General features: G+C 49.6%; 27 protein-coding genes across 27 annotated transcripts; 14 read left to right on the top strand and 13 right to left on the bottom strand.

Annotated features, from left to right (window-relative positions):
* Positions 1-13,938: 13,938 nt before the first annotated feature.
* On the top strand, positions 13,939-18,737 carry EsH8_II_000929 (pentafunctional protein ARO1p; the record flags this gene model as incomplete). Its single annotated transcript, XM_083264227.1, has 2 exons — positions 13,939-18,588; positions 18,642-18,737. 2 exons carry the CDS (start codon positions 13,939-13,941, stop codon positions 18,735-18,737), a joined length of 4,746 nt encoding a protein of 1,581 aa, XP_083121549.1.
* Positions 18,738-20,289: 1,552 nt separating this feature from the next.
* EsH8_II_000928 (stress-regulated transcription factor RPN4) lies at positions 20,290-22,365 on the bottom strand (the record flags this gene model as incomplete). The annotated part of the gene is made up of 2 exons (XM_083264226.1): positions 20,290-21,470; positions 21,537-22,365. 2 exons carry the CDS (start codon positions 22,363-22,365, stop codon positions 20,290-20,292), a joined length of 2,010 nt encoding a protein of 669 aa, XP_083121548.1.
* Positions 22,366-22,890: 525 nt separating this feature from the next.
* Positions 22,891-23,308, bottom strand: EsH8_II_000927 (uncharacterized protein; the record flags this gene model as incomplete). The annotated part of the gene is made up of 2 exons (XM_083264225.1): positions 22,891-22,956; positions 23,048-23,308. 2 exons carry the CDS (start codon positions 23,306-23,308, stop codon positions 22,891-22,893), a joined length of 327 nt encoding a protein of 108 aa, XP_083121547.1.
* Positions 23,309-32,915: 9,607 nt separating this feature from the next.
* On the bottom strand, positions 32,916-33,351 carry EsH8_II_000926 (histone H4; the record flags this gene model as incomplete). Its single annotated transcript, XM_083264224.1, has 3 exons — positions 32,916-33,079; positions 33,137-33,274; positions 33,342-33,351. 3 exons carry the CDS (start codon positions 33,349-33,351, stop codon positions 32,916-32,918), a joined length of 312 nt encoding a protein of 103 aa, XP_083121546.1.
* A 1,836-nt stretch (positions 33,352-35,187) lies between these two features.
* Positions 35,188-35,717, top strand: EsH8_II_000925 (histone H3; the record flags this gene model as incomplete). The annotated part of the gene is made up of 3 exons (XM_083264223.1): positions 35,188-35,206; positions 35,266-35,459; positions 35,520-35,717. 3 exons carry the CDS (start codon positions 35,188-35,190, stop codon positions 35,715-35,717), a joined length of 411 nt encoding a protein of 136 aa, XP_083121545.1.
* A 1,148-nt stretch (positions 35,718-36,865) lies between these two features.
* EsH8_II_000924 (U4/U6-U5 snRNP complex subunit PRP3) lies at positions 36,866-38,242 on the bottom strand (the record flags this gene model as incomplete). Its single annotated transcript, XM_083264222.1, has 1 exon — positions 36,866-38,242. The coding sequence occupies one exon, from the start codon at positions 38,240-38,242 to the stop codon at positions 36,866-36,868; it is 1,377 nt and encodes a 458-aa protein (XP_083121544.1).
* A 700-nt stretch (positions 38,243-38,942) lies between these two features.
* On the top strand, positions 38,943-44,125 carry EsH8_II_000923 (DNA-directed RNA polymerase I core subunit RPA190; the record flags this gene model as incomplete). The annotated part of the gene is made up of 2 exons (XM_083264221.1): positions 38,943-39,124; positions 39,187-44,125. 2 exons carry the CDS (start codon positions 38,943-38,945, stop codon positions 44,123-44,125), a joined length of 5,121 nt encoding a protein of 1,706 aa, XP_083121543.1.
* A 4,030-nt stretch (positions 44,126-48,155) lies between these two features.
* On the bottom strand, positions 48,156-49,525 carry EsH8_II_000922 (uncharacterized protein; the record flags this gene model as incomplete). The annotated part of the gene is made up of 2 exons (XM_083264220.1): positions 48,156-48,423; positions 48,480-49,525. 2 exons carry the CDS (start codon positions 49,523-49,525, stop codon positions 48,156-48,158), a joined length of 1,314 nt encoding a protein of 437 aa, XP_083121542.1.
* Positions 49,526-57,063: 7,538 nt separating this feature from the next.
* EsH8_II_000921 (TFIIH/NER complex ATP-dependent 5'-3' DNA helicase subunit RAD3) lies at positions 57,064-59,928 on the top strand (the record flags this gene model as incomplete). The annotated part of the gene is made up of 9 exons (XM_083264219.1): positions 57,064-57,080; positions 57,142-57,192; positions 57,257-57,276; positions 57,354-57,485; positions 57,543-57,796; positions 57,852-57,968; positions 58,028-58,358; positions 58,418-58,515; positions 58,570-59,928. The coding sequence occupies 9 exons, from the start codon at positions 57,064-57,066 to the stop codon at positions 59,926-59,928; spliced, it is 2,379 nt and encodes a 792-aa protein (XP_083121541.1).
* Positions 59,929-60,233: 305 nt separating this feature from the next.
* Positions 60,234-62,422, bottom strand: EsH8_II_000920 (DDHD domain-containing protein; the record flags this gene model as incomplete). The annotated part of the gene is made up of 2 exons (XM_083264218.1): positions 60,234-62,097; positions 62,148-62,422. 2 exons carry the CDS (start codon positions 62,420-62,422, stop codon positions 60,234-60,236), a joined length of 2,139 nt encoding a protein of 712 aa, XP_083121540.1.
* Positions 62,423-68,021: 5,599 nt separating this feature from the next.
* EsH8_II_000919 (tyrosine/serine/threonine protein phosphatase PPS1) lies at positions 68,022-69,836 on the top strand (the record flags this gene model as incomplete). The annotated part of the gene is made up of 1 exon (XM_083264217.1): positions 68,022-69,836. One exon carries the CDS (start codon positions 68,022-68,024, stop codon positions 69,834-69,836), a length of 1,815 nt encoding a protein of 604 aa, XP_083121539.1.
* A 1,219-nt stretch (positions 69,837-71,055) lies between these two features.
* Positions 71,056-72,710, bottom strand: EsH8_II_000918 (phosphoinositide binding protein ATG18; the record flags this gene model as incomplete). Its single annotated transcript, XM_083264216.1, has 4 exons — positions 71,056-71,104; positions 71,210-72,339; positions 72,405-72,559; positions 72,650-72,710. 4 exons carry the CDS (start codon positions 72,708-72,710, stop codon positions 71,056-71,058), a joined length of 1,395 nt encoding a protein of 464 aa, XP_083121538.1.
* Positions 72,711-74,223: 1,513 nt separating this feature from the next.
* On the top strand, positions 74,224-77,808 carry EsH8_II_000917 (S-adenosyl-L-methionine-dependent methyltransferase; the record flags this gene model as incomplete). Its single annotated transcript, XM_083264215.1, has 8 exons — positions 74,224-74,283; positions 74,388-74,423; positions 74,500-74,684; positions 74,776-75,137; positions 75,193-76,217; positions 76,277-76,927; positions 76,985-77,275; positions 77,356-77,808. The coding sequence occupies 8 exons, from the start codon at positions 74,224-74,226 to the stop codon at positions 77,806-77,808; spliced, it is 3,063 nt and encodes a 1,020-aa protein (XP_083121537.1).
* A 66-nt stretch (positions 77,809-77,874) lies between these two features.
* EsH8_II_000916 (major facilitator superfamily domain-containing protein) lies at positions 77,875-79,476 on the bottom strand (the record flags this gene model as incomplete). Its single annotated transcript, XM_083264214.1, has 4 exons — positions 77,875-78,374; positions 78,561-79,158; positions 79,220-79,234; positions 79,297-79,476. The coding sequence occupies 4 exons, from the start codon at positions 79,474-79,476 to the stop codon at positions 77,875-77,877; spliced, it is 1,293 nt and encodes a 430-aa protein (XP_083121536.1).
* Positions 79,477-81,601: 2,125 nt separating this feature from the next.
* EsH8_II_000915 (uncharacterized protein) lies at positions 81,602-82,456 on the top strand (the record flags this gene model as incomplete). Its single annotated transcript, XM_083264213.1, has 1 exon — positions 81,602-82,456. One exon carries the CDS (start codon positions 81,602-81,604, stop codon positions 82,454-82,456), a length of 855 nt encoding a protein of 284 aa, XP_083121535.1.
* A 577-nt stretch (positions 82,457-83,033) lies between these two features.
* EsH8_II_000914 (uncharacterized protein) lies at positions 83,034-86,222 on the bottom strand (the record flags this gene model as incomplete). Its single annotated transcript, XM_083264212.1, has 7 exons — positions 83,034-83,741; positions 83,795-84,629; positions 84,686-85,184; positions 85,302-85,367; positions 85,486-85,605; positions 85,657-85,986; positions 86,048-86,222. The coding sequence occupies 7 exons, from the start codon at positions 86,220-86,222 to the stop codon at positions 83,034-83,036; spliced, it is 2,733 nt and encodes a 910-aa protein (XP_083121534.1).
* Positions 86,223-90,691: 4,469 nt separating this feature from the next.
* Positions 90,692-92,781, top strand: EsH8_II_000913 (FAD binding domain-containing protein; the record flags this gene model as incomplete). The annotated part of the gene is made up of 4 exons (XM_083264211.1): positions 90,692-90,740; positions 90,800-91,422; positions 91,478-91,771; positions 91,822-92,781. 4 exons carry the CDS (start codon positions 90,692-90,694, stop codon positions 92,779-92,781), a joined length of 1,926 nt encoding a protein of 641 aa, XP_083121533.1.
* A 2,233-nt stretch (positions 92,782-95,014) lies between these two features.
* Positions 95,015-97,603, top strand: EsH8_II_000912 (uncharacterized protein; the record flags this gene model as incomplete). The annotated part of the gene is made up of 3 exons (XM_083264210.1): positions 95,015-95,059; positions 95,111-95,201; positions 95,256-97,603. The coding sequence occupies 3 exons, from the start codon at positions 95,015-95,017 to the stop codon at positions 97,601-97,603; spliced, it is 2,484 nt and encodes an 827-aa protein (XP_083121532.1).
* A 13,644-nt stretch (positions 97,604-111,247) lies between these two features.
* On the top strand, positions 111,248-112,294 carry EsH8_II_000911 (regulator of G-protein signaling domain-containing protein; the record flags this gene model as incomplete). The annotated part of the gene is made up of 1 exon (XM_083264209.1): positions 111,248-112,294. The coding sequence occupies one exon, from the start codon at positions 111,248-111,250 to the stop codon at positions 112,292-112,294; it is 1,047 nt and encodes a 348-aa protein (XP_083121531.1).
* Positions 112,295-112,306: 12 nt separating this feature from the next.
* On the top strand, positions 112,307-113,063 carry EsH8_II_000910 (uncharacterized protein; the record flags this gene model as incomplete). The annotated part of the gene is made up of 2 exons (XM_083264208.1): positions 112,307-112,994; positions 113,059-113,063. 2 exons carry the CDS (start codon positions 112,307-112,309, stop codon positions 113,061-113,063), a joined length of 693 nt encoding a protein of 230 aa, XP_083121530.1.
* Positions 113,064-114,281: 1,218 nt separating this feature from the next.
* On the bottom strand, positions 114,282-116,400 carry EsH8_II_000909 (FAD dependent oxidoreductase-domain-containing protein; the record flags this gene model as incomplete). The annotated part of the gene is made up of 2 exons (XM_083264207.1): positions 114,282-114,424; positions 114,498-116,400. The coding sequence occupies 2 exons, from the start codon at positions 116,398-116,400 to the stop codon at positions 114,282-114,284; spliced, it is 2,046 nt and encodes a 681-aa protein (XP_083121529.1).
* A 1,378-nt stretch (positions 116,401-117,778) lies between these two features.
* EsH8_II_000908 (uncharacterized protein) lies at positions 117,779-120,726 on the bottom strand (the record flags this gene model as incomplete). The annotated part of the gene is made up of 4 exons (XM_083264206.1): positions 117,779-119,836; positions 119,897-120,403; positions 120,455-120,509; positions 120,560-120,726. The coding sequence occupies 4 exons, from the start codon at positions 120,724-120,726 to the stop codon at positions 117,779-117,781; spliced, it is 2,787 nt and encodes a 928-aa protein (XP_083121528.1).
* Positions 120,727-125,821: 5,095 nt separating this feature from the next.
* On the top strand, positions 125,822-127,198 carry EsH8_II_000907 (WD40-repeat-containing domain protein; the record flags this gene model as incomplete). Its single annotated transcript, XM_083264205.1, has 1 exon — positions 125,822-127,198. One exon carries the CDS (start codon positions 125,822-125,824, stop codon positions 127,196-127,198), a length of 1,377 nt encoding a protein of 458 aa, XP_083121527.1.
* An 813-nt stretch (positions 127,199-128,011) lies between these two features.
* EsH8_II_000906 (alpha-ketoglutarate dehydrogenase KGD1) lies at positions 128,012-131,197 on the bottom strand (the record flags this gene model as incomplete). Its single annotated transcript, XM_083264204.1, has 2 exons — positions 128,012-128,553; positions 128,608-131,197. The coding sequence occupies 2 exons, from the start codon at positions 131,195-131,197 to the stop codon at positions 128,012-128,014; spliced, it is 3,132 nt and encodes a 1,043-aa protein (XP_083121526.1).
* Positions 131,198-133,292: 2,095 nt separating this feature from the next.
* Positions 133,293-134,697, top strand: EsH8_II_000905 (WW domain-containing protein; the record flags this gene model as incomplete). Its single annotated transcript, XM_083264203.1, has 3 exons — positions 133,293-133,646; positions 133,761-134,114; positions 134,167-134,697. The coding sequence occupies 3 exons, from the start codon at positions 133,293-133,295 to the stop codon at positions 134,695-134,697; spliced, it is 1,239 nt and encodes a 412-aa protein (XP_083121525.1).
* Positions 134,698-135,050: 353 nt separating this feature from the next.
* Positions 135,051-135,825, bottom strand: EsH8_II_000904 (uncharacterized protein; the record flags this gene model as incomplete). Its single annotated transcript, XM_083264202.1, has 2 exons — positions 135,051-135,476; positions 135,532-135,825. 2 exons carry the CDS (start codon positions 135,823-135,825, stop codon positions 135,051-135,053), a joined length of 720 nt encoding a protein of 239 aa, XP_083121524.1.
* A 1,462-nt stretch (positions 135,826-137,287) lies between these two features.
* On the top strand, positions 137,288-139,171 carry EsH8_II_000903 (tubulin alpha chain; the record flags this gene model as incomplete). Its single annotated transcript, XM_083264201.1, has 7 exons — positions 137,288-137,312; positions 137,463-137,503; positions 137,638-137,664; positions 137,728-137,803; positions 137,870-138,400; positions 138,463-138,886; positions 138,943-139,171. 7 exons carry the CDS (start codon positions 137,288-137,290, stop codon positions 139,169-139,171), a joined length of 1,353 nt encoding a protein of 450 aa, XP_083121523.1.
* Between the last annotated feature and the right edge of the window lie 608 nt (positions 139,172-139,779).

Here is a 139,779-nt window from a genome sequence, read left to right as displayed (position 1 = left end):
TTTAGTAACAGCTTTATACTTACCTAGCGGTAAATATATAAAAAAAACTTTAATTACCTCTTATTAGCTAGTTGTTTAATTAATATATTAAGTTATTAGGTATATACTTTCTATTGTTTTTTAACTAGCTATTACTTTTATTTCCTTTTTTTATTACTATATAAGTTTATTTTATTTCTTTTAACCTTTTATAATCTTTTATTAACTTTTTCTTTTTAAGTTTTTTTTTAATATTTTACTTTTACCTATATTTTTATAAGTTTTTACTAATTTTTCTCTTTTTTATATTATTATTCCTATTATTACTAATTTCTTTTTAATATCTATATATTATAATAGATATTATTATTTATATTATTAATATACTTTTAATGTATAAATATATTAAAAAGAAGGGTTTTATTAGTTTTACTAATAAATACCTACTTTATATCTATTATATTACTAATTTCTATTTAGATATTAAAAATATATATTATACTACTAGTAGTTATAATACTATATATATTATTTATAAGCTTTATAAGAAGAAATACTTTATTTTAAGTTTTATTATCTTTTTTATAACCTTTTACTACTTATATTAATTATATATAGGTTTTTTATAAGCTTTAAGGTATTCCTTAAGCTATTTAGAATCTCTTTAAAACCTTCTAAAAGAATATATATAATAGTATTTATACTAACTACTAATATTAATATATCTATTATATTATTAAGTTACCTTCTATAAAGTATACTTATATAGCTGATTATATTTATAACCTTTTAATAACTATAAAAAGTAAAAATAGTAATATTCTTTTTTTAAAAGAGTTAGATGCTTTATAAGAGTATACTACTATTTTAATTATTTAGAATATAACTCTTCTTTATTATACCTTTTATAATAGTTTACTATTAATATTTATAGGCTGGTATTATTATCAACTGTAATAATATTTTCTACTAACTAGACTCTACCTAGCTTATATACCTTTATAGCGATAATCTTATTATTAATGTTATAAAGGCTATTAACACCTTTAATAATTATTATAATATTAATATTAAGTCTTTTACCTAAAAGAGTAATATAAAAGAGTTTTTATACCTTTTATCGCCTTACTACTAATTATTTACTAATAATACTAATAACTTTATATTAAACTATGTAATTATAATTATTTATAGCTATTTTATTATCTATAATAGTAATATTAAGACGCCTATTAAAGGTAAAAGTTTTAAGTATATTTATATTAATAGTACTATCACTAGACTTTTGCTAAAGCGTTATTATTATAAATTTCTCATTAGTTTTTAGTTTTTTATTATTAGCTTAAATAGTAATCTTAGTAATAAAAACCCTTTCACTAATTATAGCTTTAACCTAGCTTTTATAAAAGAAATTAAATTTTATAAGTTAGTAGAAATAAATAAAACGCTTATCCTTTATAACCTTTTACTAATTATTTATATAGCTACCCTTTTTACTTAATACTTACTTACCTCTTACTTTATAACTACTACCTTTATTATTTTTATATTAACTTTAACTTTAGGTTTATCTTTATTTATAGCTTACTATTTTAATATATTATTTAGTATTTAGTAATAAAATATACTTTAATCTATATACTTTAATATCCTTTTACTAACAGCCTTTTTATTTCTTAAAGATGTTAATATTAATATTATCTTTATTAGCAACTAAAATAAGTAATACTTTAGCTGCTTTATATATATCTCTAACTTTAATTTACTTTCTACTAATATACTTATTAATAGAAATATAACCTTTTACTAATAAATTTATAATCTTTAGGTAAAAAGTAGTCTTTTTTTAGGTTAGTTAGGTTTTAAATTTATCTTATAGGCTATTATCAACTTATTAATATAAATACTTTAACTACCTACTATTTATCTTATTATTATCTTTAAGACTTCTACTTTTAGTATTTAAATTTATACTTTTAAAGTCTTTTTTAATATCTTAATATTTAATACTAATATATTATTTAAAGCTACTATTAATACATCTTCTTTTTTTATTTAGTATTACTACCTTTTTAATAACTAGTTACTTTCTATTAAGAAAACTATTTTATAATAGGCTTTAAGTTATTAAAAACTAATATAATAGCTATTAGTAATATTATTAATATACTTATATTTAATACTTTTTTTTATAGGTTTTATAGTAATTAACTTATTAGCTAGCGTTTTAACTTTTATAAAAACCACTTTTACTTCTTTTATCTTTATATAATAAAGTTATTTTACTACTTATAGTTAGTTAGCTATTAGTTATACTTTTATTATTAATATAACTTTAATTAAACCTATTAAAAAGACCTTTATTAAGGTTGTTAAAAAACCTACTTTAAAGTCTATTAAAAAAGTTACTTTTTAAACTCTTATTAAAAAAGATACTTCTACTTATAGTAGCTATAGTTTTTATAATAGCAGCTTTATATACTTTTACTATATAGCCTCTTTTATTAAAAAGAATAAAAAAAATTAAGTTAATATAAATTAGGTTTTAACTAGATTTTATTATTTATTATTATTGAAAGATATATTTATAAAGGTGGTTTTTTTTAAATTATTATATTTTAGTAGTTATTTTAATTTTAGGTTTTAAGTTAGTAGTTTTTTATTTTAAATATAAATTAAGATTATTAAGTAGTATTCTTTTTACCTATTAGCTTTTTATAAAACGGTTGTTAACCTTTTAGTAATTAGTTATTTTATTTTTAATATATTTTCTTTATATAATATTTAAATCTTTAAAGTTTTTTTTATATATTTTTAAGATTACTTAATAGCTTTTAAGTATTATATTCTACTAGCTAGCTTATCTATTTAATAAAGTATTAAATATCTTTTTATATCTTTTTTTATTATAATTTCTTCTACTTTTTATTTTTTTAGTAGTTTTTTTTTAGTTCTAAAACCTTTACTATTATATTAATACCTATTTAGCTTTTATTTTATAGCTTTATTAAGTTAACTAAAAATATATTATATATCTACTTATATAGTTAAATTAGATATACTTAATATATTTATATATTAATATATCTAACTATAGCTACTTTAGTAAATAATAATACTAGCTTTTTATTTTTAAACCTAAAGTATTTTATTAATAGTCTTATAACTTACTTTTAATAATATTCTTATAGTTTATATATTATATTATAGTATTAAGCTTATATTTTTACTACCCTATATTAAGATGCTTATACTTATTAATATACTTTAGTAATCTTTTAGATTTACTTTTTAACTTTTATAATTATAAACTTATTACCTTTTAATATATACTTTATATACTTTAAGTTATATCTAAATAGTATTATTCTTAGAGATATTTTAGTTATATTATAACAGCTATTATTATATATAAGTTTTATCTTTAAGAGTTATAATATCTATAAAAAATCTCTAGTATATAGTTATAAATATTATTTTAAAGTTTAATAGATATTCTTATTTATCTATTTATCTACAGATAATATATAATAGATAATTAATATTTAATTACTTTTTCTTTTATAAACTCTTTCTAAAAGAAGCTAGTTAACAGTTTATCTTTATTATTTATAATTCCCTTTAAGGTGTTAAAATAATATTCTACTTATTTATATAATACTCTTACCAGCTAGGCTATATTAAGCTTTTTTATAAAATAGATAAATATTTAAACTTTATTATATTATATATAATAATTTAAAATTATACTATATTTAACGCTATTATTATAAAGGCTTATTAGCAGCTTAGTAATAAAATCTATATTAATCTCTTAAAATAGGTATACTAGTAGTAGAAGCAACTATAGTTATCTATATAGCTTATACCTTAGTGTTTGTATACTTTAATACTATTAGTATATTTAAATATACTTATTAATATCTTTAAATATATTTTCCTAATAGAACTTTCTTATAATCAACTTAGTTATCGTTATACTACTTATATAACCCGACTTTAGGTTGTTATAATATTACTAGATAATCTTTATCTAAAGTAACTCTACTTATAAGATAATAAGTCTCTTTTTTATAAATAGAGTTTCTTTTTTATAAAGTATATAACTCCTTTATTTACTAGTAGTTTTATAAACCTTTACTATACAAGTCTAATAAAACTTATCTTTAGATTATAGTTTTTAAATTAAGTGTTTTAATATATGTAATACACGTTATAACAGTATTAAGTTACCTTTTATAAGCCTTTTTAAAATAGATCTTAAGTTATACTACCTTAAGTTTTTTAAGCTTCTAACTTACTATTAATAAGTTTTTCCTACTTTAATTTTAGCCGTCTAGCTTTATATAGTTATAGCTATAATTCTTATAATACTATTAATATACCCTAAAGTATATAATTAATATAGTTTTTAAGATCTTTCCTTTTTTAAGTTAGGTTTTTTTTAGCTGTTATATAGTTTATATATATATAACATCTAACTCTCCTTTAAGTTTTATTATTTATTATTTTACTTTATCTAGCAACTTACTAATAAAGTCTAACTTTTTAGCTAATATAGGTTAAATATTTTTATATAATACCTCCCTCTTTATATAGTTTAATCCTCTAGATAAATTATCTACTAGATTTATAATACTAAAATAATATTAGATATTAAAGTTGTATTATAATAGTTTATATATCTACCTAATAAGTCTTTTATAAAGTTTTTATATTATTTTATTAATAATACCTTTAAGGGATTAATAGTCTATTAAGATAAAAAACTACATAAATAATTCTTAAAGATAATATACCTTATAGTTTAATTATTTTATAATACCTAGTAACTTTTAATATTTAATTACCTAATACTATATTATATCTACAAGCTTTTATAATTAATATATAATTAATCTTTATTTACTATATAATAATTATAATAGTATTATTATTATTACCTTTGTAAATATATTTATTTCTACTTTTATCTTTTATAATAGATTTTAATAGCTAAAGATAGTTATTAAGTAAAATATAACTTTTTTTAACAGCTTTATAATTAATATTATAATCCTTAAGTATTTTATAATAAACTACTAATAAAAGTTATAAAAACCTAAAAATACTTATATATCTCTTATTAATAACAATAGCTTCTAGTTAATAATAGTATATACTTTAAAGATATTATATTTACTTCTTTTAAAATAATTATATATCTTAAAAACTTTACCTTTTATTAATAAAATTTATATTTAGATAGTTTAATATATAGTTATAACTTCTTTAGCTATTATAAGACCTTTTTAAGGTCTCTTATATATTAATCTTTTATTTTTAAATATACTATTATATTATTTATATATATAATATAATAAGTATCTAGTAGCTTAATAAGTATATAGTAGATATATACCTAAAAGTTTATTAATATATTTATTAACCTAAATAATATAACTATATACTTAAAATAGCTATATTTATTTAAAAGGCTGTCTTTTAGTTATATTTTAGCTTAATTTTAACCTTATACTATATATCTTTAATATCGATTTTTAAAATCTATTTTACTTTATTAAGTTTATTTTAAAGCTTACTAATAAAAGGTAAAAGGTATCTATTTTTACTACTACCTTATTAAAGCCTTTATAATCTATGAAAAGATAAAGTATATTACTATTTTTAGATAAATAGGATTAATACTTTTATTTTACTAATTAAATACTTATTAAATAGGTAATTTAACTGTTTACCTTATTTTCCTTAATATATTAATAAAGCTTTTTAAACTATTGTTTTTAGTAGGTAAAATAAATTAAATAGTTGCTTAATACCTAATATTAGGTTAGTAATATATTCTACTGCTTTTAATATAGGTAGGTCTTTTATTATCTACTTATTAAATACTTTCTTTTTAGTATATAACTATAAAAAGAGGTTTATAATAATATTTTTTATATTTTCTATCTTTTATAAACCTATTACTAATATATATAATATAAATATTATTTTATTATTTTTAATAACTTTTTATACAAATATTATTAGTTTTATAATTAAAATCTAATTATAGCTTTATATATTTATTTATATATAAATAATAATACCTTTTTATCTTATTAACTATTATAATAATAACAGCTTTACTATTTTTAACAGCTAGAATACTTTTATAAAGACTTACTAAATATCTTTTAACCTTTTATAAAAGTTTAATAAGAAAAACGTTAACTAGTATATATTAGCTGCTTTTTATTTCTTTCTATTATAGCTTTATAGTAATAAAGCAACTACATTAATTAGCTTAATCTTTAGTTCTTTTAGTAGTTTACTATTAATAATATCAACCTATAAGTAGTTATTTATATCTATAATAACCTCTAGTTTATTCTACGCCTATATACTACTCTAGCTTTGCTTGCGTTTATATAGCAACGGTTGAAGTGATATCTAAACTAGCAGTAGTTCTATACTATTAAGTATTTTCAACTACATTAAAATACTAAGATTTAGTATAGGCTAGAGGTGCTATTATAGGGTTATATATACTATTATTTACTTTTAGATAAGGTAAACTATACTAGACCGCTTATAGGGGACTAGAATATTAACTACTACTAATAACCTCTAGTTTAGTAAGGCTTTAAAAGATTATAATTTACCTTTTAATACTATTTCTAACTAATATTATTATTTTTTATAATATAATAATATCTAGTATATACTTTATATCTATTTATTTTCTAACAACTTAAGTTTTATTACTTATTTTTTTAACTAAACTATATAGATTATAATAAAATGTTATTTTTATTACTATAATAAAGGTATAAAACTTCTACCTCTCTTTTTACTATAATATTTTACTATCTAATAGCTTTACGTTTTATATAAAGAGTATATAACTTATTTAGTAGCAGCTTTTAGTATCTTTTTAGTATTATGATTTAAGGTTTTTATATAAAATAATATTCTTTTTAATATTTCTTATAATAATCCTTTTAAAAAGCCTTTTATAAAAGTCTAATTAGTTATTAAACAGTTATATTTACTTACCGATTAATAATATTAGGGTGGTAGTTATTATAGCGATTTAATACTATTATATATCTTCTTCTAACTATCTTTTTATATTAAGTTGTTACTTTTTTTTCTTTAACTAACTATAGTTACTTAGCCTTTTAGGCTACCTTTTTTAGTTTTATAATTAATACCTTTTGTCTTATTATTCTATTTTATATATAGCCTAATAAGCTAAAAAAAAAACTAATAAACCTTTATATAAAAGTCTTTAATATTAACTATATTTAGGTTGTAGTATATTACTAACTAGTTGCTAAAGTATTATATTAGGGATTAGTCTTTTAGTATTTTCTTTTCTTATAGCTTTTAATAGTATTTCTTTTTTTAGATATTAAGATTTATATATTATTATTAAATAAATACTAGTAAGCCTTTTTAGGTAAAGTCTTTAATAAGGCTTTTTCTTTTTCTTAATTAGGTTTATATTATTAGTAATACTTTTAATAGCATCTACTTAGCTTATTACTTAATTATATTATCTAGTTATAGTTAGTAGCTTGTTTTAATAACTATACCTTAGTTATCTTTTTAGATATTTATTCTTATTTTTTAATCCGGTTATAATTATATATAGGTGGTTTTTAATATTCCTTATAGCTTTCTTTTAACGTTAGCTTATAAGTAAATATATATAGCAGTTTTTTTATTTTTATTTCATTTTTATAACTTTATTTTTAAAGTAATATTAAATTAAGTTTATAGTATTTATATAAGCTTTATATTTATATCTTCTAGCTAATTTCTTAATTTATAATTACTACTATAATAACTACTACTATTTTTATTATATTTTATTATTAGTATTTCTTTTTTTATAAGATTACAATCTACCTTAAGGTTCTCCCCTATTAAAGGCTACTAAAAGAGATAATATTTACTAAATAGGTAGTAGTAGGGTTATACCTACCTATAGATATAGCTGCTATAAGATTCTTTATTATACTTAGTTAGCGCTTATAATATAATAGATTCACCTTACTAATAGTTTAACGTTAGTCTTAATTGTAAAGGCATTACTTTATATTCTTTCCTTTTATATTAATCCCTTTATATAGGAAGAAGCTTTAAAATTATAACAGATTTAGCTATAGGCTTAAATTAAGTAAGGATAGATATAAATAGTTAGGTATTACTATATTATTAGACTAAAGCTTAAAGATTATAACCCTTATAGCTATAGATCTTCCTCTTCTAGATATAAATAACCAACCTTTTACTAAATATTTACTAATTAGTATTAATACTTCTATATTTCTTATATAATAGTTTAGAAAATAGATATTAATAGGTATAAAGCTAGCTATTTAAAAGGACTAACTATACTATAAAAAAAGATAAGTATATACCACCTAATAGTATATAATTAGTTAACCCTATAGCTATCTTATTAGCTATTTAATTAGCTAATTATATAGCTATTTTATTAGCCAACCTTAAGGATATACTATTAGCTAATCTTATAGCTATCTACCTATCTAACTACTTATCTATCTTAGTATATAAGACGACCTTAAGTAGTCTTAAGAGAAGGGTATCTTAATTAATATATATAATTCCATCCCTAAGATTACTGTTTTATAGTCGTCTATTATTCCAGCTTATTAAAAATAAAACCTAAGTTCTTTTTTAAAAAAAAAGTACTACTATATATCTAAAGAATATAATCTATTAGTAGAGGTTTATATTTTTATTAATAAGTATATTAATAGAAAGTAGGTTAAAGTTAATATATATATATATATATATATTAAGTAGCTTATTATAGTAAGTAGTTTACTTTAATCTAAATTTATACTTTTTACCTTTATAATAAAGTTTCTCTATATATAATAATTAATTATTTTTAATTAAAAGTTATATTATCTTTATAACTAAGGCTTTAAAATAGTTTAAATCTATTTATATTAAAAGTAATCTTTATTTCTAAACATATTTAAATTAATACTTTACTACTAATATATTAACTACTAAAAAGTAAAATATAGTTTTATTTATAATAATAACTATAATAAAAAATACTAAAATTTTTAAACTATTAATCTAGATAAGTAAAAACTTTTAATTTAACTTAATAATATATAAAATATAGTTAATTACTTCTTTTATAAATATAACATACTATATATTAAACTATAATAAATAGAAAGCTTTATATAATATTATTTTTAACTTAATTAACTATTAAAAGATATTAACTAAAAACATTATAGTTATATTAGTATAATTTTTACTTATATAAAATATACTTATAAAACATAAAATATAAAATTATAATACCTATAATTTTAATTAAAATACTATTTTATAAAAAGATTATTATAACTTTTAACTCTTATAAAATATAAAAGGCTTTATATAAAATAGTTTAATAACTATAAATAGATTTCTATTATTTTAAGTAAATATATAGATAGTTAAGTATTATTTTAATATATTATTATAAAAAGTAAACTTTATCTTTTTTAATATATATAGTTAATTCTATATTAAATAGTATATTTATTAAAAATAAAATAATAATAATATAAATAATATTTACTTAAATTAAAGCTTTAGCCTTTTAATATTAATTATTTTAATACACTAAAAGCCTAATATAATATAAATATTAAAAAGATAATATATATATATATATATAAATTATATTACTAAAGATAACTTTTTTAAATATTTAATTTAATACTTTTTACTTTAATAAAAAATATAAACTAGTTTTAATAAGCTAACTTTATAATTTATACTTTAAAGTTGTATTTTATTACTTAGATTTTAAATTAAAAATATTAATACTATTTAACTTATAGTTAAAAAGTTTAAGTTTTTAAAACCTAAAGATACTAATTATAGTAAATAAAGCTCTTTAAAGCTTTACTTAATTTATAATTTTTTATTAATATTAATCTTAATTAATATTCTTTTATAAATTAGTTAATTTAAAAACTAAAAGTATTAATAAGTTAATAAGTTAATATATAAGTTAATCTTTTTAAAAACTAATAGCTATAGACTTACTAAAGTAACTAAAGTATTAAATAAACACTTAATAGCTATAAAAAAACTAATTAGAGTTTAAAACGTTATTTAATATAGTTATAATATACGTAGTCTAAATAGAAAAGAAAATAATTAAGTATTAAAGATAAAAATACTTTTAAAAAGTATTTATATAAAGATAGAAAGTTAAATATATAGTAATATAGTAACTATAAAAATCTAAATATAATATATATAAATATAAAGTAGTTTAAAAAATCTTTAAAAAAGAAAATAATAAGTAGTTTTAATTAATTTTATATAATATAGTTTAATTAACTTATATAAATAGTAGGTAGTTAGTAAGAAGTATTTAACTTACTATAATATATTACTTACTATATATATTAGTAAGGGGGTTTTAAAGTTAAATTAACTTAAGTTAATAAATTATAAAGTTATTTTAACTTACTAGCTTATTATTAAAACTATTAAATATAATAAATAATATACCTATATAGTAAATAGTATATTATTATTAGTAGTATAGTTTTTTAAACCTTTATATTTTTTATATAAGTTAATTTAGCTATAATGTATAAAATTAATTAAAACTATTTATTACCTTTTTTATTATTATTATTTTAAATTACTTTGTAGGTTTATATATTATATCTAGCCTTTTTCTAATTACTTTATTATTATATATATAGTTTAACACCTTTTATATAACCCTTTTTTTAAAGGTTATTTTCCTTTTTAGTATTAATACTACTTTTTTCTATTTATAATACTTTTACTTTAGTAATATTAAGTAACCCTTAATATTATAGTTAGGTCTTTTTTATCTTTTAGCGTTTACTTAATACTTTTATTTCTATATAAAGCTTATAGTTTTTAGCTTTAATAATAGTAAGCTACCTTAATACTAGTAGATATTATTTTTAAAAAAAGGTAGTATTTTATATATCTTTTAGTATTATAGTTAATATGTTTAGGTTTTAAAAGCTTTAGCTATTTAACTATAAGGTTACTAATATTAATATCTTTAGTTTAAAATGTAAATAATAAATAACTACTTTAAGGTTAAATCTATTAAAGTAAGAAATACTACTTTAAAGGTATAAAAAAAGCTATCTTTTATAATATTTTTAATCTATATATATATTATATTTTTAATTTCCTTACTATATAAATACTTTTATAATCTAAAATAGTTAATACTAAAAAGCTAAAGCTTATATAATAAATAAAAAAGTATATAAAAAGTAATAATGCTTTATTTCTTATTATATTTTTTAAAGTTAGTTAATTTATAGCTATTATAGCTATTAAAAACTAAAAGATAATAAAACCCTTTACATAAATCTATATATATAAATTAAAGGTTTTAACTAATTTAAATTAATATTATTTATAATCTATTTATTTTAATTTTAAAATATAATATATATATAGAACCTATCTATTAATATATTAAGAAAAGATACTATTTACCTTATATAATAAAAGGGACCTTTTAATTAATTAGGTTAATAACTTATCTAAAAATTACTTCCTCTTTTATTATAGTTATCTTTATTAAATTTAGTTGTCTTTTACCTAATATAATATATCTAGTATATTAGTAATAGAAAGTTAATTTAGAGACCTTAAAGGTAGAAGTAGCTCTTTATATAGATATTTTTAGGGTTTTTTTTTAAATAGCTTAAAGGGTAAAGATAATTCGACTTTTAATTAAAGAGAATTATATATTTATATATAGAGAAAAGTTATTTTAAAGATAAAGAGTATAGAATTAAAAGAATATATTAGTATAAAGTAAATCTAGATAAGTTGACATACTACTATATTAACTTACTTATAAAGACTTAAAGGTAAAAAAGGGAAAATTCTTTATAGTAGAGCTAGGTGTAGCTAGCTATCTCTATATAGGCTTATAGCAAACAGCTACTAATTATATACCTTATTACGTAATATTAAATTAGCTTTATCTAGTAATCCTTATTATATATTCTACTAGCGCTGTAATAATATACTACTTACTATAATATACTACTTGCTATATAGATATATTATATAGCTTTTATATTAATAAATCTAGTTTAATATATAATAAAAAATAAAAATTTATTAAACTTATATTATAGTTTATTTAAAATATATAAAAAAGAAAGTATAAAACCTCTATTTATAGTAGTAATAGTAGTAATATTTATAGTAAAGATAATATAATATATATTACTATACTACTAGTTAATATTAGGTTTTATTAGTATTATAATACTTTTTTTACTAGAATACTTACTAATATATCTCGAAAAATAAATATATACTAAATTTTTAAAAGCTTAATAATTATATAATTCTTTATACTTATTTAAATATTTTATATTAACTTAATAACAATATATTAAATATAAATATTATATAAAAGCTATATTATATATAAACTTAGATTATAAATATAGTTTTTATTAAACTTAAACTTATATCTACTTTTTAAGTAGTTTCTTAGAAAGAAATTAAAATATTTTAAAAATAATATTTAAAGTAGTTAAATTTATATTTTAATTAATACTAGTTATTATATAAAAATAGTATATTTAAATTTAAATAAATTCTTTTTATATTATTCTTTAAAAGTTTAATAATAACTATTTAATATTATTAAAAGTAATATTATATATATATATATATAATAGTAAGTCTTACTTTAGAAAAATATAATACTTAATTTTTAGTATATTTACTTTATTTTCTTAGTTTAAAGTTATAACTCTATATTTAGATTCTAATAAGAAATAATAAAGTTTTTTTTAGTTGTTAACTTTAAAAAAGCTGATTTATATATATAAAATATTTAGTATATACTAAAAATAGTAAGATATTAAATATATTTTAAAATATTACCTAATATAGATAAATAAAAATATATTATTAAAACTAGTAATATAAAGATAAAAAAATTAGCTATATATAATATAGTAAATATAAAGAGACTATATATATTATATATATATTAAGTAGATTAAACTTATTTTATAATATTAAAAGTAGTTTAAATTAAATTTATATAATATATTTTAATTAACTAATATAAATAATAAATAATAAGTAAAAATATAAAAGTTATTTTATATATATATATATATATATATATATATTATTTATAAAGTTATAAGAATAATTTATATTTAAAAACAAAAAACAAAATTAAAAATTAAAATTCTATTTATATTTTAATATATAGTATCTATATAATTCAGGCTTTTATTATATATTATAGTTAGTATATTTTAAAACTTAAATATAAATATATAAAATATAAAAGAAATATTACCTTTAAGTTGCTAGTTATATATATATATATATATATTTATATTATAATACTTTTTGTATTATTTATCTTGTTATTTTAGTTGCTATACTCCTTGTCTTCACTGCTGTATTTCCTCCTCTAGAATCTGAAATAAAGTGCAAGTGGGGTGGGTTGCTGGGCCATGTGATATGTGTGGGTCACTACTGCACGTACAACACCCCAGTTAGTAAATGGGTGACTGTTCATTCGATGAAATCCAACAGTAGTCGCTATACGATACCTACAACTGGCGGTCCCTTGCATGCTGAGGACCACCCTTGCCCTTCAGTCAGGGACATGCGGGGCAAATTTTTTATAATTTGCTGGGGGAACAATAGCCATTAAAACAACCTGGAAGAAGAGTCATACTTTCCCAGAGCTCCGGTATAGGCGCACCACACCACAGCCCCTCCCTAAGAAAAAAAAACCCCCCCATCAACACAGTACTGACTTCCACACCTCAAACCTCGACACCTCGGTGAAGCCAACGATATAACCAATTCGATGCGCCAGAGTTCAACGTAGCCAGCAACACCTCCCAACATCCGCTATTGATCATGGGACTGGTCAATGGCTCGGGTTCGGACTCAGGTCCGACCCGGATCACGATTCTGGGCAAGGACGACATCATCGTTGACTACGGCATTTGGCTCGACTTCGTGACTCACGACCTTCTCGAGAACCTGAAGACGTCGACCTACGTCCTTATTACCGACACCAATCTGTTTGACACCTATGTCCCGCCCTTCCAAAATGTCTTCAACGCCGCCGCGCCCACCTCGACACGACTTCTTACTTATGCTATTCCGCCGGGCGAAGTGTCCAAGAGTCGTCATACGAAGGCCGGCATCGAAGATTGGATGCTGTCGCAGAAATGCACGAGGGATACGGTCATCATCGCACTCGGCGGGGGTGTTATTGGCGACATGATTGGTTATGTTGCTGCCACCTTCATGCGAGGCATTCGTTTTGTTCAGGTGCCGACAACTTTGCTGTCCATGGTTGACTCGTCCATTGGTGGCAAGACCGCCATCGACACCCCCATGGGGAAGAACCTCATCGGCGCCTTCTGGCAACCCTTCCGCATCTACATTGACTTGAATTTCCTGGAGACACTTCCGACGCGAGAGTTCATTAACGGCATGGCTGAGGTTGTCAAGACAGCTGCCATCTGGGACGAGGACGAGTTTGCCACACTTGAGGCCAATGCATCCGCCATTCTGTCTGCGGTCAAATCTCAGGGCGAGCCCTCTCAGAGGCTGTCTCCTATTCGGGACATTCTGAAGCGGATCGTACTGGGCTCTGCTCGCGTCAAAGCCCAGGTTGTCTCTAGCGATGAAAGAGAGGGCGGCCTGCGGAATCTGCTCAACTTTGGTCATTCTATTGGTCACGCATACGAAGCCCTGCTAACTCCTCAACTACTGCACGGTGAGGCCGTTGCTATCGGAATGGTCAAGGAGGCAGAATTGGCACGTTTTCTTGGCATCCTTCGGCCCGATGCCGTGGCTCGCCTCACCAAATGCATCGCGAGTTATGACCTACCCACCACCCTGCATGACAAGAGAGTGGCTAAGTTGACGGCTGGCAAAAGGTGCCCTGTCGATGTGTTACTGGAGAAGATGGCCGTTGACAAAAAGAACGACGGAGCCAAGAAGAAGATTGTGCTTCTTTCGGCCATTGGAAAAACACACGAGCAGAAGGCCAGCATAGTCGAAGACCGCGCTATCAGGGTGGTTCTGGCACCGGCAACTCGGGTGAACCCTGGCGTGCCAAAATCCCACAATACCACAGTTACGCCTCCAGGCTCCAAGAGTATCTCGAATCGTGCACTCATTCTCGCAGCCCTTGGACAGGGGACCTGCCGCATCAAAAACCTGCTACATTCGGACGACACCGAGTATATGCTCTCAGCCATCTTCCAACTTGGTGGCGCGACATATGCCTGGGAAAACGCCGGAGAAGTATTGGTTGTTCAAGGCAAAGGCGGCAAGCTCAGTGCCAGCAGAAATGCGCTGTACCTGGGCAATGCTGGAACTGCATCTCGATTTTTGACCACTGTTGTGGCTCTTTGCGCCCCGTCTGATGCCTCAGCGACGATACTCACAGGGAACGCCAGAATGAAGGTCCGCCCAATCGGCCCTCTCGTTGATGCGCTCAGGGACAATGGTCTGGGCATCAAATACCTTGGCCAGGAAAAGAGTCTTCCACTTCAGGTAGACGCTGCTAATGGACTCGAGGGTGGAGTCATTGAGCTGGCTGCAACTATTTCATCGCAGTATGTGTCCTCAATTCTCATGGCTGCACCATACGCAAAGAATCCCGTCACGTTGCGACTCGTCGGTGGAAAGCCAATTTCACAGTTTTATATCGACATGACCATCTCCATGATGCGTACGTTTGGCGTCAATGTGACCAAATCGAGCGAGGAGCCCAACACCTATCACATTCCCAAGGCCGTCTACCAAAACCCGGCTGAATATGTGATCGAGAGCGACGCCAGTTCTGCAACCTACCCTCTAGCCATCGCGGCCATCACCGGCACTACCTGTACCGTGCCCAACATTGGCTCGGAGTCGCTTCAGGGCGATTCCCGATTTGCCATTGACGTACTGAGACCCATGGGTTGCACAGTTGAGCAGACTGGCACTTCTACAACTGTTACTGGACCGCCCATCGGCAGCCTGAAGGCAATCGAGCACGTTGATATGGAGCCTATGACCGACGCTTTTCTAACAGCGTCGGTTCTGGCAGCTGTGGCGTCCGGAACTACAAAGATCAGCGGCATCGCCAACCAGCGCGTCAAGGAATGTAACCGCATCGGAGCAATGCGCGAGCAACTGGCAAAGTTTGGCGTTGAGACAGATGAGTTTGATGACGGTATTATTATCAACGGTCGCCCTTATCAACAACTCCAAGAGCCTGTGGACAGTGTCTTTTGCTACGATGATCACCGGGTTGCCATGAGTTTTAGTGTACTCTCGACGGTGTCGCCGAGCCCTGTCACAATACTCGAAAGGGAATGTACCGGAAAGACATGGCCAGGCTGGTGGGATAGTATGTCACAGTTCTTCAACGTTGAGCTTGATGGCGTGGACCAGCATCCAAAGACGGCAACGGCGGGATCCCTTTCGGAAGTACGTAAGGATAAGTCAGTCTTCATCATCGGTATGCGTGGGGCGGGTAAGACGACCGCTGGCAGGTGGATGGCCGACACCCTGAAGAGACCTTTCATCGACCTGGACGAGGAATTGGAGCGACGGGCTGGCATGACCATCCCTGAGATGATCAGAGGTTCGAGGGGCTGGGAAGGTTTCAGAAAAGACGAGGCAGACCTGCTGCGAGACGTCTTGGAGAAGCAAGGCCACGGATACATCTTCTCATGCGGTGGAGGCATTGTCGAGACGCCCGACGCTCGCAAAATACTTATTGAACATTGTCAGAACAACGGGACTGTGTTGCTGGTCCATCGCAACACACGGGAAGTCGTCGACTACCTTCTCCAAGACAAGTCGAGACCGGCCTACAGAGAGGACATTGAAGATGTTTACTATCGGCGTAAACCTTTCTTCGAAGAATGTAGCAATTTCGAGTACTTCAGCCCTCACTCGCCGGGTACTTCGGCTCCACAGGAACCACCTTTAGATTTCCGCCGCTTCGTCAACGCCCTGTGTGGCAAGAACATTCAAGTAACGAAGGCACTGGCTAAGGACCCAAGCTTTTTCGTTTCCCTAACAGTGCCGGATGTGGCTTCGGCTTTGACTCTGATACCGGCCGTTGTGGTTGGATCCGATGCCGTCGAGCTTCGTGTAGACTTGCTGCAAGACTACTCAGAAGAGTTCGTGGCGTACCAGGTGGCACTTCTTAGATCTGTCGCTGACGTTCCCATCATTTTCACCTTGCGAACAAAGGCGCAGGGCGGTAAATTCCCTGATGATGCTTATGACCAGGGACTGGGGCTCTATCACAAGGCGATTCGCATGGGTGTCGAGTTCATCGATGTAGAGATGACACTTCCGGAACGAGTTGTTCAAGCCGTAGTGGAGAGCAAAGGACGGTCTCGTATCATTGCCTCTCATCATGACCCTCAGGGCAGCTTGTCCTGGAAGAATGGTTCTTGGGTTCCATTCTACAACAAGGCTCTCCAGTGGGGAGACGTGATCAAACTGGTAGGCGTTGCCAAATGTATCGAGGACAACTATGACTTGGCTCAGTTCAAGTCTGAAATGTTGTTCTCTCATCAAACCCCCATTATCGCGCTCAATATGGGTACCGCCGGCAAGCTTAGCCGCGTGCTTAACGGCTGCCTCACTCCGGTTTCTCATCCCGACCTGCCGTTCAAGGCGGCCCCAGGACAGCTGTCTGCCACAGAGATTCGGCAAGCGTTGGCACTTCTGGGAGGCATCAATAGCCAGTCATTTTACCTCTTCGGCAAGCCTATATCGGCATCAAGATCACCTGCTCTGCACAACACTCTTTTCGGTCTAGTTGGCTTGCCGCATAAGTACTTGCGGAAGGAGACAGATAACGCTGCTGACGTACGGGAGGTGATCCGTTCGCCAGACTTTGGGGGTGCATCTGTCACGATCCCGCTGAAGCTCGACATTATGAAGGAAATTGACGAGGTCTCGGAAGCTGCGCGCATCCTTGGAGCCGTCAACACCATCATCCCGGTCTCGGGTGGCGGAGGTGGCAACACCAAGCTGCTCGGCGACAACACCGACTGGCAGGGTATCGTTCACTCTCTCCGGTCTACAGGTATTACGTCTCATTCACAGGCGGGCGCTCAGCACTCTGCTATGGTCATCGGGTCAGGCGGAACAACCAGAGCTGCCATCTTCGCTCTTCACGCTCTAGGTTTTGGGCCTATATACGCATTGGCGCGCAACACCCGTAACTTGGAGGCACTGAAGGCTTCTTTCCCTTCCGAATATCGCATTGAAGCCCTTCAAAGTGCTAGCGAGGTGCCTACCCTGGTGACTTCACCAACAGTCATGGTTAGCACGATCCCTGCAGACAAGCCGGTTGATCCCTCGCTTCGGGAGACGCTTGTAAAGGTGCTGCACAATCAAACTGCGGTAGACGGAAAGCGAGTCCTACTTGAGATGGCCTACCAACCCCGTCACACTCCCCTGATGCAACTAGCTGAGGACGCCGGATGGGAGACTATCCCTGGATTGGAGGTGCTCGCAGCCCAGGGCTGGTATCAGGTAAGCTAGCATTGAGAATGACAGGGCAATAAGCTGACCTAATTCAACTCTAGTTTCAGAAATGGACCGACATTATTCCTCTCTACCAGACCGCTCGAGCTGCCGTGTTGGGGGAAGAAGCCGCGGAAGTTACCGGCCCGGAGGTATGACAGTAGAACGGACGGAATATGAAATGTAGGCTGGATGGCTCGCTAAATCAGTCTTGTTTCTGTCTCTGTTTCTCCAACATGAGGAGGATAAGACAATGTCCAGGAATAGTGAAAGGAGGTAACAAGACAAACCGCCGGTTGCACTTTCAGCTTAGCATATATGACTAAGAGTAGAAGTATTAAACGGCAACCAACAAGACGAAAATAACATCATAATGCGTCTCCGAATCTGTAGTTTATTGAAATGTCTTTGTCGATTTTGAAAAAAAAAACCAGGGGAGAGGAGGCAATCTGTGAGTAGGTGAAACATCTAAATGGTTGAAGCCAGGCGGAAAAGCCGCGGCTTTGTTTGTCACCCTTAAAGACGTCTGCCCCAGTTGCATGCCACTGTGTCAAAGCTACGTTGTGAATAATTCTTAATCTTGTCATAGTCTTTTTTAGGAAACATAATCTAACTGTATCAAAACCGAGTTTCATATGAAGTGAAATTTTGCCAAAAAATTAGCCTTAGCAATCCCATTGCATAAAGAGTTAACTGTCTATAACACACTTATTCATTGTCCCGTCATAAACTCATTCAGTCGCGTGCAGTCAATCCCGCTGCTTTCCCGTACCGACCCACGCACCTTTTTTTTTCTAGTCCATGCAATAATTATAATACAACCCCAGGATAATACACATCCGTCTCAGCCGCGATAGTACAATAATAGAAAAAAATAGGGAAAGAAATACAAACAGCGCTAGGTACTGTACATGAGGATGCTGAGCAAGTCGAAATACCCATGCTCGCGCTTAAAATTGATGGTTTGAACAAATTTTTTGAAAACCCCTCTCGTATCAATGATGACAATAGTCCCATACAAGTTGGATATCAGTCGATGACGATGGGGGGGGGAGCGACGGGTGGTTCGGGGCGGGGACAGGTTGGTAAGACAAGAGGTCATGCCATGACGGTATTGGTCATGGTAGTGTCATAGTCTTCGTTTTCGTCTCGCTTTTCCCTTCCAATAGGTGAACAGCGGGGAAAAATGATCGCGCCAAGGCTCATCATGATGTCGCTGTGCGGAGTCTTGTAGAGTCGGAACAGGCAAGAATCGCAGAAATGGTCGCAACAAGGGGGTGGAGTAAATGATGTCATTGTGGGCCACCAAGATCGTCAGGGTCGTTGGGCACAGACCATCGTGATGTCATGCCGCACGACCCTTACTGCAGGACCCTGGATTTGCACCCCCAAGTCCTACCGTCCCTCCATTGGCTTCTTCGAGCAACCATCCTAGCCATTGACGTCCCTAATCATGCCCACGCCACAGAAACTGCCCGAGCGCAAATCGTAGGAGGACCCTGTCATGCCCTATGACACTTCCTCGTGCGTGACATTGCTCCCAAGTCATAAATTCGATTCTGATGGGCGGTCCGACGTCATGATCGATCGCGGGCTGTTGCTGAGCCATGCCGTGCCATTTGTCGTCGAAATGTCTGCAAGCCACGTCGATCTCCAAGTCTTAATGACCAATGTCTAGCCATGTTCGCATTACATCAAACTTGAGTAAATCTAGGCGTTATTGTGGCCCCGACGACGATGCTTGCCGGGGAATTCGACATCCGGGTGGCAGACTCGGTAGTGTCGTGTGAGTGCGTCTGCGCGACTAAATGTCTTTTCTTCGGTACACAAATTGCAGCGAACTTTCTGCTTCCGTGCATTGTGAATGGTATCTTCATGTCTTGTCAAATCGTAAGGGCGCGAAAAAATCGTGTGACACGGCTTGCCGGTGCTTGGGTTGATGCGATCACAGCGGTGGGGGCCAGCTTGACTGTTGAGATGGTTGGGAGGTGAGGCCATACCCGCATCACTTCTCCTAGGACCACCGATACTCTGGGTTTGTCGATGCCCTTCACGCTTGTGCTTTTGTAAGAGGGCAGGCGTCTCAAACCGCATCGTGCAACCGTGATATGTGCAGGTATACGTGCCTGCATCAGCAGTAGCACCAGCTGGTTTTGCCATAGGTACGCCATTCGAACTTGGAGTACCCTCAGATATGCTAGAGCTGGATTCGGCAGAACTGAGTCGAGGCATGTGCTCCTGGGTCTGATGGGGGTGGGCGATGAAAGGGTATTGCTGAGGGATATGGATACCGGTTGGAAGCTGAGTAGGCATGTAAGGGAATGCAGCTCCGTTGTGCATGGCAGACCTGGCGAAGTTGGTTTGCTGGTCCTGAGAGGCTACCGCCTTCGCAATATCTTCAAAGTCCCCAGATTCTTGAGATGGAAACAGCGGGAAAGAGGAGTCGCCGTCAGTGTCGTGAAACTCGAGCATCGCATCCTTAGGCGATATCGTCTTAGGAGTCTCAGGCTCGGACTTCATTGACATCTGTTGCCTCATCATCTGAGCATCCTGCTCAGCCTTCTTCTGCTCGCGAATTTGATGTGCCGAATTGAACCTAAGACGGGAGGTTGGCATGCCAGCACCAAAATCGTGGCCAGTAACTGGCGCAAGTGGCGACCCTTGACGGAATGGTGATCTATCGCGAGACGCGCTGGAAACTGGTGAGTGCACCGCACTCAGATGCTGATTGTTCGCAGCATGTAGTCTTTGGGCAAAAACGTCATTGCTGGGAGAAACAGCCATTTGACTATGTGCCGGCGACGCCGATGTTATGGTGAAGTTTGGACTATAAAGCTCATCATTGTAGATGTCCGTCATCGTGCGGTCCAACTTGGGAACGTTGCTGAAAACTGTAAAATCAAAGGCTGGTAAGCTAGTGCTTGTAGATTCACAGCGACTTCGAGAAATTTCCTTACCAGCTTTTCGCCTCCTATCATCCTCCTGCTCGCCATGCGATGGCGTGGCAGGTGAGTCACTCGCAATGGAGCTCGCCAGCGAGGTTGGGTGGGACCTATTGCCGGCCATAGAAAGCTCCGGGGCGGGAAGTAGGCCCCTGTCAGACCTCGGCCTTTGGACGTTTAGTGCCGATGCGTAACCACTCAATTCTGACGGAATGTTGTTGAGCCCGTTGTAGTTCGGGTACATGTTGTCGTGAGAGGACGGCAAAGACTTTGCCAGCTGATAGAACGAATTACTGTCGTGAGCTTGCATGTCGTAAAGGCCATCGGGTGTTGAGTCGGTAACAGCAATCTGTGGGTTTGATGTGTTGTGGTTGAAAGGCGAGGCCGGGCCGGCAGAACCCAAGGAAGACAGAGAAGACTCCCGTTGATGGGGCAATCGACCAACTGGCTTAGTAGAGTAGTGGTTTCCAAGTACCCAGGCGTCTGACTGCATCAGGTCTTGCTGATTATTGGGGTCTAAAGACGAGTCGTCGAAGGCTGTAGGAGCACGTGCTGCGCCTCTAGGTACAGAGAGATGAGACGTGTTGAAGTTGGAGAAGTCGGCAGGCTGGTTTGCCAGTGAGTAGTGAGAGAGCAGTGACTGTGTTGAGAGCGGCGAAGAAGATATACTCGACGAGTTTATATCGTGAGACGGGTTGTCGAACGGTGTCTCAAGGTCGAAATCGAGTGACTGAGTGTAAAATTGTTGTGGTTGAGAGTGAGGCTGGTGCTGGTGCTGTGGCTGATTGGAATAAAAGTGTTGTTGCTGGAGAGATTGCACAGTAGCGGGTCGGTTTAACAGCATGGTGTGATTATTGGGAAAGATGTTTTTGTAGATGTGGTGATGTGAAATAAGTTCAGTGGCAAACCATGGAGGGATGGCGACTTATAAGTATGGAAGACTAAACGGTAAAGCAAGTTAGCTGCACTACGTATGGGCTTGCATCCACATCCTCTCAGTAAGGTGAACGGTACGTACCTGTGTGGGACATGGGGCTTAGAAAACACCAGGGCTCAGTACGTACCTCGCGCTTGCTTGCAAAGCGGAGCGGAGGTCCCGGCTGAAGACCCGAGGCTTGGACTTTTGGCTGGGGTGATGGCAGAGCAGGGGTACAGGGGGTCCAGAGATCGGGACCAGGGGGGTGGGTGTTGCAGGAGAGGGGGAAAGACGGAGACAGAGAGGGAAGGGAAGGAGGGGAGAGGAAAAAAAATTTGGCGTGGATGGATGGATGGATGACCACTCTTCGTTTGGTTTGGTAGATTTGGCTTGGAAAGCCGGGGAACACCCAAGACTGAGGACGGCCCAACCGGTTTTTGACTTTTTGACCTGTCAAGCGTCCGGGGATGTGTAAGGATGTCGCTGGCTGTAGAGGGCGATGCACACGAGGAGAGGAACCTGGCACCATCTCTCTTGTCAATCTTTTGCATTCGATTCATTTGTTTTATTTTGTTTTTGTTTTTTTACTTTGGCCCATGGCTTGTCATACCTGGTTGGCTATACTGGTTTGACTCAGGCAGTTGGTGGTAAGGTAGGGGCCGTAGGCAGACGGAATACCGAGTCTTTTCGACGGCGAGTTTGGCAGCTGACGCGGGAGTGCAGAGGGGTCGGTCACACGTTGGGTGCTTGGAAACAAGGAATGACTAATACTTGAACAGTTGTTAAAATCCGAGGGCGAGGAGATGACGGAGCCTTCTCGAATGCTCTGCAGATTTCTTGTCCACTTATCGGAGTTATGGGTTGCCTCCATGTTTATCGGCGTTGACTCAATGTATAGATTCGGTAATGATGAGTGAGCACACCAAGAATAGGGCCAGTTTACGTAGTCAAGCCGGTTACGAAGCAGATACTATTGACGAGACAAGACGGGGACGACACGACAGGTGAATCGATAAACATGCCTGGCGAGGTAAAGGCATAGCGCGGTGCCTGTAGCCCAGGGATTAATAATTATAACGAACTGGGCGGGTTTGCTGATTTCAACATCCCTCATCGGACCCTGCATGTCGTTGATGTGACTTGACGCTACTACGTAGTAAACTGAGTGGCAGGCGGTAGAGCACACTGGATGTGTCACTAGGGACAGCGATCAAGACGTAGGCGACTCCATTCCAGCGACGGAACAACATCGATGATCCCGTTGCAGCTAGGTGGGGTGACGTAGGGCCAGCGGTAGGGCCACTCACAGCCCAGAGCTCAAGGCGCCTTCGGCATTAAGTCAGGGTTGATGAGCGCCCGGTGGGACGCAACGCCCTCAGAGCACACCACGACACCTTCCACTAGGCTGAGGTCGGGTGGAATGGGGATGGGGTCCACCTCCCCTCTCTCATGCTTCTTTGTCCGTCTGTACCTTGCCGATATGCGCAACCGACTACCCTACTACCTTGGGCATCTTGCTACCGGTATACCCGCATCGACTGAGGGGATGCACCTTACCCAGCCAGCACAGCATATTAGGGCAGGTGTCTTCCGTCACCTTATCTCACTGGCGCTTGATCGTCAGTGAAAATCTCAGGGTCTAGCCTGTACTGGACAGCTCCCCGACTTGACGACGTAGTAGAAACTTCAATGCAGCAAAACTCGGCCCCCTCTACACCATCACCGCACCCAGCTGCTGGAAACACGCCGCATACTGTAATGTCTGGTCATCGGTGAAACTTGGGCCCTCTGGTGGGGCTGTGCGCGCTCTACTTCTGCCTCTATATCTTGTCATCCGCGGTGAGATCAGCCGCTCGAGATTGTCGTTCCAGTGGCCTCTCCTCCGTGACTTGAAAGTTGTCCGATCCATCTACCCATAAAGTAACTGTCATGGTATAGAATGGGTAGGATAGGTCAGCACCACCACTAGGTAGATAGATCACCCCCTGCCTGGCTGGATTATCTACCGCTGTCTGGCTGAGGAACGCAAATGGTGGTGGTGGGGAACGGGAAAGACGATCGCTTCCGTGCTCGCTGCACCGCTCGCTTTTGCTGTCGCTTCACACCAAGTGGCAGGGGAACAAGGGATTGCCATTGGATGTCATGACTAGTCTTGCAGGTCTCTGGCAAGGTCGGGTGAGCTCAGGTTCGGCCAAGGCTCGGAGGTCAACAGAAAATGTGTCGCGAGTCACAGAGCTCGTAACTTTGGTTGCAAGCGAGACAGCGAGAGAGCGAGCGCGTTGCGAGAGCAGATTATGATTCTTACTGCGGCTGCTGTCGCGGCCGTTGGCTGCTGCAGAGCCTGCAGTTGCACAAGGCGAGCTCAGCCACGCTGGCTAACCCTGCCTGCCTGCCCAAACTTTACTGGGTACACCAGGCCCTGAAGTGAGGTGCCGTTTGTGGCCAGACCAGCCAAGTCCTCGTTCAAGCCGAAGCAAGCCATCAACCAACGCACCCCGTTGTCAGCTTAGTCCTGGCGGCCCGCTTTGCCAGGTCTTTCCATTTCCCACCTCCTATGCAGTGTACCTCCATCCAACCCGGGCTCGACCTCGTGGCATGCCGCTCTGCAGGTACGGAACAGACCAGCAGGAAAAGGTCTCTCCCCGTGCCTGGTTTCGTGATCGGCTGTCCATTTCTATTCCAGGGCAGCGATGCCCTGTGGGGGATCCAAAGACGCTTTCCTCACTGCCCCGTACCCTCCTCAATATGCTGACTAAGAAGCGCACAGTTCCTTTGAGATACTTGCTTCTGGTACGGCACATGATGTCAGGTCCCGTGACCAGCATGAACGAATTATTTCCGGCTTATCTCAACATGTCGTAACCATGCACAGCCAACGCCAACCAATGCCAACGCAAGACAAGAGGTGGCTCCCTCTCTGTCTTTGACATCTGATCCGTGCCACACTAAGCGAAGGCCTCCGACTTAGGTCCGCAAATGCTTTCAGTTCCTTGCGAACGCAGGAATGATGTCTGATCTCTTGCGTGTGGTTCTGCCACCTCCCTTCGTCATTAGTTGAGCGAGTCGAGATACTAAACAATACCGACTCAGCGAGCAACATCCGATATTGCCCAGGACTATGCGGGGACAAATAATACTTCATCTCTACCTCCCTCATTCTACAATTCGGCATAGGCATGCCGCCGCTCTGATGTATTGCAAAGCGAAATGCATTGCATGCCCTATCAGGCACACCACTCGTATACTGCATGCATTGCATCTGCCTTTTCTGGATGGCAGCCCACCCGGAGTTCCCACCAGTCGCGTTCCTAGCCTGCATATAAACTGTCTTGGCGCACCTCACCTGGTATCAGCTTTCAGCCAGAGATCAACAGTGGTTGATATGGTGTGGTGGTGGTGTGGTGGTGTGGTAATATGTGGTGGTCGTAAGCAAGGAGAAGTGAGGTGTGGCTAGTGGGCCGTTATCGGCCATCATTCCGCTCTGGCGCTCTCTTCTGCCTCTGCCATTGCTACGCGAATGTACCATACGCGTGTTACATTTGTGATCTTTGTGCTTTGACGCTCTTGCCATCGCATCCGAGGAGTCATCTATGCCATGGGCTCAGGCATCTATCTACATACTTGAGGGAGCCAAGGCGTCAGCTCTCAACTCGTGACTCAACACGTCGTCCAAGTTGCCGTGACCTGCCTGGAGACGGGCAACCACCCATGACCTACCGAGGTACGTAGTCCGGGAGCCCAGCCACATATGCAGGTCGGCTGACCATTGTGGCTTGTCGTTATTACTCTTCTCAAATCCCTGGCCCTACCACACCCGCCTGTCGGACCCAGACCGAGCGAGTTTCCTCGGATAGCTCCCTCCCTGGACTCGCTCTACTAGTGTATACTGGGCGCCTAGCCCCACATGGGGAACCATGGACAGCATGAATCACACAAGCAAAAAAGTGCTTCTGATTAAGTGCTTGATGACTCTTGCTCTTGAAGTCATTGACCATATGGCCAAGCACTGCGGCCACACTCACTCTTCGGATACTAGGTACCTGGAATGTCAGCTGAGTTTGAATGATCATTCTGCTTCGGCCGAATCAGCACGGAGAGTTTCCGTTAGGCTTGGTTATTTCTTGTCACATGACTCTCCCCAAATACGACGCGCCGACTCGTTCTTGTCGGTTCCATCGACATGTTCAGCGCAGAGTACGCGGGCCTATAGGACCTAGAGCGGTCTCGACCGCCGCTGCGCCGGCCGTGGTGTGGATCGCCACGTCCGTCGGCCGGTCCAGCCCAATTCGACCACCGCTCTCGAGCCCCAAGCGGGTGTTGGTTGACTGATTTGGCTTGCACGGAACTCGTATGCACGCACAGTCGCATTCGCACCTACAAGACAAGGCCGGTCAGCAGCACCAGGATTACCTAGCATGCCATCAGCATTAGGTACCGATCCACGAATTTGGGTTCGCGGCATCAAACGATGGATCTTGGATTCGATGCATGTCAGCTGCGTGCGCGTCACTCCCTACATGGCCCTGGTCCAGGCACAGGCAGGTCATTCGTGACCGTTGACGATGGAGCGATTGATGCACACATGTAAAACACCGACGGACCCGATGACTACACCTGCTAGTGCGACATCAGCACTGTATGCCGGGCTTCTCTTGGCTTCCGTGTTGTCTATCGTTGCTCACTCATGTACAAGCTGGCTGAAGGGGTGCATCCGGATTGAGCATGCGTACCGCCGGAATTGGTATGTGTCACTGCCCGCATATACAGTTTGTCCACATCTGCTTGGGAGGGAGTGGCAAGCTTGGGATGGATGCGGCCGGTGCTACACCGATTGAATTCCGCAGAGTTCCGTCGTACATCTCGACATATCCGTGTCCATCGCTGCAATGGTCGGAGACTGTGGAATACAAGGCAGGGGGGTGAGAAAACTGCGAAATGGTGTGTTAACGCCGATGCCGCGCTGGCCGAGACTCAGAGCGATCCCGCGGAGCGACGCGACGAACCATTACTACGTATTACCGACGCCGAGAACAACGGCGCTGGGAATTGATACAAGTTAAGCCCTGTGCAGCTGTGCATATGCAGTAAGATGCTTGGCAACCCGAGTCCTCAGAGCCTCCGAGGATGGCTGTACGGGCAAGATGCGGAAAGGGCAGGGGAGAAAAATTCTCGATCTTTTCTGCCATGCAGCCAAGGCCAAGCGGGTGGTACTGCAGATCAGCGAGCACCACAAAACCACCCTCCCAGGGAAACAAGCGTGATCTAGTCTTCGGCTTCCCCATCCATCCAGTTGTATCAATGACATTGCATCCATACCATCCATGTCAGCTTTGAAGTGTGAAATTTCTTCCCTCCCTGTGTCCCCTTTTTCTCTGTTACTATGTCTTAGGCCTTAGTTGGTCAAACACAAGTTTGTTTGCGTTGGGGCGCCGCAAAAGCGTGGCGAAGACAAGCTAACGTGGGCTCGCCATGTTTCTCAATAGGTTATGAAAAATAATGCAATAATGATAAAAAGTACTTGGGCCATTCCTGGTTTGCTGCACGCACTGCGAATAGGCCAGTCGACTTTGAGGAGGCTTTTCTGGATGTGGCTGAGTTGGGAGGCCACTCGCTGATATTATTGGCTTCATCGGGAGCTACCCCCACTACCCGCATGTGGCTTATAATCGTAGCCGTTGCTCGTCACAGACACTCGAGCTTACAAATAAACTTGATTGGAGTGTGGCACACAACTTCGCTTTCCCCCAACGCCGAGGCACGTAACATCGGTAGCTCCGGCACGTAGCTTCGGGTCCCTCTGCAACCCGTCCTGGAGATTTTGACGTGGGCTTTCTTCCGCGCTTCTTCCGCACTCCCGTAGGTATTCTTGACAGGCAAACATAACCCCAAAACGATTGAGATGGTTTCCAGTTCATCATCATCGCGCTTATTTCCGATTCCCGAGCCTCCTTCCGTCCTCACCGCTGCAGTTTCTGATGTACAAGGCAAGATATACTGGGGCCGATATACCCGCTTGTCCCCGAGCGCCAGCCGGCCAGAGCGAAACATGACACTTTACGTAGAGCGTGGTTTAAACTTACAAACCATGTTGTAAGGGTACTTTCGCATTCCATGATCCCTCAGCATCTGTCAGCTGCCCGGGTCTTGGTCCGCTCTCAACACTACAAGTGACCTGAGTAATGACCGTCTTCATGGTCCACACACACAATACCTGGTTGTCAAATTGACGTCGTTCACGACGGTCGGCAAATTCACCGACCCGTTGGGAATGCCAAGATATCCGTTCTCTCAGCATGCATGTTCGGAGGGTCAGAAACAAGGCGGGTGGCGAAAAAAATTCTCGACCTTTGTGAGAGCGGATTTGGTGGACTTTCCCCCTCGCAGACTGCCGTCCAGACACAAAAACAGCCCAGATTTCCATGCCGATCCCTCAGCCCAGATGGCCGGGTCCCGTTCCGTGGAGATCTAAAATTAGTGGACTACAGTCTACAAGGTCTCAGCTTGGGTGTGTGTGTGCGCTAGATGCTTGACTTGGAGGTGAGCTAACGTACGAGTGTGCTAGCTTACCCGTCTTGTTTGTACCCACTACTCCTCTCGCAAGTCAAACTGGGTATACAAAATTGTACTCACTACATGACCCCCCTACCTGTGGCTGATCTGTCACCACCCGACCGACATTTCCCCGTGTCTTTCTTTCCGTCCGTCCACTATGCTTGCTGGTTCTGCTTCCTTTGCGACTTTGCCATCTTCCGGCCGGAGCCATCCGAAATCGGGCTCCCGCTGAACGTTCTCACTTGGAACAGTGCATCAAAGCTATTGAGCAACAGTCAATACACACACGAAGGAAAAAAATTGCCTCCCGACCATTCTCTGCACCTTCAACCCTCTCTGCCGGCATCATACCCCATGTACATTCCATGGACTAAATCGGGCTGCCTCTCCTGGATTGATTGACCTTGGAACCCTCTAACTTGTGGCTTAGCCCCAATCCCCATCCTTAACTCCCCGCAATCCCCAGCCACATTCCCTGAACCGGCGGCAAAAGGCTACCGGTATTGGTAGAGAAACGGGTAATTGCTCGAGAAGAGCTGGTAACAAGGAGACTCCGTTGGCTCATTTAGCTCTTGGCCATGTTGTTATACTCCTGATGTTGACTAGCAAGACAAAGGTAGACAAGAGACCGATTGCAACAGACGACGCGTCCTTTTGTCTCATTGCTCACAACCTCAGTGTGGCTGAGCTATGGTTGCGTGATAAAGTTGTGCTGCCAAGTGGCTAAACATTTGATTACCGGTGAAACAAGTGCTTAACATGTGGCCAGGTGGTAGATCGGAAATGATTCGTGCTTCTCGGATCCTCAGTGTGAACCCCGTCTTTGTGTTTGCAGGCGTGTAGCCCGTTGACTCGTTTTCGGTCGACGGGGCAGTTGAGGTAGGTGATGGCCGACTCAGCTGCCGCTCCGACGCGTAACCCAGCCACGCCTTTCGAGCAAGCTTCGCAGTCGTAGGCCTCTAACTCCAGACTTCCAAGTATCTCTGGGTTGAGTAACCGGGATGGTCACGAGCTAGGATTGTGTTGGTCGAAGTGGGCCTGTCAGTGCCATCTAGTGATGACAGAAGCCCGCACCTAGCCAGCAGGCGGCAGTACAGTGTAGGCCAGTCCTTTCATCCGCCAGTGAGGCGAAGGGAAGTCTGATGCATTATATTACTCAACCTGGGAAGATACCAACAACGTTTCCTTTTCACACGCGCTTGTGGGAGGCTCGTCTTGGGATTCTACTAGAGTCATTCTCAAAACCACCCGCTGCAGATATACAAGTACGGATTACATCCTGGCTGGTGATTGGGAAGCCATTTCGGGAAGTAGCCCCATGGGCAGCGCATGTGACTGTCTCTGGCGAGCAGCACTCGACCATTACAACCGACTATATACGGTGAGATGCCTTATGCCTGGTTTCCCTGTGGACATCGGCACTCTTCTTTGAGGCATAAGTAGCTTTCTTCTACATCTAGTCTGGCCGGTTCGCTCTTGCGTCATCGGTGCTGTTTCCCGACTGGCCTAATAGCAGGACACATTAGGAAAGCTATAACCACCCATACCTTACGACTGGCCTCTTCGATTTGTGACATTCTGCGGCTCATTCCACCAATTAGTACGCATCTTGGACATAACAGTCGTGTGCCAGAGTTGTCGTCGAACAGCTGTGGCCAGTCAATGAGTCAAAATTTAGCGTTGAATTGATCTTTGCCTGGTTCCTCGCTAGCGCCCTTAAAGTACTTCTAATAACAGTATATTCTACTAGTTGCCTTGGTACTTGGGATTGGGCCCTTACATGGGTGTATTCTCCTACGTGATTTTGGTCCAGCGTTGATGGCAGCGCCCGGCGGTCTGCTTTTCTGCTGCAGGCGTTGGAAGTAGTTGCCTTTCCATTACGTCTCCTGTTTCTTCGTCTCCAAAGTTGATGTATTAAGTGCTAGTGTGAGTTTCAGAACGCTTGGTGCGTTTTTCACTGGGCTCTAGAGTATGAATGTCAGGATAACCGATCGCTTACACCGGTTTCCATTGTGCGAAGTACATCCGAAGTTTTGTTTGGTCTTGCATTTTATCGACAATCCTATGCCTTTGCTGGTTTCTAGCTGTTCCATCATACACAGATGCCGCAAGTGATAATCGTGCTGCTCGTTTTTGGGTTGTCATCGGCGCCAGCATTCCTTGGTTTCCTTGAAGCTCTCGTCGTCGCCGTGGGGCATCCTCACAGTACCATCATTAAAGCTGGAACCTGACACCAACTGAGCGAGAAGCTTCTTCATGCGGTTCCAAGTATCAAATTTGAGTCCCATTTTAACATTGGGTGTCGTTTGGTCAAGGAAAGAAGATCAGTCTCGCATGTGATTGCTGGAGCATGCATCACCACTGGATATGCCGACGACGATGTCGATGGGCACACCACAACAAACGGCACACTTAGCGGATCATGTCTTTAACTTGCGAACAGTTCATTCATGAGACGCTCCGATACGACATTCAAGGAGTGGCTCACATGTGGTGTGCTCCATGTCATGCGTCGGCGACCAGCTCGGCAAGATCAACTGGAGTTTCCTGCAGCCTTTGAATTCTGCCTGGTGCCTCTTAATTCCATGAATATTCGCCTCCCGGGGTACACTATATTCATTGCACAGGCCGTGGTTGTTTGCTGGTGGGCTCTAGACATTCCATGCTTTCTGAGGCAAGTAGGCCTTATGTTCCTACTATCTCGGGCAATTAAGCTATAGGCCTGCTCGGGTTGAGCCTCCAACATTGGCCATGGGTTTAAATGATGTTAATGAGTCAATCTAAAGTGGTTTTGTGTGTTTTAGTGTCATGTTGCTACGCAATGTGATTTTACATAGCATGTTTGTTAACATTTCATAATGTAATATCAATTCCCCAATACACCAATACGAAATCACCAGAACAACGAACAATCACATACACCTCAAAGATATAGTTTTTTAAAAAAAATACACCTAAAAGTAGAGAGACAAAGCACGGCTAGGAGAGGGCTATATTTCAGACGATTACAGCTTGTCGCGAAGATGTACTAGTTGAGCGGAACTACCTAAACCCGCATTGTCATTCAGACCTGGAGTAACGATAGCGGCAGCCAAGGCCGCCCACCAAGTCAAGAACCCAAAGGCAAATATGAAGATTGCATCTACCGAAGAAACACACAACAAGTGCGTTGATGCTGGTTGGGGCTGGTCGGGCTCGGGTAGGACGTATGACGGCACGGAAATGGACAGACGTAGAGCCGCACCATAATGACCCACTCTCGGCGACAGGCGACATGGTCAGGCCAGGCCGAGCAAAACAGCTCACGCCACATCGCGCGTAAGGCTATGATGCACACCACGGAGGGAGTTATATATCACCAGGCATCAATCCGATGGATGGGCTATTAAACGCAGCTCAACGAATACTCAACACCACGACTTACACGGATAGCTACATATCCATGGACATAAGCAATTACAAAAGCGGACTGAGCACTTGGACGTTGGCGAGCGATTACACTCGAGCCAAACCATGGTAACGTCAAGTGGAAGCCAAGTACAACGTAACAAAGGACAGTGGACATACCCCCAACGTAGCAGACAAGCGTCGCATAGGGACGAGACGCATACCAATCCCGAGGCAGCATACCTAGGTAGCACACATCACGCAACAAGCATCACGAAGAGGAGCAAGGCATAGTAAGGCAGCAAAATTGACCAAAACGTGCTTCGGCGAGGGATTGAGTATGTCTCAAGCCAATCAACCCATCCATGTAGAACCCCGTTGTTTCCCGTATGATACAGTAGAACACCCAAAACCAGCCAAACCCATAGTCATTCGTGACAAAACACTCCACTCCCAAAGTCCGTTTGTGCCACCGCGTCGTGGGTGGATCGCGTCATGGCTCAAGAAAGATTCGTAACAGACATGCAAGAAAAACACGCTTAACCACCGAAACCGTAGAGGGTGCGGCCTTGGCGCTTCAGCGCATAGACAACATCCAAAGAGGTGACGGTCTTGCGCTTGGCGTGCTCGGTGTAGGTGACGGCGTCACGGATGACACCCTCGAGGAAGGACTTGAGAACACCACGGGTCTCCTCGTAGATCACTGGAAGAGGTGCACGTCAGCATGGGCCGTACACAAAAAGGAAGCGAAGACACTTACTGGCAGAGATACGCTTGACACCACCACGACGAGCGAGACGACGGATAGCAGGCTTGGTGATACCCTGAATGTTGTCACGCAAAATCTTGCGATGACGCTTGGCACCGCCCTTGCCGAGACCCTTGCCGCCCTTGCCGCCTGAAGAACCCAAGTCAGTATACCAGTACGGTGAAGACGAAATGCGGGGATAGGAATTGCCACTTACGTCCAGTCATTGTAATAGAGTGTGATGGAGATAGAAGATAAGGTTGGGGTGATGAGGCTCGTTGGAGGGTAGTGTGAGAGTGTTTGGGTAAGATAACGTGGGGCTGGATAATAGAGAAACACGATTAGAGACGCGCAGAGGGGGAAAGGCATTTATATCAAGTGGCCGTGGGCCAAGTGAGATTCGGGATCAGCCAGAAAAGCGGGCACGTACCTTGAGCTGGATCACCCTGTCGCGACGCGAGGCGAAAACACAAAAAAACAACAGAGCACCAGTACCATTTTCGGGAGGCACAGACCACCTAGTAGAGGGGCCAGTCTACGCAGCCAACCACAGGCCCTGTCCCCTTTTCCCCTGTTCCCTAAGGTAGTGTACAAGTGCATTACTGCTTTACCGTGCTCTTCCGGGTTTGTCTGAAATGCGAACGTTTCTTTACCCCTGTTCTCGCTTTCCCTCTAAGATAGCTTGGTGTGAAGCGGAAGCTCAGGCCTCGTGTGAGAATGGTCAATATCTAGGTAGCAGTAACTTAGAGCTATGAGGCCAACACCTTGACCTTAACACCCTACCCGTCGGCACGCCTCGTCAGCAGCAGTTCAACCGATGGACGTCTCACATTGTGCATGGGGAAGTTATCATCATATTAAGAAGGGGTGCGATGACATGTGCCCTGCTCGTGTGTCCGGCCGGGCACTGGATGCAGATGTGGATGCGGATCATGGAACATGGAACATGTAGCCCATAAAAAAAACACCAAAATACCGAGTCGAAAGCCAGGATTGTCCGTGCCGTCGCCTTGCCCCATTTGATCGTCTGCGAGTACTGCCTCTTGTCCGCATGTAGGCAATTAGGTACTCTGTGTGGGAATGTTCACGCGACGCGGTTCAAAGGCTCCGTCCCCACGGTCCGTCCACCCCGCTGTCGCGTAAGGTAAAGCGCGAGATGCTCTAGTCAATTCTGCGTCGCGTTTCTAACACACGGGTTTCATACCGAGGTTGAGTTATCCAAACTATATAGATGATTTGAGAGTACATAGTACGAGGACAATCAATGCATGCATGATACCTGGCAAAACTATCCTTCTGTGCCCACTGCGAAAGAGCCGTCACCATTACAGAGCATGGTTATTAATGTGCCGCAAAGGCGCCAAAAAAAAAGGGCAACAAGGACAAAAAGAGATAGAAGACTCTCAGATAAACGCAATAAAACCTATCAAAGTGACGTCCATGTGCAACCAGAGGTGCGACATCGCGACCGCGTTGAATACAGGCGACAGGCCATGGCAGTCTCAAGCCCCTCTCCGGCCGCGTCCGTTGCCACTGCGGAAAGCAGGCTCGTAGGGCAAGCCTGTAAAATCGAACGTGCCTGCCGCATCCCGCATTTCCCACAGACAGGGAAAGGTTAAGAGGGGGAGACGACTGCAGCGCGGAACGCTAGAATGCCTGTAGTGGGGTCAAAGATTAGGTACGTACCGCACTTGCCGGGTGCTTGGGATAGAAAGATGGGGTGGCGTCACAGATATTGCAAGATTTCCAGCCAATCAAAAATCAGCCATCCTTACGTTGACAACAAAGCGCAAAAACCCGCCTGCTGCGCCTGCCATTTTTCAAAGCAGTCGCGCCTGCAGAAACGGTATTTTTTCGAGCACCCGCACAGGCCACCTTCCTTTTGGCGCACAATCACTCCCCTCTGCAGCCAGCCCAGTTTCCTTCCTATTTATTTCCCTCCGCCCTCCACCCACTCTCCAACCTTCTCTTCTACATCCACTCACAACACATCCACACTCAACCAACAACCATCAAAACAACCAAACCCATCAAACTTCCATCACAACACAACATCAGTCGCAATGGCCCGCACCAAGCAGAGTAAGCATTTATCCATCCATCTCTCCCATGCATGCATTTTGCTAACCTTGCTTTTACAGCCGCCCGTAAGTCCACTGGTGGCAAGGCTCCCCGCAAGCAGCTCGCTTCCAAGGCTGCCCGCAAGAGCGCCCCCTCCACCGGAGGTGTCAAGAAGCCTCACCGCTACAAGCCTGGTACCGTCGCTCTCCGTGAGATCCGTCGCTACCAGAAGTCCACTGAGCTTCTGATCCGCAAGCTCCCCTTCCAGCGCCTGGTAAGCACACTTCCCCTCCTGACGCGTAATCACGCGCATCTACTAACGCGTTATCCCCAGGTTCGTGAGATCGCCCAGGACTTCAAGTCCGACCTCCGCTTCCAGTCCTCCGCCATCGGCGCCCTCCAGGAGTCTGTCGAGTCTTACCTCGTCTCTCTCTTCGAGGACACCAACCTCTGCGCCATCCACGCCAAGCGTGTTACCATCCAGTCCAAGGACATCCAGCTCGCCCGCCGCCTCCGCGGTGAGCGCAACTAAGTGACGCTGTCTTTTGGTTTTTCAATTTCATGGGTGGTCATGACTCGCGTTTGGGAATGCTTGACGATGGGACCGTCTTGGTTTTGGGGGTAATCTGGCGTTAACGATGCGTTACTATCACAACGCAATGGGTTGTACATTACTACACAGCAGCAAAGGATGGCTGCAAGGAATGCCAAACACATTATGATCTACGTCTCGCACTCGCTGTTCCATGTGATCTCATGACCAGGCTCGCACCCGCGTAATCCGACACCCGACGCAGATCGTCGCGAACTGTCGTACGCGCGCGTGTCGCGGAGCACTGACAAGGCGCATCGCGACAGACCGTCCCTGTTGTGGCGTTCGGCGATATACGGTCTCTGATTGTACACGACCTTAACAGCGTGCGTGAGGCGTGTGCCGCAACAACTGGTGACCAGGTCACAAAATTGCATCATTATGCTTCACAATCAACTATGCCTAACCTTGTGATGCATGTGTTTTATGCCTGCTGCCTAAATAACGTAAGGGGATTCCTACTTAGCTAGACAGCATTATCGTCGCTGAAACGGACAGAACCCTAGCTATAAAATTCTGTATATTTAATTGCACTTAATTTAGGTAGGCCGTCTATGCCTTGCATCGGATTGCTTTGTATGCTGAAGGTAAATATGAGAAGGCCACATAGGCGCTTCTGCGTGTAATGGCGCAATGGCTTACTTTGAATGTTTGACTCATCTTAACCTGTTGTTAGTTCACGCTGACTCAGTCTGTAATTTCTCGGCCACAGGCCCAAAACGAGTTTCACGTTGGTGCCGTACGGAAATACCACACCATCTCACAGTGACCACATACATCATCTAACAATTTTTCGATTTGAACGGGATTTGTTTCATCCGCCCTCCAAGGCTGCTGAGCTGATGCGCCATGCCTTCCTGTATCGTCAAGTGTTACCCATAAATGTCCGATAAGCCGGTCGAAGTACATCAATGAAGTTCGAGATGTACGCAGTAACCTCTTTATTGACAACCCATTCGTTATCTCAACCTCGCTGCGAACACTTGCCACGCCAACAAGGTGAAGTGTCTGCCACTAACACACTGGCATTGCTTGAATCTTAATCCCTGCGTGGCTGAGATACACATTGCTTCCAACAGCTGGCGCTACTACATGCTTTTCGCAAGTGCCCAGAAGTTGTCCATCTTTGCCCGAACCAGCGCGTCCTTGGCTTCGGCATCGGACTCGCAGACCTTGTTGCCCCATTTGCGGAACGCTCTTGTCTTCTCTTCGCCTTCAAACACCAACTTGCACTCGTTCTGCGACATATCCTTGAGATCACCCTTCTCATTTTCCGCCACCAGCCAATCCCGAGCCTGGTGCTGCTCCTTACCCTCTCGTGACGGCGAATTCTCGGTCCAGTTGATGCGGTCCAGCATAAGTTTTTTGTACTTGCGTATACTGTGTTCACCACCTTCCACAATGACTAGGTTCATCTTCGGATGCATGACGCAAATGCCGGTGAGTGCGTGCTGTTCCGCATTCTTTTGAATCTTGAATCTGTGCTGGCCGTTCGCGAGACTGTTGATCTTGAAAACCAAAACATGGATGCCTTTGGAGGCATCTTTCTCTTGATTCGTAGCAAGCTTCTCCTGTTTCTCTTCTTTGGTGAGTTTGCGTTCTTCATTGGCCTCCATGTGATTCTGTTGCCGTTCTGCGATCTGACGGTTGACAAGGTTTTCCACAGCCGTCGGGTCTTTCACTGCCGAATCCGCATAAACGCGCATCATGTTGCTCTTCTTGACTTTGGGAGGTGGAGCTGGCACTAGACCAAGCCTGATCTTTGCTTGTTGCTCCTTCAACTCGGCCATTCTCCGCTGCCTCCGTAGCTTTGCCTGCTCTTTCGACGTCAGGTACATGGGCTTCGGCGCCGGTGTGTTCTTTTCTTGTGGTGGTTCCAGGGCGACGGGATGCTGTATGTACTCGGTGATAATGGTGTCTTCCTTGTCGATTTTGAGGCGGGATTCGTCGTCAATATTATCGTAAGTCCCATCCACTAGTCCTTCGTCGAACCACTCGATATCCGGGGGAACTTCCACAACAAGGTTCTTCTCCATATCCAGCTCATCATCGATACCGGCCTTCCTAGTTTGTGCCGCAATGCGCTTCTTCATTTCCTCCAGCGCAGCCTGTCGCCGCAGTGCGGCAGCCTGCTGGATGAATTTGCCCTTGGGATGGAAGTGTAGCGGTCGCGCCTGTCGTTGCTTTCCACTCGCAGGTTGTGCCGAAAGTTGTTCATTGAAATACGGATTCGATTGTTGGCCATCGCGGCCACGCCCTGACAGGTCCGGTGTTCTGTATCCAGACGCGGTAGTTGAACTCGAATCAAACAGCGATCGGTGTGCTGACGGCTTTGTATCGTTTGGTCTGCCTGAAGGCTTTGACTGGCTGAGGCCCTCAAGAACCGGGTGCAATCCAACATTGAGGCCTCCCTTTGCTTTGCTGCCACCAATCGCAGCAGCAACTCTTGCTTTGAGTGCAGCCATTTTATCAGCGGCCGACTCGGGCTTGGAAACTCTCGAATTTGGGTCATGACGAGGCCCAAGGCTCGGCGAACCTGATCTTCGATCCATCTTGAACCTGATGCGTCGGATCTTTCCAAATCGATTGGTATGAATATCTTCCACTTGCTGCTCCAAGAGGAGCCGGGGTAGGTCTTGACTATTGTCGCTAGCGCAGTAGACACTAAGTAACCTGTGAGTGACACTGTCGTAGAGGAGTCGGGCAGCGATGGGGAGAGGAAAAAAGGGCTATAACCAGAGAGGGTTGTTTGATTTGGTAGTAGACGAAAACCTCGCGATGATAAACGAGACTATCGTTGGGAGCCTTGTTCGGTGGATACAGGTGCACGCATCCGTTGCTCCTACTCGACCTAAGCTTGACCCGTCCACTAGGAAAGCCGCACTGATCACTCACTGTTTGGTCAGTGTTGCCTTGGAGCCTTGCGCTGACAATATATGACCCACCTATAATGGGCCCAGCTTTTTTTCTGCCATCGGCCACCGCTAAAAAAAAGTTCCCCTCGGTGTCCCACCGACGCTCTCGACCGTTCTCCCGGGCTTGTTGATTTTGCGATCGAGTACCGTCTTGTACTGGACGCTGGATGGAAAATTTGCTCCCTTTCGCCTCGCCTTCTGTACGGACTCAGATTGGTGTCAGGCCATTTCCTGAAGCCACGTTGGCACCATGAACATCTCCCAACCTGTCTCGTCGTCTGTCGAGACGGTCGAGTTCACGTTTCTCACCGAAGAAGAAATCAGAGCCATCTCTGTCAAGCGCATTGAGAACGACAGCACCTTCGACAACCTTCTCAACCCCGTCCCAGGTGGTCTTTACGACCCAGCTCTCGGTTCATGGGGCGATGCACTGTATGAAAGCGCCCACCAATGCTTCTTTTTTCTCTCCCAATTGACTTACATACTGTTCACAGCTGCGCGACATGTAATCTGAACCAGTCTTCATGCCCGGGGCACACCGGCCATATCGAGCTTCCCGTCCCGGTTTACCATCCAATCTTTCTCGACCAGGTACTTCGACTGCTGAGATCGCAATGTGTTTACTGCAAAGGTTTTCGCATGCGCCACCGCGAAATCAATCGCTACTCCTGCAAACTTCGATTGCTTCAGCATGGCCTCTTGCACGAGGCACATCTGCTCGACGCTATCGGTGAAGATCTCAAGGGCCTTGCCATGCCGGGAGTGCCCACCGATTACGAAAGCGAGGCTGAAGAAGAGGGCACATCTACCGTTGACAATGTAATCGGTGCACGTGAGGCGTTTGTTCGTCAGTCTCTCAAAACACACAAGCTCAGTATTGGCGAAGTCAGGAAGGGCAAGCACGAAGGAGGAATCGAAATGAGGAGAGAGATCATCAAGGACTTCATGACGCAAATCACAAAGCCCAGGAGATGCGACAATTGTGGCGGTATATCGCCTGCTTACCGGAAGGATCGCTTTGTCAAGATCTTCGAAAAAGCTCTCAGCGAGAAGGATCTTGCTCAGATGGCCCAGAAAAACTTGCATTTGAAGGATTCCATGGCAACGGCGGCGCGTATGCCAAAGTCCAAGTCCAAGCGTGGTTCTACCGATGCCGACGAAGGGATCGCCGATGTCGATATCAACGCTCCCGAAGAAAACGATATCGAAATGCGCGATGTCAGCGGTGACGACCATGACCTGACAGATAAGGAAGAGCAGTCACGGGTTGATGCTGTTGCCGTCACCCCCGGTCAGCAACGATACATCAGCGCAATGGAGGTTCGCGCGCGTCTGCGGGAGTTATTCGAGAAAGAGCAAGACATCATGTCATTGGTCTACAACTCCAAACCAATGACCAAGAAAGCTGCCAAAGTGTCAGCAGACATGTTCTTCATTCGAACTATTCTCGTTCCGCCGAACAAATACCGTCCCGAGGCTCGTACTGGCGACTCTCAAATCTCCGAAGCTCAGCAGAACTCTCTGTACAAGATGATCCTGCGGAATTGTGGCAACATTGCGAGAATACACCAGAATGTTGGAGGCACAGATCAGTATGGAAGAGTAAGAAATATCACCGACCTGCACCAAATATGGACCGAACTGCAAGAATCCGTCAACTCTTTGATCGATAAAAGCAAAAATCCTGTACAAGGTGCTGCTGCCAAGAGAAACGAAGATGGTATTAAACAAAAGTTGGAAAAGAAGGAGGGTCTCTTCAGAAAGAACATGATGGGAAAGCGAGTCAACTTTGCAGCTCGAAGTGTCATTTCTCCTGATCCCAACATCGAGACCAATGAAATTGGTGTGCCTCCTGTTTTTGCGCGCAAGCTTACCTATCCTGAACCGGTAACGAGTCATAACTTCAGAGACATGCAACAAGCCGTCATCAACGGTGTCGACAAATGGCCTGGTGCGGCAGCCATCGAATATGAGAACGGACAGATCGTTAACCTTCGATCCAAGTCTGTCGACGACCGTGTGTCGCTTGCCAATCAGCTTCTGGCGCCAACCAACAACCAGATGAGCGGCATGAAGAGCAAGAAGGTGTATCGACACCTGACAAACGGTGACGTGGTCTTGATGAATCGTCAACCGACGCTGCATAAGCCGTCCATCATGGGTCACCGAGTCCGTGTACTGCCAGGGGAGAAGACCATTCGAATGCACTACGCCAATTGCAACACATATAATGCCGATTTCGATGGTGATGAGATGAACATGCATTTCCCTCAAAACGAGGTTGCAAGAGCAGAGGCTTTACAGATTGCCGATACGGACCATCAGTATCTGTCAGGCACGGCAGGCAAGCCACTCCGTGGATTGATTCAGGACCATCTTTCGGTCTCCGTTGCCCTTTGTAACAAAGATACTTTCTTCGACCGCGACGCCTATCAGCAACTCATCTACTCAGCCCTCCGTCCGGAGAGTGGCCACATTCTTGGCGAAAGAATCGAACTTATCCCCCCAGCAGTCATCAAGCCGACACCCAGATGGACCGGAAAGCAGGTCATTAGCACGATTCTTAAGAACATCAAACCCCCTAACGGCGAAGGACTTTGGATGACCGGCAAGAGTCAAGTCAAGGGCGAACAATGGGGCAAGGGCCACGTCGAAGAAGGCACTGTTATGTTCCAGGATGGTCAGTTCCTGTCAGGTATTCTTGACAAAGCCCATCTTGGTCCCAGTTCTGGTGGCCTTGTCCATTCCATCCACGAGATCTATGGACCTGCTGTCGCAGGCAAGTTGCTCAGTGGCATGGGCCGGCTACTCACTAGATACTTGAACATGCGTGCCTTCACTTGCGGCATGGACGATTTGCGACTCACATCGGAGGGTGAGAAGGCTCGAAAGGAGGCACTGAAGGGGGCGAAGAGTATCGGCCTTGAAGTTGCAGCCCAATATGTGTCGCTCGAGGACAAGGCGCCCAGCAGCACGGATCCAGAGCTACTCATCCGCTTAGAAGAGGTCATGCGAGACGACAGCAAGCAAGAAGGTCTCGATATGCTGATGAACCAGAGCTCTGGCAAGGTATCAAGCATGGTAACGACAGCTTGTCTTCCTGTTGGGTTGGTCAAGCAGTTTCCCAAGAACCAGATGCAGGCAATGACGACATCTGGTGCCAAGGGTAGTCAGGTCAACGCCAACCTTATCTCGTGCAACTTGGGACAACAGGTTCTTGAGGGCAGGAGGGTTCCTCTTATGGTTAGCGGAAAGTCTTTGCCCTGCTTTAAACCTTTCGAAACGGATGTACGTGCTGGCGGCTACATCGTTCAACGATTCTTGACTGGTATCCGACCGCAAGAGTACTACTTCCATCACATGGCAGGTCGTGAGGGTCTCATCGATACAGCCGTCAAGACTTCTCGCTCGGGTTACCTGCAGAGGTGTATCATCAAGGGCATGGAGGGACTCACAGTGACTTACGACTCGACGGTACGAGATGCCGATGGTACTCTTGTGCAGTTCCTCTATGGCGAGGATGGTCTTGACCCTACCAAGCAAAAATACCTTTCCGACTTTGGCTTCGTTCTCCGCAACGTTGGTTCCGAGTCGGCTCAGCTCAACTTCAGCGATGGCTTCAAGGAGAAGTTCGCCGGTAGCAAGGACGAAATCCTCAAGCACATGAAGAGCGCCGTAAAGCACGCCAAGCTCAACAGCGCGGGGGCCAAGGATCCCATAATTTCCATGGTCAATCCGGCAAGAGTAGCATTTGCAACCTCCGAGAAGTTCTACGAGCAGATGTCCAAGTACATCAAGGACAATAAGGACGGCCTCATCCGGGACAAGACAAATTCTCCGTCTAGCTTGGTTGACGCCCCCGCGGTGAGCAAGAAGTCCGCAGAGCTTGTTTTCGCCGCAAAGTACATGCGATCGCTTGTTGAAGCGGGCGAAGGTGTTGGTATCATGGCTGGCCAGAGTGTGGGAGAGCCCTCGACGCAAATGACATTAAACACCTTCCACTTGGCTGGTCACTCGGCCAAGAACGTCACGCTTGGTATTCCTCGTCTCCGTGAGATTCTCATGACCGCAAGTCGAGCCATTTCTACTCCGGCGATGACTCTTCTTCTCCATGAGGAGCTCTCTGCAGCAGAGGGAGAGGTCTTTGCGAAGTCCATCAGCGTCTTGCCCCTGGCCGACGTGCTCGACACGGCCACCGTTAACGAGCGCATTGGCAAGGGCAATAATGGTGCATTGGCCAAGCTTTACGATGTGCGACTCAACTTCTTCCCTGCCGAGGAGTACACTAAGGCTTACGCTATCGACACATCCGACGTTCTGGATACGGTCGAGAAGAGATTCCTGGATCACCTTTTGAAGATCATGGTTCGGGAGATTAAGAAGCGTCGCAGTGAATCTACTTCGGCTACGCCGGATGTTGGCGCTAAATCGGGCGTTGTGGAGATGGCGACTGGCAACAGTGAGGCAAGAAACGCCGGAGACGATAACGACGATGATGACGATGACGGCGACGGTGACGCCACGAGTGCCAAGCTGCGGGCGAACCGGGAGGAGGCTGTCTCATATGGACCCAATGACGACGAGGACGATGCAATCCAGCGCCAGATGGAGCGTGAAACGTCTGCGGATGAAGACGAAGGGTTCGGGGGCAGCCCGCCGCCGGAAGCCCAGAGGCTAGGGTCGGATGAGGAGGAGGAAGACGACGACTCGGAAAGCGAAGGCGACTGGAGAGCTGAACGAGTAAAGGAACGATACCTTCGTGTCACAAAATTCCGCCACGACGAAGCAGGAGAATGGTGCGAGTTCACGCTCGAGTTTGAAGCAGATACCCCCAAGGTATTGATGCTTAACATTGTACAAGCGGCAGTCAAGAAGTCGGTTATTCAGCAGATACCCGGCGTCGGCTCGTGCACCTTTACGCCAGACCACAAGGTGACAGACCCCAGTACAGGCGAGGAGGTGAAGGTGCCGGCGATCTACACATCTGGATGCAACCTCAAGGCCATGCAGAAGTACGGCGACTTCATCAACCCCAACAAGATTGCCAGTAACGACATTGGCGCCGTACTTGATGTGTATGGTATCGAGGCCTGCCGAAGCAACATCGTCTCCGAGCTTGCAGGTGTTTTCGGAGGTCACGGTATCAGTGTCGACAACAGACATCTGAACCTCATTGCTGACTACATGACTCGCAACGGCGACTACACGCCCTTCAACCGCAACGGCCTGCGGGGCAACGTGAGCCCCTTTACCAAGATGAGTTTCGAGACGACGCTGTCTTTCTTGAAGGACGCCGTCCTCGATGGTGACTGGGATGATCTCAGAACGCCGAGTGGCCGCCTCGTCATGGGCCGCTTGGGCAAGATCGGCACGGGTGCGTTTGATGTCCTGACGAGTCTGCCTACGCACCATGTGTCGTCCAACGTTGAGTAGGCGGGACCGTCCGGTTGCTCGTGTCTGTCTTCTTTCGTGTCGCTCTGGGCCGGGGTTCGCTAGGGATGTTCTTAGCCGATAGTTGTATTTATTGTATGGGATTGGCATAGAGGCAACGTGACTTGAAAAGTAATATATTTGAGTTTCCCAGATACCTAACCAGTGAACCTCGCACGAGAGGATGGCGATTTACTCATTTACTGATAAGCCAGCCCGATGTTGCGGCTTCCACAACGCTACGGGAATGCGTAGTTGATCACAGGACGGCAAAGATACTCTTGAAATCCGCTCGCCCATGCTGTTTGTGCTGTACTGGGTGTCAGGACGTTCGTACAACATTTTAAGATAACGACCGATGAAGCAGTTTTGACGATCCGGATTCGCGGAGCTAGATAGCGAGGCACGTACAACGTTAGGCGGAGACAGAGGAGGAGCTGGGGTTAACGGCTTCCCTGGGTTGAACCAAAAGCAGCGCAAGATTCGCCTCAGAATGGCCCGTTACCTGCTTGTCTTGGCCGTACAATCATCTAGAGTTCTAGCAGCCAACCTTGGACGGTTATTCAACAAAATGGGTTGGCGGCACAACCCGGTTTTCCCCAGACCTCTGACGCACACCCCTTGACACCCAGAAATCATCGCGCCCAGCTTACGTTTATCGCTGATCCCCAAAGAGTCCCAGTCACGGCAACTTCTTGGTTGCCGTGATTCTTTAGGGCGGTAAGATAGGTGTATGTCTTGGGTCCCGGGCCCGAACCGCCGCAGCCACTGCCAAGTGCATATGCAGATGGGGGGTTGCTTTGCCCAACGACTGCAGAGGTGGCTGTAGTACAGTGCCGATCGCCAGGATGGCGGCCCGCACTCTTTGTCAGATCCAATCAGGGGCATGCCTATAGTTGCGAGTATATAAGTGTGTAGCTAGCTGAGTCCAAATTTTGCGGGTCAAGGCTGGGTACGACCTTTGTTTTCCACACCATCAGCTTGGACAGGCCTCATCAGAAAGATAAAAAAAAAACATAATATAAGCCGCCGTATGATGCTGCTGTCCCAATTCCGATGTGAGTGTTGTCCAGAGTTCCTGACGACGGGGCGTGGGAGCTCTACTCCCCACTTGATGTTGTTGTGCGTTGCAACAGCGGGAGCGCACACGTAGCATCTGCGTATCTCGTCTGTAAGGATGACATGGCATACATACTATGTAACCTGTTCCCAGCATGTCGGTGCATGCGTCGTTCCAGCCCTACCAGGCAGCAGAACCGAGGCACTTTGGAATCAAGAAGGGTGGAGAAGGTAGGCAGGCAGGCCACCGAACGCCGGCCATCATGCGAGGAAGGGGCGTGGTATCCGGGTGGTGGCTGGAAAGGCGGCCAAGCGAATGCGATGCGATGCACCCACATACATACCCTCGACCGGCTGACCGATATGCAACTTGGAAAATGGAATGGTGGCAGTGGGTATGCAGGAAGTATCCGCGGGCTTGCGGTGCAGCAAATGGCAGAGGCGAAAATAGGCGCCGAGGGAGAGTGTGACGCTGCCGCGTTTGGGGGCGGTAAATGGGTAGTGCATCATGCAGTCACCCTTTATTTGAGAGTTGAGTACCCGTACTTGGTAGTCCTCTCGTGAACAGGACAAGGGGTCTGTCTGCACGAGAGCTGCCATGGCCGAGAAGGGGCTAAGAGAAGGAAGAATGAGACGAGACAAGAAAGATCTTCGCCGTGGGACTGGGACCGAGACTGGACATGTCTAAGGAATGAGGTCGAGAAATTCGCGTGGTCTTCTTCTCTACTTTTGGTCCGAGTTGAAGAGAATGTTAGCAACTGTCGTCTGCGTGAAGGAGGGCCTGGCTAGATGTGAGTGGCCCTGCGAACGGGAGCGTTGCTTAGTTGGATGCGTTGCCACTCCGTGCTGTGAAGTGGTAGTGATGGAAGCGAGTGATAGGATATATTCGACATACCTGGGGCCGCTGTTCTCATTGCGACTGCGGCTGATAAGCCATGGCACCGCCGCACCAGTAAGTTGTCTTGCAGGCCTAGTGAGCGAACCTGAGTGAGACGGAGAAAGGGAAGGAAAGAGAGAGAGAAAGAGATAGACCCACTTACTATGATTTCAATTCCCAGTTCAATTCAAGACCTGGGTGCAGGGCTGCAGTGCAGACACATTTGGTAAATCCGACAATGTCGAGGTAAATCTTGATGGTGGAGTAGTGCGATGATGTTTGATGCCCCCAATGCGACACTGCACCAACAATGATGAGCACTAGAGAGCGGAGTGGCCCATGCTGTATACACTACTGTGTACTGCTAGCAATGGCGTCCATGTATACCTTTACCACCGACCCTTGCACCGTATCCTTGTCCCTGTCCCTGTTCCATGCCTAGTCATTGTTCAAGCCCCGCCATCAGCCGCCCCGCTGAGACCGAGGAGACAAATGAGAAAGCTCTCTGCCGTATTCCCAATCATCAGGGGTGCTCCGTAAGATATCCGACGCAAACGCGGTCACTCTGCAAGGCAACACGAGAATCGGATGGTTCGCCAGCCCAGTGAGTGTCGGCAAAGGGCATCCACCTATCCTTTGCAGGGCAATTTGCCTTTGCTGCGACAACTAGGCAAGAACGGCAAGGAGAACAACAGAGCTTTTTGACCACAGAGTCAGAGTAGCAGCAGAATTGACATAGCCCTGTCCCCGCCCGGACAACAGTCCTTCGAGCTAGTAAGGCCATTGGCCAGTTCGCAAACCGGTTTGCTGGTGATTCGGTGACGGCAAGTGGAGGATTTTGGGCGGTTGGTTGGGTTTTTTCCCAACTGCACGGTTAGTTCTAACAGTGATTCCCAGATGAACGAGGTCAAGGCAGCAGCACCCCCACCCAAAGTGCAGTGTCTCTGGTGCACACTACCTAGGTAGTATGAGTTGGGATCTCCATAAATGGACAAGTGAAGTAGGTACTCTAAAAGAGGGTTTTCCCCAAAGAACGCGCATATTCCCCTACTGTGTACGGAGTATTATGTCGACGACGGATGGTTTACCGCGCATGGTATGGGGTTCAGTACTCTTGTGGGCGAGGTACCGAGGCACTGAGGTACTTTCTGCCATGTACCTGACAGGGTTCAGGCGAGGCAAGCGCAGCCCGTCCAACGTCCGAAGTTTGTTGGCCCCAGCTCCCGAACTCCCGGTCCCACACCTCTGGGCGGAGGTACCTACTTTCTCCCCTCGGGGGTACTGAGGACTGAAGAAATATTTGGCTAGGCTAGCCCAGGCGGAACGCGGAACAGTTGATTATGTACTCTGCATGGAGTATAACCTCGCCAGACCAGGCTAGGCCTAGATATTTACACTAAACATACAGAAGCTGGCAGGTGCTCCTCGCCCCTCCCAGCGTCAACCGGCGCAGCGAAGGCCAATACGCACACCACAGCTCTCCTGCTTCTTCCGTCCCTCACTCTGGCCAATCGCAGTCTTGCCGTTCGGCCCAGCCCCGAGGGATAAGAGATCGCCCAGGACTCGACTGGATTGGTAGCCTTACCAGGCCGACCCGACCTTGAAACTACCACGAAAGTATGTCACATACCTACGCAACATGTCGTTGTCCCGGCCTATCCCTTTCCATGCTGGAAATAAATCACCATTAGCAAAGCCCTTGTGCTGTCTCCCACTTTACTCTGCGGCTTGAGAAGGTGCGCATGACTATGCCGAAGGAACGAAATAGTATTGCCTCCCAAGTCTCATACTCCTGGATAGAGCCTTGTAAAACATAATCCCCCATTCTCCCTAGTTCCACGTCCATTCAATCGTTATAGTATTTCGCCGTGCCCCTTGATGTCCCAGCGCCGTTGTCCTGGTATCTACGCAATTAAGTAGTGCTGTGCTTGCAAATCGAACCCTCCCAAGCCATCCCTTCAACAATTGGTGATACAGTCATAAATATACGTGCCGCAGTGCACAGCCGTTTCTCATGTTATGCGCGCATGTCGCGCATGTGTTGTGTGTCGCCCCATTGACCGTCGCCGAGCCAAGAGGCCGAATATTATCGTTCCATCATCGTGGCCAGCTGTCGCTCTGTGCCCCATCACTTGTCCCGGACATGACGCTCCTGCTCCGGCTTGCTGAAGAGCCGGGATGTAGTAGACTGCTGCCGCTGCTCATTGGCATGGTAATCGGTGGAAGAGGGCCTGAGCCTGAGCCCATGGGATGCATCGGCCCTCCCATGTTACGGTTGGCTGACCCTAACCCCCCCTCGTACCCCTCGACGCGCAGGTCACATGTACCGACGTCGAAGCGTTTAGAGCATCCATCCTCCATGTGCCTATGCTGCAAGTCAGTATGGGTGGTTGCTGGCATTCATTGTACGCTACAACTCACCTGCGAAGCGTGTCTTTGCGAGCAAAAAGACGACTACAATAGTCGCACCTGTGGGTCTTCTCCTTTACGTGGACACTCTGGTTGTGTCTCTGAAGATCCGTCTTTCGAACAAACTTCTTGTTACAGTCGGCGGCGAGGCAAGGGAACGGGTACTCCCGCCTCTCGTCGTGTGTATCCAAATGGGCCTTGTAGTTGTAGCTACGGCTGAAGAGCTTGCCACAACCCTTGACATTGCACTGGTAGTTGGCGTCCGCCACGGATGTCATCTTCCGCGGCACCCGCTTCGGACGGTTGTGTTTCAGCTCCTCCGTCCGCTTCACATCTTGACTGGGAGGCGCCGGCTCGCTTGCCGGCAAGTTTTGGTAGTAGTGTTCGGCGCCATATTCGACCTTTGACCAGCTCGGAGAGTGGTTGTCTGGCATGTAACCCTGGTGAGGACTTGCGTACGGACCCGATTCTGTCATGTATGGGGCGTGCATTGAGCGCGGGGAGGCGTAGTGAGAGGCGTCGATTCCAGAGCCGTAATCGTTGGAACTCTCCAGTTTGACCCTCGGGCCTAGTGAACTTACGACATGGCTGCCTTGGACGTAGGAAAACGAGCTCCTCGAGGATGAAGGTGCAGGTGAGCGGCCTGGGGAATCTGCGAGTGGATGCTGCTGGTTTCCTAGCGTGGATGAATGGGAGGGCGGCGGGGGGTACGTCTCGGGCCCGTACGAGGCTGAGACCCGAGTGTCGTACTCTGCAAACGGGTCGTATTCTGACGAGAGGACATTCGGGATGGAAAAGGACGAGGATGATGGTGCCATGATGTTGGACGAGGCCCAGTCGGCTGTAGTAGACGAATCTAGGGGCGATAGAGAGATGTCGGCATCGGCTGCCTGGCCTATTATAGAACACAGTTGACCAGCAGCATACAACGAAGTGAGCTTGTACTGTTGGGCTGCTAGATCCGGAGATGGGTAATCCAAGGAGGATCGTTCCGATGGACAATAGGTGTGAGTTGGAGATGCCGGCGACCTTGTTAGTGATGGTGGCGTGAGGTCCATGACTGGTTTGGCCGCAGTCCTCTGCTTTTTTATCGCTTTTTCCCACCGGGGTTTTGTTGGACGCAAAAGTTCGGTTCTTATACCAACAGGGCGTTGGAGCAGGACGCAATCAGGCCTTGAGGGGGGTGGAGGATGCCTGCTTGGGGCTTGGGTGGATTTGTGTGAGTGGGAGGAGTGTGTGGATAATGCCAGATCGGGAGGACTGCGTATCTGATTGGCAACCTTGCCCAGGAAGGCTGAAGGACAGGAGGTAAGATGGGGAAGGAGGCAGTTATAAAAGAATGTGTCCGAGTCTGGGAGAAGGCGAGACAAGACAGGAAACCAAGGATGACAAGGGGGGGTGGGTTGGAAGGAGGTGAGTATAGGGCAGTGGGTGTATGAATGCGTGTAGCATAAGGCGAGTAAGGTAAATAAGGTGAGGTAAGGATCCGAAAGATGGGAAGTGCCCCAGCTCAGAGCTACTTGGGTGGTGGGCAAGGCATATGGGGGTCGAGATGACCTTCGACCGGTTTCTTGCAGGGTTATTGGAAACAAAGAGAGACAAGAGAGCAAGGCAGATCAAGCCCGTTTCCTGCATCATCCGAGGCAGACTCTGGGAAATTTTATACGATTCGCAACGAGCCAAGATCCTGCTTCTGCCTGGACACACCTGGGGACGGAGTGGCCCAGTTGCAGGGTAGCATAGACAGACAGAAAGAGGCATGTACGTACGGATATAGCACGAACGGGACATGTGAGGGCAGACGGGGGTCAGACGAGCAAAAATCCAGCATCAGCGAAAAAGGGACGTCAAAGACGCAGAGACGCAACCAATGCATTTCCAGCATCAGGAGAGGCACCGGACAGACAGGTGAGAAATCGCGAGTGCGACATGACATCCGGATGAAGACAGAAAATAAACCCCAGAACCCATTGATAGAAACGAGCAATGCACAGTGGCCAGCCAAAGCAGACAATGTGACAGAGAGAAACGGGGAAGGGCGGGCAGGCAGGGAGCAGCAGCACAAGCACAAAGTGAGATGCTGGACCTTGTTGGTGTTGGTGGTTGGAACCGTCCCGCGAAGGATTCTGCCAGGCCAAACCCAGCCAGGAAGGGGTGTCATTGGGGGCGGCGCGAGACGTGGAGAACGAAAAGAACGAAAGAAGAGGTGTGAGGCCAGAGGGTCTTCGATGATGGAAGATGGGGGGAGGGGGGGAGGGGGGTCAGAGTAGGAGCGAGGTGGGAATGGAAGAGAAAATAGTAGCGATGCTTCGAGGACAAGGTACTCAGTACGGATGGAGGGGATGTGAACGCGACGAACCCACGGTACACACTTCTTTCCAAGGACGCTGGAAAGGCCGACGGAAATGCAACTCGCAAAACCCGACTAGAATGGCCAGTCTGGCGCCCCCTTCTCTGTCTCTTTTTCTCTGCGTTGCTAGAGGTGCCAGCCCTCCTGGATCTTTACCCTGCCATCTTCCTGAGGGGTGTAGGTGTGTGTGTGTGTGTGTGTGTGTGTGTTGGTGGCTCATGGCAAAGAGAGAGGGAGCTGGAACCTGAGCAAAAACAACTCGTGGGCGGTGGGTGGTACGATAATTGCCTGCACCAACGCAGGCGATGCACGTTCATCCGTTCATTTCCCGAGCTTTGAGTGGCCAGTCCAGCAACTTGGGAATGAGAGAGGGCCTTGCCTAGAGGCTAGACCAGGATACAGCTCTCGAGGCTTGACCGGTCACCGGCATCATCATCTGCGTCAGGGGTCTGGGGAAGAGATGGGAGGAGCCCCACAGACATGAGAGTGTAGCGTAGTGTGGGTGTATTGGTGTCTAGATGGGCGCAGAACAGAGCAGAGCGAACCACCCCTGGTGAACTCTGGGCAGGACCTTTTGATGTCCGTCAATGACTCTTTTGCTTCGTCCCCATCCGTGTCGGTTGGTTTGTTCGTCATGCGGGCCCCTCCGTGGTTTTGGAACCCTTAGCACCGCCGGTGAAAGTTCATGTTGTTGGTGGTTGGAGCAGCGTCATGTTCCAACCAACCAACCGTTTGATTAAGACTGGCCGGGGATAGAGACCCAGACAGGACAATGCCCGTGCTTTAAATGGAGACTCCATCGATCGATTGAGCCACATCGGCCGTGGTGGATTCGGATCCAGCTAGGTACATGCTGCCTTGTATCTTACTCATTGCCTAGTAAGCGTGGGTACCTCACTCTCTGTCGCCCAAGTTACCTGCGTGCCTGCCACAAGAGCATTTAGGGCCCGCCTCGGACTGTAGCCGTTGCGCCCACCCGCTTCTTAGCGTTGGCGTTTGCGTTGGTGTCGGCGCTGATGCTGACGCTTGGAGCGACACGGGAAGAGAAGCTGAAGGCCAGGACAAGGTACACACACACATACACACACACACACACCCCCTCACGCACAAGTCTATATACACATACGCCATGCTACAGGTACGCGCATACCGGCCGACTCAGGGTACCTGTCTGCCCACCAACCTACCAGCTGCTACAGTGCCTTCCTACCGTTCCTTGGGGCGTTGTGGGTAGCCAGCCTAATGCCACCTTGCAACGTTCCAGGATGAAAGAACGGAGAGCAGAAAAACATGCCATTAATTATATACACATAGTATAGTAGGTAGGAGAAGGCAGATCAAGGCGCATGGTGCATGTGCGCATAATCTGCGTCTCATCCAGCAGCGCACTTTGCGATCCTGCAAATGACGGGCCGTCCATCTTAACTTTGAGGGAAGGATCGCTGTGGCGCTCCTTGGTCTTAGTTCTGTGAGACAGCGATCCCGTCATTAGGCAAAGGCCAGGCGAGGAGGTTTGGCCAGTCACGAGGACTTGACGTTTGACAAGCCCTCCACTACCCATGCTTGTTTGTCGAGCGACGTGAGGAAACAATTTGCAAGCGTTGGCTCGCGACAGCCATGCATATAAGTATGGACATATCTTTGGTTTATTCCCTCCTTAAGCGCCGTGTAAATCAACAGTTCGTCGCCCTGTTCGTCCCATTGGTGGCCATCCGCGCCCGCACGCCCGTCCGAGTGGCGTCAACATCCTTTGGGCCAGGTGTTTCTTGCTGCCAATGGCATTGTATCGTCTTGAAATGCCTTTCCACCCCTCTCCCTCTTCTCCTGCCCCCCTTCGAATTCGTAGCAGGTGAATCACCAATCGCAAAAGGCCCAAGGCAATCCTCCAAAGGTACCTACTACTGCATCTTGTTGTCAGCAATACGGAACAGTATCTGCATCATTTGTCACTCACCTGCAACCCAATCAAGAGTCCCTGCCATGGCTGCCATATTGAGGCCATGTGTGACTGATTTTCCTGAGGTAGGCAGGCACTGGGAGTGGAATCACTAGTCGTGCAGTGCAAGTGCAGTCAGTAGCTGCGCATTACACCGCTAGCCCCCCCCCTCCATGTCTTCCCGGGCAATATGTGGGCTCGTTCATCTCGCCTGTCTGGAACTGAGCCCCCTCGGGTTGTGACAAGATGAAAGCTTTGGGGCACTCTGCTCTCATCTTTGAGCTGTGGTACCGACTGGCACTTGTACCACCAGTGTGTCAATCTCTACGGTCCGGCCCTATGGCATAGGGCGAGGATGCGGGATCCAAGCTAATTATCCAAGTGCGGGACACATTGGCTGAGGTTCTCGGGTTCGGCCAAGAGACAAGGAATGCTACGCTCGGTTCAGGGCAACCTCCCTCCTTACGTCCGTATCTTTCGGGGGCTCGACCAAATGTCCGTACCCGTGTCCGTGGTTGAATACACAATGCTAAAATTATGATGGCAATGGATCGGATATCTCCATCCTCCTGTACTCACTAATACAATGCTCCTTTGCTTGTCGTCGTGAGAGTATGAGTTGAGGCGATGGCGCTTTTAGGCTTTACGTCTGCTGGGATCATACCACAGGTGGTGACTTTCCCATGCCCAATTGTCGAGACGTCTCCGTCGAGGTCCTTGATGGAGTCGCCGCAGGATGGCGGCACGGTAAAGTCGGTTCCTGGGGAAGATGAAATCTGCCTGCCCCTCCTACCTTTCCAGCCAGGCGGCCTGGAAAGGGGGAAAGGGCGGGCAGCTCTTGGGGTATGCATACAGAGTACCTGCGGTACGTGCACACCCCTGTCTACATTGAGTGACCCTTGGACAGTATACATGGGTAGTAGGGTAAGGGGGTAGCTCAGGAAGACACTTATCCGACAGGTTCGGTGTTTAGGCATCTCCTCTCATCTCGCGCTTTCTGCAAGGTACCTTTCTGTGGATTCGTCGGGGTCCAACAAGACGACGAGAATTGGAACACCCCCTCCCTTCGACCTGAAATTGGAGGAGATGATACCCGTGATGCACAGGGAGAATCTTTGTGCAGTATGCGCCCAGGCCAAGATGGACACTGGGGGAAAAGAGGGCTCACGAAAGCGAGATGGGCAGAAGGTGCCCAGCGGTATTTGGAACTGGCCGTCAAACTGATCAACCTCTGGTAATGCCCGGATGCGGACGAAATGTACAAAACGACTCTTCAAGTCTGCTGGTCTCGAACACCTTCCCTTTTACCTTGGCGGACCGAAAAACTTGCAATCTTGCCCTTACCCTGCAAACCCTGTACCAACCAACAACTTTCATCGGCCCGCCAGGTTGGCACCGGCATCCCCGACGAGCCTGGCCTGTTCTTTTCAAATTCAATAGGGCGCCAAACCGCGCCGGTCCATACATGCTCTACTCCCAGGCTCCTTCCATCCAGTTACTTGGCTCAGGCTTGCTGGGATTGTGGAATCAACCCAGGACCCTTACTGCAAAGTTGCAAAGGTAGTGGAGGAAAATTGACCCGCCCAACCGTTTCCTCCCTTCAGCCCGCAACCTTCACCATCGTCCCGGACCATACCATACCGGTAGTACGTATATGAGCCCGCCGCGCCGTGGCTTCAGACTGTGATACAATGTCAGCCGACGGGGGTTGGGGTTAGGTTCCCCTCGTCTTGCAGCATTTGGATTCAAGGCCTGTCTGTCTTCTCTTGCTCCGATCTCAGCATGGACATAGTACGGTTAAACTCAACGCGCCCGCACCGCGTCGTGTCCACTCTCTCGGCGATGATGATCAATGCTGCCATGCCTGGAGTCACTCCTCCCTCGACTTCGCTATTCGCGGATCCCCGATTCTTCGGGCCCAGAGACGCATCCTATGACACTGTATTCATCACCCGCTGCTGGGACATCCATCATCTAGCCTCTCGGCATGTGAATAATCCGTGAACCGGTAAAGCTGAACGCAGGCAAGCACTGCTAAATCCATATAGACCTGGCCCTACGATATCCTGCGATCTCACACCAAAGCCCTCCAACATCGGCTCATATCCACGGTACCTCTGGCCGTACGCTACTGCGAGGTAGATGCAGAAAGACACGAGCATCCCTGTAATCTGTTTGACGCCCTGGAATCCGGTGCAAGGGTGCCACGAAGCGAGAGCGTAGCCGGGCGAAAACAGAAGCAGCCTTGGTGGATGCTCGAAAAAGGACTTTGGGTTAAAGTCGCCGCTTCGGCCGGAAGCCCAACGTTCCGTAGGTACCCTGTCCATACGATCTTGCAAGTTTACCTAAACCGGCAGACTGTGTTTGTGAGCGCGGCCGCCCGCCCCGCTTACGCCAAAGCGCCCATACCATCTGATTAAGGGCTGACTATCGCAGAGGATGACTCGGTCACTATTATGTGCCCAATGGCAGTGTACATCACCACTACGCAGTCATCCTCGCTCACGTCACGGGGCCGAGTGCCAGCGAGCGGATTGATATCGTGCAGACTAGTCGAGCTCATCCATAGGCCGCCAAGTTATTGGCGGTCCTAGGCGAGCGACTCCCCGGAAACCTCCAGAGTGCCTACCATATGCTCGTTTAGCTGTGCTAAGCTACAATTTCTATCGAGCCCACTGTGTAAGATAGCGCCTAGATGGTGTAGTGCCTTTGGAAGCACACACACCGTGGAAAGTCCTTGTGATACGAGAGGTGTTGAACTGCAAGTGATATCCGTCGGGGCGACCACAGGTCTGTAGATTGAGAAACTTCATACGAAGGCCGAGTACCTCTTTTCCCATTCCCTTTCCCTTGCCATTCGTTCTTTTCTTCCCATCATGGCCTTGCGGCGGCATATTCTGCATACTAGTGACCCGAACATGCTCCCATCGTGTGTAATAATCCTTCAAGGCCGCTTGCCGCAGGACCTTCTCCATCCTCACTCATCGAGGGCTAACGACGATAACAGGGCCTTTTGTAACACTGGGTGGATTCTTATCCTTGCAGGCCTTTTGTCCTGAGGCCTTGGTCTTGCCATGAGGATGTTTCCGAATATGCAGTGGACTACCGGATGTGGTAAGATACCTGGCAAGGCAGAATGTGTGAACCGACTAGTAACTACTGATAGCAACAGTCGCACTCCAGACGATTTGGAAGTCCTGAAGTGATCCAGAAATAGAGATTCTGCTACCACCTCCGTCTTGTACAGCAAGGCCACCTTCTTCGTGTCATGCGCCGCTTAGCTGCAGATGCCCGTCGAAGATCATTAAAACACACAAGGGATCATGTCATCCTAATTTGAGTTTGATCGTTTGGTCGTCACGAGAGGGGGGCCGGTTCTTGAGACGATTAAGGCTTATGCTGTACCGGCAGGAATCCGTCAAAAATCTCCGCCGCGTCGATGCTTTGGCTGGCCGCCCTACGCAAGATGGGTGTGGCAGACCTTTATCTCACTAGCAAATGAGTCTGCAAACCTGTACCTGAAAGATATAAGGGAGAATCATCAAGATAGCTACTTCCCCACGTACGTAAATTTGCACGAGCCAGCCCGTGATTAGGGGCAGCCGATGAGTCCCACTAGGCATTTGCCAACTTCATATATTGCATCGCCTATAGAACCGACGGCCCCTATTACAAATTCTAGTCGCATAGTGGGTTGGAAACTTATCGGCGAGATCATGCAAAGCCCAGGACGTGGAAGTGAGGAGCTGGAAAAAACATAAAGGACGGGCGAGATAGTTTACAGTTTGTCCTGAGGAAGATGAAGCATCGTATACACAAGGTGGGGGCACTGCAGGCAAGCAAGCAGAGACATCACGTGATAACGCGACGATTTGGCACCGTGGAACCTGCCAGGCTCCCCTGTGCTGCCTCACGTCACCGAGCCGACTTTTCGGCACTGCATTGCACACTGCACATCAATGTTCCGCTCCTTTGCACGACCTCAACACGAACGACGCCAGCCTGGGAAGATATTATAGCAGAACATTGCACTTGCCTGATGACATTTGCCTCGGAAATTGGCGAACGTGACCACAGTGCTTCGTTTTCCCGCCTCATCCCCAGGCCACTTTCTCACATCAACGCAGCCCAATCAATCCCTCTTAATCTGCCGCCAATCGGCCTTTCAACTTCTAGCCCCAGCAATTCCAATTGATTCAGTCACGACTGTACCGCAGTGTCCTGAGTTTTCCCATTAGTCCTTCGTCTCGGTCTCAGCAACCCCATCTGATCGATCGGCTGGCTGGCTCCAACCGCCTTGCCACTTCGAGATGAAGTTCTTCATTGAGTGGGTTTCAATTTCGGTTTGCCACTCCAACCACGCATCACAACTAACAGGCAGCACGCAGTGAACTGCCCGTTCTTTTCCCATATCCCAGGATCTACCCCGAGCAATATGCGTGAGTCTTCCTCTGTGTATTACCACGTCGGGTGTATCGCTGACTGACCTTGCGCGGGGCTCAGATACATGTGCGACCTCAAAAGTGAGTATTCCTGTAAAGGGGTGTTTTTGTCAATATACCGACGGGGCTTCATTGCTGACTGGTGGCTTAACGCAAAGAAACCCTGGACGCAGGCGGGCACTGCGTCCTGGAGATGCCTTCAGGAACAGGAAAAACAGTTTCACTTCTGTCGCTCATCGTGGCATATCAACAGCATAATCCAGAGCATCGCAAGCTGATCTACTGCTCTCGTACGCTCTATTCCCTTAATGTACAAGCACCCTGGCCTCATGTCTGACCGTATTTAGGTACCATGTCCGAAATCGAAAAGGCCCTGGCCGAGCTCAAGGCCCTCATGAAGTATCGAGCGCAAGAACTAGGCGAGGAGGAGGAGTTTCGAGGCCTTGGCCTAACGAGCCGAAAGAACCTGTGTCTTCATCCGTCAGTCAAACAGGAGAAGAGCGGTTCCGTCGTTGATGCCCGTTGTCGTAGTCTCACTGCCGGCTTTGTCAAGGAGAAGAAGGACCGTGGGGAGAACGTTGATCTTTGCGTCTACCACGATGTATGTGTCTCCTTTCACACGCGTCCAGCTCTGGTATCCCGCTAAATTGATGCAGAATTTGGACCTACTCGAGCCGCACAACTTGATCCCCAACGGAGTTTGGACGTTCGAAGGTCTCTTGAGGTACGGTGAGCAACACAAGCAGTGCCCCTACTTTACTGCAAGGCGCATGGTAATACCTCCCCTTAAACAAAAGTACGCGGTCAAGCCTCTGTTGCTAAGCTTAAACAGATGCAATTTTGCAATGTCATCATCTACTCTTACCACTATCTTCTCGACCCCAAGATCGCTGAGAGAGTGTCGAAGGAGCTATCCAAAGACTGCATTGTGGTCTTTGACGAAGCCCACAATATCGACAACGTCTGTATCGAGTCACTCAGCACGGATATCACTGAAGATTCTTTAAGAAAGGCCACAAGAGGAGCGCAGAACTTGGAGCGGAAGATTGCAGAAATGAGGGAAACTGACCAAGAGCAACTGCAAAATGAATACCAGAAGCTAGTTGAGGGACTTCGTGATACCAACGAAGCACGGCAGGAAGATGCTTTCATGTCCAACCCAGGTAGGCGGCTTGATGGGAGACTTCATCGGCCGGTTCATTGGTGGCTAACTTCGACGCAGCACTGCCTGATGACTTGCTTAAAGAGGCGGTACCGGGCAACATCAGGAGAGCCGAGCACTTCGTGTCCTTCCTGAAAAGGTTCATCGAGTATCTCAAGGTGAGCTGATATAGTATCTATGTTTATCCAACATTGACATTGACATTTCAACAGACGCGAATGAAGGTTAGACACACGATATCAGAGACGCCACCATCTTTCCTGGCTCACCTCAAGGAGTACACCTTCATTGAAAAGAAGCCGCTGCGATTCTGTGCTGAGAGACTAACGTCGCTGGTGCGGACTTTGGAACTTACCAACATCGAGGACTATCAGCCTTTGCAAGAGGTTGCCACCTTCGCAACTCTTGTTGCGACGTATGAGAAGGGCTTCCTGCTCATCCTTGAGCCTTTCGAGTCAGAAACTGCGGAAGTACCTAACCCTGTGCTGCATTTCACATGCCTTGACGCTGCCATCGCAATCCGACCAGTCTTTGACAGGTTCAGCTCTGTCATCATCACATCGGGAACGATCTCCCCCCTCGAGATGTATCCCAAGATGCTCGGCTTCTCGACCGTGGTACAAGAATCATACAGCATGACGCTGGCGAGGAGGTCTTTCTTACCGATGATTGTGACGCGTGGAAGTGATCAAGCTTCCGTGTCTACCAGTTTTCAGGTGAGAAACGAGCCAAGTGTTGTCCGGAACTACGGCACTCTCCTCACCGAATTCGCCAAAATCACACCCGACGGCATGGTCGTATTCTTCCCTTCGTACCTTTATATGGAGTCCATCATCAGCATGTGGCAGGGCATGAACATCCTCGAGGAGGTCTGGAAATACAAGCTCATTCTCGTCGAAACTCCCGATGCACAGGAGACGTCACTTGCACTAGAGACCTACCGAACTGCCTGCTGCAACGGTCGTGGGGCCGTCTTGCTTTGCGTCGCCCGAGGCAAGGTCTCGGAAGGCATCGATTTCGATCATCAGTACGGGAGGACTGTGCTGTGCATAGGCGTGCCTTTTCAGTACACTGAGTCTCGAATTCTCAAGGCAAGGCTAGAGTTCCTACGCGAGACGTACCGCATCCGCGAGAATGACTTCCTCTCTTTTGATGCCATGCGACACGCAGCTCAATGCCTAGGTCGTGTCCTGAGAGGCAAAGACGACTACGGTATCATGGTCCTCGCGGACCGTAGATTCCAGAAGAAGCGGGTCCAGCTCCCCAAGTGGATCAATCAGGGTCTGCTCGACGCCGATATCAACCTGAGCACGGATATGGCCGTTAGCAGCGCTCGGCGATTCCTGAAGCAGATGGCGCAGCCATTCCGAGCTAAAGACCAGGAGGGCGTGAGCACATGGAGTTACGAGGACTTGATGAAGCACAAGGAAAAGATGGATATGGAGCGGATTCAAGAGCTTGAGAATGCCGGAATTGGCGGCGATCAGGGCTACGGAGGCGACGGAGGAGACGAGTATGGCATGGATGATGACCTCGACAACGACTTGATGGAAATTGACGACGGGTTTTGAGTCTCCGCGGCCGCCATTCCATATATACGAGGTTCAGTGACCGCAAAAAGAACTGAGCAATGATCTTGACTTTCAGCTGGATGGTACGAAAGAAGAAAATAGAGGCTCTGCGGATCGAGATAATAAAAAGGAGGCGAGTGATTCAAACTCGAATCCTACTTTGGGTTTCATATATGTGATTATGTACATGAATTACATATATCTATTGTCTAGTCCACCCTTATCGTTCGGGGTACAAGTATCATGAGGTATATGTATTCAATTGTTGGTAATCACCCCTCCCCACTTCGGTCTTCTGCGAGCCCTTACCTAGGCAAAACTCTCTTGGTCGCCTTCTGGGCTCTCATGGCCGGAATGGTGTTTTGCCTGCCAGGCTTCCTCCCAACTTCCATGCACAGCATGCGAATGAAGTCCTGGCTCGTCCAGTAGCAGGTGTGCGCGCTCAGCATGTTGAGATACTGAATCTCCAAAGGTCCACCGCCGAATCTCAGGTAATAGTCGATCTGACCATTATCGTTGAGGAGGTAGGCTTTTCTCTCGGCGATCTCCTCACGGGTAAAGTCGTGAACCTCTAGTTCAAGCTGCGAAGGCAGGCGCGCCATGGATGGTTTTGGTGCGGCGGCAGGGGCGATGGATGTTGTGGTCGGTGTTGTTCCCGGCACTAGGCTTTTTACTGCATTGCCGACATATTTGAAAATGGAGCTGGTACTTGACGGCACATGAGCTACCCTCAAACTTGTTGCATACACCGGGTCTATGGTGCCGTTCAGAAGATATGCGATGGGATCCTCCTTAGCCAGCACGTTGTAAATGTTGTCCACAGCGATGCAGCCGAACCGACCAGCCTCCCCAGTCACATCTGGCGCATTGATGTCGTTGGGGTCAGCGCCAGGCTTCGCTCTCCCTCTCCGGGGTTGAAGCATGCCTCGTTCAAGAAGTAGGAAAAACCCAGCAGGGCTTCCTACGAGGAACAAGTTGTTCGTGTCAAACTCGAAGAAGTTTGGTTGAGGCATTCTCATCGACAAGTCTAGCTTTGGAACACGCGTGGGTTGTCGGGAGAGAATCTCGATGGCCATGGCACTGCCAAGCGAATGCCCTATCAAATGAGTTCGTCCCTTCTCTGCGAACCCGGGGTTGTTTTGACACCAAAGCCGGTATACTCTGTTGGCCTCCGTTGCCAGAGCCTTGATCATTTTGCCCTTATGGTGAGACATGTAGAACGGAATATCAAACATGACATCCGAGATCATGCTTCTCACTGCGGGGATGCTACTAGGCTCAATGTCCTTGAGACTGAACCCATCAGGCACGTGTGTCGCCTTGTCTTCTTCGGTCATTGGGCCGCCATCTTCGAACGAGAGCGTATGACGCCAGTTGATTGGTAGTACCATGATGCCATTTTGGTCTTCCCTCAACACTTCCCTCATCGCCGGATTGACCAATTCCAAGTTGATTTCGCGGCGTAACGCGTTGATGGCGTGCGTAAAGTGGAAGCTTTCGACACGCTCGGCGAACTTTTGTCCAATACCATGAATGACAAGTACAAGGTCGGTGACCTGTCCGCGCTCCTTTTCCGCCTTGCAAGCCGTGCAAACGTCTTGTCCGACAGCCTCGGGTGCGTTACTAGCGGAAGATGCAGGCTGATGTGCAGTGTCTCTCCCACCCTTCTTACCGTGTATACGTTGCCAAGCCTGCCGATCGAATCCGCGAACGACCGGAATACCTATGGTCATCCCCTTCATAATCTTGGCGACTGGCCGTCTGCCATAGTAAGCTGACGGTTTCAGGCTGGGTTTCAGGAGGAAGGCCTTGGAGGCGTCCTTATATATGACATGGTAGCTGGCAAAGCTCCGGTGTTGTTGAGCCGTCGTCCCAGGCTTTGGGTTCGGGTCGATGGTGCCTTCTGCTGCAGCTTCTCCGCGGAAGCAGCTTGCGGCACAAAATGGGTCCGTTGAGATGCGAGGGTCTGAGACAGTTTGCTTGTCTACGTCGCTGTGATGGTCCACGTCTTCTGGCCACAGTCGATGGGATACCTTCTCCTCGCCAAGAGGACCAACTTCGATAGCACAGCGCAGTTCGTCACTCCAGGTCTCAGTGTGAGGCTTTAGCTCTCGAAAACCTGCCTCGAGCTGGTTCGCCACGGCTGGAGGAATTGGGAGCATTGTGTCTCTATACGTCGATTAGAGGCCTTACGGGGCTAATGGAGGGAGTCAACAAACCTGTAAAACCAAGTGGCGCGGAGAACCACAGCAATGTCATTCACGGGAGACCAGTATATGGGCTTCATCTGCAGGGCTGGAATAGATACCATGTGCAGCCGAGATACACCGACGACGACATCGATAGCTTCTCTTCTGTAGCTCTCGTCGCTTACAATGTTAGCTGAGACAGTGGTTTCTCTCGCCTTTGGAAACTCTGGCATATTGCTCGCATGTCGCACATCTCGCTCTTCGACATCGTTGAAGCTCGAGGGTTCCAAAGGAGGGAAGGGCATTGCGAGAGCATCATGAGGTCTCTGCCGAATCCCCGCCCGAACGAACGGCTTCCCAGAGATCCCATCATCTACAGGTGGTGGTCGAAATGAGCTGGTAAGACTTGGTGTTGAGGGTCGTGACATTTGCTCACTTGTCCTGGAATCTGATCTGGTCCTTGTTTTGACTTCAGTGGCAGTATTCCCTACATCTTTGTTGAATTTATGCAGTTCACTGGCAGCCTCTCGACGCGGACTAAACGACCCAATGATGCCCATTTGCCGTGAGCGAGCCGAATCTGCCCGAGGCCGTGAGGAAGACATGCTACCCGATTTTGGTCGAGATTCCTCCGATGCCACGTTGGGTGTGATTAGGCTTCTCAACTCCTTCATTACTTCTTGGGCAGCATTTTCCTGGCCAAGTAATGACTGGTGTTTCCTGGCAAGCACACAAAAGGTATTCTGTAGCTCAGTGGACAAATCTATAGACAGGTCCGGGCAACAGACGGAAATCGGAGTGTCCGGAAGTGAGTCCGAAGACTCCCCTGCTATTGTCGATGCTTGGAAAATCCCACCGTGTTTTTGGGCATGTTTCACAGCCAAATGGCGTACCAACAGAGCCAGTTTGTTTGCGTTCGCCTTCTCTGCAGCAGGGCTCAGACTGCGGTTCCGTAACAGCTGCGCATGGGATTGGATATCATCATCAGAGAGGAAGCTAAGCCATGCCTTCTCGAGAGCGTTATTGTCTCCCAGTGAAAACGGGCGAATCTGACCACGTCCGGCTCGCGAATCAGAGGCGCCAGCGATTGTTCCCGGAGACAAAGGGTCATCTATGGGTATGACTGAAGAATAGAAATACTGTGCGACAACGGGAGGGATGTCATCATTAGTACCGACGGACACCGGCTGCGGGACGGGCGAAAGGCGACACTTGGGGCCGTAAGTATGTGCTTGCGATGGAGGAGACATGCTGCCCGATCGAAGATGTTTTGGAAGCTGGGCGATGAAGCTGTAATTTGCAGATTTGAAGCTCGGGCTCAGGATAGTTGTTGGATTCACGGTTTGCTGGCAGCTGAACTAAACAGAGTGCTTGGGTATCGTGTTGGCTGTTCGGTATCGTGATCACGGGCGGCTAACAGTGAGCCTCTGAGGTATTGTGCACTTTGGCATCGTCGAGGTAGCAGTATCTTGAGGTCGTGAAACGAACGGAGTAGCGTGTCGTAGGTAAGTAAACTGTGTGAGAAAAGCCGGATCAGCCTGGGCCAAGGTGCGGGTTTGGAACAGTGCAGGGAGTAGTTGACTAACAGGTCGTTGTGGATAACTTACTGAAAAGTTCAGTACAGAGGGGCGGGTGTTCTTGCAGGTTTCCAGGAGCCTCGCTATGGTATTGTCAAGTGTGGGAAGTAGGGTGGAAAGGCAAAAGGTGTAGAAAGATATGTGACGCAGGCACAAGGCACGAGCTACGATTTTGTGTGTCTCAGCATTTGCTGAGGCAAGGCCAACATTCAATGCCTAGCTGTTGACTCAGGTACCAGGAGTGTTGCGCCAACCTTGTCTCCGTATCGTGTCGCTACCTTGAGTGGGAAAAGGTGAAGGACGCATGAAGCAGGCGGGTGCCTTACCTCACCTTACATTAGGCAAGATAAAAGCTTGTGCTTCACTCCCCTAATCTAATCACCTTCCCTTAGGATTTGGTTTCCAGGATGACAATGACGTACCTCCGATGTAGGGGTCAGTGCTTCGTTAACTCCAGCCACATGAGGCTGGCCAGTGCGTCGAGCACGGCTGGGGATGATCCGGGCTGCTTATGGTGTTTATTCCAAGTCCCGGGCGATGACCCCCGCGTTCAGCACTGATGTCTGTGCCACACCCATCGCTGCATCAAGTTCCGCAGTTGTCAGCTTTAGTGGCGTCACGTCGGGCTGTAGATGCTGCCACCATAGCCCCCAAAAGTACCCCGCCCCCACATCGATGCACATTGAAAAGCGAGGCAGTTCTAACTCTCTCGAGGATCATTTGGAGTTGGACATGACAGTATTAGGCGGCAGGTGACTACAGTCCAATTGTAACCTTGTGAATATAAATGCAGGGACACTGTGATGGCAGAGCCGCTTAACTACAGGTACTACTGCCACTGAGTGAGGGTCCAAGTAACGAGAGAGAACGAGGCTGGCAGCAGCCATATATCTGCAGTTAGTGAGATAATACATAGAGCTCGTAGCTGGAAATTTTATCTGGAAGCCTCTTCGATCGCGAACATGTACTAGTTGTATCTCAACAGCGTGGTATGACGTGAGGGGCATATACACCAGATGCCCAAAAGCAAGCTGCAGTACTATACATCTTGTTTCTGATACCCACTCGTGTTCTTCTTATACGATAAAGGGTTAGGGGCGCCGTCTACCCGTGAGACCCTGGTTTATTTATGTGCCGATACATTGTAAGTATTCTGACTGCCTGCAGAGTTTGGCGGGAATCTGGGGAACTTCAGGGAGAGGGGGCAAAAAAAAAGGGGGGGGGGGGGGGGTCCATGCCATCGGGGAATATCAAAAGCCGAGATCCATCGCATTGGAACACTGGCTCCTCTTCAGACATGTCCTCTGTTACAAGGAAAGGTCAAAAACAGTGTCCAATCGTGCATTCACCCTGAGAACCTAGACTTATTCTGCATTTCACTTCGGCATGCCTAACCTTTGCAATTGGCAATGAGCTCCAGCAAAGGGCCATTGAACTAATAGGATGGGCTACCGAAGCAATCTGATGTCGAAAAGAGGACCAGGGTATGCGCTAACAATGTAGACGGGCGCAGCAAACAGCCGTGGTCCATTGCGGCGACGGGCCTAAGAATAGTCCCCAGCGGATGAGCCAAGCAGTGGAGATGAGAATGAATGGACGCCTCTGTTGAAGCCAACCTCTTATCCAAGCATACACCCACCGTGCATCAATTGGTAAACAATCACCCATTGAAACAGAAACTGACTGTCACTACAGCTACACGCGCGCTACAGTTAATCCAATCCAGAGTCGAATCAAAACCAGAATCCCATCCCTTTGTCCATTCAGAGAGACCGACCACCAATTATCTCAATGCCATTTGGAGCAAGGGCATGAGATATACTCTGCCAGACCATCTTGCCGTAGCTGTTTTGAAGGGCATGGAAGACGGTGTCGCCATGCAGCAACAGCAGCAGCAGCAGCAGCAGACAAAGATGTCGACGCAAAATATAGACACTGGGTCTCTGCTGCCACTCGTCATGTTTCAAGGAGGAGAATAGGCGGGCAGGGGTTGAGCGAGATGCAAGGCAAACCCCCGCTTGAACATGGACCGTGCACAATCGCCCATCCCACGGTCGTCTGACACCGTGGAATGTGTGTACTAATGTGTACTAGACACTGGGGGAGCCTTCGCGTTACTTACGTATCTGGCTATGGTATGGATACAGAGCACTGAGAAATGGTTTAATTAGTGACCAAAGAGAAGTGGCATAGTCGCACTGAGGATTACAAGTATACAAAAAGAGTCTCCTTTGAGACTTGAAAAAGGTAATGGGTGCGTCTGCAGTACATTCCATGCTGCAACTAGCATGTCCTAAACAAATGGAGCGCACATCAGCGAAACATGTCCCCAAGAATTCAAGTAGACAGCGCGAGGCTCCTTACCTGTGGGTGCTGCTGAGCAACGTACATCTCTAGTACTATGGTAAGAAAGGCAATCGAGTGATCCCATCTTTCCCATCGATTGCATGTTGTCGCCGTGTGTACGGGGCATCAGTAGCGTTGTTTGTTGTATCGTGCGTAATTGTGGCACCCAATGCGAATGGCGCTACGGACACTGGGTGCAGCAGCAGTGCGCTAGCGTCGACGCCTGTACCCACTTGGAATGTGACACTCATCCCCGTCCTGCCATCACCATCCCCCCCTTTGGTAGCCCCCATCTCCTGGGTACTTCCCAGTGCTTCCTCTGGGGGTCTTCCTGTCTTGTCCTGTCCAGTGTTGGCCCACTAATCATGGTGTCGTTATCTTGGCTGATCTCGCGACACTCGGTGCCGCCCATCCCATTGATCACGGGTGACTCTTGACACGGTGGTGGGATGATGACGTCTAAAGATATAGGGGTTGTAGTTGGAGCGTCGCCCAAGAAAATTTTGAACAGCATGCCTGTTGTGTAAATCCCCGAGTTTTCCCGTTGCCCTTCAGATGCATCCCGGTTGAGTAAGGGATTGGACGTTTCCAAGGGCCCAGACCAGATCGACAAAAGCAACGAGCAACCCATGGCTCCCCAATGGCGCGCCTCAGCAGTCCGGGTGCTTTGGGGCGGGCCAGTGCTTGGAATACTTTGAAAGCTACTGGAAAGGTGAAGCATGCGTCCCACGGACATGGTGTTCAAAGGCATATGTCTGGTAGGGAGGGGGTAGGTTATTACCACGCATATATATGTAAGGAATGGCCGTGTGGAATCCAAGCTGGACACGTATCGCACTACTTCGTTCATGATAGATGGTAACGACCACTTATAACGATCACATAGTGTTTGCGCCATACTACCAAACTGTTATGCCTCTACGTTATCCCACTCGGCGTATCGTCAACGGGTACACACCGCAGTTCAGAAGAGACCTCTGGGATGCACAGTAGCTAATATGGCCGATTGCTCAAGGTGTTATTGAATGATAGGTTGGTTGGTCACCAAGATACCACGCACGGCGTATCTAACGCTAGGGTAAAGTGACAACCGCAGCGAACCAACTAACTGTCCGAGGAACCCAAAGAAAGGTAGCTGCGGCCGTGCTCCAATCCAAATCGCCGCCCACACCCCCTTCCCCCCTCCCCTCCCCTCCTCTCCATGCTCTCCATGTCTTGGTCTTGGGCTTGGCTGTGGAATTGGGGTGCATTTGCCCATCGTCCTCTCGACCCTTCCCCCCCCCCCCCGCCTCTGTGGCACTGTGCAGCCGCACTTCCAACCCTCTGCTTCCAACCGTACTTCCGTCTCGATTCTCTCCCTATCCTTCCATCTCCTGACCCCTCACTACTGCTGCTGTTTCTAGAACTGCCACCCCGTGTACACCGTCCTCCATCTTACGTCTGGCCCCTGATATCCACGACAATTTTTGCCTCTCTTCTTCTTCTTCCTCTTCTTCTTCCTCGTCGTCGTCTTCGCCGTAGGAAGATACCCGCTGGCTGCTTATCACGACCTGGCGCTCCTGTACGGAGTACATGCGCGATAAGGATCGCCCGCCCGCCCGCCACCCCAAACCACACCCCAGCGCCCAGTTCGTTCGTGTGCGTATGTGTACCCATTTGCAGTGACAACCGCCCTACCCCCCTTCCTCTTTCTTTCAACAACTCCCAGAACGAGGGGTCGAGTTTCCACTGCTGCAATTGTTTCTCTCATCTCATCTCTCGCTCCTTCTTGTTCCCACTTCCATCTCTGACGCTTCCTTCTAGTCTGTAAACTTCACCTGCAGCTAGAGAGACAGTTCCCTTCTACCTCCGACTTTAAAGGCTTGGTTGCACCACCAGGTCCGGCCCCAACCGTCGCTGATAAGCAGCACCACGTCCATTGCCCAGCAAACATCACGTCCATTGCGATTCGCATTCCGTCGAAAGAAGCTCGTTCTCCGAAATGGCCACAATTGCCCTTCCGAGGCCCATCCCCCCGCATCGCCCATCGTCCGCGGTGGGTTCCGTTCCCTCCCTATCACTGGAGTCTATAGGAGCCGCTCAAGGCCCCGTACCAAACAAGCATCTCCCAGTCTGCCCGCCGGGGCCCGTTCCTGCTGAAGAGCCCAACACTCCTCCTCCCTCTCCTCCCCGCGATGATGAACAAATTCAGCAATCTTCGCTATTGTACCCTCCGGACAAGTTCGCAAGGCACGACTCTGGGCCGTTGACCGTGTACACAATCAGCCCAGCACATGTAGCTGCTGCAGTGGATTACATCTCCCGCCAGCCGTTACCGGATCCGAATCAAGTCTTCCCTTGGTTCCACGGGCTCCACCCCCACAACCATATCCAGCAAGCTTTCTTCATCGCCCGCCACCGTTCCCTTCGAAAGACACCTACCTGTATTCGCGGTGTCACGCTTGTCAAGGCCGATGGTGACCTGTCCGTTGCACGCCTCAAGGGCGCTGTTGCCCCGCAAGAATTCATGCACCTGGCCGCCGCCCCCGAGTTTCTCGATGTCGACCCCCGCGATGGGTTTTGCGTCAGGAACTTTCAGATCCAGGCTGCGAAATCAGCCATGATCTCTGACATCGTTGTTTATGGAGAAGACGATGCCGCTATCCGCAAACTTGGACTCGACATAGCCGCAGCACAGCTTCGTTGGCGACAAAGGCACGAGACTCAAGGCCATCCTATCCCGGAATACAACACATTTCTGTGTATCGCGCCGTTTAAGGATTTTGAAGACAATCACCACGAAATTGTGGCTGTTGACGCAAAGGGTCAACTCACTGGCAACGTTCTTGACTTCTTCCATCAGGAGCGGAAAGAAATGTACGACATGACCAAGGCGTCAGAGATATCCCACAATGTGTGGCTAGGCCCCACACCGGACCCTAGTTCTGGGGAAGAGTATCAATATGACGTCCTGATTGAGTGCAGTGACGTTGGCCGGCTCAATCCTTCCTCTTTACGCAGCTTGGCCGAATCTAGAGTTGAGCCTGCCCAACGACCCTACATCGACTTTCCCTCATCCGGCAGCATCTTACCACCAACATGGTCGCAGGCTGAAGCCGATGGCATCTTGGAAACTTGCAAGTGGATTTACCATTTGGCCCATGGCACGCTCCCGGCTACGGATAAATTCGGAAGCGACGTGGATGGCGACACCGAAATGAATGAGCAGAGTGAGCCGGCCGCTGTAAACCTGAGGCCCAGAAAGGTTCTTATCCACTGCGCCGATGGGTACACCGAGTCTACTATGCTTGGAATAGCCTACTTCAGCTACAGCACGGGGCGAGACATAGCAGATGCCTGGCTACATTTGCACACAATCAAGCAGCGCAACTTCTTCGCCTATCCCACAGACGTGGCCCTGTTGACTTGCATCGAAGCGAGGCTACTTCACGAGTCACCTCTTCACTCGGGCAAGGGCCTTCGCGAAATCACGGCATTAATAAAGGAACCTGCATGGTTGCCAGGTCTTGATGGATCATTGCCTAGCCGAGTTCTCGACTACATGTACCTCGGCAATCTCGGCCATGCGAACAACCCGGACCTTTTGAGGGCCATGGGAATTGGGCAAATTCTCAGTGTGGGTGAAACTTCAATGTGGAGGGAAGGCGAGTTGGAGGAATGGGGCACAGAAAATGTGTGCGTGGTCCAGGGGGTTCAGGACAATGGCATCGATCCCTTAACAGACGAGTTTGAGCGATGTCTTGATTTCATTGGTAAGTTGGTACCATTAAACTGGGAGGCAATGAACCAGCACTAACCCCCCTTGCTAAGATCGTGGTCGGCGCAACGGTACAGCCACATTGGTGCACTGTCGCGTTGGAGTGTCACGCAGTGCAACCATTTGTATTGCCGAGGTAATGAGATCGTTGGGTTTGTCTTTTCCTCGAGCGTATTGCTTCGTCCGGGCTCGCAGGTTGAACGTAATTATTCAGCCTCATCTTCGTTTTGCTTACGAACTTCTCAAGTGGGAAGAAGTAAACCAGGCGAAGAAAGGTGGTCCGGGGATCAAACGTGAGCTTGAATGGGGCGAAATTACAAGGGAGATCGCCCTGATGAACCGACCCTACGCCAGATGATATCAGAGTTGTCACGACGAGGGGCAAGTCACGATCCACAGGCGGCTGGCTCAGCGTGGGAAGCCGTTTCTCAGAATGGCCCCTCTGCTTTTCTTTAACATCACCGCCTGCCCCTCACGTAGACCGTGGGTGATTTGATTGCCATCTATGTCAGATTTAGGCCTGAAATATGTATCACAGACAGATGGGGCAGTAAGTTGATCACCATGCCATCATCCGCGTGGGTCTGGTTGCCTTTGGAAGAATAGGCTCAACGAGGCCAGGTTTGCTTCACGCGGGACTTTGGCTTTTGATGGAATGGCGCTTTTTGATTTTGGCTTTCCTCAGGTTGGAACGGGTTATTATGGGTAGTCGGCAGGCGCAGGGGTATTTGAATGGGCTTTGGTTCTGTTGGGTTTCGGAAACCGCATCACGGCTACACAATCGTTAGGACGAGGGTCGAAAAGGGTTGAGCCACGGTTGTTGGCGAATGATTGATGACAATACCAATAATCAGGTGGTGAGAGGACCATCGGGGGACATGACCGCACAGGAATCTGATAATAACGAAGATGGACTTGTTCCTCCCTCGCGCACAATGTTGCTCACCCCATACACGGATTGCACCCACTATGTTGACTCCATTCATCAAACCTAATAGAACAGCTCATAGTGCCGTGGATTATTGCCCCAAGGAGCTGAGCAGCCTGGTGCTTTACATTAAGTCAAATGTGCGAAGTGCTGCAGTCCCCCCCCCTCCCTCAGAAGCCAACTCACCTCTGAACACAAAAGAAGTCAAGGGAAACAAGCAACACTGCCAAACGCCTCTTGATGCAACTGCCACCCCTAATTGGACAGAGTTTTAACACCCGTCACAATAACCCCGCCGCGTCAACACATCATATTGAGGAAAGCACCCCTTTACGTTCCATAAGAGGATCCGTCCAACTTATCGTCTCCATCGATTACTCTGTTGTGAACAGTCGTCAGCTTTTCAATCCTGGCGACAGAGAACAAGGCTCGGAACCCCAAGGCTGACTGAAACCATAAGGTTAAATCGAGCGGGATGACTCACGAAAACTGCTTGACCAAGTAACCCTCTCCGCCATGCTCCATGTCGATGTTGTACACGTAAAAGCCGCCGTCACTGGTAACAACCATAACTTGAGGGCTGCTACTACTCATGGCGACAACGCTTCGAAGCGGCCCGCTTGTGAGTTGTGATCCGCTGGCGTTATTGCCACCTCGGACGGGTCCCGTTGGAGAGGTTGAAGACTTCGGGATTTTGATATAGGCAAAGTCTCGCAGGGGCTCCCACATCTCCGTCACTGTCTGGGGCAAGTATGAACCGACGACCCCGGCCACGCTACGACCCATTATTTGCGATGAACGTCGAAGAATGCTACTAAATGATCCACTTTGGCGCCTGTTAATTTGTTGAGTACTGCCACCACCGTTGCTTGGCCCGGCAGGCTCCGCTAGATCACTTCTTGGAGAGCCTGTTGCACTACCAACAGGCGACTCATTGCCGCTGTCATAACTACGCGAACGAGACCAACGGTCATGCCTGGGTGACGTAGGCGACTCCGCGGTAGGTGCGGCAGAGTTATTTCCTGGTGGGGGAGCTCCGAGACGGAAGATGTGGACTGTGTCAGAGGTCGAAGAAACGCAAAGAAGTGTGGAGCTGAGGTTGAAGGACATGCTGTAGATGGTGGATGGGTAAGTCCCTCGACGGAATTGGTATAACTTTTGGCCTCCTGGGACAGAGAAGACACGGATAATGGTGCCTGTCTCACTGGCCGTGGCCAAAAGCGTCCCTTCGCTGTTGAGAGAGATGCAGCAAAGTGGCGAACGATGAGCCTCGATAACATTCACAGCTTTCAGAGTGATTGTATCGAAAACCAGAACCTCTCCCGACGTCGGGGCAACATATGTTGAGAGAGGCGGCGCATGAGCCGGTCTCTTGTCTCCAGTATCCTCGCGAGGTTTCGGCAAAGGATAGGCGATGTAGCAGTTTTCCGAGGACGGCGAGAGTGCGCAGATGGCACCTGGGTTCGGAGAAGTGGGGATTGTGAAGAGAAGGCTCATGTTGGAAATGTCGTAGAGGTAGATCTCGGATTCGAGCACGACCGCGAGGCGTTTGCGGTTCAGACGGACGGCGAGGACAGCGGAGGGAAAGGTGAGTTCGCAGATAACTGAAGATCTCTGGTCATCGTCAGTACCAACTCGGGACGATCGCACACAGTTTCAACTAGTTCCTCAGTGCCAACCTTTGTATTTTGTATTATCAAGTGTCGCGGAGAAAGAATCAAGGCAACAAGAGAGGTAGAGAACAGCATCTCAATGATGGCGATGTTCCCGTCATCGCTGCTGAATATTTTGGAGAATGGATCAGTGTGGTAGATTCGGAAGCCTTTAGATGTACCTATTGAAAGCACAAAGCCAGTGCGTCAGCGTCCGTCAGCTATCACCAAAGCTGGGGGAAGTAAGACATGGTCGTGATAGGTATCCGTACCGACGGCCAGACAGCTGTGGTCTTGATTGAACGTGATGAAGTTGAGGGCAGCGTTCGCCATGGTGCGCCGCTCGGACCAAGATTTGGGCGTGTATGTGCTCTAGCGATGGTCGAACAGCTGAGGTTCCGTATCGCCCGGGCAGCGCCGGCGTTGGAGGAGGACCAGACAGGAAGCAGTGTCTTCTGCTAACAGTATTAGGAGGTTTCGCAGATTCCGGGACCGAAGGTATCACAATGCCTGGGCCGGCTTCGGCACGTCTCAGTCGGAACCAGATTCAAGTGTAGGGGTATCGGGACCAGCAACACGGCCAATCGAGGTGTCGGTGGGTGATGGCCAACAGTGGTTGGTTCCCAAGCAGAGTTCGGATACAACAGCGTAGACGAGGTAACGTAAGAACGGCGAGCGGCAGTCGAGAAGTCTCGTTGATTGAAGGTAAGACGCAGCGACTTGTCGGCAACTGGCGGGCTGGAGCTGCAAGGCCGGAGAGTTAGGTGGTTTCGGTCTTGGGATGGCGCAAAGCAACGTCTAGTGACGTCTGTGAAAACGTGACAAGAGTAAGAGAGTAGAAGCGTGTTGTGGAGCAGTACGGCGCAAGCAGGTGGTAGCGCAAGGCAAGGCAAGGAGAAGAAGGGTGAGGACGGTACGGTGCGGTAAAGCAAGGTGAGGTCAGGTAAGGAAGGTCAAGGTTACCGTAGCTTCAGTATTGTGGGAGCAGATCGACCATCAAGCCAACGACTCACACCTCAATGTGAATGGAAGAAGCGTGGACCTGGGCAGTCTCCAATCCCAATCCAGTGGGGGCAGCGGGGAAGCTATGTAATCCCATGGTCCTAGCGCACTGGCAAAGCTAGTCACTGCCTAGGTAACTTATGAGGCGCCTACGGCAAGGTACCTGGAGCAACCATATTAGTGCACTCTGGTACGCGTGCGCTGCCTGGGCCCATGTGTTCGTCGCAATGGCACGTGTGGCTGATAGGTATAATGCAGCTATAGTGGAGCAGTTGGCTTGGGAACTGGCAACAGGTGACTACTGCCTCCATAGAGGCGACCTCAGTGACCCAGGTCAGCGAGTCCCTGCCAGGTGAGCTCTCAAGCGGTACGTACCGATAGAGAAAGTAAATGATAAGATAAGCCCCGCCCACACTGTGCGTAGTCAATCGCATGCAAAGGAACACACAGTTACGTCCATGCCACACAAGTCACAAGCCATGAGATGAGGGCATTAGAAGGAAGTGACTCCGGTTATCCAATGCATGCGCAGACTTGGATACGTGTTTTACACATGATGAAAATAGTAGAAATCAACATTTGATAGTACGTCTTACATCGGAGACGCTTTGCGCTCAGCAAAGAATACCGTGGCACGCTCAATTTGCGTGGGAATGGGGGTTGTAGAGCTTTATACCCCGTAGTTGGGCGCTATATACTATACTGAGTTGGGTATTTTTTTTCGCAAAAAAATTATTCTCGAGAATGAAAGGAGAAAATTTGGTACCACCGCCGTGTCGTACCACATCCCACACCACGCTTCACTCTTACCCTCCGAAGCAAGTCGCACCGCAAGTCGCCCAACATGGCGCCCTCGGCCCAGAATGTCCGCAGGGCCCAGGCCTTGGACGACCTCATTATGGCAGTGAGTCGAGTCTGGCCCATCATCTAATCGGCAATCGACCTCGGGTTTTCCTCCAGCTGGTCTCCTGTATGACACATCGCTCACACCTTGGTGTTCAAACACAGACAAACAGCAGCTCTATAGTCTCTAAGCGGAGTGTTGTAAGTCACATCCCACTTACTTTGCTCTAAATCATCACCCTCCGCCCGGCTGGGTCCAGAAGGCTAACTCGTCAAGGAACGTCTTTACTATCCCGATGAGCCACACTACTTTCGTTTCTTTGTCAAAAAGTTCCAGCGAAGGGCCCCTCTCATCAACAGGGGCTACCACCTACGACTCAAAGTCATCGACACTTTGGTCCGCCGCTTCCTCGAGAAGCCTTCTGCCAGGAAGAAAGTCGTCGTCAATCTTGGCTGCGGAAGGTAAGTATTACTTTCTTACCAGGTGGTATGGATGCTGCCTGCCTGGCAGCCTTTTCAGCCGTTCAGGGACTGACAGACAAATGCACATTAGCGATGTCTTGCCGTGGCAGTGCGAGGTGCGCTACCCGGAATCATGTCGGGACGTTACCTTTGTCGATGTCGACTATCCAGATCTTATTCAGAAGAAGAGGCAAATCGTTCTTGAAACCCCTGAGCTACAGGGCCTCCTGGGTACCTGGGAAGTCAGCCAGGACTCGCCACTCCTTCTCAAGAGTCAGAGATACTGCCAAGTAGGCTGTGACCTTCGGCAGCTATCAACTCTTCAAGCGTGCTTAACTTCACTGTTTGACATGCCCAACACGGAATTTCTCTTCGTGGCTGAAGTGTCCATCACCTACATGGACACTGAAGGTGCCGACGGAGTAATCAAGTGGGCAAGCACCCTAGGCCATGGTACTCTTTCAACATTGACTCCTTCTTCATCACAGGCTTTTCTAACAGTATGCAGCCGAGTTTTGCCTCCTTGAGCAAATTCTACCCGATGGGCCAGACCATCCTTTCGCCCACACAATGCTCAAGCACTTCAACAAGTTGAACACCCCACTCAAATCGGTTCATCGCTATCCTACTGTCACTAGCCAGGAGAGCCGGTTTGAGTCTCTTAGTTGGCCATCAGTCGAGAGCTGGACGCTATGGGAGACTTGGGCTGACGACATGTTCATGACTTCTGCCGAGAGACAGGCACTTGACACCGTTGAACCATTCGACGAGTGGGAGGAGTTTGCCCTCTTCGCCAGTCACTACATTGTCATACTTGCATCTACCCCGCGTCGGGAAGTCAAGGGGCATGTTTCTGGGCCGCTTAAGGAACTCAACATTCAGTCATGTAAAACCCCCATGACAACGAGCGTATACGAGTCTAGTCGAGGCCACCGTCGATTCGGCTCTGCGATGGTCGTGGAGAACGCAGACGGACAACTGCTCGTCTCACATAACTTTGGACAGGGCCCGAATGGTCGACTCAAATCCGAAGATCTGTACCAAATATCCAGCCAGCCTTCGTATGCCAGTTCATCCACAAAGGGACCGTCAAGCAGGGTCTGCCACACCCTTACTGATTTGGGAAATGCGGGTGTTCTTTTGGTAGGTGGCCGTGCGTCGCCGTCCACAGCGTTCAAGGACTGCTGGCTATTTAAGAAAATCTTCAATACTTGGGAACGAGTACAAGATCTCCCCGCCCCCCTCTTCAGACACTCGGTGACCCGGCTCGGATCATCCTCACTTGCCTTGCTTTCCGGCGGACGAACCAATCACTTCCAAACTTCTGCTGAATATCTACTTTTTGATCCGGTAAAAGGCTGGACAAAGTGCAGAGTGCATTCTGCTCCGCCTTCGCTCTACGGTGCCACCTTCGTTTGCACAGGTAGTGTTGCTTATCGAAGTTTCGTGGGCTTTCTTGCTGGAGGCATGCTTGATGATGGCGTTATCAGCCAGAACACCTATATGTGGAAATTGGACCTATCTGAAACCGAGGTAAGATGATGCATGGTCTTACTGCCCGCCTATCCTCAATTGCTCACCCACTCAAATAGCCTTCGGTGTCTTTCGAACGCGAAACAATTCAAGAGGAACAATTGCGGTTCAGAATCTTGTCAAGATTTGGCTCCGTCGCCATTCAATCCATGGGATATACCCTCCTCTTTGGCGGAGTAATCAAAGATTTCCAACTACCGTCAGCGTGTGACATCATTGTCCTCAAGGTGACAGAGTCCAAGGTGGAGGTAGTGGCCAGGCTTGATGGTACAAGCAGTTCAGGGACTGTACGCCCTTTTCTTATTGGATCTTCATTCGTATCCATGGGAGACGGCGACTTGGCCATCGTTGGCGGCGGCGCAACCTGTTTCTCAATGGGAACCTTCTGGACCCCAGGAAGCTATAGCTTTCACTTCGACGCTTGCCAGCTTCTAGCCCAGGTTGATGTGGGAACTTCGGCAGCACGGGTCTCGCCAGTGAAGTACCACGAGACGGTCGAGATATCACCAGCTGACAAAGAAACTTTTGTCGAAACATCGACACTCATCGCGTCCCAGTTAATCCCTCGCATCAATATCGAAACCAAGGAGCAATTCAAAACGATACTAGAAGCAGGGAAGCCGGTCGTAATTCAGGGTTCGGACATCGGTTCCTGCACGTCCACTTGGTCTGCCGAGTATCTCATCGACAGCGTTGGGCCCGAACGCAAGGTTTGTAGCCTACACATTCTACATTTGTCTGTAAAATGGAACTGACGCGTTGATCAGGTCTCTGTCCACGATTCTACCTCAGAGAAGATGGACTTTAATGCCAAGAACTTCCGCTATGTTACGAAAGACTTCGCAGACTTCATCAAGGAGGTAAAGGAGGGAAAGCGACTGTATCTAAGAGCACTTTCCAAAGACGAGCCATCGAGCATCCCTACTCAGCTCGTCGATGACTACCCGTCCTTGGCGAAGGACTTTGTCTTGCCACCGCAGCTGGGATTCGTGGACGACAACATCTTCAGTTCAGTATTGCGCATCTCCGGCCCAGTCAATATGTGGCTCCACTACGATGTAAGATGAGGACTTCTAACCAGTTTCTTCTGAACGTGCGAAAACGTCTTTTGGATTGTTAACATAGAATTTCTATTCAGGTCATGGCAAACGTTTATGTCCAAACCAGCGGATCGAAGCGTCTCGTACTGTTCCCACCGACGGACGTCTCTCACTTCTCTATCGCACCGGGGGCCTCAAGTTCCAGTATTGACGTATTCTCGTCAATGAAGGCGGGTTCCCTGAGAGGTGTTCATCCGCACGAGGCCGTCGTCCAGCCCGGCGACATCCTATTCATCCCACCGCTTTGGCTTCACACTGCCACTCCTACATCGGATATGAGTATTGCCATCAACGTCTTCTTCCGCAACTTGGAAAAGGGGTACTCGGCAGGGAAAGATGTCTACGGAAACCGCGATTTGGCTGCATACGAGAAGGGACGCCAGGACATCGCCCGCGTCGGAAACAGCTTCAGCAAACTCCCTCCCGATGCCAGGGAATTTTATATTCGGCGATTGGCAGACGAGCTTCTACAGTCTACGATGAGTTTGTAGAACAATATAATATTGGGATGGTCGTCATAGAAACCGCGACCAAATAACGTCAAGTCCCTGCACAGACTACGATGACCGCCGCAGCAGTTGCCTTGCCCATTGAAAGAAACCACTGGCATCATTTCCCAGGCTCTCTTTGTGTTCCCTCGCCCGCTCAAGCCCGCCCCTTCTCAAGCCTCCAGGAAGGCATAGCCACAGTAGAAGAATGAACACGAGAATGGCCAAGATGATTGGCTGCAGCACCTGAACACCTTTGCTCTGGGCGATGGCGCCAATGGCAAATGGGAATATGGCTGCACCCCCGCCGCCGAAGGCAGCGGCGAAGCCAATCGCGCTGACGTGGTAGTCGTTCGGTAGTAGTTTGGTGGCGACAACGATGGCGGCGGGAAATAGAGGCCCGAGGAAGAAACCGAGAAAAGTAATGAATATGATGGAGGCGATGAAGTTGGGTACCAGCCAATAGAGCAACTCGAGTGCGACAGAGAGGAGTAGGTAAATGGCAATGGCGCGTTTCTCTCCAACGCGTCCCGTGACGAAGCCTAGTATTACTCGGCCTATGGTGAGTCCTAGCCTGAGGTTTGAAATGTTAGCTTAGCGCGTCTACCTCTGCATGTGGAGGCATGGAGAAGAGAAAGACTAGTAGGCTCCAGTAAGTCAAAATAGGGGCAGCTACCAGAATAAAACCACCGTGACACCAGCCAAGAAGGGTTCGGCGTGCCTCACGCGAAGCATAAAGGTGACAACCCAGCCACCTAGGCTGACTTCGGCACCGACGTAACCTAAGAGAAAAATGGCCAGAAGCCAAGTAATGGGTTCCTTCAGGACCGTCCTAGTTGTAGTTCTCCTGCCTCCTGTCGATGACCGATGTGTCTCCCTGTGAACCTTGCCCGTAGCTTTCCAGAACGCCGTGATGGCGACGAAGAATTCGACCACCGTGACACCAATCATGACGTAGTAGAAGGTGTACCAGGGAAGCTTCTGCCCCTTGGTCACCATGGCTGAGGCGATGAGTGGGCCGATGGTAGCACCCAGACCGTAGGCACCGTGGAGGATGCCGAGCAGCTCGTTGGCGTTCTGCATGTTACCGATCCAAGCGTTCCAGGCGCCGTCTTCGAGACCATTGCCGAAACCAGCGAACAATAGAACGATAGGGAGGGCTGGGTATGGTGGGTGCAGGGCAAGAGGGATGTAACCGACCATACGACTCGCAGGCCCCAACACTGCGACGCCTCGCTGTCCAAACCTGTGGTGGATGAAGTTGTTGGAGAGTGCCGCCATTAGGTAGCCGACGAATGGAGACAAGAACAATAGGGCCACAATGGTGTAGGTAATGTTGTAGTAAATTTCTATCTAGGCCGCGGCGTTAGATGGACTGAATAACCTCCGAATTCCTTTTGATGCATCGACTTACATATGGGATTAAAGCCTAAAGAATATCAGCGGTGAGTATTACAACATTGGATAGCGAGACACTATGGGCGAACTCACGCCAATCGCGGCATCATTCATGCCCATAATGATGAAGCTCCATAGAGCCACAAAAAATCGAAAGGTGTTGACACGAGTCCCATTCCACCTTTCCAGTGTTTCCTCGGGAGGCGTGGGCAGAGGTACTTTCTCGTCTTCGGCCAAGCCTGGGATAGGCGCCGGCACGATCTTCTCAGTCATAGCAGGTTTGTGACCACTCAAGATGATATTCTCATGAAGTAAGGCGTTCCGCCAGTGATATCTGTCGTGGACACGTTGTTTCTGGGCCGTAGAAACTTAAAGGGAGACTTATGAGGCATCGAGCCATGGGCATGTGTGAAGCTGAATGCCGACAAACCTAGGGAAGTGCAGCACAGCATTCTTTAAATGGCTATGGGCGGAGCCAAAGAGTGCTACTCTCAAAGCCGGTAAATCCACGGCGGAAGAAGTAACATGCAGCATGACCAGGACGGTATCCGCCAGAGAGATCGCGAGCAAGGGATTGATTGTTTACCCAATGATGTCCGTAATATATAGCCGTTACGGCACCACACAAGCTATTTAGGATGAGGTGGTGGATAGATTTGTATGCATGGGGGGCAACATGCAGCCGATGTTTAGCCAAACCGGTACGGGCAACCGGACCAGACCGCGAATGATAAGAGCCCACAGCATGTGGCGGCGGTGAGGGGTTGAAGATGGATTGTAAAGTTCATCAAAGGCAAAGTCCGGATACGGTACCCCGCCATGGGGCCGGGCCGGGGACGGCACTGCTTTCCTCCGGTACTATGCCATTCGCCGGCATCCGGCTCCCCCTTTGGATTCGTTCGCTGAGTTATCCCTGTTGAGAGAAGGTGCCGTCTCGAGACAAGAAGCAGTCAGAGAAGCTTCAGCTCCACTACTGAAGGTGACTGCCTTTCCATAGGTATGGCCGGTGTGGGATTGAAGCGTTTTGGAACGCCTCGTGGAAAGCCTGCCGATGAGAAGCTCTGCGGGGCGGTTAGCAGTTGATGGATACCTAGCCAATGGCAAGGCCTGCTACGAGGTCATGCCCCCAAATTAGAACTGGTAGGCGGGTCAAGTTTGGTGGGAGCGCAGAACCTCGTCGCGTCCATCGCATGGTGCCATGTCTGTCTGTCTCTTTTCCAGCTAGAGACGAACCCGCTGCATTGCCTTCCTACAGGCGTTTGCTATAAAATATTGCTAACCGATGCAACTGTGGAGCTGTTTGGATGAGGCTCAAACCGGGAGTTGAGAAAGTTCCGCAACTCTGCATCTTGCGTCTTATGCACGCCATGGACGGCTCTGGTTAAACTCACTGCATATGTAGCTAATTTCTCATCTCACCAACTAGGCACGATGGCGCAATGCTCGATTAAACATTGAATGCCGGCATGGGAGAGCGATACAACTAGTCAGTGCACAAGGGTAATTACTTGCCTGAATTCAACCTGGCGACTTGACTCCGGCTTCGCTGCCACGGTCCACGAGTGTCATCCCCTTGTCCCTACCCATCGATCATGCGTGACATCATCGCCTCCCAGCTCATGATTGGCGGGACCCCGGGACCCCGGACTGACTGTCTAAGAGGTAGGGAACGACTCCAATCTGCGCTTCCTTACGGGTTGCAGAGAAGGGTGTTACCCCGCCCGTTTCCATTAGAAAACCAAGGACCTCGATCGCTAACATGCCTTGGGGCTGTGTCTTTCAATACCTTGCGCACCATCCAATCCCTCAGACTTCTCCCGGATGCTCAAGAGGTGCGCCGGATGCTAATACAACAACCCGTTGCTTCAGCTTTAGTGACCTCACTTTGCGTCTGCAGCCTTCTTCAGACTCTTTGACCCGACCCCGAGCCCATGCTTACACAAGCTGAAGCTGCCTTGGAATAAGCTAATGTACCTCACCTTATTGGTCTCCTCAACTTCATTTTCGGTATCGAGAAAGAGAGAGAGGGGGAGCAGCGTGCCTCAAAAGCCAGTCCTAACACGTTCCAGCCAATTGTCAGCAGTTTTGCTTATGCTGTGTACGACCTTGAGCCCTACCAACAAAGGCAACAAATCCCCAGAGAGCCTGCCGTATAAAAGGTCTTGGTTACCTCCTCCTCAAGCGCCGTGGGCTGAAGGTTGACTGCCCGCCTTCTCCGTCTGATTTGCTCAGCCTTGCAAACGCAAAATACCCTCGGACCACCCGTTCAGATTCCCTAGGTCAACTAGGCAACTCACCTGACTGGTACGCTCCTCCGGACTTCGTCTCCCTTACTCTATCGACATATACTGATATTTCGAAGCCCTCGTTTTCCACAACATACTGCGTTGACTTAACCATGTCCAAGTACTACGAGCGAGAAGTTCGTGAGGACTACGTTCGCAGCCCAAGCCACCATCGCGGCGACCCGCCGCCTATCTCGAGGGAGCACTCGCCCGAGTATTACTCGGGCGGCGGCGGCGGTCCTCTAGCCTACCCCCCGAACCGAGGGTCCGGACCGACTGGTGGTCCCTATATATCGGGTGCCATTCCCATTGACGTTCCACCAACGCGCTCGTACTACGAACCAGAATCGCCGCTCTCACCTCGCGACACCAACGCCCTCCAAGTACCGGCTCCCCGCCAGCGCCCTCGCTCCCTCCCTCCCCAAGCCCTCTTAGTAGGCAGACCCCGCTCGCGCTCCCGAAGTCCTATCAGTAAAGCCCGCCATGCCGTCGATAACACCTTCACTCAGTCCTCCTCTGGAATTGGTGTAGGCCTCTTAGGTGCTGTAGTCGGTGGGCTGGCCGCACGCGAAGTTTCCGAAGCCACATTCCGATCCCGGAATCGAAAGGAGATGGAAAACGGGACATACCACCCGCGCTCGCCCCGGGAGACCGAGAAGACACGTGTGATATCCACCGTCGTCGGCGCCCTCGTCGGCGGGCTGGGCGCCAACGCCCTCGAGAGACGCTTCGAGGCCGCTCGTGAACGAGACAGGGAACAGCAGCTTGCGTGGGAGAAGAAATGGGGGAGGGAGCGCAACTTGCCGCAATACGACACGGGCAGGGACCACGGGTTGGATCACGGCAGAGGGCGCCCTCGTGATCGGCACCGTGATGATTGGGTCAATAGTTATCCTCGCGACTATGTCTATGACGACCGGCGTGCGGGAAGGCTGAGGAGCGAAGAGCGCTACCCGTACAGAGTCTGAGACATTTGAAATTGGCTTCACCACCAAACCTCAATGGTCCTCGGACCGACCATGTATCACGACTTGATGACTCACGAGTGACTTGTCAGAAACTGAAATGTCTAGATAATTCATTTGATTACCATTCATAGTTGACGCATGTGTTGATGAGAATTCTTTGGTGCATCCTGTATTTGTCACCATGCCATGTCACATACCAATTTTGTCCGCCTATAGTTGGTTCTCCGTGCAAACACGTGTTTTCCAGTCATGCATTCATACTTACGGAATTTTGTCGTACATTGCACCATCATCCACTGACACATACGGCACATGGCTGTTTCATGCCGTGTAATCTACATGTCCGCCGAAGTCAAACGCCGAAAGAGCCACTTCAAAGCTTATGTACACCGAGCTCTGAATCACTATGCACAGTGCCAAGTGCAAAGGGAATCTTCTTCCACCAAGACGTTTGCAATGACTTCTCTGTCCCCACTGGAAAAAAATGCTAGTATCCGGCCTTCGTGCAAGGTTCAAAAACGTGCCCACTCTCGCATGGTCGTCTTCGTGTAGTTAAACAGGTGGGAGTTGCAACCATTCAGTTGTTGTACCGTAGAGTCTCCAAGTTGACATCGTAGCCTTCGGGTATGAGATGAAGACCGCCGTAAGGATCCATGCCCTGGGCCAAATCTCCCGACGGTTCCCACTGCCGATCTCCCTGGCCGTGGGGCAATGGCTTGGCTGTATTGTCATGATCCAACCTTTCCCGATAAGCCTGCTCTCTCTCCACGATTACCTTGAAGAACTGCGCTATCTCGGCAATGGCAATTTGCTGGGCCTCAGAGCATCCAATAGTGTTGCAAAGAGACTGCGAATCGACGAGTTGCTTAGCAATGACAGAGTCAGGTTGACAGTACGTACGAATACGCAGGGCTCGGGCGTTGACTTTCATTGCATGAAGTAGGCCAGCAATCTCCAAGGGATTGCCTTGACGACGACCAAAAAATCGAAATTCGTCAATATGGAGATGAACGAGCTCAAGCTGTGTTTCCAAGTCGTACCGGAAGCCGACAACCCTTGGGCGACCCTTCTGGTTCCATCCATCTGCGATCTTTTTGAGCTTGTCTGGATTAAGACGGCCGTGGTTCAGTTCATTCGTAACATAGGTGTGCAAGGCATTACTGATATGAAACTCGAGTTCACAGTAAAGCAGACTTTGCTCGCGAGGGTCGAGGGAAATTGTAACTCGCTGGATTCTCGCCTCTCTCTCCATGTCTCGTGGTCTCCGGTGTGATTTGCTCTCGGTCTATCGGTATGTCAGTCAGCGAATCGAGACATGTAGACAAAGTAAGTGCCTACCATCTCCTTGGCGATTTTCTTGATGCTGTCAAGAAGACTGGGCTTCCTTGGCGAGCTGTCCTTCCGCTTGTGGTCGGGGGTATTATTCGGCCGCTCCAGCCATCCTTGTTCTCCAATCAAGGTCTTCCCAGCAATCTTTTGCATGGGTAGCTCTTTGTAGACGAAGTACGGTCTAAGAGGAGAGTATATCTGGCTAGCATCCACCATTGGTTGTCTGAGAGATTCCAGTCTACCTTTGTGTGGACTATGCTCCTGGGTAGTTCCTCTACCACCAGCCATGTCAGGAGCAAGTGTTGGAGCGTTCGAATCTTTCCAGCCGTTATCTGACCGACACAAAATTTTAGTATGCTGCGGTAAACCATTCTTATGAATTCGAAGAGGGCTGGGCTGATCTTCATTCTGGGAGTAGATGGAAGACGAATCTACTTGGTCGATTCTTGCTGGTGGATGGGCCCCGGGTGTACTGGGTGCGGCAGGAAACATAGCCGTGGCACCTTCTACAAGAGTTCCATACTGCCGGTTATCATCAACACTGATTGGAGTAGGTATGTGCTGCCGGCGACGTTCCGCAATATGCGATGACAAGGGGCCCTTTTTATCTTGAGGTGAACGAGGCATTAGCTCCGAGAAAGTTGTAGAACCGCTCTCGTAGCGCGTCCCATTGGTTTCCCGACTGTTCTGTGCTTGTGGATGATATCTATGGTCGTCGAATGTCTCGTGAGACCGAGATACGGCCTGAATTTCGGTCAAGTCGTTGCCTCGTACAGGCGACCTAGCACGAGTGACGTTGTGGGTGCGTCCGCGTCGAGAGGGCGATTCGCTCTTACTGGTAAATCTAGTAACATATGAACTGTGAGATGCGCGTTTTTTTTCTTTCGCATTTGCACTTACACATTTGTCAACTTCTCCATCTGATTTTCAGTCAGATTCAGGTTGATCTGAACAGATTTTTTCGGCTTGTGTCTCTGGGGTGAAGGTGACCGGTGCTTTTTGGGCGAAACTGGGATGAAATCACCCTGAATCGGGGTAGGAACCGCTATACCGTCCTTCGTTCCCTGCTTTTCCGAGTCCTGAGACATGATGAGAAGGCTGGCCGACGACGATATCGAGGTCATTGAAGTCGCGTCTTGAGCGTAGCGCTGCTTTAGGGTACGAGAACCCACGGATCGAGATGTCCGATGATTTCTTGAACCGATGAGATTTCCAATCCTTGAACGAAATGAATCCTCGCGAAATTTGGGTTCCTCGCGTTGCTCGATTTGTGGCGGCGAAGAGAGAGGTCTTTGGAAAACCAGGTCAGGAAATGGACCAACCAGTTCGGGGTCCTCGAATTGGCTTGTTCGAAGCTCTGCAATCCAAACTTCAATCCTAGAACGATAATGTGACGGGTCTAAGGATTGGTGAAATTCACGCTTAGCACGAGCTGGCGAGGAAAATTGCATAAGGGAAGGCCGATTTCCCAGAGGTACCTGCCTTGACGGGAAGGCAAACGCGATTGTTTACATACCTCGTTGTGGAAACGCAGTTTCTAGGTCAACTGAATCTCCAGCTGGCCATACAGCGGGATTCAATACTGTTTGTGTGAATACGTTGGTAAGCTGCAGCCAATTTGGGAGGGATGAAAAAGGACAGAAAGGGACACGGAGGGAACGGGATGAAGACAGGAGCATGCAGCCTATATAATTACATACCCTCAGGCAAAAACGCGTCGCTCTGCTGCTCTTTGATATCCTTATCCGATCTTGATAGATCACTGCTACGTCCGATACAAGACCTCGTTGGAAACGACGTTTCCTTCACAACGGCGTTATCTGCCGAGATTTTAGCTACAGTACACGGATAGGGCTTCCGAAATGACCTACGTTGACGAGCATACGTCGGCAGGTTTACACCAAGACCCCGGCTCGACGAATGGGACTCCGCTCCATCGTGAAAGCCAGAATTTGGCCGTCGGCTCACATGGCTGATCTGCACTTCGGGTCCTTGAACGTCGTTGAGTGCTTGAACGTCGCTGAGTGCTTGAACGTCGCTGAGTGCTTGAACGTCGCTGAGTGCTTGAACGTCGCTGAAAGACGCTTGAGATCCTGGTACACCGCAAAATCCTACCTGAGAACCCTCAATGGCAGAGCCTGGCAAAGAGTAATCACTAGGGACATACGCGTAGAATTCCGAGTAGGATGGCTGGCGCCGTGCTTGAATCTCGCTTGTCAGCGCCCGCGCCCGAGAGGTCAATCAACAGTAGGTGATGCCTACCCGACTTTGTGGCTTCTTGCCTTGAAGATGAGGTCGGCCGTGAAGATGCCCTGGAGTGAGACATCCTTTCGGAAGGGTTGTCTGAAGCCATCCCGCTGGAGCGGGACGCCCGTCCGACGTCACGAAGGACGGGTTGCTGCTTCGTGATTGTCAGCTCCCGGGCTTTCCCAAGCATGGCTACAGTAGCGACTTGTCGGCCTCGGTCATCACTGGGAGGGCCACAAGATTTAAGCAAGTTTGAGCCAGCCACTTTAGTCGAATGAATTGGGCTGCGAGGTCGTTCGAGCGATGGAGCATGCCGTGGTTTGTGGGTCTGGATTTCGACGACGCGGACAGGGTGTATCCTTGGCTGGCTTCTAACCAGCCATCGATAATCAGGAACATCACGCTTTCCGACAGTTTTGGAGAAGCTGTTAGATTCCTCCAACGGCACCGAGTAACAATCAACAGACCAGACAGCCTGAGAGTTTGCACGAAAATTTGTTGGCGCTTGTGATCCGTCGTTCTTAGCGGCGACCCCGCTGTGGCTTCGCACCATACTCTGGCAATACACGCGATCTGCCTCTGGTGGCTTCAAGTTAGTCTCGTCTTCTGCGGTACCGTCAAGTCCGAACCAATTGTTGGTTGTATGGAGATTCGGGTTGTATTCGCGCTTCGTCGCACCGCCATAGGCGATGCCCGGCAGCCAGGCGCTGTCAACACCCTGCGCACAAGGACTATGGCTCGACAAGTCAGGCTCAGAAATAGCGGTATTTAGCCCAAACCAGTCATGGGCCCGCTGAGACCTTGGTGTTCGCGTTTGCCTATACGATTCGACATCGACCTGCCGGTGAGGAATCGCATTTTTGTGGGTAACTGCTCGACCGTTTGGACGGGTTAACGCAGTAGGCGGTTCCGAAAAGACACGTCGATGATCCAGTCCGCCATCAAAACCGAGTTGAGGTGTGAATGGTCCGCGAAACTCCTAGGAAGCGCCCATCGAACCCTGAATTGCAGCATCTGCCAGCAAATTCCTTGCCTTTATGTCCGCGGTAGGCATCATTTCTTGGGACAACGAAGGCGGTAAAGGTTGGTTGTCAGCTATTAATGAGAACTTCCTGGCGAAGATTGCATGCGGCGTAATACAACCGTCTGGCAATGGTATTGGGTTCGTGTCGATGGACTCGCGTGATGACAAAACAGTATTTAAACCGATAATGCTGGCGAACCGACTGCGACGGTTGCTCTCGGGATGTCGTATTTCGGGGTCCCGAGTTTGCAATGTATCTCTTCTACCTTTCAGAGCGCGGAGAATAGAAATCGATTTTTTGATGACCATACTATTATTGGCCTGTACTCCATCAGGTCCGATGTTGACGTTGTAGTTGATTGCGTCCGCCCCTGGGCACGACGAGGCAGCTGGGACAATCTTTTCCTCCTTGACAAACTTTCCGGCCCGGTTGGTGCCAATCTGCCATTGCATTTCATGCAACTCTTTGGGGCTCGGACTGCGGAACGCGCAGGTGCCATTCTCACGGGTTGAAACGTACATGGTGTGGTCTATCACCCAGGCCTTACGACTACGTATGCAACTTGGTTCGTTTGAGCTTGTGCGAGTCGAAAGATAGTAATCGGACAGTCTGATGGGGTATCTATGCGGGTGTTTCTGGCGCCACTGTACAAGATTGACCGTCGGTCGTATAGACGTGGTGATAGTGGTCATGTGAGGTATATGCGGTAACTCAAAATCGGACTGCACAGGTATCATCAGATACTGGAAGTACAAATATTGACGAGGGGCAACTCACATGTCGGTTGAGATGGTCATGTTTCCAGCGTTGAAATTCGGCACCTGGATCATCCGAATATTGACAGTCGATTTCGATCAATTCATAAAGTACCCCGCCTGCTAGACCCAGGTTTTCATCTCCGAGATGTTCGCGAAGAACCAGGAATACCTAGCAGGCAGGACTGTTACTCAGATTTCCACAACAGGCAGATGCCTAATCAGTATTAGATGACGGGTGGCTTACAAGTTGGACGCCATCCCGGTATTGATAGTTCCGGGGGATATGGGCACAGTACCTTACAAGGACATTGCGACACTCTGTAATACCTCATTATTCTTGCAACCCCAAGCATGGCAAAGCTGAGAACTCACTTTCTTCATCATAGCCATTTCGAGATAGCGAGTTTTGGGCAAAACCGATTGTCATTTCAGCGAGCCCCTGTCGCCAGTTTTCACCTCCGACTTGGGGAACCGTCTGAGTAGATTCAACCCAAGTCTGAAGACTCAAGCGATTCCGCATCTTGAACTAAACGACGCGTGGATCATGTGGCGGCGACAGGAGGTAGTTATAATATGTGAACGACGAGTATGCCGGTACGGGCTGAGTAGCCTGGTATCGTACAGGGCGCGGTGTTTTATAGCTGCGAGCAAGAGAGCGATAACGTCCGAACAGTCAACAGGGGAATAGAGAAACGTGACGAAGAGTGGCAGAGTGGTTATAAATCCAGAGAAGCCGAGAGAACAGAGACACTGGGGGCTGTGAAGTTCTAAAGCTCGAAGGCCCCATATCAAGACTGATTTGGAGGGGAGGCAAGTGCCATCGAGACCACTTGGGTATCTTGGGGGTGTGCCTTCCTTCTACCTTCCACCCATACTCGGGCTCTTTGGAGACCAGGGCACGTTCGGAAGGTTTATTCTAGCAAATGCCTTCTTGATTCGGAATTGACGGCGAGCTCAGAATGTTGCTCAAGTTTCTCAATGCTATGCAGGTCACTTGACCAACATCCAATGTTTAAAGTGTTCTGCTTCAAGCCCTGCATTGAGATATAATACAACGGCTGCAAGCATTTGCAATGAGGAAGAGATGGCATAATAGAGGTATGACTGGCTCACTGTGCCGGCTTTGCCCATCGCATCTTCACTCGAAGTCAAGGTTGGGAATGGCAAGAACACAGGGGGCAAAAGGGGTATGCTGCTGACATGGGATAGGGAAGAAGGGGGTTCCGGACCACCTTGCGGCTTGGACAGATAGTTGCTCGGGGCAATAATAAACAGTCTAGATGGGACTGCCCTCAGTATGCTTCTATTGTTTGACGAGGCCCCGGTTTGAAGTCTGAGGCGGCAGATGGAGACCACAAGCGCATGTAAATAGTTGATGGACTTCTGATCTTCAGATGCGCCATTCAGCTGGAATTGGCGTCGTGCCAATGTGTTTGCACATGGACTTGGAAGTATACACTGCTTTCGATGTCAATGAATGGCGCTGATTGCATTCGGAAACACAGCACGTACCTTGGCTAACTTCCCTACTAGGTAGATCCCGTCTCGAATTATGTCTCTAGCGCGTTGGGAGCCACCATAGTGGGATGCAAAATATGCGACAGTGCCGCCTGGCAAGGATAGGTATCCAACCAATTTAGAGGTAATTGTGCGCAACTGTAGGGTATTTCACCTGACTTCGGGTGTTGGACAATGTTGGAGTTAGGGGGAAGACTGGTGGTAAGTTGACTTGTTTGCACACTTCGCGGGTTGTGATGGTGAAGAGGGTTCAGACGGGCACAGTATGGTTTCCTATGCGGCTCCAACTCAAATTCGTCCAGTTCAATCGTCCCTCCAGCTGGTGACAAACCTTGCACCATCAGACGCCAGCTGGGAGTCCTTGAATCGTCTGCACCCTCCATGAGAGTGACAAGGATGATCTACCGGTCCTCATCTCATGGTGTCACGTGAGCAGCCTTCATATTACATAAGGACCATGCCAATCTTCCGAATGGTGCACCACATAGGCAGTTTACACTTGTGTCCTGAATCATCAGGCGCCTGGTCATCGCATCCACCACTTTTGGTTAATGCTTCGGTTCGGTCGGGGGGTTGCAGCATCTTCCCCGCACTTCTCTTCTCCAACTTCCGAGACGGCAAGGGACAGCGGTACGTATCTTGGTCACTAGCGACCTCCTCTGGCACTCCCAGATGCCGTCTCCAACTGCCTTTTCCCTTCAATTAGCGAGGAAAGCAGAGGAGAATGGTAGATACATGACCCCACCACCAACTTGCCGACTTGACTTCCCGAGTCCTTTTTGACCGGGCTTTGCTACACCGGGCAGGGATAAGCAACCGGCCAAGTCTATGGAATACTTCACAGTGTTCAATTTCTTTCACTCGAAAGCGCCACACGAGCACCCCTCACCCTTCTCCATGACGCGCCTGTCCGTCCCCACGGGTCAAGTGAGCGGCATGGCCACTGCCCCAGGTCGACGCTTCTGACTGGCAGCTGAATTCCATCTTGGCGTCCCAAGGTGGAGATTTGGAGTTCCCGGGCTATGTTGCCGTTCTGCTTCCCGATGTCGATGCCGGTCTCTTGGTCCCCTTCGGACCAGTCTCACTGAATCGACCATCTCCCCGCCGTCCATCCCAACTACACCCCGATTTAGAAAATTGCACCAATCGGTCTATTACCATATATAATCTATCCATCGCCCCTTCTCTTCACTTTCCATCATCTCTCGAAGTCATTCTCTCCCCGATCCTTCTCAACCCCATTCCGTCATAGTAGCCCGCCCTCAAGAGTCCTGTGAGAGCCTCTTGCCTGTTGTACGGTCTTGCCTTTCTCTGCTACTTGGACTCAACTCCAACCTGTACTTTACTGGCATCATAATATGGAGGCGCAACCTGACCGCCAGCCGGGCTCGACCCATTACGATATTGGTAACGTTTTGTCCCTCTCACCGCCGTAGAACCCTACGCTAACATGTATATGTCCAAAGTCATTGTTGGCGCTGGGCCCGTGGGCCTAATGCTGTCGACCATTCTGGCCAGATGGGGTTACAAGATTAAGCACATTGACAATCGAGCTGAACCGACACCGACTGGAAGGGCGGATGGCATCCAGCCTCGTTCCTTGGATCTGCTTCGTAACATGGGTCTGAAGTCAGCCGTTATGGCACACAAACCTGCAAGGGTTTACGAAGTGGCTTTCTGGGACCCAGCCCAGTCTGGTAGTGGGATCGCCAGAACTGGCACTTGGGCAAGTTGCCCTAGCTTTATCGATGCCAGGTATCCCTTCACTACACTCCTGCATCAAGGTCACATCGAGCGAGTTTTCATCGATGACCTCAATAAGAACGGCGTTCAGGTTCAAAGACCATGGACCATCACGGGGTTTACTTCCAACGAGGCCGAAAACCCCGAGTACCCTGTTGAGGTCCGGTTAGAGCATGTCGATGGAACTGCCCAGGAGACGTTGCGTGCCAAGTACCTCTTCGGCGGCGAGGGCGCGCGCTCGTTCATCCGGAATCAACTGCAGATCGGTATCCAGCACAAAGATCCCATCTCTCACGTATGGGGTGTTATGGATGGTGTCGTCGAGACTGATTTCCCCGATATCAAGGTAAGCGACTTTATTGACACCCATCAAGTGAAGAACAGTAACTGATCGAACAAAGATGAAATGCACGATCCATAGCAAGCACGGCTCCATCATGGTTATCCCCCGCGAGGACAACATGGTACGCCTTTACATCCAGATTGCATCGTCGACCGACCCAGACTGGAATCCGCGTAAGACGGCAACGGAGCAAGATGTCCAAGAGTCGGCAAAGCGAATCCTTGAGCCATACTCCATCAAGTGGGAGAGGGTCGAATGGTACTCAGTATATCCCATTGGCCAGGGCATTTCGGATCGTTACACTCTCGACCAGCGGGTATTCCTTGGTGGCGATGCATGCCACACCCACAGCGTAAGTCGTATGCAAACTAGATGTTGCTGCTTTGCTAACCGCATTATCAGCCCAAAGCCGGCCAAGGAATGAACACGGCATTCTTGGACGCCCAGAATCTGGCTTGGAAGATCCATGCGGTGGAGGCTGGATTTGCACACCGCGATATCCTGAAGACCTACGAGACCGAGCGAAGGGACGTAGCTGAGACATTGCTCAACTTCGACAACAAGTACGCCAAGTTGTTCTCTCAAAGACCCCCAGCCGCAAGTGAAGTCGAGGCAGCCTCGAAGAAGACTGTCGCCAAGGACCAATCCGACAACGCGTTCATACAGACTTTCAAGGAGTCTTGTGAGTTTACAAGTGGTTACGGTGTAGCCTACAAGGCGAACGCTCTGAATTGGTCAGAGACACACCCTGCCAAATCATCTTTGATTAACCCCGAGGGCGTCAAACTTCGCACTGGACGCTTGTTCATCAATGCCGATGTGACGAGGGTTGTTGATGCCAACGTCGTCCACCTTGAGCAAGAAATACCTCTCAACGGTTCATTTCGTATCTTTGTGTTTGCGGGAAAGCCCTCGACCACGCGCAATGCCATCAAGGACTTTGCCAGCCACCTCAACAGCAAGCGGTCATTTTACACTGCGTATCTCAGAGAAGACTTGAGTAGCGTATCGCACCATGAAGCGCACAATCCCCACAGCTTGTTTTTCACGTTATGCACCATTTTTGCGGCCAGCAGAAGCAGCATCGAAATTTCTCGCGATTTGCCTGAGGTTCTGGGGCGATACCGCGAACATGTGTACGCAGACGACAGATGGGACCGACGAGTCCAAGATGCCAAGGCAGCCGCACATGCCAAGATGGGACTCGACGAGGAAAAGGGCGGTGTTGTTGTCGTGCGTCCAGATGGCTACGTTGGTTTGGTTGCGAAATTGGTGGAGGGCAGTGGCACGGTTGATGCGCTGAACGAGTATTTTGGTACGTTTTGTACCAAGAGGTTCGGGGAGACGCTGGCGCAACTGTAGTGTATCCGAGGAATGAGGCATGGTAGTTGGCAGCATAAGGGTTTCACAGCATTGGTATATACTGGATTTTATGAGACGGCGTCACGGAGCGAGACTCCTCTTGATGAGATAGAGATCGGGCGCACTGCGCCTGCAATTCCTAAGAAAGGTTCAATCTTGCTTTGATCCAAGCAAAAATGATGCGCCCCCCGGCCAATGTTTTCGTGTTTTCGGGGGTCTTGTTTTGCGCAGGACCATGGGCAGGTCCAACAGCAACGTTGTACAAACCCGAAGATGCAGCTCGTGCTTCTACCGGCGGTGAGAGGGACTGGGGAACATAGGATTAGACCAGCGACGAATTGTCATTACGGAAGGGTGGTTCGCTCCAGCTACCGATTTAAAGAAAAAAAGAGATGCGTTATGGCGGGGCGACCCCTGCAGGATACACCTGAGAAGGTACCTATGTACCTTAGCTCATTCCCTCCATGCTTCCTTAGACAGCCCGTTTGGAGCTGTCAAAAAACTGCAGGCGTTCTTTCCTAAACACCACCTGCCATTGTACCTGTCCCCCCCAACGGGGATTTCGCAACTTCCTACCATATCGTCCGCACCTTCCATTTCCTAGCGCGCAATTGTTTGACGTATCTTCCAGGCCTGCGATAAACTCTCACCGCCTAGAAGATCACGCATACTTCTTTTTGCGCGCAACAAACGGACGGTACCTCGCCATGCGCTTGTTTCCACCATCGATTTTCCCCAATCCACACCCGCTTCGACTTCCATCACGACTGCCTCGTCACAACGCGATACGAACTACTCGACTCAACAGCGCGCCCTGTCACAAGTTTGAGATTGAGAAGCCACAGAAGCACTGTAAATGCCCGTCATATTTTTTTTCTCTCGCTTCATTGCGCCTTTCATTCGCTCGTCTTTCTTTGCGCCGCATTACCTTTCTAGATACTCGTTGCTCAGTTCTGAGCCTCGCGACTCCCCAGCTAACAATCATGGTGTTACAGAGACCCCAGGACCGGCCTCGACGTCCTCTTTCGAAAATCGGATTCTTTCGATCATACGACGAGTTCCTCGCGAGCTACTCTCTTCGAGACCGACCTGCCCCCTTCGAGAAACCGCCGACGACGACGTTCGGGTACTCTTGGGAAGCCCACCCCACCAGCCCTTGCCTTCTGGTCAACCCGGGTCTCGACCCCCGCGATCCACTCGCATGCGGTGTTGCCCCTCGTCAATTGAAGACTTTCATCGGAAATCGATACAATTCACGATTCGGCCATCAACTGACTGACCAGAAAACCACCCCCTCATATGCCTGTGGGATCAAGGAAGCGACGAAAGACAAACCAAACGAACCAAGCAAGAGACCAACCAAGACGTTTGGCCAGCGGCAGAATATATTTAAACCCATCTACCCCAACGCGGTACAGATCCCAACACCGATCAATAATCCGAGACACAACCTCCGAGCGGGTAGTAATTTGTCGGTTGGGGTTGTCCAGAACGCAAATAAACAATCCTTTCATGAACCATTTGTTGGCCAACAATCAACGTCCAATACAGTTGGCCTCCGTACTTTTCGGTTTCGGAAAGCCTCACAAGCTGAATTCCCCAGGCGCGCAACGGCGTACAACTCTCTGGCATCAAAGGCAACCTGCATTGCCAGGTTCCACCGACCTAGAAGGGGCTCTTTCGTTCCTGTGCTAACCTCTTCAACCGTTGAAGCTTCCCTGGCCTCTAAGAGCTGTGGGCTAAAGGAATTCGATATCCGGCCGAAGGAGGAGAGAAAGCCACTGTTCGGCCCGGTCAGGTCTTCGGTCAACAGACCGGGAAACGTATTCTTTCGCACCAAAGGCTTCACTTCACCACCAAGGACAAATCTCGGGGTTCGTTTCACACAAAACACAAATTCGGCTCCAACCAGACTCTACCCTCGGCGCCAGCAACACCGGCTGGTGCTGTCCTCAAGTCATCCTTTCTTGAATGGAACACGGCCGTCGTCCCTCCCCACCAGCCGACGCTCGTTGAGTTGAATGAGACTTCGGGAACCACAAGCTTTGTAGTTCAAGGGTCTTGCTTCAGGACAATAACTATCCAACCAGCCGGACAGCAAGGACATCCACCATCTGCCGATCGAGGCTCGGCCTGCAATAGCATATCACGCAAGCGGCGGGCTGAAGACTCCGAGCTGGACTTGATCGTAGCGAATGCAGCGGAACAGACTCAGCGTGCACAAGGCCCGTTTATGAACATACAAGCTGCTACTGGTTCGGACTTAGACGAGCAAAACGTACGTTGCCGGCCAGCATTACCACAGAATCATACTAATAAGTTGTGATAGAGATCTCAGGGCCGCACGGCTTGGCTTACCAATATCATGACATCAGTCCGTGGTGCTGTTACCAAAGTCTCCCATAGTATTGCTGGTTACGGTGAGTTTGCTTGCGAAGTGTCTGGTTGTTGTCCAATTCTAATTAATGCCCCAGTGTATCCTCGCAATCACAACGTCGTCGAGCGGCACTTCTGTGACCAGCAAACCGGCAATATCGCCACCAAGCGCATCAAGTTGGAGCCCGGTAATGAATCTGCCGACGGAACAGCGCCTGCAGACCAGCCCACTCGAGTTGCCGACGAAGAAGCATTAAAGACCAATCTCACTTGGGTTGACGAGTCAACGAGAGTTGCCCACTGGCATCAAGTAGCTCCGTTGGTCCAGGTATTGAAGAGCATCAGCCGTCGGACCCAAAAGGGGCAATCTGGATCTAGAGCTGGGTCACCTGCATCTCGAATGGACGACGAATGCCGTTCGCGGCGCCTTTACTCTCTCGGTGCATACCTCAAGATATTCCAGCAAACTGCGTTCATCCTTGAGAGCATCTACTCTCATACTTTCTTGATGAAGTTGAAGGACACTTTCAAGTTTCCCCAGTTAGTTATGGACTATAAACTTAGCCCCGATGAGTATCTCGCCGTTAATGCGGCAAAACACTTTCTCGATGACATCCCCAAAGAATGTGCGCCTATCCTCATTGAGGCAGGGGTCACGTCTCGAACCCTCAAGGGCATCAGCACCGACTTGAGCGCGCTCGCCAATCGGAAGCCAATGCCTGGGCTTGTCCAACGAGCTGGATTTGTCGGCAAAGTGATGAAATTCTTTCGAGGTGGCGATAGCTTCGGCTTTGAAGCCTCCGATGACCCTGTGTCAAGCCTTGATTTGGAGATTCCCGGTAGCTTCCCGGATACGCAGATAAAACCCGAAAGTCAAGACGAGGAGGAAAAGCCTTCACAAGCAACTCCCGACGCAAGACTAGCGAGGATGCCCTCAAAGCCATTCATTCCCGTTACAACTACGGATGCTTACACCTTTGTCCGAGAACATTTGGCTGAGATGGCGACTAAAAGACGGACGGTGTACAAGGATGCACCTCTTGGAATGGCACCCGAGTACCTACTGCCCAAAGCGAGCCCCATCTCCATACTCCGGAGAGAGAGCCAATCACTTGTTGCATTGAAACGGCTTCAGAAAGCTCGAGGCATGAAGAAGGTGCAATTCGCGGCATCGGCAAAGTCATCATCACCATCGCCAGCCAAGTCCATCGGCTTTTTAAATAGAATATTTGGCCCTTCTACAGTTTTTGGCTCGCCCCTCCGACAACTTGAAGAGAATGGATCTCTGAGCGACGCGCAAACAGACGGATCACCTGATAGTCGCAATTCTCAAAAGCCAGATCAGGAAGCGAGTACAGAGCCAGAGACTGAGAACACTTCAGAGGATAGCGACGGGGAAACCGCCGCGGCTAGATGTCAACCCAGACTCGTGCAACATCTGAATGAATCCTTGAACGAGCTTGAAGCGAAGGGTTTCTTTGTGAAAGATGAATCACGGGAGTCGCCATCCTGTCCACCAAGCCCTCCGACACTGGCAGGTCTGACTATTTCGGATGACAAAGAAGAAGAGCTTGAGGATCTTTCTGCTGCTCTTCAGTTAATGCTAGATGTCGATGAGGCACGGCGACGGGCAGAGGAAGAAAGGAAGGCCAAGGCGGCAGAAGAAGAAAGACTGCGCAAAACTGGCGGGTTGCGCGCTCCTCGAAGACGTTTAATTACATCGTTGCCGGAGGTCTGGTCCCGGAAAGTATTGGAATCGTTGAGTGTGAGCCCCAACCAGGTCCTTACAACCACAGCCGAGAACGTCGAGCTCAGACGACACGACTTCCTCAAGGTTGTTCCGGAGACAGAGTGGCTCAACGACGAGATTGTTAATGGTGCACTGCAATGGGTCGATCGATATGTCAACGCAGCCGCAGGCATTACAGATATACGATCGCCAAAGAGGGTATGTTTAGCTATGGGATCATTCTTCTACAAAAGATTGGAGGACAATGGTGTTCAAGGCACTGAACGAGGTCTTCGGCGATATGGAGTTTCGAAGGCCAACTTCCTCGATCTAGAGACGATTCTAATGCCCATTTGCAAGAACAACCATTGGACATTGCTGGTCGTTCGGCCACAGAAGCGAACAGTATCGCACATGGACTCTTTCAATCCCAACGGGTCAGCAGCCCATACCAATAGAGCCTTGCAGTGGATCCATGCTTTCTTAGGAAACGATTACAAGACAAACGAGTGGAAGACAGTCCGTCACGAGGCTCCTAAGCAGACGAACGGTTATGACTGCGGTGTCTTCACCATCACCAACGGGATATGTCTAGCTCTCGGCCTAAACGCTATTGACACATACTCCGGCGAAGACTTACCAGTTCAGCGCCACAGAATCGCTGGCATGCTCCTGAACAAAGGATTCAGCGGCGAATTCGACCTTGTCGGCCTATAAAGTATCAAATATCATTTTCTAGGGCATACGACGAGCGATTTGGTCGCACCGAATCACCATGACTGGGCTTTTTGCATGCATTGAAGAACCACATGATTGGACAACGTGGAATCAATGGCCAAGGCAGGAGGGCATGGATCAAAAAGGGACTTGACTTTGTCTTCTCTTGTTGTTATTATTAATGTCCCTGCTAGGGAGGAGGGGAAACGGTGATTTATTGGCGTTGGCCGACAATGGTTGGGAGTTCTCGGATACCAAACACAACCCAGGAAAGGGTGTCTCTTGCGATGCTTGTATGAGTGGTTTTCTTTTCTTTTTCTGTTTCATTCTCTTAGTACAGTTTCTTGCCGTCATCTAAGACAGATGAAAACACGCAAGTTCCTTGCCCACAAGTGGCAAGCCGACACTTAATACGAAGGGACCCAGAGGTCATGTTGGTGCAACCCATCGGTCCCACGTATGCCTGGTGACGAAGTCATCCATTATGCGAGCTAGGCTTCGCCGAGCGAGTATTGTCAGCCCATCTAGCGGGTCTGCGTCAACCAGTCTGCCAAAAGAAAAAGAAAAAGAAAAAATTCTTCATCGGATCCAAGAAGGCCCCAGTTACCTGGGCTAGCTAGTGCGTACGTCGTCGAAAGCAAACAAGTGTGTGTAGTTGTTGACTCACATCCCGCGCAAATCCTTTGCCTGGCCGTCTTCTGCCCCCGCCCCCGTCCAAGTATCTGGTCTTGATCCTGGCCAGGCTAGCTAGCTACCTACTTGAATAATATTCAGTCCGTCCGTTGTCTGGCGACCCTTTCCCGGAGACACATCCGTCCTGCCGGGAGTAAGCCGGCGGTTTCAGGTGCGAACGCTGAGAAGAAGAAAAAAAAGAGAAAAAAAAGGGAAAAAAGGGGGCGGGGGAGCCCATCCCGACCCGTGCTGGCTGCTGTTGATGATTGATGGGTATAATAACCCCCCATCTGCGCGCGCGCGACAAGATAGGCGCTCTCCGTTTATCTTACTAGAGGCTAACATCCGAGTCCTGGGATGGAGGAAGAGGCTACCTAGATGGCGGTGGGGGACAGAGGCGGCTCCCTCGCAAAGAGGTAAAGCATTCGAGGAAAAAAATTTCTCCTTTTTCTTTTTCTTTTCTTCTTCCATCATCCCTTCTCCTGTTTGAAAGGGGCGAAGAGGAGGTCGGCGATTTTTACATGCCATGCAAGGCCGCCGCCGACAGAGCGAGCGCACCAAGCAGGCGGGTCCCACGATCTACCCAGGGGTCAGACTGTCCCGTCGGTCTGATACAGGTGAGATGGCCGCCAAGGGCCGGGCGGGCGTGGGAAAGACCCCAAGGGTTCAGCGACTCAGGCATGTGCATATTGTCGAGGAATTGGCGCTTCCGAAGTGGCAAGTCACAGATTTCTTAGAACGGGGACCAGTTGTGCACGATACGGCGCGGCGAGGTGGAGGTCGACCCCTCTCCCATTCTCTCGTTGTTATCCACCCCCCTCGACATTGAACTGGCTCTCCACGCAATGGCGGCCTTGACAGGCATGAATTAAGCTATCAAATCACGCAGGTGACACATACACGAAGAAAGTGACACAGAGAGATATATCCGGCGACCTGCACTTCTCAACTTCAGACCAATAAAGAGTTTTGTGCGAAGAACCGCCAGAGTAAGACGACAAAAGACAACGGGCAAGCTGTGATGGCTTAATGCTCTTCAGTCCACGTTGTCTGCGTTTCAGGGTTGCCCATGTCTTAAGGCGAGTCTTGAGGCAAGCTTTAATTAAGGCTGTACGATCATCAGAATTGGGGACGGACGGCGAATCTGGGGATTGAGACTTAGGTCTATATGTCGTTCCTGCTGATCGTCGTCCATTCGAACTGGCCACGAGAACGGGGTCTTCTGCAGTGGATGTCGAAAGTGGGCGGGCTTATTAAGAGTCAGGAGTCAGGGGCAGGAGACAGGGGCAGGAGTCAGGAGTCAGGATGCTTCTCTGTGCCCCAACGGCAGTACTGAAGTGACCGAGAAACCTCGGATACAGGCCACGGTACGCTGGACGAGGTAGATTGGGCGAAGCGGCCCAAAACAACATAACTACTCGGCTGTTGTGTACAAAATAACAAATGCGGCCAGCAACAGATGGAAATGGGGACAGGATGTTGACAACGTCGTGGCATCTCAAACTCTGCCAGCGACAACGACGGACGACGGCGCTTGGCGATGATCCGACTAGGGCTCGGACTGCAGTCAGACTCAGTCCCTTCCTATGTACCCACCTAACCCTCCGGGGCGCGCTCATTGTGGAGCCTTGTTGCCGGGCTGGTGGTTCCAGGTTTGCTGTCAATGCGGTCAGTAGAATGAGATTGATTCGAAGAGTCAGTTGTTCGATGTCAGAATGTTCTGCTCGGGCAAACGAGACGAGACAGGACCCATACCCGGGTCCGATAAATAATGCGGGATGTAGTGACAGGTACGCTATGATGGGGAACCAAACAAGATTCGCAGGAGAGGGTCCGGGATAGAAGAGAGGGAGAAAAAAAAAACACCTCATGTTGGAGGTGATGGCTGGTGGCTTCGTCGCGCCCAAGGTTATGGATTAGCCGGGTGCCCTGCAACTGGACGTTAGTCGCGTAGGAACGCTGCAGCACTTCTCGTCTTTTGGAAGACGGGCGGCGGCGACGGCTACCAGTTTGTTGGGCCTGTCGGCCGGACTCGCCTGAGGATGTGGTCTGCGCATGTACATACACATGGTAGTTGATGGATGGGTTGACTCGTGATGGTGCGAGAGTAAGAGCGCGGCGTGGTGCGTTCCGAACCTGCTTACTATGTTATGTGGGAGGCGTATGGAGCCTTGGGCAAGTAAGGCTGGGCGCATCCGAGGGCGGGAGAAGTATCGGTCTCGTAGGCGGACGTCGGCGAGTCGGCAGTGTGTAGGCAGGATGAGATGGAGATGGAATTTCGGCCTCCCGGCGAGGCCGTCGGCGCTACGGGGATATTTGTGCTGTTGGAGGGGCCCTGTGCGACTGAGTGTCTCGACAGTTGGCTGTTGTGCAACGCTGTGCACGGTGTGCGTACTAGTGTATGCATGGATTGCCTGGGGTGGCGGAAGAGCCCAGGTGCATGTGGCGTACAGGGGCCGGGGTTCGGTGATTCGTGGTTGAGGCATCAATGGTGTTCCCAATCTCCATTTCCCATTGACGGCGTGATTGCATTGCTCTGTGTTGCCCACGGTCTCCCGGTTCCCAGCGACAAGTTCCCCCATGTCGGATGTCGTTCGTTGGTGCTGCGTCAGGTGAGGCGTTCCACCCGCAGCCGTTCCATCAGGGAGATGCATTGCTGCCACGGACGGAGATTTTGGCGGGAGAAGGATCAGGATCAGCGCAGATGAGCACTAGACCAAGAGGGGCAGGATTCCAGAAGCAAACAGTTTGCCACAATGCGCTCCCTTCTTTTTGAGCTTCCACGGCCATACCGCATCGGGAGGGTCGGAATTGGCAAGGAGCGGACAGCGAAGATGCCCAGCCCAGCCCAGCCCGGCCTTGACCGCTGAACTCAGGCAAGGTAGGGCGGTTGGGCTGCACAATGTATCCGTACGAAAAAAGAAGCATGAGTAATCCCAGTGTGGCCGTCAAATGTTGCCGCTGTTTGCAGAAATGGAACCACAAGAGAGAGCAAGAAGCTGCGCTTGAAGGACAGACTCCAAGCTGGAGTACGTACCTCGGTTGCTTATGATATGCTACCTTGGCGAGTCGCGTGTCTTTCCATCCCCTCTGCACACTGCTTAGGCCCCGCGGGAGCGGCAGCCCAGGGAGACGACAAATCCCCCGCGCGCACAGAAGGTGCTATGGAACTTTCTTTGCCTGTTCCTCTTTGGATCATGACGACATGGAGCGCCTAGAGTCCGAACAGACGCACCCCCCCTAGGCGTTTGACTGTGCATTGGCCTCCTCTTTCCCTTTTTTTTTTTGGGGGGGGGGGGGGGGGGGGGGGGGTTGTGGGTGTGTGTGTATGTGTGTGTGCGCGCGCGCGCAAAGACAGTGCCTTCTTCCGCGTTGCTTCCGCATCGTCCTATTTTTCAAAATTTTCACACTCCGTCATCCTTGGGCGGGCTAGACTCGGTCTTTCCATGCAATTCCGGCCTTTACGTATTCAATTGTGGCTTGCCGAATGCCAAGACATCATCGGCCCCTCTAAACAGCGTTTGCTGATCATCCCGAGAAAGCTTGGGGGGCAGCGATCGGAAATGAGACAATGTGAACCTCCGAATCTGTCCCCCTGGAGCGGTTGACGGCGGCATCAACAAAGTCTTGAGACAATTATCAAGAGGTTACTCATTGGGCATCTGTAGTGTAGAAGAAAAGGCACGAAAAAATTTCCCTTTGGAAGGGAAAGGGGACCCGGCAACTCTCGTAAACATGGAAGTCCCAGCGACGGAATCGCCGTTGGACTGTGCTTGCCTGCGTCCCAACATACGCACCATTTGCTTAGCTTATTAAGGTAGGGAAGGGTATCGCAAGGTGCCATTGGCCTCGCAACCATGAAGAATCTTAAAGATGGCTTCATGCTAACATTGACCACCCCCTGTCATCACAATCAGGATAGACATTCTGGAAATTGGACCAACATACCGGTACCGTCCTACGAATGTGGGACGTGGGTGGGTGTACGCAGTGATCCCACCGCATGCATGGAAGCGCGGGAGAATGAAAAACTTCTGCAGCGCTACGTGATGTAATCTTCCTTTTCGTCTTCATCCGCCCGGACAAGCGTAAGCGTCAGCGTCAGCATCAATGATCTATCAGCATCGGTTGGATAAGGATTGCCTCCTCTAACACCAAGCGCTGCAGGGCACTACGGCGAGGGGGAGGAAGCTTCAGATTGGCCAATTTTTCTTTAACCCGGCGCCCGTAATCAAACCTCTCCAGTCCAATGAATGAAAAATAAAAAAAATAAAAATAAAAGCTCATCGAAGAGAAAGAGGGGATAAAAGATGCCGACCAAAAAGAGCATCTTTGCTGATTATTCTCAACCATGGATTGTGCTTCGTCTTGGCTGATGAACACCGAGGCAGTAACCTGACTAAATCGTCTGACCTCCCCTTTCTGGTCATTAACTCCGCCGCGCTTCAAACGCCTAGATTTATTTTTTTTACCTTTCCATGGCTGGCCTGTTTTGTCCTGTCAACTTTGTCAACTTCCAAGGTTTTCAAGCAAGAAAAGAAAAGGAAATGAAGTGGAAGTAATTCGCCACCCCCCCCCCCCTTTCACCTCCCTTCTCAAATCCGTTCTATGTCCTGTCCAATCCAGTCAGGTTCAGCCAGGCTTGTTTTCGCCGCCGCCACACACCACTCTTTATTTTATTTTATAACCTTGTTCAGGTTGCCTGCGCCCCAAAACGCGACCGTCTGACGGTGGCAAACCTCGTCACAATCGATACGTAATTCTAGGCCCCGAATTTCACACGTGGACGGTGGTCATCGCCGGTGCTGTCTATCCTAGTGGAAGAAGTAACCCCCAAGCGTTTTTCAATCGCCCGTCGAATATACGGTAAGTTGTGCATACCAGCTCAAGAAGAGAGGAACCCAGTGTGAAGTCGTAGTCGCCGCCGATGTAGATGGCGACTTAAAGATAGAGAACCGCAATGACAAACAAAAGCGGACCTCGGTGGGTTGACTGGCGGCTGCAGGTCTTGGAAGCCAACCCCCGATTCCTCAAGACAAATGCCCTTTCAGCCACAATCGTTATCTCGGTCAAGGGCTCAAGAGTCAGGCGAGTCGACCACAAGTGCAATGATTGATTCAAACAGAGCCAGGCGGAAACTTGGCCGGAGCCGGGTATGTGCGTCAGAAACGGTTTCAATATTTGATTGTTCATCTGTCTTAGACAGCCTGGGCGGCAAGCAAAGGAACCACAACCAACCAAAGTCTCCAAGGAGGCAAAGAAACGAACCCTTGGCTGTCATGTTCCTTCACATTCTTTCCGCCTTCCATCCCGCTTCGTCACATTTGATCGACAGCCACTCCTCTGCTCCGTTCGCATCCGGACGGGCTGCAACTGCAACCCTCCCAATGCACTTGCAAGTTGCATGGTACATACACTACTACCTACCTATGCAAGGCAGGCCGCAGCACACAAAACGGCCAACGACGCCGTTCCCCTAACCCCATCCCGCAACACCCCTCTTCTCAGGCCCGAATTGCCCAACCAAGCCCAAGCTCGCAGCCCGCTGAACATTCCGCAGGCTTGGATGGCCTTGGTCACGGTGCTTATTTGTCCACTCGCCCAATTAGCACACTCGGCTCCAGGAAGCCAAGGCAATCGAGTAACCCTGGGCCATAAGACACTTGCGCTTCCTTCTTGATATCAAAGCCACACATACCTGTCACCTTGGGGCCGGGATTGGACAAAGGATGCTCGTAGTGTAGAACATTTCGGCGGGGGGAAGTGAATCAGGCACGCGAAGCACCAAAAACCCGATTGCCGTGTATCTTGAGGGATGCCAGAAAAGGCGTCTCACACGCCCCTCCCCAGGTCTGCACTACCAGAAAGGGATCCCCTCTCCACGATCGTCGCCCATGCGTTGGTAAAGTGGATGGTGGATGATGAGTGGGCAACCCCCCAGAGATTTTACCCTCTTGTCAGCCACACATGGTCCGTTCTGTGCCCGGGTAGTTCGCATAGTTTGTTTGCAGCCGGCGACCGCCTCTCGGGATCGAACCACCCCACCATCTTTCGCCATGCCCGAGAAATCACTTGAGTGGCTGAACCACTCCCAGAGACAACACCAGCCCGCATTCTACGTCTGCATCCGTTCCATTGTTTCCCTCTTTTCCTTTCCTTTGGTCTCCCCTTTGACCCGATCATCGCTGGAACCTTGACGAGACAGGCCATACGCTTGTCTATTTCTTATCGCCGTCGGCTGGTTGCCAAGCAAGTTCAGGCGGATGGGGCGCGGGGATGGCGGCTTGCGGCGGCAGAGCTACACGCACCCACATGAACCACATGTCATACCCTGCACGCTTTGATGGACGGCACATCCCCCATTCGTCTGACCGTCCGGCGACGATGATTTCATTGCACGCACTTCCCCCTCCAGTCCCCGGGGCCTCAACCCCCCCCGTGAGAGTCACTAGCCACAACTTCCGGAAGGTACGTTGAAAATGCCGTCATTAGGGCTTCTGGAACGGACGAGAACAGGAGAGCATTGACTGATTAGGTAGGTGCCCACCCCCGTTGTTTTGTCCCCTTCCAAAGTTACCTATCTGGGGCCTTTATTTTATTTTATTCTATTGTTTTAGCGACCCCAGGACCCGTGGATCACAGACCTTGTCTTCTCAATCGGAGCCGACCCCCGCCAATTCATCAGTTCATCAGCACCATCGCACTCACGGCCTGCCCATCTCGGTAGGAACCCCCATTGGAAGCGAGGCCTTGGCTCCATTTTCGTCCAGAGCCGTCAGGGCGAGTCGGTCTGGGTTCGGAAGCGCATCTCCAGTGGCCAAGGCAGTTTAGCCAGCCCTCATTTCGGACCAAGTGTCGAGAAATGGAAAAGCAACAGAAGCTCGGACACACAAATGTAATCACGGCAGTGTGTCTTTTTTAATTTTTATCATGGATTGATTCGGATGAATCGCCGCGGCGGCCGTAACTCTGTCTCTCTTCGGCTTCCAAGTCCGGAACCAATAGAAGAGATCGGATCAGTCTTTGAGGCTCATTGCCGTTCCGGGCGCTGAACATCCATGCACCCACCATTCGGCCCCCAAGATCGAGGTGTGCGATGGGGTGGCTGGTTTCTTCCCCCAAGTGCATATCCCATCGCCAGGTCGGCCGTCGGCGCGGCAATGTCTAACTGGAATTCTAGACGCTGACAGATTACACACTCCTCAACTGCCGTGGTGGGTGTGTGTGTGTGTGTGTGTCTGTGTTAACGTCTCAAAAGGGGGGGAGGGGGGCAATAAGGGGCTGCATCTCCTCAGCCGGGATTTGTGGTTGGGCGATTGTAATCTTATGCCATGTCGAGGCAAATACTTGCAAGGGATTGGTGCGTTGGAGGATGGCAAGAGACGAGGGATGCCGGCCGGCGGGAGGTAGAGAGCCGCTCACTCCCCTCTTGTCCTACGAAGGAACACCAAGCACGGAGGTTTCTGCTGAAAATTAATTAGTAGGGGCATACGTGCGTTTTGCCCCCAGGTCACCCCAGGAGGGAGGACTCGACTGTCACTTTCTGCTTTCGGAAATCTGTCGAGGGCCTTGTTGGGTATTAACATGTTGCACAACCAGGTTGCCAGGGAGGCGCGGGGTCGCTGTAGGTGGAAATTCGCGTCCGGCTATCGATCCGGGGTTAGAAACCGCAACAGACAACTGACGTACACTGTCGGGAGCGTGAGCTAGTGTGAGATGAAGAGTGTACCGTACCCGCCCGTCCGTGTCTTGGACGAAATTATGACGGCATATGCTGAAATGCGGCGGCACATCACGTCTTTCCCACAACCTCCCTCTCGTCGCAGCGAACAACAGGAGAAGCAAAGGAAGGCTGGGGAGGATTCCTCTGTGCTGCATCATCATCATCACATGGCTTTATGCCGCGATCGGAAAGCCCACCACACTGCTGCATCCCACTAGCACGCATGTTGATCAGACATTGGTGTCATAGCATGGCATGCTCTGATTGCAGATCCACAGCGCTAGGCTTCATTACCTCAGCATAGGTACTCAATCACTAGCCTGGTAGTGTTCTTGGATCCGGGGTATTGCAGTGAGAGAGAGACAATTGGGGAGAGGCAGAGCAAAAAGGGTGGAGCGAGACATGGTGAACGGAGAAACAATGCCAAGCTCACGATGCCTGGGGAAAAGTGAGGAATCGTTGCATGGGCATAAATGAAAACGCCGACGAGATGAGGAGATGAGGATAAACACTAGGAATGGCTGGCCTTACCCGGTGGTGATCCACATGGTTGCTTCGCACCTGGTGGTGAGACTCGGTGATGCTGCTTCACCTCAATCACCGGTCAACCATGCCAAAAACGAGTCCACGGTGCACAGATTCATCAGTCATCAATCAACTAGACGGTCAGTTACCTGTGAGTGCGCGGGCGACACTGGAGCAGCGCGGCCGCCGACTGGGGTGTGGAGGGTTCTCTGGTCGGATGTTTCTCTTACGGTGGATCGGTACAGTGACGCAGTGGATACGGTGGTGCGACGTGCGACGCTACTGGGAGGACAGGAAGGTCACGGTGTTCAGATACCTCTGTGGTAAAGGTGCGGGCTACAAAGGTGCGTGACGCCAGTGGTAGTGGTACTGTTCGCCTTTGCTCCATAAGGGCTCCGTCAGCTTTTTACGAAAAGTGAACCGGGGAGGTCCTTGAATTTGGCACTTTTAGCGGATCCGGCCAGAGACAGCTGCGACTGATTGATTCATGGCTGGGCGAAGCTGACTGATAGCGAAACGGGTGATGAGACGGGGAAATGACCGAAGACAATTGCTGTTGGGAAAGAGCTAAAGCGCACGCGCGCTCGGATGACGGCCCCTTGAATGAGGAGTGCCAGATCCCGAGTAGAGGACCGCGGCACCGGGACGGTCGGGGTGCTGGCTGCGCCGCAGCAGCGCTGCAGTAGTGTTGTCGAGACTGGAGGGATGTGTCAGCTAGACCGGAGAGTAGGCTGATGGGATCGTGTTTGGTGGAATCTGTGACATCCAATTACGCCACTGGCATGCGTTGCAAAAAGAGCGCCCGTCAAAAGTGTCAGGCGCGCGCCCGAGGGCATTGCAAGAGGATGGAGTGCCTGTGGATGATGAGATGGAGCTCAAGATGGGACGGAGGGGAATCCTGTGGATGAGCGACAAGCGCGGGGTATGATTGGATACTGGGGGCTAAACGGCAAAAACGGGCATGGGGCCAAGGAAGCAAGAAGGATAGCCGGCACTGAGAGGAGGGTCCTGGATGACAATGACGGTAACTGGCTTGGAGCATCGTAGGACGGCTGATGTTGGCGGACGACGACGGAGCGAGGCTGTGAACAGAGTCCATGGCGATGAAATCACCGGTCCTCGTGCTCGTGTGGGATGTTTGTGGCTTCTGGAGGAAAGTGGGTCGTCCGGTGCTGGTTGAAACGACGCTGTACGGGAAATGTATGGGGGAATCGCCTAGCTGTCGCTCGTGGGCGTCGCCCTTTGCTGTAGGCACTTTGGTGCCGACTCACCCCCAGGGCAGGCCAGAGGGCGATGGGCGACAGAAAGTGCATAAAACAAGGGCGAGCAAGCGAGCGATGAATGCGCGAGATGGCGAGACTGGGATGGCAGACGAACGGACAGCAGCGGAAAGAGTGGATTGGGTCGGGCTGGGCGGCTTCAAAGTTGAGGCGTGGCATCCAATAGCACTCGATAACCAGGGAAAGTCTCCGTAGAAAACGGGCAAAATAGGTAAATTTCGGGAGGTCAGCTGGATGGCGTCCAGGCCGAGAACGCGAAGGTGGGAAAATAAAATAAACATAAAATAGAACCCCAGTTATAACGCTGGCGCAGGAAAAGGCACTAAGAAGGGGGGAGAAGGAAAAAAGCCCCCGACCTAGACCACCGAAGGCGTGCCCCATTTTGGTCCCGTCACTCCCTCAACTCCTCATGCCTCATCCCACCTTGGCTGTTCCGCAAGTGTAACCCCTGCTTCCGTCCTCTGTCCTTCCGCCTTCTATTCCACCCCTTCTTCGAAATATTCCACAAGCCTTCCATTCTGCGTCTCTGCGTTTTTCTGTGCACTTTCCCTAAACAGTATCAATCGGCCCACAAAGCACCGCTATTGGCTCGCTCGGCCCCTCCTTCGAAGTCTTCTAGTGCGCTCTAGTGCAGTGCTCTTCCCACTCCACCCACACCTCTTTTCACTCTCCACCGTATACCCACCCCCCTTCCGTTTGCTTTGCCCTCCGTGTCTCTTCTCCTTTCCTTTCCATCCCGTCTTCTACCAGTCTTCTATTTCACCCTGCACCGCCGCCACCGGTGCTGCTGTTGCTGTGCACCTCACACTCATTCTTGTGCTCAGCCTACAAGGCCCCCATCGCCCGGGTCCCCTGTAACTGATTGATGGGGGGCAGAAAGGGGGTTAGGCCCCCTGGGATGATACGACTCCACATAATTGATGGGGCAAAAAAACACCACAGTCCACACTCAAGATGGCTCGGCTGCGATGGGTACATATAACAACAATACTCGGGCTTCCTTAGCAAGCCGAAAGTCCCGCCTCCGACAGGCTCTGAAGGTGTTCACAGCCTGACCACGGCCAAATCTCCCCGCCTCCGTGCCACTCTGTCGTCGCAAGAGCAACGCGTCACTTGTTAGTCACGGCATGCCTCCACCAGTACCCGCCTGCAGTGGTGGTGTACCCCAAAGGAAAGGCACCTGGGGAGTAATGGACGACTCTTATTCTGTGTTACTGATAGCACCACAGAGTATCCCTGGGCGTCTTCATTTCGTCCGTCTGCTCCTCTTGCTTTGGTTGTTGTATATGGGCGATACCAGACAGGAGACTGTAACGCTTGACTCAATACACTGCCTGCTCTTCATTGGCCGTTGTCTGCCTTCTCTTTCCAGACAATGATGTGCCCTCCTGCCTCGTTCTTGTCTCCTTTGCCCGATAGACCCCTGCAACTTGCAGGCATGCAGTGTAGGCCGTAGGCATTTCCGCTCAAATGGTGGGCCGGCTCTTTTTGCTGCTGTTACATGGGGAGTGTTCGAGGGCGAGTATCGCTGCAACTATATTTGCCTGTGCAAACTACCTCTCCTGAAGCGTCGCTCCATGTATCGTCCCCTTGCCCTCCTGGGCTGGTCTTCCCACACTCGCACCCTCGCATGCCCCCCTGTGGCCAGGCATGCCCTGTCCAGCGCTCCTTGCCCCGTCCAACGCGTCGTCCGGGCCACCCTCCAACAGGCAAGAGCGATTGACTGGACTGGGACCGTCCTGGCTGATGCTGGTCTGGTGGATGGGAAGTGCTGCATGGATGGCATGGAGAGAGCATGGAAATGGTTGATGGATCTGATTTGATGTGCTCCCACCACACCCCCCATGTGTGTCTGCCCCCCCTGCCCACCAACAAGGGTCCCTATGTGTACCGTCTAGGTATTGGTGAAAGGTACTCCTGTCCATCCATGCTGTGCGCTGCAAGGTGACTGAAAGCGACGTAAAGGGCGTAAGTACGTACCTCATTCGGCGCCAGAGGTACGCAAGATACAAGGCCAGGCCTAACGCTACCCTCACACTGGCCCCGTCCCTAGCCTGAACTGACCTTACGCTACTGTTCCCTGCCTTACCACCTCGCCTACCTACGGCACGGTACCGCCGCCGCCGCCGTCAACAGGCAGGTAGGCCCCAGGTAGACGAAGTACCTCCACTGTCTGAACGGATACGGGTCGCATTTTAGCTATCTCATGTCCTCTCCTCCTACCCATTCCCATCATTCCTACCGTTAATGCATCACCTTTCCCTCTCCTTCCCAAATCACCCACTCCTCATCTACTCGACATTCTAGCCCTTGTTCATCATTTTTCTTCTTCCACTCTCTCACCATACACTACTCCGTTCTATCGTCCACACCGGCCAACTTCGCGTGATACCCCTCAGAGATACCCGTTGCCGAACCACATTATATCCACCGACGCCGCCTACCATCTTCTTCGGTCCTCCTCGCGCACTATACTACACTGGTCACTCGTTCGCTGCTACATATTTTGGCTCCTACCCAACCAAACAGCAACTTTGAAAGGCATTTCTTGTATAGCACCGACGAATTTGAACGTCGCGCATCGTGTAGTACCCTCCGATCAGCATCCGCAACCCGAAATCGAAATCGCTCAGCCAACAAGACGTCACGTCGCCATTCTGCAAGCCACGAACGAGGGTACTCGTCTTTTCCGTCTCGCGCAGCCTAGAGTGTACTGGACGATTGTCGAAACGTGTGTGTGGCTTGGTTGCATTCCGCATAGATCTCCTCGGGCATTCTGCTACTTGGCTACCTTGGCGGTTCGCTGCATTCCTGCCGGCGACTGACTGTTGTCTGCGACACTCTGCAACCAGCATTTTGCACACTCATTGCCGATTGCGACGAGTCAATTCCATTCCCGTCACCAAGACACTTCTAGCGCCTCCAGTCTTGTCTTAGTGCAAGCCTCCTTCCAAAGCCCGCTTAAAGGAACTGCCCTTATCTGCAACGCTCTTTGGGCTATTTACCTCGCGTGGGCCCCATCCGTTCCAGCACGTCAGCTTCTCAGCCCATAGCTGTTTGCTCGTTTTCTTGGGTTTTCGACATCTTTGCACCGACCCGTACGAATATACAAGAATATATAATATTCAAACCACGACATAAAACCATCGACTCGCGATCGACAACCCTCGACCCCACCGACGCCCCTGTGTGCGGCTTTCTTACTTCGATATAGGTATTGTTGAGTTGGTAACTGCGTGGATCATCGAGGTTATCGGTAGTCAAGCAAAAGAATAGGTGGGCAACGACACTCTCCGCTCTTGGCAATCCTGGATAGGATTGAACGCCTTCTATGGGGTCATTGAGGCAAGCCTAGGCACACAAGACTGCCCTCCAAGCCCTTGCCGTTCCCCGGAGCAGCACATTTGGCACCTTTCTCTCTCTGCTTGAGAACTCGGCGTGGAAATGAAAAGGTCCAGGATACGAAGGCACTCCCCCGTCTACCTGAGTCCATCACCATCACCCGAGAGGGAGTTGTCACCACCCAGTCCGGCTTCAGCTGTACCGGACTGGGAAATCACCACGATCATGTCGAGATCCAGGCCCACCAGCGGGGCCTTGATGCCAGGCGCCGTTATCCTTGCTCCGCCTTCTCTCTCGGAAATTTTGTCCAACACCTCAACGCCACCATGGACACTAGCAGCCTTCATGGCCTATCTCTCTCAAAATCATTGCCTGGAAACGCTCGAGTTTACCATGGACGCCGATCGATACCGCAAGGCCTATGAGCAGATCATCAATAACCACGAGTGGATTGGCGACGGTAATGAGCACGTTTGTTCGCTTTGGGAGAAGTTGATGCAAGCATACATCATTCCTTACGCTCCCCGAGAAGTTAACCTGCCCTCGCCTGTACGGGACCGCCTTATTGCTCAGAGCTGTTCTTCCACTCCTCCTTCTCCTTCGGAACTGGACGAGGCCGTGAAGATTGTTTATGAACTTATGAACGACTCTGTGCTCGTTCCTTTCATCGAGTCTGTCATGCCTGGCCACACTGATGTGCATATGGAAGAGGACGGGCACGATCGGCAAGGCCGTTCACGTCTTCGTGTAGACGGCGCAGGAGCCAGGTTAGAAGAACCGAGGCGGTCTCCCAAATTTCCTCAGCTGACTGTTGGTCGCAGCGGAGCTACCAGTCGATCGGCTTCTGCCTCGGGCGAGCCCATGGAGCGCGAGGGACTGACGGACGATAGCGGAAGCGCTGCATCTCCTGGTACAGAACCGATGACGCCTCCCACTACCCCACCCACCTCAGACTGGACGTTCAGCACGTCTCCTGGCGGCCTTCAACGAGCTCTGACAGCCCACAACAACGGCTGGAAGAAGGTTGGTGCAAAGCTAGGACTGCACCGCAAATCACGATCCAACCGCCGAAACCATGCACCATCGTCGGCACCCATTACTGACGGAGACGTTTCAATGGCGGAAGCCAGCCAGAGCAACCCATTATAGGAATCAGAGGTCATGCCATCCACCACATCCACCACCCCAGCAACGTCGTCTTCTCATCTCCCGCTAGACGGTTTTGCCCGTGTCCGTCATCTCTTCAACCCATGGGAGGAGCCTCATCCAGGCAAACGGCTGCCTGTTACCACAGAGGCCAGCAACGATTATGAGAAGATTGTTCGCACTGGTTCACAACACGTTACTGGTGGATACAAAGATGGCATGGCCGCAAAGGAACTGAACCCTTATCACCATACCCGGCCGTGGCTGGTGCGGCGTCCAATCCGAGTTCGCTCACGAGCGAACGCCCCGGGTCCACTCAAGATTACGACGGAGATCTCTGAGGATGCAGATGCAAAGTCGACACTGGTGCCAGCTGTTCATAACTTGGGGATCCCATCTCCTGCGATGGCCACCCCAGCTATTCCCCCTGTCGTGCCGGAAGATGAGGGGGAAAAGGCCGCTGCTCAAATTGCCGACACACCAGGCGACACAGAAGTCCAGCCGAGTGGGCTACCTCTGCCTGTGTCCCCGCCAATTGACTGCCAATTCACGGATTTTTCCAATCTGCTTGGTATCAGTGTTCAGTCTGCGCCCGAGGAGGAGGAGACGGCGGTCGCTGTTGCGAATTCGGAAACTGATTCCTACTGTCACGCCGCTCCCGACGAGGATATATACGGCTGGGACGCGGACTTTGAGCGACAAAGTAAGCAGAATAGCCCGATCTTGCCATACCCGTGCGACCAGGAATACCAATACCGGCGAACTAGTATGACGAAGCGCAGCCTCTTGCACCGTGTCTTTAGCATGGGGAACCCTCCGAAAGACATGGACATCGAATTCAGCCGAGCTAGCAGCACCTCCAGCTAGGTCCGCCGCCTATCATGCCCGTTGCTTAGGCGAATAGGGCCATTCTCCAAGACGGCGTCGTGGCTGCACGAAATTTTACTCCTTGCTTCTGCCACAAAGGAATGATACCACTTTTTCTGCATACGATTATCGACATTTAGGCGATGTTTTTATTTTGTTTTTATTTTCATTTATTTTAACCTTCGACTTTTGTATTTTTGGCATCAAGCCACGCACTTACTTGGCGAGAAGATATCACGACTGCATCATTTGGAAAAAAAGAAAAAGGGAAATTATAGACATGGGTTTGGGACATTTGGATGAGGAGTTATTGTGGCATTTACAAGGCATGGCCTGGAAAATATCATGATGCATTGCAAGGAGCTTGGCGGAAGCGGTTGATATTTCATGCAAGACATGGAGCAAAAGCATTGTTGTTCCAGAGTCCCAGGGGGGTTGGCAAACCTCTTGGATATAGCATTGGCATTTTTTATGGCTGAGACGAGGTTTATGACCATGTTTTTATTTTAGGCGGATGTGTATCAACACGTCGCGAAGTAGGATCTAGATGTTTTGAGTGAAAGCAAAACTTGTTCGATCCTTTCAGGCCGTGGTTCCGTCTCACTTATTCGTTTACTTCAAACCGCCCCTGACATGGAAACACGTCGTAGATGGAGTAAGCGAGGCATTCTACCGGTCAGCCGGCAGGCCGTCTCTTATATCGCTGGAAATTGAAGTTGGGTTTAATCGCTTTTATTGTGTGTAACTAACATTTACTTAATTACTCCCAAATGGGGTGCGTTGTTGGATCCAGTTGATAGCCAAATTCATCCAAGATTCTGTTCCCTAGTCGGCATCCCCGTCGCTTGTTTCAGCCTTGAATTCTTCTCACAAATCCCCCAACACTTTAACCGCCATGAACTACCCCCAAAGTAATGGAAAACCCCCATCGACCTGGGAGCAAGTGACGGGTGTCCGCCACTCCTGCTGCGAACACGCAGTCCCTTTGTTGCTAGCAAAATAGAACCTGGCGCTTGGGCTGTCTTGCTACCCACTCACCCCCAACATCACCTGCTTACGGACGTACAAACGTGCTTGCCCATTTCGATACGGCCGGCACCTTTCCCGCCTACCGCGTTACCACCTACTCCTCAGCAATGCCGTCATGGCGCGAGTACATCTTGTACTCTAGCGAGCTGGCAAAGTCAATCTTCCCCTGCTCAACCTGCTTCCGGGTGACCGAGAGCATCGGCCTGGGCAGACCCATCGACTCGAGGAACGCGACGGCTGTTGCACATTTAGCACTCCGCCGACCGCAACCCCGCCACGGATCAAAATTCGGGCTAGGAAGGGAACTTACTCTCTCGCCACTCCAGGTCCTGTCGGCGCCTGTCCCACTTCAGCTCCTCGGTCATGATATCGATGATCTTGGGAAGGGCTTCGAGTGAGGCTTGTGCATTGAGGAAAGCGAGACGTGTGCGGCGGGCCAAGACATCGACGGCTGTTTGTGCGTACTCGTGTCGTACGGCATACCGGACTTCGCCATCGACGAAGGGATAAAGCTGCGAGATGCGGTCGCCCCGCGCGGGGAAACGCTTGTCGGTGGGCCGGCAGAGGGCCGCAACCGACCAGGCGCGGTCGCCGTAGCTCTCGGTGAGATGCTTGGCGACTTCCGTCTCGATGCCAAAGTGCTGGATAATGTTGATAAAGAGCGTCTTGCTAAAGCCGTGAGCCCCGATGAGGCGAACCTCGTGGGACTTGCAGGTGCCGTCGAGGATGGCGCCGTCGTCGATCAGCTCTGTGCCGCTGATACGAGGGGCATTAGCGACGGGCTTTGGCTGCAGCTTGAATTCAGCAACGGCGGCGTCGACGCACTCCTCAGCCATCTGCCGATAGGTGGTCCATTTCCCGCCAGCACAGGTTAATAGACCCGAGGTGGAGATATCGACGAGGTGGTTGCGAACGAGGGATTCGGTGTTCTTCGCCTTGGGGTCCTTGACGAGCGGGCGAAGTCCAGACCAGGCGGCGAGAACGTCGCCCCTTCTAACCTTGATATCCGGCGAAAGGTAATGGCTGATTTCGTTTAGAATCCATTCGATGGACTTTTCGTCGGGCAGTGGGTTCGGGGTGATTGATGCGGGCTCGTCGGTGGTACCGGCGATAGTGTTGCCTTGCCACGGCAAAAAGAAGATGACCCGTCCGTCAGAGGTAGAGGGATCTATGAGGCCCATCTTGGCGGGGCTGTAATAGCCGGGCAAGATGACGTGAACGCCAGATGCCGGGGCGACGATGGCCTTACAGTCGGGCTCATCCATCTGTCTGATGGAGTCGGTGAATGGCCCCGTACAGTTGATAATGCACTTGGCTTTAACGGAGATATCTTCCACATTCTGGCCGTTTTTTCCAGCGACAAGGTCTCTCACGGTGGCACCGCATAGCCTTCCGTTGGCGTCCTTCTGCAAGCTCATAACCTCCATATGGTTAATCACGGTAGCTCCATACAAGGCGGCGGTCATGCCAATGGACACATTCATGCGGGAGTCGTTGTGGGCACCATCGTAATACACAAGGGCGCCAACAAGGTCTGTCCGCTTCAACATAGGGAAAGCCTCAAGAGCCTTGCTTCGAGTCAGGAAATACGAGCTCTCGATGCCCTCGCTGCCGGCAAGAAAGTCGTAACACTTGGTTCCAGCCCAGTAGTAAGGCGCCTTCCACCACCGGTCAATGGGCAGCATGATTGGTAGCCACATGCTGAGATGGGGTGCCGTTTGCAAGAAGTACTTGCGCTCCTTGAGGGCCTCCTTGACCAGCTGATATTGGGAATAGTCGAGGTTCCAAACGGCCTTCTCGAGATATCGCACGCCACCATGCACCAGCTTTGTGCTCTTGCTGCTAGTTCCGCTGCTGAAGTCATCCCGTTCGACCATTGCAACCTTTAACCCGCGAGTTGCCGCATCGAGAGCGACTCCAGTGCCAGTGGCACCTCCACCAACGATCAGAATGTCATATTCCTCATCCAGCCCGACAGAACTGCGCTTCAGGGCGGCAATTTGTTCATCCCGGGACTTGACCCTCGGGAAGCGCGGCAGCTTGAACGTGCCATCAGCGCCGTAGATGGGTGGGGGGACGGCGGCGGCTTCAAAGCCGGGGATGTCGCGGGGTCGGTAGCTATAGTAGACGATGGCACCGCCAGCGGCGAGGGCACCTGCCACGGGGGTGATTCGCCGCAGGAGACTGGTACCGTATCGTGCAAAGGGAGCCATTTCGTCGAGCTGACTATCGTCTTAGCTAGGGCAGGTCCACTGTGCCTGCGTATTATCGAAACCGGAGGAAAGGACGCAGGAGAGATCCGGACGGAGCTAGCTGATGGATGAAGCCTGTCAGCCCATCGAAGAGAGCATCATAGTCATAAGGGATAGAATGGCGATGATGATGATGATGATGATGATGGATTTAAAAATATTCAAGGAAAGGAAGTTGCGGGCATATTTAGGAGGTGGTTGATTGCACTGGAATAGGGTGAACCTACCAACTTTATCCGGCAACCGCTAGACTCGGTTGGTTCCAACGTCGAGCCAACCAGCAGCAGCAGCGCTGACAGGCATGAATGGGGGCCAAGTTGCTGTTGCATGCGCTGCATTCGTCCGGCGACCGAAGCACGCGCGGGGAGTGAGGAGGTGGAAGTCACGGAGAACCGGGATGGTCTGGGCTGGGCTCAGAACGTCACAGGTAAGGAATGAGACGCCGAGCCATGGCGGCGGAACGGGAATTTGGTTACGGTACCAGGCTTTCGTGACCGTGTAAGGTCCTCGAAGAACTATGTAATAAGATCCATCAAGGCTAGGTTGCGCTCAAGCAATCAAAAGAAGGGAATCTGCACAACACCGACGGCGCACACGTCAATCTGTAGCGCCCATGCTTCCTTTCCCTGCTACTGCTCTTTCCCTTCCACCCCCCTCACCCTCTCCCTTTCTCTTTCCCCCCCTCCACTAATTTTTAACCCTTCTTTTCCCTCAAGCTATCTATATCTGCAACTACGCAGCTTCAGGATCCAGCCCCAGCTGCTCCATCAGGCCCTGCCCACGACACATGCCCATGCACCCCATGTCACAGCTTTCGTCACAATTGAGCCGGCCCCAACACGCCCAATCCGGCAAAGTTGACGTTAAGGGCCAGACAAATGCGGGTCGCCGAGTATCCACCAATAAATGCCTTGAACGGGAGTACGGGGTATATTCTGGACAACCGTATGGTTTGGTCGATGATGCTTGTATCAGCAACTTGCTAGCTCGATATACAATTCGGTACGTGTAATTTTTACAATGAACGGAGCACGTAAATTTCTTGCAATCGCAACAAAATTATTTCGTAACGTATTAATAACCGTTCCTAGGGGCACCGTTAGTGAGCACTCTGCATGCGGCAACATCGCGAATGAAGAACAACAGAATCGTGTCCACGACAACTGACTACCTGATTGATCTCGTTCGTTGTATAGCAGTTTAATTTCTAGACTTGCTACTTCTACTCCGCCGTCCTTTGCGCTTTGCTGTGGGTATCTATCCATGCTGCCTCCGGTCTAGTTGCCATGACCAAAATAAAACGTCAACCAAACAATTACACTGAAACTTTGAGTGGCTATCACCGGCCCTCGATGGCAATGGTGAATAGCTCATCCACAAAGGTCGTCACGTCGTTCGCTCTCTCGGACGCAACATTCGATGTCTGAACGCCCCCACCCGCATGGACGTTGGTCCTCACCTCGGCAACCTGTAATGTTCGCATCTCGATAGCACCACCGTTCGTACCAGTACTCCGTCCATCTTCCGCCGCAGCCCCCGTCTGTTCGCCGCCCGCACCGCCTGGAGGGCTTCCGGGGGTGTCACTAGCGCGCCTGCCCATCATGGTTGGGGTCCGCCGCCGCGACTTCGTATCTTGAGCCGCTGAGTTGGAAACGTCGTCGGCGTCGTGAACCTCCACACGGATCTCTTCCGAAACCATGATCCCCCCGAAAGGCGATGGCTGGTTATGGGTTTCGTGGTTTGGATACGCCGGTGGCGCATCGAAGCTCGAACTTCCGGGGGACATGGCGTCACTGTCGCGCCGAGCCGACCAAAGCTTCAGGGTTGAGCTTGACTCATTCGAGTTGGTCCCCGATGAAGACCGTCCGAGGACAGAAGGGATAGGATTTCCTTCAGAATCGACCGGGTACGATGTGTTGGATCGACCAAACTTGCGAATACGTGATGCAAATCGGGGCTGTCTCTTGCTCTGTGCCGTTGGACGGGGTTTCTCCAATGGAACTGATTGAATGACCGGCGCCAACTCGCGATGCACTGATTGAGTGAAGGCTAGGTGCCGCGATGCATCACGGCCGACCAGTTGGTGAACCTTGAAAAAGTTCAATGGGACGAACTCGCATTTAGGGCTGGAAACGTTGACATGGATTGGAATCACCAAACGAAAGGTGATCAAACTCGTCAACTTCGACGAGACGCCTTCACCTGGAGCTTGATTCGCCGGCAGTGTGACAACGGTGCTAGTGAGCATGGCCTCATTGAAGATCGGATCGTCGATCCAAGTGCGCAGTGCGTCGAGACTATCCATCAACAGAGATGCGAAGAGCAACTCACGGGTGCTCAGGTTGCTCAAAGAAGCAATCCTCCTGCTTATTCCAAGGGTAGTTAGTCGGTCAAGCTGTCGCAATAAGTCCACCTGCCATGATTCGATGCGGTCCATTGGCATCTTCACACTGGGAAGTAGGTTTCGAGCACCACTTCGTACGGCAACATCAAATCCGTAACCGCCAACGCGAGCGCGGATGCCGAAGAAGCCGAGGTGCACACCGGGCTCGAGTTGGTTATTGTCGTCAGCGTATGCGGCCATGTTATGAAGCTTTGACTCGAGGTCTGAGGTCTTGATCTGCATGCTAGACCCAATGATGCTGCTGACTTGGCGAAGCTCTGCGAATCGGTAGCCGGCGGCCTCGAGTCTTTCTATCTCTCGATCACTCTGGACCCGGCGCACCAAGAACATGAGGGAACCTCGACCGAACTCATGGTGCTTGCGACGGCCGATACCCTTTTCGGCGAGATCCTCGCTATTGCTCAATACTACGACCTTCCTCGCCGTCCCATCAGGGTTAAAAATAGTGTCGACATCTTGCTGCCTGCTTGACCCGAGTCCAGAACGCTCTCCACTAGACCCGGTGGGCAATATCTCGTCCCACAGGAGCCCAATGGAGGTTATATGTTCCTTCATCTTCTCGGCTAGGCCGGCGGCGGCGACGCAAAACAATTCGCGGAAGATGATGTCGTAGTTTTCAATTAGCTCGCCGTGCTCGTTGATGAGTTGGATGCCAGCACGAGAATCGCGGTCGCGACCCCGCCGTGGTAGATGAGCTAGGTGGTTCGCCATCCCACCGACTAACGTCGAGATACCTGACCAATTCCTCGATGCTTGGAACATCCACAAGAAGAGTGGATGAGATATACTGAAGTTGTCGCTCGCATTTTTCTCGAGAAACGTATCGGTGATCTTCTCAGTCGGAACCAAGCCATCGGGGTTAACAAGGATGCGGTTGTGCCTGTCGAATACCGCGGCGGCAAGAACCACTTGCTGAGCTTTACTAGCATAACGTCTCATAATACGGGCGGTATAAACAGCTGTTCCGCCCATGACGAAACAAGCACCGATGGACTATTGCAGTCATTAGCGACAATGGTTTCACCAAGAGAAAAAGCAGCTTCGTCGACATACCAGACAAATGACTACAATGACGGTGGTGTTCCGGGACAGTTCATTGCTTCCAGTGTTGAGACGGACTAGCTGATACTCTGTGCCCGTGGCTGCACACCAATGCATGCCCGAGACTGCGCCGGCCAAGACAACGGAGCAAGCTGCCCGTTTCCACCAAGACGTGGTCCAGGCCGCACGGAAGACGAAGAAAAGAGCCAGAGCGACGATGCTCGCAGCGACTGCAATGAGCGCTGCGCCGACAACGTTGATAGGGTTGTAAATGCAAATGTAGTTGTCGATGGAGTTGTTGCCAAGATAATGCATTCCGCAGATAGCAGCGCCGGCGAGGATGCCACCGATTGCAACTCGCCACCAAGATACAGTGTTGTTGATGCCGACGGCGACAAACGCAGCGAGAAGCACGGCGATGGGGACGAAGAAGGACAAGGCCGTGAAGCCGCTCGAATATGCGATTTGTAACTCGGCTTCTCCGTCAGCCAAGTCGATGGCTCGGTTACCAATAAAGTGCTGGACGCTTGTTAGAGTGGCCAAAGTACAAGAGCTTCAAAAAAAACATACCATGCACCAAATGGCGATCCCACCCATCGTTACCGCGGCGCTGACCAATAGCAAACTGATTCATGTAAGCCGATGATTGGGCAGAGGACTGTCGAAGATGCCTACTGATTGAATTTTCCCTTCGGTGAAGTTCGACGATTCAGCAGCTCGAGAGTGGAGGCCGCGCCGATCAAGCTGACGGCGAAGCTGAGCGTGATGAAGCCAGCATTGAAGGATCTCGGGACGATATGCCCATGATACTGGTCGAATAAGTCTTCAGTCGTTGTAGACATTTTGGCGGCAACTAGCTGGGAGCGGCCACCCAAAGCTTTTCGTTCTCGAATGTCTCTCGTTTATCCAAGACGGGCAACCGACGTGTTGATATATATCTTTCAACTCGCGTGGTAGGCTGGGGAGTGAGGAGGCCGTTGGCCAGGTTAAAGGGGATTAGGGAGGCGTATCTCCTTAGGGAAGACCGGGGGCCATCCAAGACATATCAGGGATGCCAGAGTAAGACAGAGAGGTGGCGGCACGGAGCTTGCGGACGCTCTGGCGCGACAGTGAGCAATCTCAAGACGTATCCCCACTGGCACGGAGCGCGGTTCTCACGATGGACTAGCTGAGAAGCCTTTCTCTCCTTTCTTAGCTTTAACTGGGTGAAGAAGCGTGAGCTAGTATTGAAGCTATAACTTAGTATGCTAAGAGGCCGATGAGCCTATTCCATGCCTGGCTAAGGGCCCGGGTGTTCCTGGGCTTGCCTGAGCTAATCGGCTTTTGGGAATCGATGAGCGGTGGTTCGTCGGTAAGGTTAGCCGAGTAGATCAAAAGATCAGAACAAGGCTCTTACCCAATCGACTTAGTTTCCTATCAGGTCGGCGACTACCGTTCTTATTCAGCTCGGATCTCGATCTCGGGCATTTGGTGGTTGTCACTACTTAGTGCGTAAAGGGGGAGGGGTTTTTTTTTTTGTCTCTATAGCGTGGAACCCTACTCTGGAGGCGAGAAAATTGGCATTGTTGATTCAAAGAAGAACTGTTTGGCCTTTCTCTCTTCCGACCGGCGCGACTTGGGGCGTAGAGGTTGACAGCAAAAGACAGAACTTTAACCTCTGCGAATCTCCACTTGATTATCATGAGACATGGGAAAAGAAACGGCATCCAGCTTCTTTTGGCTAGCTTTACACAGGGAATAGCGACTCTACTCAAGGGCAGTCGCTGCATGGTAATGTCGTAGACATGCAGGGCGAGCCACCAACCAAACACCATACTCGACCGCCACTCACGGAGATATGGTTGGGCGCAAGACGACCAAACCACAGCAGAGAACAAGATGAGAGACACGGCAGGATCAAGGGAGAATGCCCAATGGTCATCGTCGCCCTTGATTGTTTGGAATGGCTGCAGGACTGCAGGTCTTGTTCAACAATGACCTTCAAGAGTTTTCAGGAGGCGCCGTCTAGACGACTAGCCTCGACGCCATGGCTCAACGTGTTCGAGCAAACGGTTGGCTCCGGAATGGTAGTCTGAGCGCCGTTCTATGCCACACAAGTAACACTATGGCGCCAAACACACAAGTACAGACAGCATTTGGTGGTAAGGCGCAACAATAGACTTAAACTGCTCCTGAGAAGGATTCCGGAGAACACACAAGGCTTGATAGCCTTGAACTTTGCAGAGGCAGGCACACAGGCTTTCTACATAGTTCAGGCGGGAGTTCAGACGAGTTGACCAGATGGATGTATGATCTGCTCCCATCCCTGCAGGCTACCACAGGGGGGGGGGGGGGGGGGGGGGTGGAATGCAGGCTTGCAAGCGTCACCCATCTTTCACAAAAGAAACCAGAAAGCTCATTCGCCCGTCCAGGTGGCTCTTGGTATGTGGACATCGGAATTCCGGCTGGTGGGCTTATCCAACGCTTGTTTCTTTTTCTCGAGTGCCGCCAACCTGGGCCTCAGCTGGATGTGGAGCTTAAGTGTACGTACGGTACGTACACGCTGGCCATCTTTCAATGGCCGTCCTGCCTCGGCCAAACGTCGTGTGATGTGCACCCCGGCATGTCAAATTCTAGTCTTGCTCGATATCGTTTCATCCAAAGAACCAAGCCGAGCTCGAAATCACAGTACCTTTCCACAGCCTTCGCCCACGTCCCTTCAGGTCCGTGAATTAAGACCCTGACTGGGATCACAAGTCGATGCCCGCCGTTAGGGTCGTCCCTTTTCTAGGTTGGCAGGAGGAAGCGGTCACCGAGTGTTGGGCAAATAACTATTTCTGGTGTTACACAGATGCGAATCGAGTCGGGTTGCACACACTTGCACGCTAGCGTACGCCACATGTGCAAAACTGCTTTGCCTGAGCCCTCGCATCCCTCTAGGAGGCGCACAGGGCCATACGCATACGCACGGCGAGAGCAAGGGGTACAGCGTCAGTCAGCTCGCTCACCATCATTCTCCTGCACATATGTCATGCGACTACTGAAGCTGTCGACCCTAGCTCTGCCTTGCCTCCACCCTGGCTCTGGGGGACGACAGAGCCTTGGAAAGCCAAGGCAATAGCAAATGCCAGCGAACAACCCAGATGATTTGTTTTAACAAAGATAAAGGGACGGGTCTCTCCGCCAAGCATACCATCCCATCATACCTGCTACTTGACTCGGATTGGACTCCCCAACCCACTCCCTGAGGCCCGCGATTGAAGGAGAACGCGAACCGAATTCGGAAATTCTGCCGTTGGCGACCACCGTACAGCACTCCGACCCGGCAACACACTACACTTCGTCCCAAGTACTCCGACCCTGTAGCCAGAGAGCCATTCTTTCGGGCTGCGGTGACCCAACCCATCAAGACCCATCATCACGAATAGGTCGCGCCGAGACTTGTTTATCGGAGGCATTTCATGGCACCTTCATATCCAACCATTCATGTTCTAGGCCCGTCTGGTCTACACGGAGCCGGAGCTAAGTATCCGCAGAAGGAAAAGAGAAGGGGTTACAAAAAGGGATAGCGCGAGTGAAACGATATACAGAGCCGTCCTGAAAAGCACGCAGGACCGAATGTCTCGGTTGGCGGTTCAGCTGCTGCCAGCCAAGGGCAATGAGACGAGTTGTCTCGACGGGGGGCTGCGTTTTCTACGTATCCCGTTGTGTAACATTTCCTTTCTTGCCATATCTGCCCCTTTCTCTACCGTGCTGTCCTCGCCTACCCCTATCCTTATAAGACATTACGGGGACGGTGGGTACACTGAACGCAGACTCACTGAAGAAGCTGTGAATCCCAAAGACGCACAGAAAACCGGGATGTGGTAGGTCGCCGATTAAAAGGAGAATATCAGCATACTTAGTAACCAAGCAGCCCATTTGACGAAATCGTTTTCCCCAACTGAGACCGCCCAGTTGGTCGGCGGAGTAACAAGTTTCTTTCCTCTAGAGAAAAGGTATTCCACTTTCGATTCGTGTTGATATTTGACAGGACTTCATTTACTCCTTGCGAAATCCAGCGCGTACCTACATTCGTCGCCAGTGTCATTTTTTGCTTTCTTTTTCCGCGCAGTGGGCGCCCGCCACTAGGCAGGGAGACTATTCAAGACATGACTGTTCAGCTCCGTCTCTACTCACCATGTGGTCATCACGCCTAAGCAGCCTGTGATTTTCTTGAACATGAAGGGATCTGTGTGCCTTGGCCCCTTGGCCTGCCTGGTTCTAATCAAACTAGTTCTGGGAAAATTCAGAGGGAGGCGACGACACAGCTGACAAGTTGGAATTATGCGTGCACCAACACGGATAATGCGATCTAGTCCATCACCCGGCCCAAAAGTTTACCGCCATGAAAACTTTATTCGCCAGAGTTGGAATGACGGCATACTAGATACGGAGGATGGTGAAAGTTTGAAGCATGCAAGCGACTTGTTGCTCATGTTGACTCGATTCCATTGTAGCCTTTCCCTTCCGTCACCACAGGCTATGCTGCCTTGTTGGGGTCGTCCAAAATCCTCGATGAGTCCCCCCCCCCGAGCTAGTGACAAATGGGTGCGAGGTCCGACTCCTGGCGACAGCGTGCACCTTGGCCCGGACACTCCGGCTTCCTGAAGAAAATCGTCATCGGACGGGTTTATTTCGAGACGTTACCCTATGCCAGCAACTGGCCACCAATTGAAACACACAAGTCGGTGCGGTGCGCCAACATCAGAAACCTCGGTTGAGTGCCGGTATTTCTGACCTTGTGTTTTTGGATGATTGACTAGCCATTCTGCCCCACTGCCTAAGTTTCCGATTCCGCCATGTTAGTGTGAAAGCATTATTGTGGATACAAAGAACATTTTCTTTGACGCTTTGAACAATGGGTTACTGGTTTCTGTTATTATTAATATCTTTCTGGCACCACGGAAATCTTCCCGCTTCTCTGATTCAGGTTATCAGCGGGTTGCGGGCATTACGAGTCGCCTGTAAACCTCGAAGTCGAGGCTAGAGATCTCTTGTCACGCAGTCCGCTCGCTTTATCGCTGTGGCCCAACACCAAGGGAGTGATCTATTTGTTTTAGATGGCCCGGGAGCTCGGAAAAGATGGCTGCTGAGAATTCCGGCTTTGCTCGCCTCTCCAGAGACATCAGCGACGACGCCACAGTGTTGCTACCAAATGCTTATTTAATCTGTAACATTTTCAATATTCTACAGAAGAACAAGTAGATTAGTAGCAAGTGGCGCAAGCTCATATGGATGTGATTGAGCTATCTGATTTCAGAGCGCCACACGTCTCACGCGCGCATATTGGAGACCTTCTGTTATACAAATAAGCCATCGGGCTGCGGTGATGCCCACGTCGGAATGGAAATCCGAAGTGATTTGTTTACATTGAACGAGTTGGCCCGACGGCGAAACGAATCCAGTTGATCTCTGAACGTGGTGTACGTTGGCCAAGGAGGAGTAGTTCCCACTGCTAATGGAGTCAATGGGCACACCGAGGAAGTGGACAAGGGTCCTGGCCGAGAAGGTCCGGGGAAGACGGGATCGGTTGGTGGGGCCGGAGTCCGGGTCCTCACGCAGAGTGCCTGCTGGAAGAACGATTGCCCGCGCTCCTTGATAAGGAAGCACGGTGGCAGCAGCCCCTGTAGCTGCCCTGAGAAAAAGATCGCAGCGGGTGTGGTGGGGTATTGCATCACTAATTATATTGCACCGGCAACAAATCGCACTGGGACTCACATGCAACAGCTTCTCTGCGGATTTGCAAGTTGAGATTGGCGGTCTCGACCCTGCAAAGCAACCCGTATTTCTGGGTTCGTTTTTATTATATTCTCTATATTTTTCTTCAAACGCCGTCTTCCAGTCCGACTAGTTCGTCTCTTGTGTATCCAATCCCGCGCGATAACCAGGATTTCTTACAACAACCCCGCCATCAAAATGCCTCCATCGACGATTGCGCCGTCTTCGGCGGTTCAAGTCCTTCCTCTCACGCCCTTTACACCCGACCTCTACGAGCGCGCATGGTGCTCTGTGCCCCATCCTACACTCCCTCTCATTGCGACTGCTTACTCCAAATCGGTCAAGATCTTCTCCTTGTCCTCCCTCTCCTCCCACAGTACCCTCACTGGTGGCCACACACGATCCATCCGCTCGGTAGCCTGGAAACCCAACCTCCCTCCGCACCAACTGTGCCTCGTCACCGGCAGCTTCGACTCCACTGCCGGACTCTGGCGTTGGGACGGCGAACTCCCCTTTTCTGGCAACGAAGCCGCCGCCGAACCCCTCGAAATCGACCTGAGCGCACCGCGCCGCTCAGACGACGCGGATAGCGACGGCGAGAAGGACTGGGAGTTCACGCTGGTCCTCGAAGGTCATGACTCGGAAATCAAGGGCGTCTCCTTCGCACCTTCGGGCGCGTACCTCGCCACCTGCAGCAGAGACCAGACTGTCTGGGTATGGGAAGACGTCGGCGCCTCTGAGGGCGACGATGAGTGGGAGACGGTCGCCGTTCTGAATGAGCACAACGGCGACATGAAGGGTATCGCGTGGTGTCCCGACGTACCTGGAAGGAACTCCCGAAGGAGGTACAGCGCCGATGTCCTCGCGAGTTCGAGCTACGACAACACTGTTCGCATATGGCGCGAGGACGGCGACGGCGAGTGGGTTTGCGTCGCGGTGCTGGAGGGACACGAGGGCACTGTCTGGGGTCTGCAGTTCGAGCAGAAGCCCAGGGCGGACGGTGGCTTTCCGAGGTTGTTGAGCTTCTCGGCAGACCAGACGATTCGGATATGGAGTCTGCAGGAGGAAGTCGACGATGAGGATGGTGGAGCGGCGGGATCAGGCCTTCGATCTGGGCTGGGCGGTATTCCCAATACTATGCGGAGATCGCTGCGCGAGGAGTGGGTTTGTACTGCCATCCTGCCCAAGGCGCACACGCGAGATATCTACTCGGCTACGTGGAGCGCGACGACAGGATTGGTGGCCAGCACTGGAAGCGACAGCGTGATTGCGGTATACCGAGAGGACGAGAGTGCACCGGACGATGATGCCAAGACGAATGGTGCTGAGGGAACCGCGGCGGATGGAGACAGCGGACCGACCACTGCAGAAAAGCCTAGCGAGCTGCCGGCAGGGTCGAGCAAGTGGCACGTGGAGACGACGGTACCGAATGCCCACGGGCCCTACGAGATCAATCACATCACCTGGTGCAAGAGATATGACGCAGGCTCAGAACGGAAGGGCGTTGAAGAGATGCTGGTTACGACGGGAGACGAGGGACTGGTCAAGCCATGGCAAGTAATTGTTTCCGCGTAGAAGACTGGCAGCAAGAGGTGCAAATAATTACAGCAGCTGCGGTTCATAGACGGAACCTATGAAAAGGATAACACTAGCACTAGTTCTTTAAATCTTGTCGATATAAACACAATCCTCCTTTGGGTCGATATTCAAATTGTCGTAGTGCCATTCGGATGAACCACGAAGGAGTAACTGTAAAACCATCTCCATCCTTTCAATGCCTCGAACAACCTCTGGCCCAAGTATTGTATAAAGTTTAGATTCATGTGTGGTGTATAAACTCTCTTTTAATTAAGCTAAAAAATTTTTTTTCTTTTGGCATGGGCGAGCAACCTTGACTTGTAGCGTTTCAGACATTTTGATTTCTCATCTCGAATCCTGCGACCCTCCCCGTCTTTCATCTTGGCTTGTAAGTTGATTATCTTGCTTCAAACATCACCCGTTCACAACACTCAAGCCGCGCTTTGAAGGCTTATCCAGCCCTTGGCACCAAGGGAGCAGACCCAACTCACGAGAGAAAAAAACAGCAGCAAGGTGTGCAAACGAATAAAATTGCTTTCAGCACGCAAAGTACATAGTAGATGTGTCTCCCAGGCGGCGCCGTCTTAAGCCGCATAGGTCCTGTGTGGTATATCTTGGATGCTTTGCCTTTCCGCCCGACTGTTGTAACTCGCACAATCCCTCCACCATAGAGGGCGTGTGTGGTATTACTCATAGGTTAATTTTACAATTGTACAAGGAAGGCAAATGCTCCCGCCAGTCTGATCCTATCATGCTTATCCTTTAATTTCCTCCCATCGCCCGCTGTCGTGTACGCTTGTTGTTTCTCATTTACTCGCCCTTCAGCTTATCCTGCTTGACATTGAAGGCCATCTCCAAGAACTCCTGCTCCTCCTTGTTGTGCAGACCCTTGTTACCAGCCGCAACGGACGCGCTGGGGCCACGGCCAGCGTACATGACGTGCTTGCGGTCGTGGTGTTCGGTGTTGTTCAGCAGAGTCTCAAGACGAGGTTGTGTGAAGCTCCAGGCACCGGCGTTGAGAGGCTCCTCCTGGCACCAGACGATCGTCTTGGCATTGGGGTATTGGTCAAGGTTCTCCTTCAGTTGTTGCCAAGGGAAGGGGTTCAGCTGCTCGAGACGGGTGAAAGCCACGTTGTCGATCTTGTTGTCGGCACGGTACTTGGACAAAGTAGCCCAGACCTGTCCAGAGCAGAGGATGACACGGTCAATCTCCTCCTTGGGCTTGATGGCACCGGTCTCGTGCTCAGGGTCAGGGATGATCCACTTGAAGTGAGAGTCACCGGAGAACTCCTCAATGTTGGAGCGAGCGAGAGGGTGGCGGAGGAGAGCCTTGGAGAAGAAGATGATGAGAGCTAGTGCATGTCAGCAGACGGACCATATTTTCTGGGTAACCAAAGAGAACTTACGCTTGCGGAATTGACGGTGCATCTGTCTACGGAGGACGTGGAATAGGTTGGCAGGGCTCGTCATGTAAGCGATCTGAATGTTGCTATCCTGGTGCTGGCGCTCCAGCTTCTCAGGAGAAGGGAAAACACGAGGGTCCTCGTTGCACAACTGCAACCATCTTTCCAGACGGCCGGAAGAGTGCTCGGGACCTTGGCCGTCGTATCCGTGGGGGAGCGATACGACGAGACCAGTTCTCTGCATCCACTTGGCCTCACCAGAGGCAATGAACTGATCGATGATGCACTGCGCGTTGTTGGCGAAGTCACCGAACTGGGCCTCCCACATGACCAGGGCGTTGGGGGAAGACAGAGAGTAGCCGTACTCAAAGCCAAGGGCGCCGAACTCACTCAGGGAAGAGTTGGAGATGACGAACTTGCCCTGGTCCTTGCTGACATGCTGGAGAGGGGTATGGGTATCCTCGGTCTCCTGGTCGTGGAAGACAGCATGGCGTTGAGAGAACGTTCCACGCTCAACATCCTGACCGGAAACACGGACGTGGTGACCCTCGGTGACGAGAGAACCGAATGCCAAGGCCTCCGCGGTCGGGAAATCGATGTTCTTGCCCTCAATAACAGACTTGGTTCTGTTGGACAGAATGCGCTTCAGGTTGCGGTGCGCATGGAAGCCCTCAGGAGTGCTGCCAATAACTTCTCCAAGGTGGTTCAAGGTCTTGCTGTCAACGCTTGTCTCGTTGTGAGGGAGGACCTCAGTAGCAAGCTCCTTGGGGGACTTGAAGCCGTTCCAGGCGGATGTGGTCCACTCCTTGGACGTTGGCTGGTAGTCCTTAGACTTGGAGAAGCTCTCCTCCAGCATGCCCCAGACCCACTGCTTGTGCTCTTCAATGTCCTCCTTGGTGAAGCTGCCGTCCTCAAGGAGCTTGTTGACATAGATGGAAATCTGAGACTCGTGAGACTGGATGCGCTTGTACATGAGAGGCTGCGTGAAGGAAGGCTGGTCCGTCTCGTTGTGGCCGTATTTGCGGTAGCAAACCATGTCGATAATGACGTCCTGCTGGAACTCAGCACGCCAGTCAGCGGCCATCTGGCACACGAAGTTCACAGCCTCGACGTCATCGGCGTTGACGTGGAAGACGGGGGCGTCGATGGCCTTGGCGATATCGGTACAGTAAGCGGTGGAGCGAGCGAAACGAGGATCGGTAGTGAAACCGATCTGGTTGTTGACGACCAAGTGAATAGTACCACCAGTGGAGAAGGCCGGGAGAGAGTGGAATCCAAGACATTCGTAGACAACACCCTGGGCGGCGAAGGCGGCGTCACCGTGGAGCAACACACCCATGGCAGTGCGGTGCGTTGTCTCATCGTTGTTGTAGTGCTGAATGGCGCGAGTCTTGCCAAGCACGACAGGGTCCTCAGCCTCAAGATGGGAAGGGTTGGCGACAAGAGAGAGCTGGACGCGCTTGCCCGAGGGCGTGGGGCGCTCGAAGTTCATACCAAGATGGTACTTTACATCACCGGAACCCTCGTCTTCAGCGCCGGCAGTTCCGGCGAATTCGCTGAAGATGGACTCGTTAGGCTTTCTGACGACGTTGCTGAGCACGTTGAGACGACCACGGTGGGGCATGCCAATGACGATATCCTTGACGCCGTAATCAACACTACGGTCAATCAAAGCCTTCATGCCAGGAACGAGCGTCTCGCAACCCTCGAGACCGAAACGCTTGTCGTTGGGGTATTTTGTGGAAAGGAAAGATTCGAAGCTGGAACTCCAGATGAGACGGTCGAGGATGCGGCGCTTCTCGTCGATCGAGTACTTGAAAGGCTGGGGAACCTCAATACGCTCACGCAGCCAGTCGCACTTCTCTCTGTCGGGGATGTGGATAAACTCGATACCGTATGAACCGCAGTAAATCTTCTCACAGGCGTCGATGATCTCACGAAGAGTCATTTTCTCGCGGCCATCTTTCTTGAAGCGCGGAAGAATTCCAGGGCCAAGCTCGTACTCGGCATCGAGATCCTTCTCGGAGAACTGGTAGTGTTCAAGGGTGAGCTCCTTGGGCTTGATGTTGCCGAAGCCCTTGGACTCGTGTCGGATGCCCAAGGGATCGATGTTGGCCTTGTGGTGGCCTCGGGCCTGATAGGCGCGCACCAAGAGCTGGACCTTCAAGTGGTTGGCGATCTCAGAGCCTTGGCCCAGGCCAGCAGCAAGTCCTGGGACGCCACCAGTGGCGCCAGGCACGAGAGACGGCGGGGGGGTGAATGCCTGGGAGATGGGCATGTCGCCGTTCTCCATGTTCTTGAAGTAGACCTGCCATGAGACGTGGACGCTCTTGGGGTCTTGCTTCCATTGCATGTACATCTCATCGATGTAGTTGGCGGTGTTTCCCGACAGAAAGTTGTCGTTGGGGTTAGGGGCCGAGTCGGTCGCGCTCGCATAGTGACGTTGGCTGGTCAAGGCCAGGGGGCGACGGGCAGCAGCAAGCTTCCTCGACGAGGTTCGCGACGCGATGGTCGAGAAGCATGATGACGAGTTGATAGGTTTCGAGGCATGGAGCACCCGGGTGCTAGCTCTACACACGGAGCTTCGCAACATGGTGGCGGATAGGGGGGATTAGGAGGAAGTTCGTGAGCTGAATGGACATGGAAAGGAAGAATACACAAGGACGGAACTTTGTCGGTCCTCGGGAGAAGGAGATCGGGTTTGTACGGGCCTGCGGCAAATCTGTCTTGGGGTGGTGGAGAAAAATTGTAGCTTGTCGTATCCCAGTCAGGTGCAGCAATTGAGTCACGTGATGTACAAACACGTCGCAGCCAATTCGTTCGCTGGAGCTGTCAGCTGGGTAAAACTGGAGCAAGGAGATGACCCAGACGTTGATGTTTGCGTCCTGTTTAAGCAGGGGTTAGGCGTCGCAGGAGCTGGTAAGAGCCTGGGGGTTTATTTTTACAGAGTCGCAACTGATGTCAAAGTGCTACACGACCGTGATTCAGCTGAAGCCATCACGGGTTATATGATGGCCGCGTTGCAACCTTGGAACGTGTGCACTTTCTTCCCACGGTGAGCTGAGGTACGGGCAAAAGATAGCTCTGAACCCAAGCGAACATTTTGTTTACATGGCGGTGCTTCCGGCCCCACCCGCTTTCAGGTTCCTGCCGGTTTTAGCAGCCGACTGCAGCCATGGGCGATGCTCCTCTTGTACGGACGTGTGCGGATATGCCAGGGTGCGAAGCGAGATACCGATGTATGTGTGTGCGTACATAGTACAACCCCACGGCAACTCCTGAACTCCCATGCCATTGTCAATGGCATGCCGGTCGTGCGGCGTCTGGAGATTGCCAATATCAGTTGCCATTTGAAACCCTGCACCAAGTCGAGTAGCAACAAGCCATGACGAGAGACTGTGGTGTCGCGGATATCACGTTCAGGGGCGACGCCCCAACACCGCCACAGTCTGGACTCATATTTCAGTTGGGTTACACTGCTGTGATCCGGAGGCAAAACAAATCAGATCAAATCGCTGAATAATCACGGAATGGATCCAGCATGGCAGAACCCGAGGTGCGAATGGGACGCTGAGCCACACCCCTCCCTACCTTGTGCCACGTACTGTGGCTAGTGTCACACCCGGAAGATACATCAACCGATTGCGACGGGAACTTGGCTGGTCCTGGAGAACCACAGCCTCTGGAGCGGGACGGACAGGGCGAGAGGCCGCCCACCACAGCCCTGTGCGGTCGGACGCATCAGCACGAGCAACGTCAGAATGGCAAAGCCTGGTATCGTAATTCCTGCAAGGTCGGCGTCGCGGTTCAGCGACACTATTGAGGCTGTGCTGGGCATTCGTCAGCACGAGGAAACAGGCAGTGAAGCAATGTGCTTCGGCTTCACACGCCATCATCGTCGGTTGGCCTCGTCCTTTTCAATCGAGGTCAACTATGGACGAAACTGAATCAAGAAACCAGGCAGGAGAGCGGCGCATCTTCACAGACCGACCGCCCCAGCCAGCCTGACTCCACCAACGCCCAACTCTAACATCAGCTTGTCGCCCTGCTCTGGCACCCTCTGTCAGTCACTGGCACTGCCTGCCAGGAATGCCATTCGCACGCATGCACTCAGACTCATTGGACCGAATCAAACTCGCCTCTCGCCCAACCGACATGCGCCGCTCTACTAACACCTCGGCGATCTTGCATACCATCCATTGCCCTCACTGCCGTGGGGTTCGGTGCTGGCGGCTTGTCTTGATGTCCTGTATTTTGATATGATTACCCTTCCAAATAGTAGTTAGCGACCGGCCTTGCACGTCTGCTGCTGCACCCTTTCACTTGTCTCAAGACCAACTCGTCTTTGTCTGTGCCTGTGTCAGCGTCAGTGGCCGCACCTCGTCCGGGCCTTAAAGAAGCAACACAGAGAGCGAGACTGGACCCCTCTGCAACTTTATGTATAAGACCCTAGACTCCTGGACCTGGAGCCACCCACCTGTAGCGCCAAAATACGTGCACCGTAGGCAGTGCCGTATCCATACTCCGTACATAATAATACATCAACACTCTCCCCCCCACCGCTTCCAACATTCGACACCACCACCCGTCGACCCTCGACGATTCATTCACAGCATTCCGTCGCCCTCGACTCTCGCTGATCCTCATACTCTCTCCTCAACGACTCGACGACTTCCCTCTCCTCTCTGATGGCAGGGCCGACTACGCCGGGCACTGAAGGCCCCACGTTTGCCCCGCCCCATCTCCCTGCCGGCTGGATTGCCCAGTGGGATGGCTCGAGCAAGAAGTACTACTTCGTGCAGCTTTCCACCGGTGTCTCGCAATGGGAGACCCCGACCGATGCCGCGCCTACCGGCGCTACGCCTGCTCAACACTCCGAGCACCCTTATGGCGTTCCTCAGCCTGAGGTCATCACCCATCCCGACGGCAGCCAGACGGTGCGACATGCCGATGGTTCCCTCGAACCCGTCAACCCCTCTTTGCCGCCCGACAACACAAGCACGAGGGGCATTGATGGCCCGACTGGAGACCGCGGACTTGGTGTATGTACCACTTAACCCTTTCCCTTTACGCATATGTTGCCCGGGCACTTTCGCGCGCTCTTTTGCTATCGAGACCTGTCGTTGTTTGGCTACTGACTCGCTATCCTTTCTTAGAGCATGGCTATGAACGCACTTCTCGGAGGCAAGAACTCGAACCACGGCTCTTCTTCTGGCAACCACAGCAGCTCAAGTCCTCTCGGCGGCCTCGCGAATCAGTTGATGAGTGGCATTGGTGGTCACGGCAACAGCCATGGCGGTAGCAGCAGCGGAGGCAAAAGCTCCTTGGGCAAGATTGGGAGTTCACTGGCTTCAAGCCTCCTGTCTGGCGGGAACAAGCCGCAACAGGGACAGCAACAAAGCTACCATGGCAGCCAGTCCTCGGGCCAGCAGCAGCAACACGGTGGTCTTGCCGGATCTCTTATGGGCGGCGTGGCCAACATGTTTGGCGGCGGCAAGCAGACTCACGGTGTATGTTAGAGAGCATGTGATAAGCTGAGCGCATAACTGACTTGGAAGGTAGGGCAACGACTACGGATACTCGAACAATGCCTCTGGCGGCGGCGGCGGCGGCTACTCCGGCCAGGCACCCCCCACCTCGTACCAGCCGCCCGGTTCATCTTCGCACAACCAGCACTCGTCTCCGCCAGCGGGAGGCTCTTCGTACCATTCATCAGCGCCGAACTTGGGCCAGAACCATACGCAATCCTTCCCTCCGCCGCCGAACCAGAGCCAGTCGCAGCAATCATACCCCCCTCCGCCTAACCAATACCCTCCTCCGCCTACCCAGGGCCAATCTCACCACAACTCCTCGTACGGCAATGTGCCACCTCCACCCGCCGGTGGACCTTCGTCGTATGGTCAGCAACCCAGCTACGGTGCCCCGTCAAGCCAGCAGCATCAGCAGCATCAGCAACCGCAGTACGGAGGCTACAACCCGGCAACATATGGTAGTGGTGCTCCCCAAGGCTCCCAGCCCGGAGGATACCCCGGCCAAGCTTCCTACAGCTCCAACCCTTCTCAGCAGGCACCCAGCTATGGCAACCACTATTGAATGGCGCCTGGACTAGAAAACTCAACAATTTCTTGGGAGCAAGGTATGGCACGACATTGCTGACAGTGTCTTTCTGCGCATGGGCACTGGCGCTTGGGTATTGGTTGCCGCTAATTAGAAATGCTCGAGAGCAACGCAGGGCATGCCTGCCGGGAAGGGCACTCAGATTGTATATCCCCTTTTGTGTGGTTGGCTGCTTTCAGACGGGGATGCGCGACGAGTGTTGGATGTCGTTTTAATGCAAGAAGCATGGAACCGATTTGTACGCAGTGGAATTCTGTCGTTAGAAGTCCTTTCGTTTCGAGCAAGACATGAATGCATGGAGAGGGCGGCGCGTTACGGTAGTTGCGTGCCTATGTTTTCTTCTTAATACCCGCGGACTTGCCTTCGGCGGCGAGCACAGGATGAATCCAAACCAGAATACGTCTAGATAGAAACCAGGCCATAATCGCCACCACAAAGATGTAACAAACAGTGGGAAGCAATGACCGTGGCAACGCATTGAGAAAGTATGGATCGAGTATGATGTCGACACTAACAGGCTGTACTTGGGCCATGAGTGTGGCGTTGTCCGTGAAATAGTCTGCTGCGGCCAAGACTCGAAGAAACAGCAGCGAAGTGTCGTGTTCGTGCTTCAGCTGCCGCGGCACATGGTGCGCATCGCCCGAGTTTTTGTTGGACTGGCGAGAGAATGCGTAGGTTGCCAATGATGAAATCAGGTCGGGAGTGTCCCACACGGCGGGCAGCTCAAAAACATCGAGCGTAAACGCGGTTGGTTGCTGTACATGATAAGCATACAATTCCGGGCAATTTATGAGCAATATGGCATCTCACCGTAGCCGCCCAGCACACTCTGAGCTCGTAACGCTGGCCCTGGGTCAGGTTCGTGAGGAGGAGCCACGTTGTCGTTCCAGAAGGCGAATTCTGGGCTGGAAATGAAGCCTGCAGGTCAAGCCTCTGGGACCAGTCAACAGGCGTAAGGGCATCCAGGCCAAGATCATTGATTGTCGGCGGCGCGGTTGGGAGGTTGACGGTCTCAGGCCCAAGGAAGATGACCTTTTCGGTGTTGGCTCGGACAAGGTTGAGGCAACAGGCCAGAGCCAGGCCGGCCAAGAGGGCTGGCCGCATGTCGAAAGCTGGCCTTTGGCCAGGCTTGGCGCGAGCGGCTGGGTTCGCGGTCTTCTTTGGAGTCCTCTTTGACTACCGTCGTCTTTTACTGGGACTATCTTCCTGGCAAGTAACGGCGATGGCGATTGATAGCGATCAGCGATGGGATTTGGCGAAGCTGTGTGATAAAGCAGCGGTGGGTAGACTGGCAGGCGACAAGGTACATGGAGGTCACGCCTCGGAAAACGGAATGAGATGTGGGTGAACAAGACAGGGGGTCAAGGGGCAAGTAGGCCGGTACTGTGTATGTTTTGTCTGCAACTCGGGGTGGCCTGGGACAAGCTTGCCAGTTGCCTTCCTCTCCTCAGGGTGCGTTTCTCTCCTGTAAGGTACAAACGGACCACCTTGCTTTGTCTTGGACCGTAGGCTTCCTTGAAACAAGAAACATTTAAACATTACGGCTGGCTGTTGTTCCCGCCGCCACGGTTCGTCGATGGGTCCGTTTCCACTTGTCCGTTGAGTATACCTGGATACCTAAAGGCTGAGCGGAACCCCTTTCGGGGCGTATACCTTTTTGTTTGATTTGAGAAAGCACGGCCTCGGCCGACGACTGGACGGGACAGTAGTTGGGATTATTCTGACTGATGTTGTGGGAGGTTTTCCCGAAGCCCCCCAAGCAAATCTGACGTTCGACGCTTGAGGTCAAATGGTCCGGTCTCAAACCCAAGGTAAACAAGCAAGTTCCGTGCTGTCCATCGTCGCCTTTACCTGTATCTCATCTCGCAGGACGGGACGGCAAGTCGGCCTTCTTCAACGGGGCCTTGACTTTGCTCTTTCTTCTCTGTCTTGGTTAGCTTTGTCTTGGTTTAGGTACCCATACATGGCGCAGAACTGCCCTGCTGGATACCCGTCTCCCACGGACTGGATCACCCGGTCTGAAGACATCGTCCCCGGGCTGTACTTTTGCCTCATGCACTGCAAACTGTCACTGCCTGGCATGTTCGGGGGCCAGCGAAGTGCGGTGTACCTTGCCTGCCAATCGTTAGCCCGTACCTGCCGAGTCCCCACTGGGGAGCCAATAAGACCCCCTAGTCCCTCGCAGCGTCCGCTCCTGCCATTCGTCAGTCCTGTCCTCGACAACAGACGTGGGCAGACGCGCTTACCAATTCGGGGGCTTTCATATCAACAAAACCTCCTGCACGGCCCCTGTTGCGCACCAAATTTCCCACCCCACCCTGACTTTGCCCACCTGAGGAACCCGGTTCAAGGTCTCTTAGCACCACCAAGCAAAAGCACGAGCCCAGCACCACCTATTATTCCTTCCCTTGCACTTGCCAGGCTTAACCTAACCTTTTCAACCTCCTGTCGACATCCTCTCGTGATAGCTGCAAAAACAACTTTTTGCTTGCTTTCCACCTCCTCGAGTCCTGCTTCTTCGCCCTTATCCAGTCGCTAGCCTCTTTCTCGTCTCCCCGCCGCCATCATGCGTGAGGTCATTAGCATCAACGGTAAGCTCCCTGTTTTGTTTTGATCCCTTGACCCCACGCGTCGTCCTCACCGCATCGTGGCCCCCGTAGCACGCAGCGGCTACTGCCGTCACCTACCACGACGACATGTCTGCCTTTCACCTCTATACGCTTGCTAACTTCGTCGTTTAGTCGGTCAGGCCGGTTGCCAGATCGCCAACTCCTGCTGGGAGGTATGTTCATCACTGTTTTCCCGATGTCGCCCTGTCACCGATTGGGCCAAAAAAGCTACTCGCCCTTACGGACCTCAACACCGCCCGGCTTCGCTTGCCACCGAACCTGATGGCTAACTTGCATTCTTCCGCAGCTTTACTGCCTTGAGCACGGTATCCAGGTAAGCTATTAACCCGCTTCTTCATGTGTGTACTCAAGATTCTAACACGCCTCCCTCCGCCAGCCCGATGGATACTTGACCGAGGAGCGCAAAGCTGCCGACCCCGACCATGGCTTCAGCACCTTCTTCTCCGAGACTGGTATGGTTCTTGGCCCGATGAGTGTTCGACTTGGGAATGTATGCTGATAAAAAAATCCCCTTCTAGGCCAGGGCAAGTACGTTCCTCGTGCCATCTACTGCGATCTTGAGCCCAACGTTGTCGACGAGGTCCGCACCGGTCCCTACCGTGGCCTCTTCCACCCTGAGCACATGATCACCGGCAAGGAAGATGCCTCCAACAACTATGCCCGTGGTCACTACACCGTTGGCAAGGAGCTCATCGACCAGGTTCTCGACAAGGTCCGCCGCGTTGCCGACAACTGCGTCGGTCTCCAGGGCTTCCTCGTCTTCCACTCCTTCGGTGGTGGTACTGGTTCTGGTTTTGGTGCCCTCTTGATGGAGCGCCTCTCCGTCGACTACGGCAAGAAGAGCAAGCTGGAGTTCTGCGTCTACCCTGCCCCCCAGACCGCCACCTCAGTTGTCGAGCCCTACAACTCTATCCTCACCACCCACACCACCCTCGAGCACTCTGACTGCTCCTTCATGGTCGACAACGAGGCCATCTACGACATTTGCCGTCGCAACTTGGGTCTTGAGCGCCCCAACTACGAGAACCTTAACCGCCTGATCGCCCAGGGTACGTTTAAAGTCGTACGAACATGTTTTGTGCCACGACCATATACTGATGAATGGTTTTAGTTGTTTCTTCCATCACTGCCTCCCTCCGCTTCGACGGTTCCCTCAACGTCGACTTGAACGAGTTCCAGACCAACCTCGTTCCCTACCCCCGTATCCACTTCCCTCTGGTCGCCTATGCGCCTATGATCTCCGCCGCCAAGGCCGCCCACGAGGCCAACTCTGTCCAGGAGATGACCATGTCTTGCTTCGAGCCCAACAACCAGATGGTCAAGTGCGACCCCCGCCACGGCAAGTACATGGCCACTTGCTTGCTGTACCGTGGTGATGTTGTTCCCAACGACGCCCACAACGCCGTCGCTACCCTCAAGACGAAGCGCACCATCCAGTTCGTCGACTGGTGCCCCACTGGCTTCAAGCTTGGTATCTGCTACCAGGCTCCCCAGATGGTGCCCAACGGTGACCTCGCCAAGGTCAGCCGTGCTGTGTAAGTTCTGCCTCTGCTGCTTGAATAATTGAATGAGTCGCTGACAAGTACTCCAGGTGCATGCTGTCCAACACCACTGCCATCGCCGAGGCTTGGTCCGCTCTGTCGACCAAGTTCGATCTCATGTACTCCAAGCGTGCCTTCGTCCACTGGTATGTCGGTGAGGGTATGGAGGAGGGTGAGTTCTCCGAGGCTCGTGAGGACCTTGCTGCTCTCGAGCGCGATTACGAGGAGGTTGCGGCCGACTCCCTCGAGGGAGAGGAGGGCCTTGAGGCTGAGTACTAAGAGATGTGTATATCCCGGCGATTGGATGCGGATAAAGTTGCTAAGCAACACCCCGATTCTTCTTGGGGCGCTGGCTCTGGTGTCGTGGATCCTTGCGTTCAAGCACTCCTGCAGGACCAATGGCGTGTTTACTTCAGTTGTTAGAGTGAGAAAAGAATAGCCAACTTTAATGCTACGGGAATGAATCAACTCTTTAAGCTCTAAGAATGTGCACTGCATGTCTTCCTTCCTCCCTTGTGTGTGTATTTGGATCAAGATCAAAGGCTATAGGCTTGGTTTGATTTATGCGGCACCATAAGAACTTTAAAGGCGATGTAAGATTCTGTGCGTGTTACCCCGTGCGTATTATTCATTCAACTAGTTTCTAGCATTCAGGAAGAGGCACCACCATTCAGTCTTCGGAAGCACGGAGCGGAGTAGTCGGGTGTGCATGCTAACCGGGATGGGGCTGGAAGAGCGCCCGAGCTTTATTATGGGGCGCATCGGTGCTCATTAACGCTGAACAGGAGTACGTACCTGCGTAAGGTAGGTGGCTTGCGAATTGCCAGCCTGACGACCTTCCCAGCAGAGACCAACCGACTCCCAGCTGCCCACCGTCTGTCTACGTA

Source organism: Colletotrichum jinshuiense, chromosome 2 (genome assembly GCF_051148585.1).
Source record: "Colletotrichum jinshuiense chromosome 2, complete sequence".
NCBI classification, from domain to species: Eukaryota; Fungi; Ascomycota; class Sordariomycetes; order Glomerellales; family Glomerellaceae; genus Colletotrichum; species Colletotrichum jinshuiense.
Note: the sequence above shows the minus strand (reverse complement) of the source record. Positions and strands in the feature narration are given on the sequence as shown.